Here is a 121,930-nt window from a genome sequence, read left to right as displayed (position 1 = left end):
ATGTCATTAAAGGCAATATGTTAAGCCAAGAAATCATCAACAGCAGACCTTTAGAAACGGTGTAAGAGCTCCTCTAATCAAGCCCTCACAGACAAGCCGAACAAAACCAACAATTTCTCTCCAGGCGATATCGTCACATGTGCCAGAGGAAGAGGAAAGGATGGAGTTGGTATAGTGCCCTCCATCCGCTTTTGTCTTTGTGAAAGGAGGCAACTCATGTGTTATTAACATAAGGTCTGTTACCTGAGATTGCTTTCTGCCTGGCGTGACTGAGCGGAATATGAAATGAGCTTCTGACGGACGCAAGGCCATTTTATCCCCTTGGCGGCCATTCATTGCTTTCGAGGCCGTGCTTTTATTCTTCCCCTTCTTTTTGTAGACAAAGGCGCCTTTGATGCATTTCATCCCAGGTGCTTTAACCCTTGATGGAGCTTCTCTGGAGGAGAACAGAGCAGCAGGAGAGGGAGAGGCAAAGATCATGAACAAACCACCAGCGGAAACTTAAAATAGCAAATTCACTCCTTGTTTTGTCTTAAGATGTAAATTTGATTAAGTTGGGCGTTATGAGGACCATTTGGAATTTCCCCGTAATGAAGTGCATAAGCATGTTGGTAAACCGTGTTGATATTGTACGAGTTACAAATTCTCTTTTTGCATAATTGTTTATGTGGAAATTTACATTTGCCATTTCCAAAGAAAAGTGTCTAAAAACAAGCAAAATGGTGCAATAACATCTATCGCTTCACTCATCATCATTAAAATGTTCATTATTTCATTCACTAAAATGCAGAAAACTGTTTCACTGTCAGAGCCACATATACAAAGTCCACACTGTGTGGTTCTCAGAAGCCAAACTTGAGGTGTGTGCGTTACAGATTCTGCCTACTACCAAGAAACTCGAGGGGCTGTGAATGTTCAATGTTTCTTTGCAACATCCTGCTGCCTGTGCGCCTCCTGAATGCCTACCAGATGTTGAGGGGCTATAATTTGCTGTGTAAAAACGTTTTGCTTTTCACAATACAACAGTTCTGAAAAGGATTTTAGGGTAAGGGATTAGAGATCGCACTGTTAAAATTGGCTTCAACCTAAAATTGGCTTCAAAATTGGCTTCAAAATTGGCTTCATCCTCTTCTCCATCTACACATCGGACTTCAAATAAAACTCTGCTACCTGCCACCAGCAAAAGTCCTCTGACGACTCTGCAATCGTCGGCCTCATCTCCGCCGGTGATGAGAGGGAATACAGAGAACTGAACCAGGACTTCATAGGATGGTGCCGGCGGAACCGCCTCCAGATCAACTCTGGTAAAACCAAAGAGCTGGTGGTGGACTTCCGCCGGGGTAAACACTGTCCTCCGGAACCAGTGAACATCCAGGGACAGGACATTGAGATTGTGAAATCTTATAAGTACCTGGGTGTTCACTTGAACAATAAACTGGACTGGACTAATCATTCAAATGCACTTTACAAAAAGGGTCAGAGCAGACTGTATCTGCTGAGGAGACTGAGGTCCTCAGGAGTGCAGGGAGCACTCCTGAGGACCTTTTTCGACTCTGTGGTGGCATCAGCCATTTTTTATGCAGTGGTCTGCTGGAGCAGCAGCATCTTGACAGCTGACAAGAAGAGACTCAACAAGCTTGTCAGGAAAGCCAGCAGTGTGCTGGGGTGTCCACTGGATACGGTGGAGGTGGTGGGAGACAGGAGGATGATGGCCAAGCTATCATCCCTGATGAACAACACCTCCCACCCCATGCAGGACACCCTGGCAGCTCTGTGCAGCTCCTTCAGCCACCGGCTGCTTCACCCCCGGTGTGTGAAGGAGAGGTACCGCAGGTCCTTCCTTCCTGCTGCTGTCAGGCTGCACAACCAGCTCTGCTCCCAGTAGACCACATGACACTAAAAACCTGTGCAATTCAATACACTGTGCAATTATAGCTTTAATAGTTTTTTCTGTCTGTAAATATAATATTTCAGTTATTGTTGATTTTCTACTGCTTATTTATAATACTAACGTTTTTTTATTTCATTTTTATTTTTATCTTGTCTTTCTTTTACTATGTCTCTTGTGTGCACTTTACCCTATGCTGCTGTAATCCTGTAAATTTCCCCGCTGCGGGACTAATAAAGGATTATCTTATCTTATCTTATCTTATCTTATCTAACCGAACTAAACGCTGGACTCAGTTTAATTTCTAAGTAGCAGTAACACCCCAGAGGGTGTGATCGCTTGTAAGTATCACAGTGATGTGTCTGTCTGAAAAGTATCCACAATCACAGAAAAGAATGCAGTGCAACAAGTACAGCTTGTGCATGGGAAAATTCAATAGAGGCAAATTAAAAAACAATTAAGACAATCAACTAGATTGTTGTTGTAGTAGCAAAAGGTCTATAAAACATGGATTTGTTATGTGAACTGGTATTTACCTATGTCTATGGAGCTATGGAAATCAGCTTTAATATATACATTGGGCAGTTGGTACACCTCCAGTTAATTAATTAAAAATAACTGCAAGCATAAACCAGATGGTCTTTTTGTCAGTGCTTAGCAGGTCATCTGAATATGCAAATAAAGCATAAAATGTGTCTACAGGCAAGCATGCAAGACAAGGAATATGGAAAATTACGTTTCTAACATTAAATTCATGTGAAATGAATATTACTTTGGTTTAAAAGCAACTTAAAAAAAAAGGAAATTTACATATTTTACTGTAATGAATACCTAATAACAGGGTCCTTCTGGCAAACTTCTTAGATAACTAGTAGGAATTAATTTTACAGACCCATAAAATAATGTGTTACTATTGGAAATCAACACTACTTTTCTGTCTCCTATTGGTTGAAATTTCCTCTAAATCTTTTACTTGAGGCAAAAAAAAAAATGTATTTATTGAAAAAAAGATGCCAGAGGTGTGATTACCGGAAGCAGAGAACCTAATTGTACTAAAGGAAGTATGGACTAGCAAGCTTCGCACAGACGCACATCAAGCTCAACGCTTTTGGGATGAACAAAACAATATTACAGGACGGTGCTACGATGTGGATCAATAGAGCTCAACAAGTGCTGGAGCAGTGGTTTGATAACAGCTCCAGCTTTCTGTCCTTGACTCAAACAATGGTCGCTCTCCACTACTTGACAAAAGGCTTCACCATGGAAACTGGTGATGGTGAAGACACAGGAAGCGGCTTGTCCTAATCCTAATTATGTGGTTGAAAAAACAAACAAAAACAAAAAACACTGAAACATTATATCACACATTAACTCATAAACCCAATTTTATTTATTTTGAACCTTGATGTCTCTATGTCCCCATACAATACATTCAGTATATACATTTGGCCATGAGGGACTGTACAGAGATATGTTATAGTAGTGCATACATACGCGGCACGGAAATGTACACAAAGGAAACTCATACATGCCAATTTACCACAGTAAATTGATTCTCAAGAAACACACGGGGAAAGTCAGTGGCTGATGTTGGTTGCTTCCAGCATTACACACACACACACACACACACACATACAAACACACACACACACACACTGCTTCATGCATGCACAATTGTGTGAACACGTGCACACACACACACTTTAAGACACTTCTGAGGGAGGAGAAGGGCTCTTTCAGGCTCTCATGATAGAAATATACGAATGTAAAGAGTGTGTCTGCTGATTGCAGCATATCCCTCCCCCGCCAGGTCGCCCTCCCCTCCGTCTCCCCTCCGTCTCCCCCCTTATTTTCATTTTCCCTTTCTCCAAAGCTAAGGCGTCTCTCTAGGCAGTGCGGCTGTCATACGCAGGCCCTTTCCTAAAGTAGAGTCATACTCATCAGCAGCAGTAACTAAGTAAGGAGCCTCTACTGTTAAACAGGGAACATTCGGAACATAAAGGATACATCACACTTATAGTTTATTTCATTTGCACTTCTTCTTAGGATATCTTCTCTCGAGGAAATACATAGGTCCACTTCAATAACATACTGCTCCTTAATAAAGCTGCAGAGGTTGCCTTATCACACGAACAGACACCCTCATATGACATACTTATCTAATGACAGCAACATTTGACTGATCACGTACTGCACCGACAAAATAAACATCTGTATACATCCAACTTTCTGCAAACTATTCTCATTAAGTAATCAGGTCACTCTGATGATAACGTCTCTTCCCGGTGGACATTTTTGTACCATCACATTTGTCATAAACATTTGGTGGAGGCACACGCGCCAATCATTTTCCCTTCAATGACTGCAGTTCATAGTTGCATAGCACACAGCGGAGATATAGTCATAGCCAAAATGACTTTGTATATACAGTGGTCATGCTCGCTTAATCAGTTCACTAATTCTTAGCGTCAGTCATTTTCCAGTTGGACCAAAGCCCCCAAAATCTATTTTTTTTTTTTTTTTATAGGATTTTCTTATTAAACCACAGAATTTGCAACTCATAGGACTGACAACGGCGTCCTCTGAAGAGGCGGTGTGTTACAGGCATTAGGCACTCTCATTAGACTCAGCTTCTTCTCGCTGTAATTTGTCAGCGGTACTATATGCTGTGGGCTGAAATATTATTGGTTATGTTACAATAAACTGCAGAGAGCAGGCCACAAGACAGCCGGGTCAGTCCTAGGAGTTGCTGAAATAAAATGTGGCTAATGAGAAAAAAACAAGAAGAAATTAATATTCATGAATCGTGGCGCTGAATTCTAGTTTCTTGTTCTTCAGGGGAGAAAAAATAAAAAAAAAAGGTTCTGACAGCTAAAGAGGTTCAAGCAGGGGCTGTCACCAGTTTGTACCAGCAGAGTAAAAATACACACTGGAACTCAGAAAAACTGTGCACACATTCTCATATGCATCCAAATCCCACGTGCACACATGTTGGATGTGTTGGACTTTACATACTCACTCGCAGTCACACATGTATGCACATCTGGTAGTAAAGGGTAGATGATAGAGAGGCGTCAATGCAAAGTAGAAGCATGACAGGTAGGTGTATTTCCGGTTTAAACAGGCTGCGCTGTGATTGGTCCAGTGGGGGGGGGATATGTAATCGTCTCTCGTGTGAGACTTGGCAATTGCGATAGTCAGGTGACGCCGTGACTCGTGTCCCCGAGTCAGACCGCCTAGGCAAACGTGCATTTCGCACAACTTGAAACAACCCAAAAAATGCAAAGCACCACAGTAAAAGAGGCTGGAGTAGTCCCAAAAAACACGATCACATGGGCACAGAACAGTGAGGGCGAGGGGGGAGGGGGCCGACGGGGCCATCACAAAAGGAGTAACACATCAGTGATATTTACCCCAGAATAAATTACAGTCACAGAACAATCGTCAAAAAGCAGAACTGGAAATCAGCTGATCTAGCGGACTGATTTGACCCATGCATTATAAGGCATTAACCAAACATTTGTTACTGACATCACACAGTATCATATTAGCGACTATACATACAATTGCTGATCTGGAAAATCTGCTTGTTTTATATAAAAAAAAAAAAAAAAACGTGGTTAATCTGTACTCAAAAAACGTATGATGCAATTTTTAAGGGGATCGGGAATGTCGAAGGGAGAGCAGATCGATGTCTGCAATCCCATTGTACCTATTGATCTGCAGATGGGCGAATGAAATTGATTTTCTGAGGTAGACAATGCAGGCATATTTCATTCTCCCGATGCAAAGCCATTCTAAGGAGGGGGAGCGGGGCCAATTTGGTCCATTTGGACAGGCTCTGGTCTCCGGCCTCAGCCAATTGTACTGCGTTAGATGGGTTGACCCATCCATCATGATCATCTGCCTGTCTCACCTCTATGCTACTTACACTGGTGTCATTGGTGTGATACACCCACGCAGTGATGGATAGCAGACAGCATGCACTATGACTAGATAGAGAGATCAGTCTGCAGTGCTCACAGACCTGCTATTTCCACGCAGCTGGGGACTCACCATTCATAGAAGGCCATTTTATTCAATTTCCTGACCACGGTATGGGGCCCATGTGGACAATATCCCTCAACATGCCTCATAAATGTCGCTTCCCTAACATGCCGCTTACAATCTTTAAATCCCCCTTTCAAACAATTACAGTATCAACAGAGCCTAACCACATGGGCAGAGTCAAACTAACTTGTTCATACAATTCTCCCGATGTGCACTCTTAGGAAAAAGGTCCAACTTTTTAAGATAAAAGGTACACTACAGTGACAAATGTTACAATGTTGTACCTGTTTACTTCTTTGAGTGTTAAGTGCTAAGGGAAGTCAGCTCAGGAATCAATGAAATGATGTTCTTCAGATAGTCAGTCTGTGATGCAATGAAGTGGGTGTCTGTCATAAATAAAATAGAATAAAATAATAAAATAATTCTGCAAAATGAAGTCTGTATGTGTAAGATAGTTTGCAGTAGGCCTTCAGAACAGGTCGGGAATCCGTCGGCCAGTGAGGTGAGTCAGGATCAGCAGTTTTGGGGAATGCCGCTGTTCATCTTTCCCATGAGCCTACTGGGTTCTGTCCAGAGGGACAGGAAGCGTGGAGCCACAGGGTGGCCCAGTGGGTACCGCAGGGAACAACGCCTGCAGGTGAACCCAGAGCACTATAGTGTCCTGATGGCCACAGGGTAAAGCAGGGACATGTGTTCGGCACCCTTGATGGGCAATTTCCGGCTGGAGTAGAAATGGATGATCTCAGGCACGCTGTCGAAAGGGCAGCTGTTCTGGCCCAGGATGTACTTGTTCTCCTTCGTCCGCGACAGCTTCATGTGCATGAAGCCCTGGCTGCTCCTGAAAACAGAAGAAGACAAAAGAGAGGGACAGAAAATATGTTATTAGTTTGATAAAAACATTGCCAATAGTCTGCATTATACAGTATATTTTCTGTAGTGACAATTTCCATCTTCAAAAGCATGAAAATGAGTTTTGAAAATAGTTTGTGTACAAAACACTATGACAACATTAACAAGCTAAATGCTAATGTCCTACAAGCTAAATGCTAATGTCAGCGTCATGGTCCATGGATGTATGTTTTTACTCATGGTACTGCAACTGAAATATCCCCTTTGACCCCAAAAAGTTTTTTCCCCATAAAACATTACAAAAATGACTTCTTTAAAACTTTTGTCAGGACACTTTGAACGGCAAAGAGGATCAAATAATTCTAATCGTATTTTTAGTTAAGTGAAAACAAGTGAGGGCATCTCGAAAGTCCTCAGGATTCATCGTGTGGGAACCATTGGTATCTGTACCACATTTCACAGCAATCCATCTAGTAATTGTTGGAATATTTTAGTCCAGACCAAAGTATTGGACCAACCCACCATCACTGCCGCGCCTAGAACCGTGACGCTAGCAAGGCTAAAAACCAATTTAAAGAGAAAAGTATGTCATAAGCCTGCTATATGGGGAACTCACAGATCAGCCCTCCTTGACAGCTACTTTCTCATTTACTCCCTACAGTAGATGCTCCCTACAGTACGTGACAATGTCCTGAAAGCTGGATTACCTCTGATAACTTTGGAGCTGTCTGGGGAGGAGACTAAAAGGCAGGTTGCTTAAGGAGCTGAGTTCCACATGCAGCGCATAAGGATGAGGCCAATGAACCCCCGGGATGAATCACTCAAGCTACAGCAATAAATGCACAGCAAATTAAAAGCTCCCTGTGCGTTTCTAGGGGCCTTCGATCGATACATTTTTAAAGCTTGCCAGTAATCTTCTGCTTTAAAAAAAAGAAAATTACTTTTTTTTTGGAGTTAAGCTATGCAACGGTAAGCTTTAAGTAGGAGCTGATACAAAACTAATGGTTCCTTTATCGTCCTATAAATATACCGTTTTGATCATCTGTCTTTACAAAAACACATTAGCATAATAGCTTTTTCAAACAACAGCTAGTGCTTCCAGCAAGTTTTGATTGCCTAATCTCAACTACTATGCACTTACTTGCTACAAGTGGGAATTATGCCCTATTATCAACATTATGTGCACCAGTTCTTTCCAGCTCACTAAACTCCCACCTGTTCTACTTCATATCTGTTCCGTCCCTAATCGGAAATGTAACCTCTGTTGCTGAAATGCAAAACAATGCAAGGAGGAGGATAAGAACAGACTCTTGTGAGGACTGTGCACGTAAAGGATAAGTGTGTACAACGTGTTAAGTAGAGATATTTTTTATTTTATCAACACAAATAGGAAGTGGGAATATAATTCTGACAGACAGGCATAATAACTCATCTATGGTTTGATAAGACACAGTAAAAAAACAAAACAGGGTGGTCAAGTGAGTTGATGAAGTTTACAACCTTTATCACCTGCCACGCTTCTCTTATCCACGTATATTTTTTTCCTGTTCTTATAACTTATGGGTTCATGAACAGTGAACAACTGAAATATAAAAAAAAAGCCACATCTTTGAGGTCATTGAATATATTCCCACGGTAAATATGTACACAAATTGGTCGATGTGCCCATTATCTGTGATGAACAGGAGCAGGAACAAGGCTTTAGGCACCTTTCTACGCGAGGCGAGTCTATTCTGTACTTATCTTGTAATTGCATGTGTAAAGCCCGCGGATGTGTTCTCTCCCCCTGATGCAGAGAGAGAGAGAACTCGACACGGAGATAACGCTGAAGTGGAAAACAGCTTAGAACGTGCAGGGTTCAATACAGGGAAATCCATCAAGAATAAGAATACATGAAAACCCATAAATGGGGAGTCCTTCCTGTGAGGTTATGCTTTATGTCAACAAATGGGACCAATCCTTTATCTAGAATTAGTGTCGTTAACATTATTATTGCAGAAAACAAAGATCTTTCAGGTTTTGGAATCCTATATATCGTACATGGCAGATGATGGAGAATATTTGAGATTATAAGTGAGCTGATTATGAGCCGAGGTAGAAAGCTGCAGCTATCAGACTTCTGTGTAACCTCCGTTGCTTCCTCAATAATTATTCATGTCATTAACAAGTTCATCATGATTTGAAGAGAGCAGTAAAAGCATACAAATTTCCCCCCGCCACAGGTCTCTAAAGCTCGGCCATTCTGCAAGTGGTGCCAGGAGAGCTTATTTAGAAAATTACAAAAAAAAAAAGCAAATCTTCCCTGAAAAGTGCATTAGATGAGTCTTGATGTGGAGTGCTGGGAGACAGGCGTTAGGTTACATAGAGCCACACTTAAAAGGGCAAACACATCAATAGCATCATTTTTAGATTCCCAACTGATTTTAACAGTCAGGGCTGCTCATCACGTTACAGTCCTAAAGAGACAGAAAGCAGGACAACATAGCAATATGGCTGAGCTGTTGATAAAATGGGGCTTTTTTTTTTTTTTTTTTTTTTAAGAAGACAGGCTTCTGTGGTGTTATCACATCTCTGTGTTTGCAGGCTTCTGTTGTCTAATCAGGATTAATCTCACTGGGAGGTCTACCGTCCTGTTTATGGAGGTTTATGACTTTGATTTGAACTTTGCAGGAACGGCCTGGCAGCAATCACAGCTTATCTTTTCAGCATATTGGATTGCTCCATGGATGATGCTCGCAGTGTTATGAATCTGTGGCACCATAAAAAAGAGGCAAAGTCATCCGCCAAAAGATAATCATTGTTGGCAGAAGAGATGACCTTTTTAAGCATTAGTGGGCATTTAGATATCCTGTTCCCCTATTATTTCATATGAGCCCAAATTGAATGAGTCTAACTGGGAGTAACCCAACCATTCTGTTATACACAATAGATGAAAAAAGGAAATGGTTAGTGGTGTGAAGCAGGCGAAGAAGTTAAAGAAACAGAATCTCAATCAGGCAGATGAAAAGCTTTGATTATATAAACGGCAAAAAGTCAGATTAAATATTTATTTTATGCTTTTTGTCTTGTCTGTGACACATAGAGGAAATCAAAAAATCAAAAAGACACCATAAAAGAAAGACGTGTCTTTAGAAAATTATTTAAATGCAGATTCAAAAACTCTTTGGTTGTTCTTTCAATTGGAAATGTAGTTTCCCTCTCGCTGTGCTGTGGCATCCGACAGATTCTGTTGAAATGATTTTCTTCTGTCGCTATCTTTCACTTTCTCTTGGACACACGCTGAGCAGAGTTCTCTCGTGAGGTGAGAAACGGGGTGACACTGTGCTCTGACAGACTTGTGAAGGGTTTAATACGTTTCAAACACCTAAAAGGGTTTCTCTTCACGGAGAGAGAGGAAAAAAGGAAAGAAAAGGAGCGGTGAGAGGAGAGGGGCAGGTGAACAGAAGAAAAGGGGTCAGGAGGGCAAAACAGACAGAAAATGCTTTCCGTCAGGCCAGGGTACCCTTGAGGTTCGAGGTCTCAGCGACGCCTGTCTTTATCAATAATGCAATACACATATGTGCCACCTCACGGCCTGACACATTTTTCAGCAACCTCAGACATGGAGGATCCTCACCTTGGGGTTTTGACTCATTTTCAGCGGCAGCAGGGGAGACGGGCTCGTGTGAGGAGGCTGAACTCAGAGTCACCTTTGCCTGCAGAATGGTGGCACCTGTCATTCCCTAACAATCAACCTGCTGTTTTCTAGGCTCGATCTGATTGATGCCAAAGGCAGATGATATGACATTGTGTGACAGCCAGGAGCTGACTTACATAAACATATACACATGAAAGTCGACACACACGGAAGCACAAAGCGTCAAGAAACCATCTGTGTCAATGTTTATGCCAACTTTCTCCTTCTGCACGTGTTCTCCTGCCAGCTATTCAGCGAGCAAATGCAGCAAATTGTGAACAGTTTCCACTACGAGGCACTTGACCTGACAGCAAATCTTCAGTCCAAAGACAAGCATCACTGTTCCTATTGATAATTATATTTACTGGTGAGTGAAATGTAATAGTGATTAAAACATCTTGCTGCAGTTTCAAGAGTAAAACACAAAGTGCTTAAAACTCACTCATAAGGATGTCGCCAATCAGAAGCCTCATGTCCAAGAACTATATACATTTTTCCCATGATGCCCCTGGCATTAAAGGGTTGACCACCCCTGCTTAGTGGCTCCTTTCTCTATCACTTTGACTTTTGCCCTAATCAGTGCCAACCCTATCAACTGTGCCTAAGGCATAAGCAAGCTAAGTGTCTGCTTAGGTCAACCAGCACACCGCTGAATACCATTCTGATTAGGGCTCCAAAAAGCTTTAGGGTGGCCCTGAGGTCATCCACTTGTGGAGAAGTGGTGAAGAGTATAGTTCAGACCAAACTACACTGCAGTTCCCCAATGAGTCACAACTGCATCATTTCTCTCCTTCTGCTTCTGCTTCTTAGCGTGACAAACATAGAATGTCATCCAACCACTTGCTTTTGGTGTTTAAACAGAAGCCTTTAAGTCAGAGAAGCATGGAAGTGGTAAATAAACCAACAAGTAAAGCTTCCTTCTATCTCACCAACCGAGTAGCCCATTAGTAAAACACTTTACTAACTGTACTCCCCTTATCATCTGTTTGTCAGACGGATTAAGAAAAATGTACTGGCCCGATTTTCATGAAACTTGGTGGACAGGTGGAACATTGTCCAAGGAGAAACTAAAGTGAAATTATTTTTTCAATTATTGAAGGGGCCTTCTGGTTGTAGCTAAATTACTTTTTTCTTATAATTGCCTGGTTGAAAGAAAATATTCAGTCATATAGGTTAAAGCACCTTTCCAGTGCTTTCTGGTCTTCCTCCCTTAAAAACTTTCACTCAATACTTTTAAAGAATCTAGCAATCAGACATTTAATTTGTTGAGGTAAAGCCTCCAGCATTAGGTAGTCTTTTCCAGCATATTAGAGAGATGGGGGGGGATTCATTCTCTCTAGTTAAAAATAAGTATATCACTATAGGTGTATGCTCCAAAAGTTAACTGGTACAACTAGAAGCGCATTAGCAAATTCTCTCCCCCTCATTAGCAACAACTTTTTGTTCCATCTACATTGGAGGTGAGGGTCTAGTCCACTGCTTCCCTCTTATTTTTGTGAGTATGCCTGCCCTAAAACTACTAATTATTGTATGTTCTCAAATTAAACCCTCTTACTGTCTGTCGCTAAGACTCCCACTGAAATGTGCAAAAAAAAGGCTTTTATGTTCTCTGCCCCTGTAGCCTGAAACACATGCAGACAGATTTGCAACCAGATAGGCAGATCCCAATTATAATATTCAAAAACTGAGTGGAGGGTTTGGAGGCCTGTAGCCTGAAACACATGCAGACAGATTTGCAACCAGATAGGCAGATCCCAATTATAATATTCAGAAAAAAAGAGTGGAGGGTTTGGAGGCTAATTCAATTGGAGTTTGTAATGCTTCCTTAACTAGGTCTGTTTCCTCCTGTCTGTCTTCCTTGGCATTCTGGATACTGTGTATTTTGTATTGTGTGTTTTAACGTTTGCTTGTATGTTGTTTGTAACACTGTATTGTTGCAAGTCGGTAGCTCGGCATTCAGTAGATTTGGATTCTTTCAATCATACAATCATAAACAGATGATTAGTCTCTGAGAGAGGAAGTTAGACAGCCAGCTACAGTAGCATGAAAAGAATGGAGCAGTGTTAAGCATTACGTTTCCCTGCCAAGAAATATAAGCCTCCAGCAAGATGAGCCCATCCGTAATCATGAAGGTTAATAAACGAGGGTCTTATTATCATCATCTCATCTGAAGGTCGTCATGAAGCTGTGCAGATTTCTCTAAATGTCAGATGGTTCAGCCTGCCTGGAAATGTAAGATGGACTATCTGTCAGATATTAAGATTTTAAAAGCTGATGGCTAAAGCGAATGTATCAAGGTTGACTTTGGCAAGTTTTCAGACGGCTACAAATTAGTGTTGATTCTGACACCTGGTACTTGCGGCGCACGATGAAAATAATGAAACCAAACCCGGCAAAGCCACACATTCCCGTGAAAAGAATGGGATGTGACTCCACCGCGGGGCCTTCAAGCTCAAGCAACCTCTAACAAATGTCAGACTAGACTAAACCAATCACAGCGGCTCCTTCGAACCCTCTGCTGGATGCGGCAGGGGTCAGGGGTCGCTGATGAAGGGCAACATTAACTTTGTTGTGGGCATGACATCAGCGAATCAACGAGCCGACGGGGAAAGGTCAGAGGGGGGAGGCGGAGGACAAGGGACGGGGGAGGATGTAGGTGGGAGATAGAGGTCTGAAAGGTGAACATGATTACCATATTGAAAAGGCAGAGTCAGCAGACTATTTCAGCACAGGTATACAAGGACCTTTGGGAGCCAGATGTTGGATTTGACAACAATGTTTAAAGGTAAGCATTGGTAGCTGCAACTCTTTTCTGGCTCTATGTGTCTCTTAAAAAAACGTAACCTTTATTACAATCTAATCTTATCTCAGTTCTGTTTTTGGGGAATGTTATTCAGAGAAAGAGAGTGTTGTCCTTACTTCAGTGAGAGGGAGTAGTCGTTCTTGCTGGTCTCGCTGTTTCTCACCAGGTAGCTGGCCTCCTTACACAGCCGGAGCAGAGACTCTGCATCTGTTCGGCTGATCGCTCCATGGTACCAGCTACAGAGAACAGTAAGGAAACAGTGATGAGAGAGAAAATGGAACAAAGAAATGAAACAAAAAGGGGTCAAATCTGCTCACGAAGGGGCCAAAGTGGTGTATTTGAAATAAAATGCAGTCATAACAAAGCGACACCGTGGCCTGACTCACAACTGGCTCTCCAGGGGCATGGTGGGGTCAATACGCTCCCCGAGGGAGGAGCTGCAGTGGTCCAGTGAAGACATTTTGGTGTTGACCAGACAGCTGCTGGAGTGTCGCTGCAGCGGGCGTGTTTTCCCCTCCTTGGTGGGCGACATTCGAGACTTCTCCACAACATCAAACTGGACTGTGATGGACAAAAAAATGCAACAGTTGTAACATTTCATTTCGTAAGAATATGTATGTACTGTATATGTATGTATGTATGCGTCAGCTAACTTTGAGGTTAAGGTCACTTGGAAAGCTGGTGTGCTTAAAAACAAAAAGGGAGTAGACATTTGAAAAAAGTTATGATGTAAATGGCTGTTAAATATATGTACTAAACTAGAACATTGCAATTGGGTGTGTGTGAACAGAAATCCAGGTTGTGTTTTTACACCCACAAACACGCACACGCACACACACACACACACACACACACACACACAATGTCCCTTTGTGTTACACATCCAACTGAAGGACATGTACACACAGTGGTGGAGGCATAAATCAATCCTGCCACACTGTGCACACATCCCATTGAGTCAAAATACACACACAGGCAAACTTCCCTCCAAACCACTCAAACAACCACATGCATCTGTAAATACACCTCGCATATACTACAGTGTGTGTGGAACGCGTACACGCTTTAACGACACACACACACACACACACAAATGTGCACAGCCGTGCAAACAAGCCCGCTTGGAAAAGTCATGCAAAAATATGCACACACTTGCACAAATCCCACGCACAGGTAGCGCAGGTTAAACATTAAACTGGCTTTTCAAAACTCTCACGGTCAACTGTGGGCACGATAAGCGGCCTTGGCAACCTCACAGGGAAGTGTTTGATGGCATGTTGGGGGCTGGAGGTGACCTGTGCTCATGACATGACTGCTGGAGGTCACTGAGCAACTTCACAGCCAATCAGGACACGGAAAAAAAAAAAACCTTTTACTGCTGTTTACAAAAGCTAACAAGAGAACAAAAGAGAAGATAGTGTCCACAAGGCCGAATGAAAGTGAATTCTCACTCGTGTCAGAGGGGTTATGGAGGTTGGAGTCGCAGTGCGGTCATCTGTGTGCATTTTCCCCTCCGTCATCCATCACTATGATTGATGTCGTAGCACCCTCGGCTTTGGAAAGACCCATTTAGAGCCACTGACACGCTTCTCAAGCAATAACAGCAACAGCTATATGACAAGCTTCAGCCGGAGATTGTTGGCAGCTGAAATGTTTAACATCAACACATAGCTGAGCCTTTGATGGAAGGAGTTAATGTAGTATGAAACTCACAGCCATTGTTTCTGTCTCCTGCAGCTCCCGCTAATGGCCAGTCATGCGTCTAGTCTAGTGTTTAATTACCTGGACTGAACATGGCGGGTACTGTACAGACAGCCAGGCACTGTGATCTCCACAGCAGAGATGGAGATGGGTCAGTCTAGACTCGGTATTCCAGTCAGAGGATTCCATTACACTTTACAGTTTGTGAGTTTGCCAAGTGTTCCTGTACGAGACTGAGCGAGACGGCTGACAGTATCCATCAATCAATTTAGGCTACACGAGACAACACCGTGTCTACAAATGTCATTGAGCTCGTGGACATGCCTGAGAAGGGCTGAGCCGGGAAACGTAGGACCGTCTGGAGATACTGTAAATGTAACAATTCATTCATTTTTATTATTGTTGACATGCCGTCTCCAAAGACAACAACACACTGTTTGTTTTGTATTTATTTAACCATTTACAGTGTGTTGGAGTAACATTTACTCTCTAGTGGCACCATTCATTTAGAGAGATGAATAGAATTAAATGAGTTACATGTTGTTTTTACCAATAAAATCACAGACTTTCTATTGAGACAGTAAACTGTACTCATGCTGTATCCAGATATTTTGTGATCACTGGTGTTACTCAAGTCTCTAAGTACTTCACACCTGAACGCCATTACATTTCAATTAAAGAAATGTTGTACTTTATATGCCACAAAAAATAACATCTATGGATGCCCGTTACTTCTCAGAGATTTCACATGAAAACACCTGATCAGTTGACAAAATGCAATAAATTGCTATAGATCAAACCAGCGATTACCATCGTTTTTGGCTTGTGCTCTCGGACAAAGAAGTAGTGCCTGGTCCGGGGGCCTTGTCACAGCCCCTGTCGAACTTTCCTAACCCGTCATCTCACGACCCCTCAGATTTTTCTTTTGGTACTTTAAGTACATTTTGCTAATAATATTGTCCTTTTACTTACTTAATTTTTGGATGCAAGAAGAGATAAATTGAGCACCTTCAAATTAATTAGTAGTGCTTCTTCTTGAGTAAAGGATCTAAGTACTTCTTCCAGCACTGCCTGTGATGGAATATGAGCCCAGAGAGCTGCAGTTTCAGCGCCGACCACCAGGTGCCCCCATTCATCTCCCACTCAACTCCAGGTTGAACTCGCTGGCCCTCAGCTCACTGATGCATTTCCCTAAACATAAACTCATGGAACTGATTATTCCAAATGACTCCGCCTCCCCTTGTAATCTCGACCTCTGCACTTTTGTTCATTATAGGGCTTTGGCCGAGTCTTTAAATGACAGCCAAATTGTACTGTTGCATGATGGCTGGGTAAATTTCTGGCTCTAACCTCAGACCCGTGGAAGACTTAGAGTTGCAGCTTCTCTTCCTCAGGGTCTGATGTTTGGACTACAGGCGGTCAAATGATGTTTCTGTGTTGCCCAAAAGTCCACATGGAAGACATCATTAGTTCTCTACTTTTTTTCCCCATACAGTCCATTTGAACCCCATGCTTACTGCTGGGAATACAGTGCAGGTAGGACGAACATACAGTATTACGTGTAAGGGTGAGAAATAGCGTTTCCATGGAAACTGACCAAGGGGACAAGGGAGATGTGCGTTTGCTCCGCTCGTCCCCGTCAACGCTGACAGATCACAACATGAAGACGCAGCCAATTGCTCTCTCACTCCCTCCTTTGCTTTCAACTTCTCTCTTCCTGTTTGCCTATGTCCGGCCGGCCCTTCCTCTTTTATTTTTTTTTTACTCTCCCCTCACCTTTTCTTTTGATCATTTCCCATCTCACACACTCCAGTCCTGTCTCTCTTGGTCTCGGTGTTTTTGTTTTGTCAAGGAAAGAAATAGATAATGGGGAATTGGCTGTGGAGGAATGTCTGTTCTTCCCATGGAATAAAAAGGAGAGACAAAGCAGTAACAGCTTTGATCTGTTATCTCCACTGGTTCTGATGGCCCTAATGCAGCACTATCAGTCACCAGGTATGCCTGATACTGCAACAAAAGGCTATATATGTCCATATACAAATCGGGTAAAATAAGCACTTGGACATTATATGTTTTTTTAGGGATCTTAATATTCGATGCTACAAAAGGTGGTGTGAAATAAGGATGAATGTTGCTATCTCGGTTTTCCCCCACACTCCATCTTTCAGAGTATCTGCAGCCCACTCAGCCATCCGCCTGACCTCAGCTCTTCACATTTTCTACATCCTCCCAGCGCCCTCACTAATGCCTACTCTTTTCCCAGATTCAACACAATCAGGGCCTTATATGACCTTGATTAAACAATGTTTTCCTCCACCTCCTAGAAAGGCCTGAGTGGCTATTGTCAGAGGAGCTCACCCCATCAACCTTCCCTGTCAGAGCCGAGTCCTTCCCACAGGCGGAGTGCATTGTTACGAGAAGAGTGTTTCCCTGAAGGGAGAGCCTCCAAACTAAACAAAAGCTTTCATTTGATTTGCTCCACAGTGAATGAACCCGTGTCTTCTTTGATTGCCAGCCATCTCACAAACACAACATTTTCAAGTTGTTGAATTCTGTTTAAAAGCTGAATTTCAATGGGAGTTAGCTAAACTCATTTCCCTTTCATTCTCCGGAGCACACAGTTTGAGACACGGCGGACGGGAGATTGACGAGAGGATTGGCCCTGAGGAGAACAAAACCCGACGAGAAGGTGAACACACACACACGCACACGCACGCACGCGCACGCACACCGTCACATGCACGCCAGAAAACCCATACGTAAATGTGCAGGGGCATCTGTGTGTGTTATCAGTATTATTGCTTGTAAAGCACCGCAAATGGAATCCGTGTATCAGATTGAACTGTCAGTCAGATGGTGACTGATGGCTTAAAAGACCTGCCCCCTTCAAACAGTGCTTCCTTTAGAGAGCTCCATAAAACACAGAGGGGTTGAGGAGGGAGAGTGTGTGAGAGAGGCAGCTGATTGGCTAGGACACAGATAAACACAGAGGTCAAAAAGACATTTGATTACACTGTGAGCAATCCACAACATAAAGTGCTGCAATGTAATTCAGCACAGCACAATACAAGACAAAATAATGCCATAAGAAGGTGGAGAGATATTTATAGTGACTATAAAACATTACAGAAAAGCATCTTAAATAAGGAAACAATATAAAACGGAATGGTAAACTTTTCAAGGGTTTTACGGCCACAATATTCAAAACACAAAGTAGGAGAGACACCAGAAACATAGTTACATAATGTACATGAAGCTTATGAACGACCCGACTATTCCCCTTTCCTCTGCACACATTCCTGAGCAAATTTATCTCATTAGGCTGGCTGATTAATTCTCATTTACTAACGGTACTCCTATCAAAAAGGATGACTAGTCCGAGGGGTAAAGTGTGCCATGGGCCGTATCGTGATGTGAAAATGAACTTTTCCAGCCAGGACGTGTGAAATGATTAACAGGTCTGCATCTCATTAGAATGCACTGACAACTGAAAATAGTGCTCAGCGTGGTGATACCCCAGGAACTGTCTGCTTTAAAAAAAATAAAAAAATTGCTCACTTTTATGTTGATATTAAAAATGTGCATCAGGAGCTCAAATAATGATTTGTTGGAAGCTTTTAATAATATATCATTTTTAGAGCTGCTCGCTTTTGAATACAGACGTAAATCTCTGATGATTTCACCATCTAGGAATATGCTTTCTTCTTTCACATAAATCCAAAAAATTAAGCTCTCATTAGATTTTCCAAGACAAAGGAATGACTCTCCAAAGTATCAGATAGTGGATCTATGTGAAATTAAATCTGGATATATTTTAATTACTCAGTTTTTTTTTTAAGTCTTGTTAGATCAGAGGAAGGAGAAGGTAATTCAAATGCTTCAAAGGGTGGGATAATTAATTCAAGTAAAAAAAGAAAAAGGGAAAATGTCTTTATTATACTCAGAGAAAAGTGCCTTCCATTTATAGGTAGATGTAATATCTGTCCTGTCAAGCCGCATTTCAATTTTGTAATTGAGTTTGGACGGAGAAGTCAGATTTCCCTTAACTGTATTGGATATTGTTTATTCGGTCTACATTAGAGGAAGCCACAAAAGCCTTTACAGACACATACAGTCTCTTAGCTCTTTACTCTGGCTGAGCCAATCTGAAGCATGTAAACATTCCAGTGTATAACGGATGACTAATTTCTTGGTTTGCCGAGGTCAAGAGAGTGCATTGTAACTGTATTCACAGGGGTCGCAGAGGCCATCGCCCCCACACACCCCCCCATGTCTGCCACAGCGGCCTTTGACCCCAAAGACGTAGAGTGGGGCCATACTGGCTCAGACAGAGAGAGGATCACTTTACAGCTGGACGCCAATCTTAAACCCACTGACATCACAGAGGGAACCAGAACCTTTCCCATGGATTTATGGATATAAATCAACTCCTTGCCCTGTCCTCGCCTATAGCACACAGCGGTGTCCTCTTACATGGTCTCACTCTAAGTCTTCCCACTCTGCCAGGGGAAATCCCACTCCTGGCATTAGTTCTGCTACACGTCCCTCTTTTCCCCTGATAATTACAGCAGTCAAGAGTGTGAGTCTGTGGAAGGGCTTCACAAATCAACTAATGGCTTTATCGGTTGAAAAATAGATGATGACTTGTCCATTGTGATCGATAAGATGGTAAATATGGCTAAACCTGAGGTGGAGAGACTCTGGTCAAGTAGTGAAATTGACTAAAATGAGTTGTAGAGAACAGCAGGCCGGAGGGACATCTGGGACAGTTATGAGTATGTTGACAAGAGGAAATGGGGGTCACAGCGAATGGCAATTACGCATGCAGAAGGCAGTTTAGCACAATTAAAACTAATGAGCCTTCAGCTCTAAAACCTGCACAAGAATTAGTGATTTTCTGCCACATGTAATCCAGATGGAAAAGTGCAGTAATTACTGAGCTGCTACCTAAAGCCATATCACACTGTGCTTCTAAAAAGATTGTCAGTAAGTCATCACTGACCGGTTAAGTGTAAGCAGACACGTTCACATAATCCAAAGCCCTTCTGAACTGCTGGTATATTTAGTAAGGACGATCCTTAAAACCCGTTCTGCTTCCAGTTCATATAAGAAACCGTTTTAAGCAGGACAATTATTGGTATATGTGTCTTTGGTAGCCAGCTATGTGCTTGGGTAATTCTTTTTCTAAATTCCCTCCTTAAATTTCAGGGCATCCACAAAAATGGGTATGTAAAAGTGCAGATATGCAACAAATCAGACTTAAATGCTTCTGATTTAGCGAACGCATGCACACTCTTCACCACTCAAACTGTTCCCGAACAAAATCAGATAAATTGACAGATTAACAAATAGTTATATAACCACATTGAAGGGATTAGGCGGATGGATGATGGATTGATGGATTGACGGATGGAAATGGGGGGTAATTGATGGGAAAGACGCCGGACAACACCCACCATGGTGGAGCTGGTCACAGCTTGTCTGTCCTGGCGAGGGCTGAGCTGTCTGGGAGGGAGACTCCAGCTCCTCCACCAGGGGAGGGCTGGTGTTGAGCTGCCCCACAGGAGGGGGCCACGGTAGGTCCTTGATCACTTTAATCTCTACTGCAAGTGTCGACCAAGTCACCGGAGGAGAGTTGGAGGGAAGGAGAGGAACAGCGACGAGAGGCATAAATGGACAACGACAAAGGGAGTGAGGAAAGGTAAGTAATGACAGGAAACAGGGAGGAAAAAGGAGAAAAGGAAGAAGTGGTAAGTGAAAAATAGATTAAGGGAGAAGATGCCACCATTGTGGTGGAGAGTCGCTTTATAGCGTGATGCAAGAATCAGCAGTAGCTGAAAGAAATACAACAGGACTGAAAAAGAAGGGAAGTTAGTTTACCAGTAAATAGGGTTGGGTTCTGATAGCGGCTGCCATATTGGATTTGGTTCCAGGTAATTTAAAATGCCTGGATTTCTAAAGAACTACTTTCTAATGGTCAAAGGTTGCTTACAAACGCTCAACTGCTAAAAGGGATTTGGAAGGACAGATTCAGATTCTATAAAACGCTATTAAACCCCAACCCTACCTGAAAAGTTGGGCTCTTTGGCCTCTTTTCCACTCTCCATTGGCTCCCACTCAAAAATCCTCACAATCCAGACTGGAACCCAGAATGACTAACTTCAATTTCACCAGAGATACAGTAGAAACATGGCAATGCAAAGTTCTCAATCACTACTTTTACAAGAGTGATTGCATGGCGTTCTGTAGGACAGACTTTAGTAATAATACAACGCTGCACCTTAAATGTGCAGGCTATGATATATAAAACTGCCTTGAGCTCAGCTGCATACAGTCATTGATACAGTACATCAGCATACACTCCGCTGTTACACACTGTGCTGAGTTTGACAAAAAGAACTAAGGCCCCTATATCAAGACAAACAACACTGCAGACAATATCCTTCAGTGGAATGTACATAAGAGAAATCCATCCAGGCAGTGGACACTCCCTGGGATTTGCTCCTTAAATAATGTATTCCTTATGTCCAGCCGGGGTAGTAAAGTGTAAATTGAAAACCCTTGCAAAAGCATATCTGTCACTGAGCAAGAGCCACTTGTCAAATAGCTGAAGATAAGGTTTTTACGTCATCCAAGAAAAAGATAGTGTTAGAAACCAAAAGCTTATAAAGAAACATGTTATGTATAATTCTGTGAATCCTTTTACATAAATTGTCAAAAAAAGATCTTCAAGTGATGCAACTCATGGTGCTAAGAACTTCTTAATAACGCTGTCCATGGTGCTGGAGATGTAACTGCAGTCGATGGACGCAACTACAAGTGACAACAATTAGTGTGACCTCATTAATCCAGTTCCTACTAATGGTGGACTATGCCCTTTAACATGAAGTGGTAAGGTTCAAAAACAATGAAAGATCGTATAAGCTCGCTAAAGGTGCAGGAAGAACAAATACTGCAGGTGTAGCCCAAAAATAGAGACCCATTAAGAAGCACAAACCAACAGGAACAAAAGGACATACAGTCACAAGATACAAATAGGGAAAATATAACAAAACTAACAATAGAATACCAAGACAACTGGCGAGATGACCTTCAGCTTCAATTTAACTTTAGAAGAAGTAAGTGGAAGTATCAGATACAATTGGCAAGAAAACCTTCAGTGATAGCCTACACTTCTGTCTATCAAAGCGCTCTGAAATCATCAATGTGACAGCTAGCAGATATTGAATACAGGACCAGTTTGAGACACCTCAATAAGCTGTTGTTTATGTCTCCACACCTGGGTCATATTTTTGTAGTTTTGGTCAACATTGGTTATAGTAACATTTACTGTTCCTATATTTACCCACAACATGTTATTCACTTCTAATTAAAGCCTATAGATTCCTTTTAAGTCGGTATTCACCACAGACCATTTCAATAACAGCAATTGTTTTTGTCAGAATTAGAGGCACATTTTGATTCAGAGTAACACTCCTCATCTGAAGAGAGTATACTAAGTGCTACTTTATCTAAGAGGAAAATAATGCAGCTGTTTTCATAACCATTAGTATGGCACTCTGTTGCATTGGCTGGTATACAAGCTGTTTTTTCAGTGGGAGGAAGAGTAGATTGTTATGAACTTGTCAGTCTTCCATCCTGCAAGGAATTGCAGCAGCGGTGGTACGGGACATGCTAATGAGAAGCAATATCTGCGGGCTGGATGTATTGGTAGAAACTGGAGAACATTCAATCCGACAAGCAATTAAATAGCTCTCCCCCTCCCCCCCCCTGCTGTCAGGGGGCTAATTGAGAGAAAGGTGGCTGGAAGGAGGAGCTGCTTGCTGTCTGCCCTGATGGGAGTGATTTTGGTTGGTTGACCAGTGGGGCCTGAGGGGGAGGAATGGAAGAAGGTCAGAAACTCTGGGAGATAATGTAACTTCCACTACTTTGGGGTGAAGGAGGGGACTCTCTTCCTATGGGATTAAAAGCCTAATACTCATTTCACATTGCAGATTAGCGTGTAATTGTTTGGGGAGCAGAAGGCTGCCTCCACTCTGCAGCCTCACTGTGAGACGATTTTGGCGAGTGTGGCTCAGATGCGCTCGGTTGCACAGCTGAATAATAGCGTTTAGCACCGTGAAATGAATAGCCCGGTGTTGTTGTTGTTGTTGTTTTTTTAACCCTCTGGGTGGCTGAAATCTCCTTCACCTCGTGACGCATTTAAAAAAATACTGCTAGCCCTAAAGCCTTGAATAATCATTGACTCTAGACGCCATCCCATTGTCAAATTGATGACGGCATCTTCACACCTTGCAGCATTCTTCAGTGACAATTTCAAATTCTTGACAGCAGCACACAAGAGCTGATTTACACATCAGGCCTGAAGGCCCAACATATGAACCTGTTTACAGCTGTACTGGCTGATGCAGATTTCGGTGGATGGTACAGATTAAGTATTTAAGAGACCGAAGGTGAATATCAGGTAGAAAAATACAATAACAATATGATGTCTAAGTAATGTGACTCTCCTTTTGTTCATTTGTCATTATCTAAAGTGCTAAGCCTGCTCACTGTAAATCACTTCATGCAAAGCATAACACAGAAAATCGCTTTCCAAATTTACTATTATTGAATACTATTCGGCTCGGGTTATTGTAACTATTGGTAGCAGTGTCTGTGTTTTCTTTTTCTTGAATGAAAAGACACAGAAGACACATTGAATGAGGATTATTTCAGATGGAATATGTAAACACAGCCAAAGATTACTACATCTTTGTCATCTCATCCAACTGCACCTCTGTTCTGTATTATCCCTATAAGCACACAAGGTCTAGGGCTGCCATAGGAATAGAGGTCATTAACGATTCAAAATCAAAAAGGTTTACAAAGTTTTAAAAAACGGCCATGTTGGGACTTTAACTAGAAACATTTCAAAACAGTGTGTATCCGTCTCATGTCCTGTTGCTTTGGAAACGTGCGATGTTGCCTGGATGTCACTCAGGCTGGAATAAGCCAGGTTGACCACCACTCTGTTGGTGGCCATTCGGTAAGCTCGTGTGCCGTAAACGCTGCAGCTGTTTAATTGTGTCAAAGCCAGTATGTTCACTACAGTTCATCAAAAGAACCAGAGAATACTTGAACAATAGACAAAGGGTCCCTCTGTAGCCGTGTTTACCTTCCCTTTGTTCTTTCAGGAGCCGATCTATCTTTAAGGCCAGGTATTTGTTTACCCAGGCTTTTCATTAGCCCATGGCACTCTATCACTGTAAACAGTGCAGCACCATAAATCAGCAGCTATGCTTGTTTCCACCAACGGCATTTAATTTAGTTCTGCTTAATTTGGTTGGCTAATTGCATGCATATTCAAAACAAGCTGGAAGATTGCAATGTTTATGCCGCACATTATACGCAGAGGAGCTCGGAAACAAAACCAGCCTCTTCTGAAGACGTGTTTGTTCCATCGCCACCCAAATCATTATAGATAACAACTGTGTCATGCTCTGGGGAACTGAAATGCCACATCACGAGTCTCTGCGTACTGTAACCGTCACTTTATACGGCCCGTCTCTTTTTCAAAGCGCAGATCTGCTTTGGCATTAAAAATAAAAAGTGGCAAGGCCTTTTTCTCTGTTCTTCTATCATGGAAGAGATGCGTGAGAAGGAAGAGATGCGTTAGTGATGGCCGGCCAGCAGGAGCTTCTACGTGGGCTTGCTGGAGGAACGCTGCTTCTATACTTTGTGAGGGAGGGAGGTTTACAGTGCTGTTTTGTGTGGCCAATGTGTGTGAGTGAAGATAAGACCTGTGGCAGCGCTCAGTGAAAAGAGGGCAAGACACATTTGAGGCCCATGAAAGAGCGCTGTCAGGAAGGTTATCAGCGGGGTGTTGCTGCAGAATCCGGGAGGACGAGGAGTGACAGACAGCGAGTGGGGGGGAAACCAGACCTGCCAAGCGTGGAGAGAAAACGGAGCCATGGCACCCACAAAACAGCTGGCTGTAACCCAGGTGCACATAGCCCGCGCAGGACTGTAACTGAATCAATTATTTATTTTAGGACATTCCACTTGAGCCTCAGGTTTCTGGGTCGTTAAGCCCATGAAGATTCATTAAAAAACCATAAAGCTCCCCAAGACCTGAGGGAGCGAGCGGCAGCGCCTTCTCTTATCTTCCGTGTTAAATGCATGGTACCCCCGCTGGCCCCGAGCCAAGTGAAAGGAGCTAGTAGCAGGTAACAGAGGCCAAGGAGATTAAGTGACAATGGCCCCTCAATCCCGCTCCTGCTGTGACTCAGGCTCAGATTTCCGACGGCGGCGTGTCCGTGTCTGGGTGTGAGAGTGAGCGTATCAAATGCAGAGTCAAACGTTCAGGCTTTACACTGGCGGATGGCGAGCACACTTTCTCCCTCGCCCTCGCATGCAGGCTTCTTGGTATGGTCAAATTCTAATGAGTCTTCCTCACTCTTCACCTCCAGTCCTCATCCATCACATCCAAGTCAGCAGCCACGAGAGAGGTAGGAAAGAGGCTGTGGTGAGTGTGGGTTCAGCCTAGTATCCTAGTAGTCTAGGACAGCAAGGATGAGTGATTAACCAAACCGCAAGTACACAGCCCCCCCACCACCACCACCACTCTAACAAGACAGGGAACTTACATTCCATTGCATACCTGTCAGGGTCCCCAACAGTGAATAATAACACCAGACCAAGTGTTGTGAAGAGGCGAGCGAGCATGCAGGCAGCGGTACGGACAGCGGAGGAAAAAAAAAAGAAGGTCTGCAGCCGGGAGCATTAGTCGGCTCTACTTCCCCCATCGTTAATGAAGACAAATAGTCTTTTATGCAGATAGCGTACCATGTTTCACCGCGGTGGGAGGGCGGAGGCAGCATTTGGTACTTATTTAATCCAACCTCCTTTTTTCTTTTTTTTTTACACCCACTCCATGGTTTAGTACGGCGGTGTATCTTTTTTCATTATCTGTTAATTCTTTGTTTGCAGACACTTTTATTTCCCGTATAATTGCTGGAAAATAAACTGTGAAGGTTTTGATGACTGCGGAAAATGCCTCCATATCCAAACTGTGAGCAGGATCATTAGTCATTGATATAACACAGCCGTGAAGTGTTTCAGCAACTATAGCAACACGACTGAGGAAAATTGCTCTCTAGAAACTTCACAGCACATGGAGCTATAGTTAGGCTGAGCTGAACTGGGCTGTCTGCCGACACAGAAGTGGCCAAATCAGTCCTGAAATAGCAACATTTTTACATACTACCATAATTGCTGACCTCTGCAGACTCAGCCACATCACCACCATGGAGCTTGTTAACAATTCTCCTTTTCACCCGTGCTATCTACAACATTTAACAAGCATTGGACTGAAATAAAGGCAACACAAAGTGTCGTAAAACAACGTTGTATTGTGTTATCATGCTCTGTATAAAACATCTGCAGCAGATCAAGAAGTAGCTTTGCAAAATTGAATGTATATTTACAACGTACAGTTTAGTAACGTTTGCCTTTAGCTTCACAAATAGTTTATTTATGTAATGTGTTTACATTTACTTTGATAATTCATATGATATGATAAATCAATAAATGCACATATGCATACACTGTTTTGATTTGTTTTTAACCCTTTGGTATGTAGCCTCAAAACTGCACTTTTGCACAAAAGCAAATTCAAACCAAGCTTTTTCCCCACATACTCTCTTCCTATCCTAGAGCAGGCCCTAACAACTACAAAAGGTTCAGGAAATGTCCCTCTGATAATGTTTATACCACCAAACCCACATGGCCCTGGTTTGAGAGACCGGATATATCTAGTTACAGGTTCAACTAATAAAAGGAAAATATAGTACTCCTAATCAGCCATGAAATAAAATCCCAACATGGATTCCTCCACTACTTGAGCAAACATGTCATGACTGCTCAAGCTCTAGTCCACGACCTCCCGATTCCAATCTAACATTTCAAAACCCCAAAGTAAGACAATTTGAATACTGCCGCTATGAGAAATGTGATACCAACAATTTTTGATGGCATTGCAAAATTGGTTGGATCAAAATCAATCGCCATAAGATGTGGAACTCCAAAACAACAGCAGGATAACCTGGCAAAATCTTAAAGCAAGCTCTAAGCTGTTTGTAGACAGTCCTAAAGAACTGGCTCACAAGTAGACTTAAATATTGAAGCAGTGTATAATTTCTTGACATTTGAGGTAAGCTGGTTGCGAAGATCAGAGCCTTGGGTTCAGGCACACATGCTCAAGCCTTGAAAGGTGGGAAACTTTCTCTAAGCCCCTTGATGTCTGGATCCAAGGACGGTCTACGACGAAACCTGCAGGAGAAACAAGCCCGTGTTGACAAGGCTTGTCCCAAAGACGTCTTTCTCATCGTTCCTCTTTCTTTCTGTCTTCCAAATAGTGGGGAATTATTTCTGCCTGAATAAAACAGAATGAAGGCGAGCAATAAATCAAAGGACTTTTTGGACTGCAGCTTTTGTCTTTGAAAGACAACTTAAAGACTTATCTGTCCAATTGCCAGCCAACACTTTGACATCCAATGGAAATTAAATTAATCATCATCAAAAGAGGGACGCTGTCTGTAGAAGGGGGAGTTGAAAGAGGGATGTGTTAGTAAATAGCGCCCTACACAAACTTCTGAGTGCTGCTTGACAGAAAAATAATGAGGGAGAGGAAGAAAGTAATTAAGAATGCAGCATCCTTTATTTAGCTAATCATGGAAGAGGCAGAACAGCGTGACTCCTATGAAGACCTCAGGGCCTAGAATACACAGAAGTAAACAGGAAACAGAAATTAGGTGACAAAAAAAATGTGGATAAAAATTGATGGTAAAAGAATAGACAAACATATGATATGTATGTTCATTTAGAGCCTGCTCTGCCTGTCTGAACTGCGTCCAGCTGGACATAAAACTTATTATCTTACCGAGTTTGAAAGTCTTTAAAAAAAAGGCAAAAATCTCTCACCTTTTTTCATTTGTCATCAATTAGTGAAACTATCTATCAAGAAAGAACTCAAGGCACGAGGGGGAACCAGAACCAGGTCTGAGGGGGGTGACTGTCATATACCGCTGCAGTAAAATGAGAGGTTTTCTAAAAGGGATTCTGGTTTTCAAAACGCTACTGCTTACGTGAACAGGGACCGCCAAAATCAACACAAAATAAAAGTTCCATGTAATAACTTTAAGGAGGTACAGTAGGTTGGTCAGAGTGGTACACTAACCACCTGCAGGTATGCACTAAATACTCCCTCAAGCCTTTTCTTCTTCCACAAATGAGATTGATGAGCTTGCTTCCATGTAATGAAACATAAGGGAGTTCACACCCACTTAAACATTTTACATGCTACAGTGAAGTCCAGCTCAACTCTTTCTCCACACTCTTCCTGCTGCTGCTGCTGCTGTCACTAGGGCTCACCTCGTCTGCTAGCAACGAAGCAATCAATGTAACGGTAACATCTACAAACATAGGCCAGCCGGAAATTTGTCAAAATGTTACTAGATTTAAATGATGCTATCGTAAGAGACCAATATTGAAATGAATGTAATTTTGATGTAATGATTCAAACAAAAAGTCTAAGCCTTGAGAATCAGGAAGATGTCCTTATATACAAATACATTAACTGTGGGTGCTCTCATAGTATATTTTATTTAAGACGTGTTGTGATTTTGGACATCAAAAACTATTATTTCCCACCATTCTGTCACAGAGAAAGAGCAGTTTCCGAAATCATTAATACCCCCAAACTGCCTTGACGTGACCCTTACAGGTGTATGTAAACTATTGACTGTAACTATGTAAATTGTGCTTTAGAGTGTGCTTTCATTTTATCATACAAAATGTTATGATCAGCCTCCAGACGTCTCACAAAGTGCATCTTTAACTACCCATCAACAAAAACACCATTGGGGATTAATCTCTCTCGCATCCTCTCGACTTCTAATCAATTTTGCTTTATTGAAATGCCGTAAATGCAATGCAGTGTTCCCAAAGCAAACAGAGGGGGGATGAGAAGAGAACTACAAGAGAGGAAAACATGGAAATTGAAAAAAAAGTATGAAAAATAAAATAAAATATGATCAAATCATTATGCAGAAAATGTCCGTCATTTTTATATTGCTCTGTGAGATTACATTTACACTTCCATAAAGTTCAATTACTCTTCCAACTGTAAAAAAAAACTAATCACAAACGTGGCAACTTATTTTCCCAACTGTATTCCACTATAAGCCCTCAGGCCATGAATATTTATAATGGCTTCTTTTATTCAGCTGTAATTAAAAAAGAAAGGGTTCATCCATTGATGAGTTAGTCATCCTGATGAGTTGACTTAGGCAAGATATTTATTTTTGTGTAGTAGTGAAAACAGCATTTCAGTGTTTTTAAATTGCAGTGTTAATGAAAGCTGCACAGTTAATCGAAATGTTATCGCAATATAGCGTATTGCAATGTAATATTTTAGGAGGCAGAATATTTGTTAAATGCGAAATGTGTTAAAATAGCGTTTTATATAAAATACTGTAATGCTGCAAAAATGTCCTAGCCTACATTTCATAATCTACAGATAACATTGATTGGTACAGGTCCACACAAAAAATCATACCAGAAGAATTTGACATGTTTTCCAATGAAAATAAGAATAATTATGAAAAAATGATTCCCTCTAATATCGCAGTATATTCTTGTTCCACAGCACCCTTAGAAGTGGAGGAGACAACTTATATACCCCCACTTCATAAGTCAGCCCTACTTCTGAGCACCAACAAGTGTTACTGCACTTATTACACTCATGTGTACTCTGAAATGCTGATTTGAAGACTATTGGCTGTGCTTTTTTTAGTCCACTTCAAGCATTAGGCAATCACACTAGTGGCTTCCTGATAATGTCATTCTAATCAAGGTGATTTGCATTTTGAAGTGGATGACATTTCCTCAACAATCTAGAAGATTCAATTTAAAGGGCTCACATGACCATTTTTGCAGAGTGAAGCCAAATCTTACATTTGCTAGTAATCTGCAAAACATGCTTACAACATTAATTCTAAAGGATATTTTTTTTTTAACCTCGGTGCAGAGGATTTAAGCAAGATAATCAATCATATTGCAAGATTCAGGGCAACCAATGTGGTTGAGGCATCAAAGTCTAAGTCAAAGATGAATATAAAAGACAGACAAGAGACAATCCCCAGCCCCGTCTCCAACGGTACCTGTGAGGGATTTAGAGGTGCAGTCCTTTCCTCCGGGGGGACCTGATCCAGTGCCACTTACAGAACCCTCGTAGCTAATGCAGTCATAACAAAGCAGAGCTGTTCAAGGATAAAAAAGAAAAAATATAAAGAGAAAAGGGGCGATGAAAAATAGAGTCATGGGTTGCTGATTTTCTATTATTATATCAGATAACAGGCTTGGCTTTTTTTCCCTTTTTTTTCAAATTTGGGGTGCATTATTCATATTCCAAAGCCGTGTTCTTTCCAGGAACAGCCCTGTTTGATGTTATGGCTGTGTTAGCCATGCTGAAGCTCACAAACCACAGCGACTACCTGCACCTACATGCACCTGCACAACCAATCATGCCCCCCCTCAGCAGCATAGGTATCATCTTAGCTTAAACAGGCTGCACTTGGATCAAAACAGCAAACAGTAGGCTGGACACCTGCAAGTGAACTTAGCGGGTGCTTAAACAGAGAAGGGGAAAAAAGAAGCCTTAACAGAGAGTTTAAAGCAGCAGCAACCCCCACAACCTGACAGAAGCCAAATCAAATGTGTTAGAGGAAAAAAAGCAGACACCTGGGTTAGTAAAGCAGAAGAGAAAGAGTTTCAGAGTTAAAAGTTTGAAATTTAAAAGCAGTCACTGTTCCTGTCTGAGCTTATGACATTAGGACTAACAGTATGTAACAGAATTTCTTTTTTTTTAGTTAAAGAGGCAATCCCTAAGATTTCAGTCCTGGTTGATTTAATTGTTTCTATTTGAGTCAAAACAATAGAATTGTGCGTAGAGTTTAGCAGTCTGGAGTCTTTCTGTATATAGATGAGCCTCAAGTTTTCAGAACTGTGTGCATTTAGATTTTTTTTTTAGGTGTATACACTGAAGAAAAACTGTAATATTGCTTTTTGTCCGGGAATGTCACCACAGACACCCAGTTCGTAATACTGCAAATATACAAGTATTGCAATACTTTCATCAGAGGGTCATAGGCTTAATCACCATTGTGTTATCCACTAACGCAGTAGTTCAAATGAAAATCTTTCAGATTGCCACTTTAAACTGTTGGATTTGGATACAGAAAGCATATTTTCTGTCTATTTCCAGAAAACTTTTATATTGATTCAACAAGAAAGAGCAAAGTGTGAAGGTTGTGTATCTTTTCCACAAAAGTCCTTTTATGCCATGCAGTATGTTACTGATTTTTTTAGCTACTTCTCCTTGTGTCATGTTGTGTTTGGTGGTTATCGTCGTACCTGCAAATGCTTTGGAAATCCTCTCTTTCTTCCACTCCCAGGGCTGGTCGTACTCCTCGGGGGGTCGCTCGTCATCCTGTGGCAGCCGGCTTTCTCTGGGGCAGCGCGAGTGCTCGGGGTCAGAGTCTCCGCCGTTCTCGGCCGGCTCATACGGCGTGTCGTACAGGGGCGGCTGTCTCGCCGGCCCGTCCTTAGGTCCTCGCCCGCCGGATCGTATTTCTACAAACAAGGAGAAAGACTGGTCGTTAATGCTGGGTTGCTGTGATAAAACTTTATAGATGAAAACGGCTCCGTGGGGCATAACGCCATCCGCATAGGAGGAATGAGGATTTATGACAGTAGATGCAATTACAAAGTACTAAAGTGGTACATTTTGTAAGGCCTGACTTGCACATTTCTTGTACAGCATGTGATGGATGTGTAGTGACATTTCAACTGATTTGACTGAGAGACAAAATAGCCTCACGGTCACAGTTTCAGCTACTTGCATCCTTGTTATATGGCTGAATTCACAGCCAATGAGTTTGCAGTCTAAAGGGCACTAATAATATTGCCTTTCAGACTAAATGGTTTATCTTTTTTGATCTATCTTTAAATGACAGAAGAGCTTTAAACCCAGCAACCCTGTCATTTATTATGGCTGATAATGAACAATTTCTGATCACTGTAGAAGAAACGGACAAGGGGGGAAAGAGGTACACAAGGTTTAAAAAAAAAAACGATTGCTCAATAATGTTGGTAAGTTCTTGTGCTGAGGATATCGATTGTGCACTGAAGTTGTTCAAAAGTTGCCAAGTGTTGCACTGCCTCAACCAAAAACTAAACAAGACTTTTTTTGTTTAAAAGATAACTGGAAGCATTGCAGTAAAACTGTAGCCTGTATGTAAACTAACATCAGTTAGCAAGGCACTGATAAGATATGGCTACAAGTGCTTCAGGTACTGAGTTCACAGGCCTATCAGTAACATAAAAGTATGCCGGGCGTGCCCAGTCCTCATTTTATACCTCAATTGTAAATTTCCCCCCAAGCGATAGTCAGGAAGAAAATGTCGATGGGATGTGCGAGTGGTATAGAAGGGGCCTCTTACATGTAGGGAATGAAGGTGACAGTTAGCGATTTCTGAACTGATGACAGAAGTGGGAAGCAGTAGAAAGTGTTGAATTTAAGGGGAGGGTAGGGGGGCCTGGGGGGCTGAGCACCTGCAAAAAGCACACAGTGTAACCTCCCCGATGTTCAGCAAAATCACACAACAGTTCTGAACAGCCTCGCCTCGGGCTGCACATACCTGCTCTGTCAGAACAGAGATAGCACCAGTTTCCTTTCTCACCTTGTTCCCTTTATGTCCCCTGAAAAAGCTAGACTCAATATATAATGTCTCTTTAATAAAAAGCTGGTGAATATATATATATTAACACCTGTCATTTTCTTCAAAATCGAGATATACTCTCCAAATAGTGCCCCAAATCCCAAGATGGGTTCTTAACTTCTTAACTGAACAGCGAGTGTCATTAGGCTTAATGACATTTATTAAAATCAATGATATTTTCTCCCAAATAATGTGTGCAAAGTAACTAAATTCAATATTTAAAAACACACTAGCAGGGCGTATAGGCCAAAATGTTCATTACAACCAAACATATTATTAAAGTGTAAAGGAACAAACAATATACTGATGACTTTGCCATTTCTTAGAGCCTTAAACATATATTGACCTGAGGGTGCTGTTAGAAAAAGGACTGTGCAACTGTTGTCAACATGCCATGCTGATGGACCAACCGACTGACGACCAACAACCATTTTAATTTCTCAAGATGGACAATTTTCATACAATTTTACAAACCTGAGATGGAGGATGGAGATTTCCTCTAAAGTAAAAAAGCAGCTACTTAGCAGCGTGTGCCACTCAGCCAAAGATGGATTCGGCAGTGCCTCAAAAAAAAAGCTACTCGTCTCTCAATGTGGTGCGGATATAATCTATCATAGTGGTTGGGCAAAAACAAATGAGGGTATAATGTAATTTCACCTTGTGCAATCTTCACACGATGCAGAGAGGCTCCTCGGTACATGCACCAGCAAACACTTCCCTGGAAAATTTCAACATCTGTGGTTTGTCTGTAGTTGGCTATTTTATGTGTCCATACTTTCTGCATGAATATAAAATCCCAGAATAAGACAGACACTGCCTTGAAGGATGCCTGGCTGCTGTTTGAGATATGTAATCTCATACAGCAGTCAGGTTTATCTCAAACATTTCAAAGAGGCTGTGAAAATCACATTTCTGAGAAATATAAAGTAAAGCAACCATTTTAACATTTCAAACCGTTTTCCTGAAAATGACTAACTCTATATACATTTTGCAGGTATGTTAAGAATCATGAATCCAGTGCATGTTTTAGTTTTTCTACAGTCATGTTATAAACATACTAAACATCACCTGAACTAAACTAGGATGCAACCTTTCTCTCTCCATGTATGTAGGTGAAGCAGACCTGACTCCTAATGAAGCATCGTGCCCTTGAGAACTCTCCTCATCTCCTTTTTCCTCCGCCTCCTCCTCCACCACCTCCGCCTCCCCTCACCGATCTCCCTCTACTCATATGAAGTTGTTAGCAGCCTGCACCCTTCCTCCTGAGCCACATGAAGCTGTTAGTAGCCAACCCCACCATGGAGTAATGCAATGTGAGGAGAATGAAATATTATGCCACACTACTGCATAATTGCCTCTTAGCCCAAGGGAGCTCTTGCGGAAAAATGAGCAATGCGTTGAGCCTAATGGAGCTACCCGCTGGTGGTGGTGGAGGTGGAGGCGGGGGCGGAGGGGTGGAGTGAGGTGAAGCTGCCTGGTCCCGTATCTCAGCGTAATCCCGCATTAGGCAAACGCACACTCTTTGATCTAGCAGTTAAAAGACTTGGTACTACGAGATCCTGGCATGATTGGGTCCTACCTCCCCTGCAGGAGAACAAATAGCTGTAGAAAGGGGGTGGAAGCTGCCCTGGTGGAGGAGGCAAAATGAGAGTGGGATGGGAGGAGGGCATTACTGGTGGTGAGTAAATCTTGTGGGAAGAAACCCTTTAATTGGAGGCACGTTGCCTTCGATAAACTGCTGCAGTGGATTGAGACTCCCTACTAGCTCCCAGGAATTAGGTATTGTGTGTGTGTGCAGATAGAAGCCCTGTTGACCTTCTTCCTTCCTTCCTTCCTTCCCTTCCTTCCTTCCTCGTTTCCTTCCATCCAACCACTCTTTTCTTTTTTGGGCTGTCAGCTCCTGTTATGGCATGCTTGGTAAACAGGGTGGGGTCACATTAGTCTAGGTAAATTACAGTGATTGGCATGGCAGTGGGGTTGCATGTTTCAACACAACTGCAGTCTATCTTTTTTGTCTTTGACCTCTACCCTCTGTTAAGGGTCAGAGGTCAGTCGCCACGCCCTCCCTTGATGTACTTCATACCTCCCCCCTCCACAGAGGACTGAGTTCCGGTCCAGATGCTGCACTTCCTCTCGTATGCTTTTTGCCCTCTCGACTACTTGGTCTTTACAACTCTTAGATTCATACCCCTGAAATTCTTGGAATATTTAAGGGGATATTTCAAGGCCATTTATGCAGCCAAAAATACCTTTTTTTTGCTCAGAAATTTGTTGGTTTATGTATTTTAAGAAACGATTAAACATCGAGAAAGTGTGCCACACTCCACAGGGTTTCGGAAGTCATGTAGCGGCAGCAGCAGCACTGACCAAAACCATCTGTTAAGTGCCACTGAAAATGATGTGTTTGGGTGGGGTGGGTGGAAAGGGGAGGGCAGAGCGTCCTGCTGAGAACCAAACAGCTGCATTCGAGCTACAACCCATTTTTGCCTAATGAGAAAAGACACAAATATGTCATAAAAAACTGTAAAGCACCAGTCAGTTAAATGCGGATTTCCACATGCAAGCAAGCAAAAAAAAAAAAAAAAAATTCAATAAAAAGGGAATGAGAAAAAGAGCTCAGCTTTGAAACAAGTGACAAATCCTGTCTTTGTTATCATTTGTATCTCTGGTTCATGAACTAGAGAGATGAATCCTATAGGAACGAGAGGAAGATGTTCCTTGCAATAAATCCAGAGGGGGGGCTCCTGTTCCACTTACTACAATTGAAGCCCTCTGGGCATATAATCATGGCAGTGCATGGGCAGGCAGAGAGCTCCGGATTGAATCAAAAAAACATTAACAGCGACCAACCTGGCAACCGCATCCTGCTGCACATAAAGGACTGACCGAGCCATCTAGCCCTCATCGTCCAGACCACTCCTGTCTTACTCGTCGTTCTTCTCCATTATTGCCGACCAGTAAAAGTGAATGCATTTGCAAGAGAGTAACAAACAATTGCATAACTGGGCTTTTTATTGCAGGGCTAAAGCTTCAAATATGTAAAGGGAGAACAAATTGATCTGGCTCTCTGGTTGAATGCCACCCACCCACTCCTACTGAGCCAGAGAGAGAGATTTGCTGCTGCGAAGCGCTTGCAGAGGCGAAGGGAATATCTGGATTTGATTGAGGGGATCCCTTGTGCACTAGTGAAGGATTAAGTGAGATTGACTTTACACCCCAGGAAAACAATGGTCAGAAAACAGCCAGGCTTCGAGGATTTGCTCTGCCTGCTCCCTGAGCTCAGTCGCTCTTAAAGGAAGCCTGAACCTGTGAAGCTATTGTAACTTCAGAGATCTCTGCGCAGTGCCTCCAGCTGAAGAGTATGACAACATGTCCGTGAGGGAAATGGGTAACTAAGTATGCATTACAGTAAAACACTCAGATGTTCAATGTTTTAAAACAGATAAATGACACAGCAGATGCTTTCTGATTCACACACATGCATTACTAAACTCATGTCTTGGCTCTGAGCTGCTCATGAATGCCAATGCCAAAAGGTATTTTAGTAAATTTAGCAATCTGTGACTCTGGCCCAGCAAAGCTTTTTCCATGACAAAGACACGCGTTTAGGGGTTGATTAAAACAAAGCCGCTGCAGCAGGGCTCGTATGTAGCAGTGGGACGCTTTTTTTGAAGCTTTCATTTCATTCTGTTTGATTGCCCAGGCCTGTGAAGAGCAAACAGGGTCGATCTTGCGGCGGAAAGTCAGAGATTTAAGCTGCATCGGGGGGGCCACCCACAGGTATCGTGTGTCAGTCAGAGAGCCGGCTGACAAGAGACGGTGTTCGCTCCTTTGACCCGTGGCGGCCTGCTGTTGAGTGTCATTCCGCTTATTAAGTGGAGCCGAGAGGAGGCTACTGCCGGTGGCTCTTACCCCAAAGACCTCTGGGAGAATAGTTACGATAAGCAAAAACAAAACAACGCCGTCAGCTTTGTGCTCGCATCTCCCCCCAATTTTGATTGAATTTTATTGTCTATAGTGTTTTAAAGGGAACAAAAGCAGCAAAGACAAAAGGAATGAATTAACGTCTCTTTTCACAGCCTGAAAACATTTCAACACTCCTGACTTGATTTGATATTTAGGGACAATTTCTAATGCTTTGATTTTTACAGTCATGCTCCTGTCTTTCCGCGAACATGACAGGTTTGTCAATCTGCAGGGGGTGTGTGTGTGCGTGTGTGTGTGTGCGTGTGTGCGTGTGTGTCTGTGTGCTGCTGTGTCTACATCAGCCTCCTGCAGACAGAACAAAAGCAGCCATGTCTTTGTTCTCGCCGTCTCCGTGTTCCTCCTGGCTCACACTGTGCCACGCTTGCGGTGGGTACACTCCAAGGCCTCTGCCTGCCTGTCACACATCTACATATACTTTTGGGGAAGGCTGGAAGCCAAAGCTCAGACAGTCTATTCATGCTTGGCCCAGAGAGGAGAGTATTTTGGGTTTTGCCGCAAGTATTTTTGGTTTGTGCTCACTTATAAAAGCCCACTGTTTTCAGCTGGAAGCCATACTTTTTTGACAATCACATGAAAGTCCCATGACCCATGGAGCACGGTCACCTTTGTGAATTAATATTAGGAAATCTATCCAAACGTTATATCAAACAAGCCACCTAAGTGTATCCATTTCAATCCAGTTAAAGTAGTATCCGGGTGAAGGCACGCCTGTGTGAGCGTGTGCACCTGCGTATGTGTTAATTTGCTGTTCCCCCAGATGGCCTGAGGGAATAGAAGCTGAAGAGTGGCTTTCACAACAAGCTGACATGTATATGGATTCATTCCCCTTACTGGAGCAAGGGAGTACTTCTAAAGAGACACCGTAAACAAAGCAGGAAACAAGAGGGAGGCGGGCGACGACGGAAGTCAGCCAGACAAAGTAACAGAGACACAGAGAGTGAGAGACTATGGGGAGGTATGGAAGAAAAAAAAAAGACTGAGACAAAGAGCGACAGCGAGTGAAAAGAAAAAGGGAAGGGAAAAAATGGAAAATTAGAGACAGGCATGTGATGCAAGATTGTCACAGAGGGAGAAATAAACAAAGAGGCTGCGACAGGAAGTCGTGGAGAGTGATGGGAAGAGAGAGTGGGACACACAGGCACAAGGAGAGAGTGGCAAGAATAATAAATATGCACAGCAGTGAGGAGCGCTTCATATCTAGCAGTTAATGAACATACATCACTTGAAAGCTCACTGCTGATGAAAATAACTGTAAGTGACTTATGAGGTGCAGTACTTACAGACCACTGCTTCTATGTGCAATAACTTTTATTACACTAGTGAGAGCTTTCCAAATCATTTTCATGCGGCAACGCTTCAATGTAGCGTTCCTGGTTCTCCGCGGCTTGTATCTTTGGCTTTCAGTGAGAGGAACGTCAAATTAAACGCATGTACAAATCAGTGTCGCTTTAAGGAAAAATGCTCAAATCAGCACGCTAACATGTTCACAATGACAATTAAATCTTCTAATCTTAGTTTAGCCAGGTGTCAATAGCAAATGGGAATGTCATTAGTCATGCAGGTATTTGGGTGTTACCCAAAGTATTGGAAAAACAAAAATGTTGATCTGATGATTTTACAATTTGGATCTTTGGGGACATTGAATGTCTGTACTGAATGTCCTGACAATCCAACCAACAGTTATATTTCAATAAAAAACAAAAATATCCACCTGCTGATGACATCGTGCGGGAAAAATATATTTCTTTAGAAAATTTGGTGCCAATCCACTGAGTAGATGTTGAGATATTTCAGGATAAGTAACACCATTTGACCTGCTGTCAGGAAAATCACATAATTTCAATTCATCCTTTAGGGAATTAGAATATCCCTTAGCACATTTCATGGTAATCCATCTCATAGTTGTCAAGATATTTCACACGTCGGCCAGGGGATGACCCACAAAGACAGAACGACACTGCCATCCCTAGAGCCATGCCACTAGCACGGCTGAAAATAGAAATTTAAAATCAACCTTTCAGAAACAGCATCAGTCCCAAAGACAGACGTTCTGGAGATGGGATGAGTTTCCTGTTTGCATTGAAAGGTTTTGCTAATTAACAAAGTAAGGTCCCAGTAATGTGTAATCTACTGGATTTGCTGGTTAATATGGGATGATGTAACACTGTTAAGGGACTCCCTGTGATCTGACGCTGCCTCACTGTGTAACAAAGGCAATGCCTCACCTATGTAAATGCATTTCCAACGCAGGGGCCACTGCATGGACGATGGGATTGATCCTACGCGGGGTGCAATCGCAATAACAGCTCGTTAGGACTGAGGTGAAAGCTCATTACTAGGAGATGAATGGGGGACAGCGGCTTGGAAAGGTGCCCGTCTGCCTACATGAATCACAGAATCACCAAACACCGCAGTGAACAAACAAAAAGACAAGCAGTAGATCTGTGTAATGACAAGGCGACACAAGTACAGATGTGATTAGTCATTCGCTGTTGCCGTCGGTTGTACTGCGGTAATAGAAATTCTACTTGGACGACAATCAAACACACAGAAGCTGGAGTATTTTCTCGACGCACATTGAGGAGGACTTAATGTGGAGCAGTGACAGGCTGCTTGGCTGATGCTGTCGGACGCAGAGGGTCCCAGAGCTTTGTTGGGAGTGGAGCTATTTTCTGCGGGCTACAGTTCTGAGCTGTGCATGCTCTGTGGCTATTGTTCCTGAGCTGAAGATAAGACTGGCATTGGATTAGAGGAGAGTGCAACCAGAGTTCAGGTTGTGTATGGGCTGCTGGGAGGAGAAGACAGCATGGGAATGGGATTGGTTCTGGGAAGGGGAACTGGGAAGAGGAGAGGAGATAAACAGAGGAGAGAAGAAAGGGAAGGAGAGACGAGTAAGCCGGGCCTGGGAGTGCCTCTTGTCATAATGCCTAATCTGCCTGTGTGGTCGCAGAGGAGTGGGGGGGCAGGGAAGTCAGATGACACGAGGACGTGGCTTTGATGAATAGTCACTTCATGGCCCAACCCCCGTAGGGGGGCAATAGCCCATTAATGGCGATAGGCCTTCGGGAAAAAAGACCCACTTGCACCCCCTACCACTTGGCTGCTCCAACCTTCAACTGGCTCACATTCCCTCAGGGGGACGTCGAGACTGCTCATCTACTCTTCTCTGCGGGAAGGAGAGTAGAATTGAGAAAGAGGTAGGTGATATTGTGCCAATTTGTGGCACAAGGGGAGCACTGAAGCTAAAGCTTTAGTGTTATACAGACCTGGGGTCAGACAGAGGTCATGTATGTATGAACTCATGGCCACCAACCACGGACTTTTGGGCTTTAGCTTTCAGAACGCCTGAGCAAGAAGTGTCTTGGTTAATATAAAAGATTCAACACTCTCATTATCTCCTGCTGGGAATCAAATTTGAGATCTTTCCATACCAGCAAAACATCATCATCCCGGTGCTTGGATCTCCAACGGCTTTCCTGAACAGCCATCTGCAAAGCTCAGATTCAAACAAAGGCAACACACAGCTGTGCACTTAAAAGAGGAGCCTTGCAGGGACTAGGAAGAATTTCATTTCATTTTTTTTTTATCCTCTTTTTTTGCTGTTTTGTCGTTATTGTGCGCGATAATCCGATAATCTCTCCCTGCAGCACAACAACGCAGACAGAAGCCACAGCCGAGGAAATCTGTGGGAAATTAAGTTCTATCACCTCCACGCTGAGAGAAGCTGACAGTCACTGTGCTCTCCTTGGGCTGTCTCTCATTAGCGGAGATGGATGCGTGCTGAAACGCTGACATATTTTACTCACAAACTGGGTTACAAACAGAGGACAGCAGCAAATCTTTTTCTTGTAGCAACATTACACAGCCTGAACTGTGTACGACCTCAGTTTTACCATTTGTAATACGCCAGCAAGTCTAAACTCTAGAGGCTCTTACAAATACACCCCAAGAGTACTAGAAAAAAAAGAAAAAAAAGCACATTGCCAGTCGTACTATTCCTGAACTTCAAAGTCAAGGTTCGTTATCTGGTACAAAATGAGGATGAAGCTGCAGCAAATTAGGAAAAGAAATTGTGTAACGAGGTTCAACAGAGAAGCATAAATATTAGAAATAGAAAAGAAAAAGCAGTGGCATCTTCGGGCTAAAAGGAAAGCAGATAGGGAGATGCTGGGCCGCTTGGTATTGATTTGTTCCCTTTATCCTATTTATGCTGGAGTAGCATTGTGACCCGTTTACCCAGTCCTCCCAGTCCACAGTACGTGCATGTCCTCGGGGGAAACGTGCATTAGTAGGGCCTTGGGCAATGCAAATAGTTACACAGCAGTGACATCAATCCATTTCTACACGTGTGCTGTTTTGACCTTCAGATGAGTGCAGCCTCTTGGTAGGCGCTCCTAGAGGCAAGAGGGTAAATACAGTAATGGTGGATTACGACGGTAAGCTGCTAACAGTGTTTACACGACCGTGTGTGACCTGATCCCCGTCACCCGGCGTCAGAGCGGATAAAACGCAACATGACTGCAAACAGATTAAAAAAATATGGGAAACACTGACCACAGGAGAGGTTGAGACTCAACTGGATGTTTAAAAAAAAAAAAAAAAAAAAAAAAAAAAGTGTTGTTGAGTCAGTGAACACTGACAGATTGATATGAGCAGCTGCCAAACATCTGAGTCAAAATGCAACATCAGCCTACCGTCATTTAATTAAAGTTATGTCCATTTTTTCAAAATAAGATAGAAGGCAACATGTGTTCTTTGCATACAAACTTCTATAGACCTGACCCTTGTTATGGGAATATAAATAAAATTAATGAAGGGCGTATAGCGGTTTGAAATCCAGGCATTTCTCTGGTGATTAATGACTGTTTTCGTTGGCCATGACACAGAGACGCTGCGTATCTTAATGCATAACTAAGTTTGTGCCTCTATAAAGTTATAGAATATGCAGCCAGACATCCTCCACATTGTGAGAATGGATTGATGTTCATATGTTTGTCATGTTTTATGTTCCTCATAGGAGGCACACATGCAGACTACAGCTTGAGGCGGTATTGTTGTTAACTCCAGCTTAGCTTCATGTGCACAACATGAAAGCCTTACGATGTTGCCTAATGAGGAATATGATGCACTTCACCCCTGTTCTGCTCTGTCAATGTCTGCCCACTCTGGTCCCTGTCTCTGTGTATCTGTATTGTACCCAGTTAGCTGCACTAGACTATATGTCTAAAGTGCTGGTGTGTGTATGTGTGTGTGTGTGTGTGTGTGTGTGTGTGTGTGTGTGTGTGTGTGTGTGTGTGTGTGTGTGTGTGTGTGTGTGTGTGTTTGTTTTAGTATGCCTGCTGTCTGTCCTCTTCAGCCTCCATTACATCAGACACCCGACAGCCAAGAGAAAAGCTTCTGGAGTCCAGTCAGACCTCTCAGCTCTGTCCAACCTGATTCGCTCTGACACAGCAGACGGTGCGATGCAGGGGAGGCACAGGAAATATGACCTTGCTGTAGCGTTACAATTTCACAAACGAAGCTAAGTTAAGAGGACATATACCCACGAAGGCCATTTAATACTGCGATTGGTGCCAGTAAACATGTGATATGTGGAAGGATTTTTATCTTTGCACCTAAAGCACATTAATCTAAATAAAAACAGGACGTCAGACAGAGATGTTACATAACTGTCAGCGAAACACAATGAGTCCTCATACAGCCTCCCTCCATTGTCATGTGTCTCACCCACATGCCAACCAGTAGGCACAAATATGCTAACCAAGCTCCACGCAGGTGCCCTTGAGCGCAGACCTGTCAATATAGAGTACTGTCTGGGAGAACAAACGCAGAGGAACAGATGGTCATTTTGCATTATTTTCTTCTGCGCCATTGTTGCTCTGAGGACAGGGGAGATAAGCAGAGTATTGAGTTCTGGCTTATCTTCCAAGTTGTAAACAGTCTGAAGAGGTCGTCCTGATGACCATGATGGAAGGACACGCTTTATACTGCAAGTGCTGCTGGAGTTTTCAGACATTGCAGCTGTTGAAAACCTTCATGTTCTAGATGAGCCGGATTTGAGCATTTTTAGAAGCTTTGAACATATAATGAATTATTTTTGCAAATGGGTAACAAAAACAGGTTTCAACATATTATTTTTCTAGGAAACCTGCACATGCTGATTATTATCTCCCATTTGTCATGAATATTTTAGCAGGCTTTTGACAGACATGTATTGAATTTAGCTTTTTATTAAAACCGTCCTGTTGTCATTCATTTTATTTTATTACATTGTCTTACTCCTGACATTTCAGCATAAGCTGTTTGATTGATTTGTCATACAGTATCAAAATCTGAATTTGAGATCCCTTGTTGGCATTTAAGTCAATATTTGACAACACTGCATAAGATGATGCATACCTTTTTCCAAGGGATGCATTTATGAAATTTCATTAGCTATTCACACAAATCACTGTTAACCAAGGGGATTTACAATTCATGGGGAGAGCATACATATCATTACTGCTGCGCACCTGTCCCTGAGGAGGAAGACACGACACACCAGCAAGCAAAAAGAATGGACGTAATTTCAATTGAAAAGGAAGGCATATGTTTATACACTGTTGTGCATTTATGTTGTTTGGACAACTGAGGCTGATTTACTATTAAAGTACTTACAGTGACATAAAACAAAGAAACAAACAAAAACAAAAAACACAAATCCTGCTAGCAATGCGAGTGTATCATGACAGCTTGAACCAAAACTCAAACATTAGTTGAGTCTCACTCGACATAAACTTCATTGCCCAAAACTTCTACACATCTGGTTTATTCACACTCTACTAAAAGAACTGTCCCATAAAGGCAGAGTCTCATTTTCCTTAATGAGTCAACCACACAACAAAAACTCCAGAAGACTGAACAATGAATGTAAATTGACCCCAAGGGTGCACTGTAGAAAATGAGCTCTTGTAAACAAAACTGATTACACAGGGGAAAAAAACAAGCTGCAATGTTTTGTAAACCTTGACTAAGCTAGTTCTGTTACTGGCTAATGAGCAAATCCTTTAACACCTCCTGCTGTGCTGCCATTCGAACGAGGCGATATTACATACAGTGGTTTATACACTGCCAGAGTGGGACTGGTTTAGAGGCTGCTGATTGATGGGGCATGGGAATTAGTGTTAAAGATTTTTGGCTTATTCCGCAGTGACCTCGGTGTTAAAGTACTGCTAGGCCAATATCAGCTCGTAATGGAAAAAGTCATTGGCATCAGCATATTTAATTTTAAGGCCGGATCTCTGAGATTGCTTCTGGTACATGATATATCATCAGCAGAAGTCTGATTTCTGTCCTCTTTTACCATCAATACGGCTTATAAGATAAGATAAGATAAGATAATCCTTTATTAGTCCTGCAGCGGGGAAATTTACACTACTGTTTCGTTTGGAATGCATTACTCATCACGGTCTCATATCCAGAACTGAATATTCATATGATTGTGTTGGGCAAAGTGGTCTGGCACTAATAATAATATGCCACTGGAATCATAAATATAACCTCATATTATATAACAATTTGCTAAATCATAACCTAAAAAAAGGTTGAAAACACTGTTAGAAAAAGTTTTTTTTTAATGAAAGTAAAAAAAGAGCTATAAGATAACAACAAGGGAAGACAAACTCAGCTTCCTTCATTAGCTGAACACGTCATAAAACTGTGACGGTGTCTGCTGAGTAAGGCCGCATACCTGAGTTTTTATGACGCCTCTCTGTTGGCCGGGCCCCAGACATGTGGCTGCAGCGTGCCACGTGGGCTCCTCCACCAACCTCGCCAGCAGCAACAGCAGCACCAGTGGTCGCTCTGGAACCTCTGCCAAACATCGGTCAGCATGCCACCGAGTTTTATAGCCCCGCGAAAAGAAAACCACCACTAACGAATCTATGGCTCGGAGAGGGACCTCTGCCAGCACACTGTTTTTAGGAAAGGCAGTGTCACTGTTGCAGAATAGTCATAAACAACTGGCTGGATTTGGACTTGGGAGTCGCATGGCAATGTCCCATAGAGTATCTTTGTACCCTTCACTTAAAAGTCAATGGCAATCCCGTAAAAACACTCATGCCAATAAAAATGGATGATGCTGAGTGAGTAATCTTTCCCTCATCTCCTTCCCGGATCCAATAGCGTGCTACTGGCATTGTGGGGGAAAAAATAACAGCAGAAGGTTGATAAGAGTGCCAAGCTATGGAGCACACCACTGATGGAGTAGCAGAAGTTGACAAGTCAAGAGAATAGCTTGATTATGTATGTGTAAGGAAATCTTGTTCTTTGATGGCTTCAAGATCGACCCCAGAAAAAACAAGAGAAGTTATGTGATGGAATAGAAAAACAGGCAATTCATTCTGACCCACGATTAAACGTTTTTATTATGGTTGAAAGTAGGTGAGGGAGCGAGCGCAGGCAGTGAACATGCAGTACTGATGTGGCCAACTAGGTTTCATTCTCCCACTGCATCCGCCGTTTCCCTCAGGAGTGTAATCATCCTCCGTGCGGTCTGGCTGCCTCCTTCAACCCCAGCAGGAATGCCTTCTTCGTTGCCAGAATCCCCTTTCACAAAACGTGGTTGCAAGCGAAAAAAGACAAAAGAGAGCCTGACCATTGAGCAGGATGAAGCTCAATCTGCCACCAAGTCAGGAAAAGCACGTTATCACACGGCTACGAACAGCTGCCGAGCGTGTTTCGTAAAAAGGAATGCCACTGTTGATTTAAGCCGTCTCCCTCTATACGTCATGCTTTACGAAAAAAAAGGAATACCACACCGCCCATTTTCCTACCATAATTATTCACACACCCCCGGACACACGAAGAGAAACACACACATACTAAAAACTCCACTTTGTAGAGTAAAACCAGTCATTACGGAGGTCTAAAATACCACGTCAGGGCCTCACAAGGCTGCATTTCTGCTGTTCAGCCTGGTATTCAGCCGGTTGCGAGGAACCAGAAAATGAGAAGGTTTCTGGATTCCTCCTCCAGCTGTGTGGGCGACTACACTCGTACAAAACTATGTTAAAGAAAGATCAGCTGGCTTACACACACGAATGTGAGGCTTGAAGTTACGCACACATTGTAAGGCACTCATGACTGGTACAAATACCCGTACAAAGTTGCATACCAGGGACGGACAACCCTGCACACACCCATAGATGTACGTCACACCACTGCAGTAATACTACACACACACACACACACACACACACACACACCCCCCACCACCCTGCAGTTTGCCAAGGGTGGGCTGACAAGACCCATCCCGCTCAGAGCTGCTAACACATTCTTGCACCTGCTGCCTCCCTCCTGACTGCTGCTGCTCATCCGCTCTCTTCAGGGAGCACACACGCACACGCACACACACACACACACACACACACACACAGCACACACACACGCACACACACACACACACACACACACACACACACACACACACACACACACACACACACACACACACACAGGATTCCACACTGGTGAGGTGGCTGAATGTCGAACAGTCGTAATCTCTGTGATACGCGCAGTCGTGCCGTTAACCTCTGACAAGTGTAATTCTAACTTGGCTTCTCGGTTTTCAACAATGAATAAAACATATTTGTGCTGAGAAGGAGTCCCTAAGGAACAGACGGGAAATTAGGCCGATGGAGAAATGTTAGCGGGGGGGGTCTCTGATCTCTACTCCAGTGGAGTGCAAGAGACTTTTGATTCATACTGAATGGAAGTTTGGAGTGTACACTGTGTGTCGGAATGTGTTTGTGTGTGTGAACAGTGAGATAGACGCAGGCATAAAGAAAAACAAACAGGGTTTAAGACGGCCTGCTAAGCAACATGTGCTGTGGGCGTGGAGATGAAAGACTGAGAAGTCTGACTCCTTGCACTTCCTGCTGAGACATAGGAAGCTACCAGAATCCTGTCAGGAACAGGAGGGGCCAATTTCTCTTGGCTCAGATTCTCCAGAACCTGTGAGTCTTTCCTTCACACACACACACACACAAACAAGAAAAGGGGTTTGTGGAGGGAGATTCATCACTTGCTACGCTTGTTTGCTGCTAATTCCTCTAAATCACAGCGTTGTAGACCAGAATAGTGTTGTAAGTGTCTTATCGCCATGCTCTCTGTGTACTGTACTGACATTTTCCTCTGCTGTTGTGTAAATTCTTGTGGACACGCTGTGGAGGATGTGGCACCAGTAAACTCATTCTCCGCTGGCTAAATGACGGCTGACCTTTCCGCTGGCAGTCTGCGAAAAAAACACGGCCGGCTCACGAGCGAGTCCTGATAGGACACAAGGAGCGGAGTGGCAGATGCGTTCCGAGCATATTGACGACTCCCAAGAACTCATGAATAAAAAAAAAAACTTGGATGGATGAGAGAGGAAGATGCGGTTGTTTTGGGATGATGGGGATTATTCCGCCACGACGGTTTTTGTTCCCTCGAAAAACGGTTACATTTGAATGGCTGTCTGCTTGCATTAGCAGGCTTCATTAATAACATTCATTAGCCATTCAGGGTCTATTTGAACAGAGCGGCGAGAATCTTCAGCCTCCCCCTGGCTCCAGTGCTGATACATTTACATGGACCGTGTAATGCCTGCAGGGCTATTCAATTAGGGAAGAGGCACTTGATCACTATTACGACTTAAGACTCACATCCTAAAAGCATAATTTATCACCATCGAGGTTTATTGTATCACAATAGTAGATGAGGTGTCCTGAAACATTTTCTGGAAGGCGACACATGGCTTCCCAGGACTGTTACGGGTAAACAAGATTAGTCTTGTACGTGTGGCTCTACTAAAAAATGGAGGCCAGCAGAATTAATGGCACAGACTAGCTTGTTTTTATTGTGTTTCCTACAATAGATTCTGGTTGAACATGGGCCATTTGTTGGCGCTCTCGTCGTTATTGCACTGCGTCCTGATGGGAGCGACAGAGGGAGATGCAATCCATCAAAATGAGCAGACTACGGTTTTAAACCATCCTCAAATCAAATCCATGAACAATCTTCACCTCAAAAAAAAGAAAAGAAAAGGAGAATTGTGTTGAAACAGAAAAGATTTGTTTGCGCTGACTGAGACTTTGCCAAATGGGAGAGGAGTCGACAGTGAAAAATGGGAAAATAAAGGAAACAGAATGAAGATGAAGATGCCAGGGAGTGAGACAGAGCAGTGTGTGAGCGCCCCCACCCCCCACCCAGTGCCAGCTGACCCACTGTTGGCAGGTCTGGTCGGCCCACTGCTGCTCTCAACAGTGTCCAGGCTCAGAGGGGAATCCAAGGTAATTTGTCCACTTGTTTGGATAATCCACCATCTGCCACACTGTGAAAGGCCTCATGTCCACCCAAAAGCCTTCGTATTGGACCAAAATGTAAAACATATGGGGGCAAACAACACTGAAGTCCAAGTTCCTCTGAGGGCACAAAAATGTAAAAAAAAAAAAAGACTCAATCTCGAAGCTATGGTTAGAGGGAATATGAATCTCATAAAGTGTCTTAACTCTACAAACAGATGATGCTTTAGGGTGTGCACTTTTGGTTATTGATGCAACATTTTAGATTGTGAGTTTAGGATTAGAATTGACGTTTGCACAATATTGTATTGCAGCAGTATCAGTATATTTTGTAATGACTGAAAGCAGCAGATTCAATTATTTCTATATTTACAAAAAAGAAAATGTTTGTCTTGAGGCAACAGTGTCATAGTCAGCATTTTACAAGGACGCGTCTAATGATCCACCAGCTGTCAAAAAGTGGTGTTTGGAAATACTAAGCCTTGACAAATGTTTATTGGAATGCAATAATCCAAGCAATAAGCAGAGTTTGTTAGATGTCTCAATCTGCACCAAACAGCACAGTTAAAGTGTAACTGGTAAACTCCACAGGCGGAAACAGACAATATCTGCGAATGTGAAAATAAATATGTTGTCTGACAAAATATCAATACTATGTATCCTATAAGAAAAACACAAATTGCAGATTCTCCAACAATGGACAAGCAGTGGACAGGCTGCCTATTCACTGCGCTCCCTTGGATCAAAGACTGTTCCGACCCTCTGATGTTGTAAAGCAGCCCCATGCTTTGCTGTCTCTGATGAGAAATAGAGCGCCCTCTTTAATGAATTAATGAAACATATTCAAATACAGAGTGTAAAACCAGTCTGCACCACCTACACAAGGACAACAGAAACGATATTTGCAGAAGTAACAGGGGGCGTAGACGGATAGCAAAGGATACTCAAATGTCACGGAAAACCCATCTCAGACAGGTTTGCCCATCCTGTCAAACCAATTTCCTGGTTGTTTACAGGGGCCGGAAAGGGAGATACATGAAGTAGAATCTTTTAAATGAAAGGATTCTCAAATAACCTTTAAGAAATAGATCCTTTCGGGGTGAGAGCAGGCTCAGGGCAAATCCATGCATGGTTGGGATGATGATATTGCAAGCAATCGTTGGAAAAAAATGAAATAAATAGGCCAATCTCCTTTTTCTGGTTGAGTCTGTAGGTGCTATCATTACCGAGGGAGCAACTTGAGAATCTCAGCATGAAAAAAGAAAGAAACTGAACCCTGTCCTGTTGAAAATGAGCCTTAAAGCACCTTAAAGCTAATGCAGCTCAGTTATAGCCCCTCAGAACAGCAAAGAATATACAGGTGAACTGGTAGAAGAGGATTGGATCACTGAGTGAGACTTGGCAGGGAGAAATTCAGTGAATGACTCACTTTGTCATACGCCTAAGATTGCGCTTCAAACTATTCTTCTATTGTATTCCCTTTGACAACAGTGTATTGCGGCACAAGCTCACTGGGCTTTGAAGTGTCGTGAAATGACACAGACTGTCCTTTCATGAGAGGATGTACTGAGTCACCGGCCAGCGGTGTGACACGGTCTGGAGATGATTACTGAGGCTGTGAGGTGAAGGGGTTCCACTGTTTGGTGCTTACAAAGGCGTGTCACTATTTTCATCTAACAGATTGATTTATGGTCACTTGAAACAAATGACAATCATGTTAATCAAAGATGGGGGTTTCCCCTTGAGCCATCAACACCTGCTGGTCTTAGACTAACAATATGCCCCCGGTGTTTCTGTCTAATCCTTTGGTTATTTACGATGGCTTTGTGGGCTAGCGGGGAGACGATCAGACAAGTATTGCACAGTGGGCTCAGACATTCAGCATCAAGTAGAATTTCTTTGTCAGAGGAACAGGAGAAGAAATGTTCTTCTCCACAGTATTTGGGGAAAGAAGGTCAAGTGTAGTATGGGGCTACTTTAAATTGGAAAGAAAAAGGAAATGAAGTGATTAAGTGACAAATCAATGACGCTGAAAATATTCACAAGGTACACATTTCACCACAACCAGAGAGGACCTTTCTCTTTGTCTCTAAACGATGTCCTTGCATTATTCTTGAAACTTCTGGGGTTGTACCAATGCAGTTTAATTTACTCATTGTAAGTAGTTTTAGTTTAGGGCAGGGGAATTGTACTTTTCATCTTAAGTATGTTAGGGTAAAGTTCAGGGGTCGGCATTTTGTTTTGACAGGTAAGGGGAAAGGGACCGGTATCTTGCCTGAATGCAGACTACCCTACCCATTAAGTGTGCTCATACAGAGATGAGAAACACTTTAGTAACCCGTGTATTTCAAAGGAAGGATGGTACTCTGAGCAATGAGGCAAAGGCTGAAAACAGTTCAACTTTTGAGGAGATATCGTGCAAATGGCGTGTCACACTGCAACCGATAAGTGACACGGGTCAGGGAAAACCAATCTGCGGCAATTTTTTCCCTCCGGCCTTTTGGACATCATCTTTCTTTGCCCCTATGGTGACATGCTCACACCTCCAGTGCTTGTTCCAGGGCTTTTGACTGAGCTGGGCTTTAAGAACACAACAGTGTGTATATCGGAGTTTGTGTCAGAGAGGATGATCCTCACTAGTGGTCTAAATATTTAATTTGACAAACACATTACGTTGAAGTGTCATCTGAATGTTTGATTTTTGAGAAGCGGGACCGGTTCATTTTCTCAACACTTAGCGGTGCAACTTGAGCATCTGCACGCTCTCCCAGAACGCTGAATGAGTGCAAATGGGTGTAATGAAGCCATTTCATTTCGGGGATGGGCAATGCTGAATAAACAGGAACAACAAGGCAGGCTGCTTCATTGAGCCATCTGTGGAAGTGCTTTGGCAAGGAGTGGTGCTGTGTTTACTACACTGATGGCTGGCAGGAGGACGGAGATGACGTCTAGCTGAGTGGATCAACAGTCATCTGTAACTTCCAGTGATCTACAAACACAACTAATGAACAGCAGGGGAGTCCGGATAAAGGTGAAGGAGGGACTAATCCTAGGTGTTGTTGCTGATTCTGTAAAGCATCAACATCACTATGTTCTTACTCTATTTAATAACACCAGGAAATCAAACTTCTTCCACCAACTCTGTATTTCAAATCATGGAATTATGAATAATTAAAGACACATATCTGGATAACACAGATGAAGAACAGAGGAATAAGTTACTTTCCAGCTGATGTCCTTTGATAGTACAAGATTAAAGAAATATATTTTCTATACTGCAAAAAAAGTGGGATGACAAGATACAAGGTAAAGCTAAAGAACAGAGTGAAAAAAAAGCCCACTTCTGCTGACTTTAGGGAGTATACAGGAAGCAGAAAATAGGCCAGGGGCAATTTCAGCATGTTCAACAGGCAGCCAGGAGAAAGAGACTGAATATGAGAATGAGAGAGAGAGAGAGAGAGAGAGAGAGAGGGAGTGGGTAAAAGGCAAGGAAAGAAGGTATTTGTATAAATCATTGGCTGTGAATGCAGTTATGCTCCCAATGATGTCTCAAGTTTTCTTTTTAACAATGTGAAAGATAGTTCTTTGAATTTCAAGAGACGTTATATGCTCTTTGACATTAAAATGATCAGGTATTTTTCTTTTCAGAGCACTTGAAGGAGAAAGAGTACAAAGCAACTATGGAGAAATAAAAAAAATAGCCCAATGAAGGCCAAGTCTTTATACAAGACTTCAGACTAGACATTCACAATGTAGGTATTGGTAAAAAAAAGAAAAGAAAAAAGGGTATGGAGAACGACTGAAAAAGAGAACACTCCAAAAGCAGACTCAATATATATATATATATATATATATTATATTTTTTTTTTTTTTTTTTTTTTTTTTTTTTTTTTTTTTAAATCTGTAGAATCCACTTCATACTGAAGACCCTGCATGCAACATGTGAACATTGATTTTTAAACGCTTAAAAGAGTCGTTAAAACTTTGTCATGTGATCAGACAACATTTTTCCATGTATATAAAAACATGTAACATTTATAAGAAGACACTCTTACTGTTTTACTGTCCAGTTTAAGCATCCTGCAAAAAGAGTTGATTTCTGCAGCGGTCACCGGTGACCATCTTCTTAAAAAGGTGGCCTCTCTAATTACCATCCTACTCTGCTGTAACAAAGACTGTGTAAATCACCTAATCTTCATTCACACGTCAGGCTCCACGGATGGGTACATGCTAAAGACGAATATATCCCCATCACATAAATCGCAATCTTCACTAACGGATCGGTCTTGATTGGCTCATTTTCATGCCGGAGTCACACTCTCCAGACATGTCATAATTACTTGTCTCCTGACATTCATTAAGTTACATGCTGATTTCCCTCCTTCGTTCAATAGAGCTTAATTGACCGCTATAAAAAGCCGAGCCAGTTTTTTTCCATTATAACAAAGGCCAGACAGCTATATAAAGAATGAAAAGTGTGTGTGTGTGTGTGTGTGTGTGTGTGTGTATATGTGTGAACACACCCCTGCACATTCCCAGCACGGTTAGCACTGCGGCTAGTCTCAGTTTGGCTGTCATCCTTGTCCCAGTGACGGCGGCTTGATATTTAGCCAAACAGCGGGTGTGTTGCTCGCCACTCAGCCCTGCAGCTTCTCCTCCCAATGCACTGCTAATGAACATCATCGCTGAGTGCGCTGTACTTCATGGGGGTTCACCAATAATCCAGACTTACCCCGAGGGTAGGAAAGATTAAAATCTTTTTGAAAACATTAGATGAAGCAGCATGTAAAACTCAAGCAATTAGTTACACATGCATCTAATTTCAGACCCCTCGATGTGTGAATTACTCTCATGACATTAACGCAGTCACGTTATGTTTTTCAAAAAGAAATGTGCAGAATGCTTCAGAGCTAATGGTTACAAATATCCAAGGAGCTCAGAGGAAAGCAAAACACCTGCAGGGTATGCTGTTCGTACGAGAGTTTTTTATTCTACGTTGCACCTGTGATTCATGCCGTGCCATGCGAAATAAAGCAAACATTAAATATTCCTCTTAATGGAGGGAACCAGATGGGTTTAATCCACAACACATCCATCTCAGGTCTGAACATTTATCAGATTAACACCATCAGCAGTCACACAGAGTTTGCCCGACCTCTCGTTTTCCTGCCGTTTTAAACACATCGTACCCTCAGATTGCTGACCGCGTGCCGTGTCTCAATTACACCTGCTCTCACCCAGATGATGTTATTACCCTTGATTCTTTATAATGCCATTAGATGCCACAGACCAATCATCCTAACACACATGAATTCAGGTTAAAGAAGGCAGAACAATCTCATTACAGCATCTTACATTTGTTTAGCATTCAGTAGCACTGCCACCACATTCTAATATCTTTGCACAGCTGTGAAATTGAGGACATTTTAATTAAATGTGTCTTGACTGAATAGGTGCGTGCTGTAAAAATCTAGAGTGACATTCAGGGCTTCAGGGTCTGTCAGTTAGCATAATTGCAGTATCACTGTACTGGAGATGGAGCCGGCAGGAGGTGGACAAAGGAGGTGGAGAGAATGGCTGGTAATTGAAAGGTGGCCGGTTGGATTCTTAGCAGCAACAGGAGGTTGGGTTCCTGCTGTGAGCTGGTAAGTGAAGGGTGCCACTAAACCTAACACTGCCCCTGTGATGGAGCACTGTCAGTGGGTCTGAAGAAAGGCATGTGGGGAAAAGTAATGAGTGCAAAAAGGAAAGGTACTGTACTGTATCTGTCGCTTCAAGCTTTGGGTTTCTCCACAGGCTGAAGTGGTGTGCATTGGCTAGCTTACTACCTACTGCAAGAAGCACATCTTTGGTTAACATATATATTTTTTTTTTGGTGTTACAGGTTATGTTTGAAAAAAGCTATATTCAAGACTTGAACAGTCACTGTGTGGTGTTTATCGACCACGTTGGGACTGTGTATGTGATTTTAGCTGCTATGTACTGCTCTTGATTGGATTTGTGGAAGCTGACACAAAATATCACAGGATTTAGTGGCCGGTTAATTGGAATTTTGTTCTGCAGATTGTCAATATAGTAATGTACGTGTTCAGAAAAGTCAGCAAGTCTGTGAGTGTATCCTTATCGTATAACCAAGTCAGGCAGAACCGATACTGTGCTGTGGTCTATCAGTTTATTTTACAAGCACTTGAGCAATTCTGAACTGGTATGGAAAAACATTGCAAGATATGCCAACACCGCTCCTATTTCCCACTGAGTATGAAATTCTATGTTTGGAAGGGAGTTGTTCCTGTATTTCCAAAAAAGACTGATACAGATTTTTCCAGTAGTTTCCAGTAGAGACAGTGTTTCAACCTGCTGTGCTGTCAGATGTCAAATACCAAACATTTCGCATGGCTCCTGATGAAATGACAGGTTTCACTTCATCATTAGTGAAATGAAAGCTGCCATGCTACAGCAGGATTGGAACCCTGATCTGGGAGGTCACTGTCTTCCTCCTACAACGGATGTGTTTCCACTAATATGACTTGTCTGCCATTGTTTTGTTGAAATGAGAACAAAAATGTCATTCTGACCAGTTAAGTTTCAACTGAGCAGAAGCTCAGATAACTTTTGAGGCCTATTGTTTCCCGGCTGCTGCTGCTGCTGCTGTGTTTCTATGAAATGATTTTACTTGAGTAATAGGACTAAATTAGTGCTGCCCCTGTTAAGATGCATATAAACATAACGCAGTGCAGAGTTATGGGAATAATTAGCATGGGAAAACACACACCACCGCTGTGCTTTATTTAGAACATCTGCAGTGCTTATTCTTTATTAATATGATTGCTATTGTGCATCGATGTCCATGTGGGAACACTGTTCAAACCTGCCGTTCATCAAGCAGCTCAGAGATCAGCAGGTTGCTTCCCTACAGCAGGGACGCTGCCAATGTTTCAAACATGAACATGTAAGGTCAGGTCAGGGCCGTGCAGGGTAAACTCTATGAATATAAATCAGCTGTGAAGGAGAGCTGCCAATCCAGAGGCAAAGATTTGGCTGCTACGCAATAAGCCAGATGGGAGAAGGAAACACCAACTCCATGTGTCAGAGGCATCTAATAATAGCATGACAGCACTTCTCCTTGCAATACTGACCGCTGGATTAATGTCATCGTATGAGGGCAGAAATCACCACAAGAGAAGCATTTTCATAATAATTCAAATGTTTCCCAATTTTCGAAATAAGATACGGTGACATTTTACTAGAAAACAACTCATCTTGGGACCGGATCTTCTACAGTATTGCATTCGGGCCAATGTTATCAACAATACGTGTTCACCATTTGCCTGTCCATGTCCCTGTTGTTGACAATATTGCTCATTAAAATTACTCATTAAAATTGCCCCTTTCATCAACTCGGGTTACGTTCACCAAATTGGATAGCAGGAGCAGAACACAAGGGTGGCAATAATATTTTAAGCAATGCAAGGCAGTAAATAACAGGAATTCTCTTTTTTTTGTTAGCTTTGGGGTTAATGCTACATGCCCTCAGCCTGGTATCAGTGCATCCATTACCTCAGGTGTAAATTAAGCTCCAAGCCATTGTTTCAGCTCTGTCCATAATAATATATCTTTACATGTCTCTGATGTCTGCCGTGACGTGACATAATGAGTACGATGCTTCAAGAGGACACTGAGTCATGTGTTGGTATGTGTAAGCATTTATGTCATTCATTTTGGTTGATTATGAAATGTTTTAACGACCTTAATCTAAGAATACACAGGGAAAGACAACCAAGGACGTAGTACTTAAAGGTGTTCTACAAGGTTATGACTTCTTGCTATAACATGTTCTTTTTGTGTTTTGCGTAAATGAAAAACAAACCAATTGGCCCCCAAAAAACATGACTGCTGCTGCAGCATAATTGTGGCTGTCTCTGCGGAATGAGCAAACATCAAACTGTTGACTATTTAAAATAATACAAAGCTTGTGTACCTACATCACACAGCAAATGTTGGCTTTCTTTAGTAAACCTCGAGCTGTTGTCCTTTTCTGTCTTATGTCAAGTGTATTGTTTGCCCAATAAACCATTTTTAATTGCTATTCAGTTGGAGTTACAGTTTGCAATTCTGGTAGTAGTCTTACAATAAGAGCAGTAACTATAGCTCTCTAATGGCTGGATATATGCTTTATGAATAGGATAACAGCTTCTTATGAGAACACATCTCATTTCAGCAATCCAGCAATCTTCAATGTGTACGATGCTGACTCTGTTGCAGGTGAATCCACTCGAGTTAACAAGCTTCTACACACAAACAATCAACATTAAGACAATGTTTCTACCGCAAACAATCCATGCTACGTGCAAGAAAATCAGGTAAATTGCTAAATATGCTCCCTTCACAAGGACATGATTTATATCATATCATTACAAATATCCATCCATCCATCCATCTATCTATTTACTTCCGCTTATCCAGTACAGGGTCGCATTTATTACAAATAGTACTTGATTAAGGACTTTTCACACAAATAGTACTTGATTAAGGACTTTTCTCTACTTGTATTCACACAATACAAGTAGAGAAACTGAACTACCAAAATGATGCCAACATTTTCCTCATTTAATCCTTTGAAATGTATGATCTTAAAACTGCAGTCAAAAATCTAGAAATATTCTATTGTCTCACACAGAACGTCTCTAACATCACCACCTCTGTGAATTGTAGTCCATTTGGAGTCAAAAAAAGAGATGTCAAGGGCCAATGGCAGCAGAGGTGGGCGGCGTATTTACACATTTGTTCATAGAGTGACTTTGCTAAATGGACTCTCTGCCAAACATCCGAAGGGCCAGTGTGAACTTCAGCACACGCCTGAAGCTTGTTCTGAAGCCCATATGTATATTCAGGGAGGTGGATACACATTGTAACACAAGCAGCACTAGAGTTTGAATGAGTGTATGTGAGATTGATGCTTTAAGACCTCAGGATATCTAGGCTACTGTCAGTCAAATAGGAAGCACTATTCTTTAAAAAAAGATCTTTAGAAATAAGGACTAAAAGCTACTAGATACTTTCCCCTTCCATGTCTCAACTAAATAAGTACACTGAATTTCAGCAAGGAAAGCAGTCACATCCTGCTCTCTACAACGCCATCTCTCTGATTCCACACTTTCCAGGGCCCACCTTAGCTCGCTGAGGCCATTTCAATTATGCATCAACGACTGATCAGAGGCAATTAATAGGTAGATAAGCCTTTTGACTCTCTACCTCTTAACCTTGTAAGGCCTTCAGTTCTGTTGAATAAATGATCAGCCGGAGGGATATTGTGTTTGCACAGTGCTGTTTGTAGATTGAGAGGGCTGCTGTGTGGATAGCAGCACACATTTATTGGTTAAGACTCAGGTCTCTGGGGTACATGTGCAAGATTTAGTGCACCTGCAGCATTGGCAATGCCTTCGCTTCGTTCGAAAGCGCTGATAAGCATCAGCTGACCAAGTCTCACCTCCACCGGGGGACAGCCAAACCCACCAGCAAACATCATCAGTATGCTGACAAAGGTAGAAGGATCAGGGCATTGGGGCCTCAACAATAGGGAGCGTGATTTAGGCACGAGAAGCCCAGACAAACAGGTTAGTGCTCTCAGAGGAAAGGAAGCTGGAGAAACAGATGTTTTGTTTATTTGTGCAAGAAAGCACACATGCCCTTTGTCAGTGTGAACTTGTTTCAAGTACACAACTGCTGGATAAAGAGCAGCTCCAGTGAGGCAAGTGGAGGTTCAGCATCTCAGACTGTGGGCCAATCACGATCTTGTTATGGGATTAAAATCAACACAAAACAATAAAAAAGGAGTTTAGAACTTTAGAGTTTCTCTAAAGTTAATAAGGGAACAAGGTTTAGGGAAGTTTAAAACACTATACAACAGCTACATATTTCTAATTCTACTTTGTGCAGTGACACACAGACACGTATTTTAAACATATAAAACCAGCAGATAACTGTACATAAACTCGACACAAAAACACATCATTCACAGACTACATCCCCTAAGGTTCCCTGCAATATCATTTTATTACAAAAAAAAATGATGGTTCAGTACCTCTTTTATATTATTCTGTACACAAAAGACCAACTGTTTTGTTACACTCTATTGCTGAAACCGCCTACGTTTTCTACGGACAGAAAAGTATGCTGCACGTGACCAGTTTGTTAGACTCAACTGGGAGGGGGAAAAAAAGAATCCAAGATCATTAAAGGTAGTATGGAGACAAGCGGGATGTCAGACTCCTTCGCTTTCATTTTGTTTTAAGAACATGACCTATTTCATTCACTGACTCCTCTGTACATTTCGTCTTCTTTCCCCTTGGTACATTTCCGCGCTTTCACAGAACAGAGGCCTGAAAAGGAATGGGAGTTTTCATTCCGGATCTCCTTTTCAATTAAAATGCCTCGCTTGCCAGGAGGAGAAGCAGTCCAGCTCTTATGCAATCCTCCTCCAAACACTGGGGCTAAGTGGCAGTGGGAAATGGAGAGACACAGAGTGAAAAGAGGGGACAGAGAGAGACAGGGAGGAATAAAAAAAAGAAGAAGAAGGAGTGCAGTGCAGGAGGGCCGATCCTCACAAGTGTCTGGCACCGTCTGACCCAGTGAGTGGCTTTCCTTTGTCAGGATATGGAGAGTGTGGGTGGGAGGGAAGCAGGGTGCTTCCGTCTCCATTCACACGCTTTCTTCACAGACATGGCCACTCTGTCGCCACACGCCTCCACACTGCTCCCGTTATTGTGCGAGGCAGCAGGTAAACACACAGTCAGTCCACCTGACGTCACCGGCTCCAACACCGGCCTCTCACCAAGCCCCCGAAAGATACATAGGAGAAGTTGGAGTTTGCACCAAGGGGCTGCGGAGCTGGGGGCGTAGATGGAAATAAAAGGGGGGGCCCTGGATGGTACTGCGGAGAAACTTTGATAAATTTAAGTGGTGATAATAAAAAAAAAACTCCCCAGGGAGCAGGAGAGAGGCTAGAATGAGAAATGGAGAACAAAGGCAAACCGCAAAGGTTTCCGAAAAAAGTGAAACTGCTGCGTTGGCTGAGCATAAACCCCCCCCTCTTCCTTACAAACCCCCCAGCAGCCCCCGTCTCCAACCCTCAGCGTGCACAGCCGCTGCTGGATATACTAGGTCAGACCCGTCCCCTGCTCATGCTGGGATTTTCTGCTTGCTCCAAGAAAGCCCGTCCAATTACTCAAGATGAAACTGCAATTTCACTGCAGTACGGTGATCAGCATAATAGGTTAAGATGTCTATGCTATAGTGACACATACAACTTTTAGATGTATGTGTAAAAAGCATTCCTGTGATGGCTTATCTATGAACAGGCAAACATCACAGAAATTGTGTCTAGTGTTTGAAGTCACGAGCAAACTTTTTTTGAATCGGGCTTTTACAGACGTAAATGTGCCAATTTCATAAGGCACTCTGGCAGTCCATTCACTCTGTTCACACACCTACAGAGGAGCATACACAGATTTGCTTTACCGTGTGCCTGCAGTGGCCTGCATAATCACTACCTGCATGCATAAATGCATTACTCACAGCAAACAATCCCCATGGACTTCCAGTTAAAGACGAAGAGAGGCTCCAAGGAGGCCTCTGAAAAGAGAAAGCTTCTAAAAATGCAATGCATCTTTCAAGTATTGAGGAAAAAGCGTGTTTTATTTTGCCAAGGGATGCATGCGAATGGGGCGGAGCTGCAAATGAGAAACCAAAGGCATAACGTATGCCTTCCATGTTCTAGCTACACAACTTAGACACCCTAGAATACTGGAGTAACTTAAATAAAAAAGAGAAAATAGCAGATTGAAAATATATGGCATGAATCCATTTATCAATCCAGGTTTAGAAGGTAGCAGGCTAAGCAAAGAAACCACTTCTCCTCTCCCTAGCAACTTCCTCCAAATCCACGTTGGGTATGCCAAGGTATTCAATGGCCAAATAGGATCTCTTCAGTGCATTCTGGGTTAGCCATTGGGTCTCCTACCAGTTGCACCAGCCTGCGGTGCCTTGAAGGGGATGCACCTTTCCCAACCAGATGCCCCAACCAACTCTACTGGATCCTTTCAATTTTCCTGGCTCCTCTAATAGGTCAGAGTTTCTATCTCCGTAAAAAAAAAGGGTGGCTTTTACATCACTGCTACATCATATTGTAATCGCTATACAAAGCTCATGACTTAAGGGAAGGTATAGATCCAATGACAAATCAAGAGCTTCATCTTCAGACTCAGCTCCTTCTTCACCACGACAGTCTGGCACAAAGCTTGTACGATTGGTGAACCGATTTACTTGACAATCTCATGGTCCAATTGACTCCCACCTGTGAGCAAGACTCAGAAATGCTGGCTGCAGAAATCGCCCCACAGGATGCCATAGGCGACAGGTCGATGGAGCCATTTTTGAAGTACTGAATAAAAAAATTCTAATCTTTGTGTTTAGAATAACTGAGGCTCCTTCCATCCATGTTTGACTCAAACCCTCTCCTCTTAGCCTCTACGTTACCTTCTCACCATTTTCGTAAAAGCAGTCTGAATCTCTGAAATCAAATCTCTCTTGGTATTTACTCCCCTCAACACCGCTGACCAGCACGATCATGTTTATTTGATGCCCTCCGAGATGGCTTTGGTATTGTAATCATTTGCAGTATGGCCTGGGTGAAAGACTAATACAGCATGGGAAGAGCCCATTGTTATTCTGATGGCCTTGTAGACTCCACACTCTCGCCTTTCTATGGACAGAATAGGAAATGACCCACCTGGTGCAATCCAAGTATAGAAGCTTTACTGCTCAAGTGTTTTGTTGTGCTGAATACTGCCTATAACACAGAGGGAGCACTGGCTTCTAAGCAGAGGCTGAACAGGGTAAGGGTCTCTTCAGATAACCTCTGAGGAGTCTTGGTATGTTTCCTTTCTGAGAAATCCATCCCAGCATTATACATCAATGCACTGGCACAGCTTTGAGAGGCTATGAGGGTACTCTGGTACGGTTTAAACCTGTCCGAGGGTTAAAAAAGAAAGAAAAAGAAACCAGAGAGCAGTGTATAGTGGTGAATACACCCCAAGCATTATATGCATTTGTGTCCTGAACACGTAACCTGAGGTAAAAGCGGTATTGGCTGGAAGTCCGACTGCCTTGTCCAAATGTCTTAATTGTGTTTCCAAGAACCACAGGAGAAGGAGTTCGCTGTCAGTCTCTCTTCTCGTTTGATCAGTGTAATCACATTAGCCTGCTTCGTTCCTTCACACTCTGAGAGGAGAATCTGAGCTAACACACTGCCTGACTAATTAACAACAACACATACAAGAAGCATTTTCTCCACAACTTCAACCTCTCAATTCAGCGATTTTTCAGAAGCTGCCTGGATAGTGCCGAGACCATACCCGTAGGCAATAATCACACCCATAAAATGTGAGTTGATACTTGCATTTGATTGACAATTACTATGCATGGCATAGTTTTGTTGGTGTTGGTCAGCGGAAAAATCGTTTTAACTGAAATTGTTTACTTCAGTCTGCTTTATACGGTCCTGTTTATTCTGTTTACCGAATCCAAACCGAGAAGGCAGCCAGGGGACACAAAGACGGCGAAAAATAGAGTGAGAGAGAAGAGGGAAACACTAAGCCAAGTCTCCACTGTGTGTTTTTGGGTGCTGATGAACCAGGCTGAGAGGATATGGAGAGGGTTTCCTGCGGGGCAGCAGTCTGCTCTGAATGGACCAGCTGTTCTCCGCTCATTCTGGTGTCCCAGTGCCCGGCGAGCAGCCATGCTCTGCCAGAAAGAAGGACAGACAGAGCCTCGCTACATTGCACACAGTCACAATGCCTGCTTTTACGAGGGGGTTCCATTAAGAGGTGACCAACAGGCTCCAGGATAACTGTGAGGAGCATATGCTCAAATCAGGGCAGAGCTTCTGCTCCTACGTCAGTCCTTCTCCTCGGGACATAATCCATACTCCATACAACCCCCACAACTGGCCCGGCCTGACCCAGCACGGCTAGCCTGCGGGTGACCTCGGGGCCCCCAGGGAGGTGTTGATGGGCTCGGTGTCCCGGCCTGGATCTCTGTGAGCGGCCCGCTGACAGTGACATGTGGGCCTGCTGACGGAGCACCGAGGGGGGAGCAGAGAGGAGCGCGGTGAAGAAATGTGGCCGGACATCTGTGGACTTGTGTGGGGCAGCAGAGGGTCAACCCCAAGGCAGAAGGGTTGGCGGGTAATGGACGCCTCTACTTTGTTTGTCAGCGAGTGCAAAGATAGGTGCATGTGGACAGAACATGAGGACATAATAGAGCAAATGTGTGCAGTCGGTTCGTCATTCAAACAAACATTGAATGTTTTCACTCTGCTGGGAAGGAATACAATCTGGAGGAATACAAAAAAGTCAGGAGGTTCAATTTGAGGCTCTGAAGGAAAGCTTAATGGTTTTTGAAATTAACCGTGGTTGCTTATCTCATTGAAATGACGAGTGTGATAAAATGCACATATGCTCTGATGACTGAGATACTCCGCTATCATCATGAATAATAACACGGTCCCAATCGCCCCACACAATCAGTGCACGGAGCAAATAAAGCACTGGAATTGTCCTGAGTAAACAAAGTGATTGATTGTATTCACAAGGCAATAATCAGTGGATGTCATGATGTAATTACTCTTTAATCTAACTTCCATTGCACTCCATTGCAGAATCCATTTTTCATCAGGAAGAAATTACACGCTGCTCAGGCCATTTCAAAAGACGTACTTGAGCAGCTTTACCGATCATTCTATATGCACAGAAATATTCCAGCGATGTCAAGACTGCCTATGCGACAGTTTACATAACATAGTCTTTTCATCTTGGCAATGATGGCTTGCCGATACCAGATAACTTTCAAGCACCTTTATTCTGATAATTGCGTATATTTTGTTAATGTTCCCATTTGTACTTAAGAGAGCCGAGTCCGAAAAAAGGAATATCGTGTCCGAATAAGACTGACGCTATATATATTGGGTTGTATGTAATGATTTGTTGTCTGCTCAGATGAAGGTTCCCCTGTTTAATTAGCACCAGAAATTCCAGCATGTAAATAAAAAAGGGGAAAGAAAAGGGAATACCTGATGAATGTCTATGTAACGAAACATTGTCACTAAATATCTCTGAATGCAGGTGAAGAAGACAGTGTGGAGGAGTTTAATGTTATGCATCGTCTACACACCTGTTAACCTGCTTGTGTGCAAAAGTTTGCTCTTTTTTAGATTTAAATCCCGAAACTGGTGTAATGAATCTCTGAAAGACTTGAAGCGTTGAATTTCACCAGCTGTTATTGTAAAAAAAAAAAATACTACGAAGCAGATAAAATGGACATTTAAACATTTTTTAAAAGCTATTTTCTTATTATAGTTATACGTTGGGATGGGAAACAAGGACTGGCATCACCCACAGTTATGCACACAGACAAAGATGCTACGTACAGACCAGTACTGTCATCACCACAACAACAACACAGAGCACTCGCCTCTGTTATTCACCTGCTGTCTCGTGAAAGCGACACATCTCTTCATCTGCCACATCTGCTGGGGCTTAATGAGCTCTGAGGCCTGATAATCATATTACTGCCTGCAGAGAACCGCACACAGAAGAGGTTTCCTTCCTCTGTGCATAGGGGACAAGCCAGAAACAGACGGTCACATGCTGTCAGTAGTCATTACGGAGACCCCAACATATGTGAAAAAAAGACAATATGCATCGACATGCAGACATGTCGTCAGCCGTCTTGTCTGCAGTCATTACCGAAAATACACTGATGTGTGTACATGCAAATTGATGCTTGTGCACTGGATGTCATTTTTTTTACCACACATGATGCACTCGATGTGTCTCTTTGGTTCTAGCTGACCGGTGAGGTGACTGGCTCCGGCGTTAAGCCGCTCCTAACAGGATGGAAGGTTTCCTGTGGCTGTCAGAGAGGCCTATAAAGCGGAAATGTCACCAGTTGAGATTTTACGATAGTTGTTGCCAATCTCCTCACTTGTACTCCTCCACCCCCAACGCTTTAGATGCTTGTCAGAGCGACCTGTGACTGAGTCAAGCACAAGTCCAAATGTAAAACAGGCTGACAGTGCTCAATACAAATATGCTTTGCCTTTAATGCAGGAATGTAGCATTCCACATTTGATAGTTTGTGCATGTCTGTGGGTGTTGTTGGAGAGAAGCAAGCTCTCTCAAAGTAATGTTATATTAAAAAAAAATAAAAAAAAAATCTCTTTTGGGAAAACTAGATTGTATCTTCATTTTGAATTCAAATATTTTAGACAAATATTTAGTATTCAGTGGTGCATAACTACATCTACATAACCATGTGTGTCTGTGTCTTTGCTACATCCATCTAATATTGGATTTGCCCCAGTTGTCCTTGTCAGCACATTTTATGTAGCAGCAGATTGGAGGGTGTTCAGATGCTGAACTTAGTTTAGAAACTTTCCAGTTATTTTCTGGGTTTTTCTAGTGTTAGGTTCTGATTCAAAAGCTGAAAGCCCCTAAACATATCTGTATAGGTGAACAGCAGGTTAATGTTCAAATCATCACTATATGACCTCATCAAGTTATTTTCAGATAAAAACATGATACATGGTCAGATAAGGCTTAAATACTGAACTCATTCTCCATCAGGTTGATATGCATGAGTCAAATCTTGCTCGCTGACGGTCAACCTTCACGTCTTCTAAAAATAGTCCACGGTGACAGATTAGTGTATTAGGTATTAGTGTTTCTGAGAACACAAACAAATGCAATTATTTATGTGACTCAGATCTTCTGTGGCTGTATTTATGGACCTGATTACTCAGCCACAAGTGTCAATAACTCACAGCAAGTGAAGCCAAGCGATGAAAAGAAATGCTGGAAATCAAGTGTGTGCGCGTGTGTGCGTGTGTGTGCGTGTGTGTGTGTGTATTGAGCCGTGCTTGCTCAGCGGCTAGCCTACAGTAAAGTGACAGGGTGCCATGCTTCTTCAGATGATGAGTCAGACCACAGATGACATGTCTGGCTGGTTGAACAAGGACGCATGCTTGTCGAATGTCAGACTGATGTAATTTTGCATCCAAACTACAAATTACACAAAGTCACAGTGGAATGCAGCTTGGCTTTTTGAAATGTATGTTTGTGTGAGACACATAAATAATTGAAAAATGAAATAATAAAAAGACAAGACCTTCAAGACCGATCTCAAGTAAAGTACTTGTTTTGTTAAAAAAACAAACTACTACTTTTGAGTTCAAAAATGAACTTTGGCGCCTAACTATAAACACTTGATGCTGACAAAACATTATTTTAAACCGGCATTACCATACTGCAAATAAAAAAGAAAATCTGTAAGTACTGTGTTTCTTAAGATCTATAGTGCTGCGATATTGTCACAAATTGATACAAAATATGATTCACGAATGTAGGCAACATTACTTAACACTAACTCTGTTTTCTATTTCTTATTTTTTTACAAAACAGTAAAAGTGACCAGCCTGTTGTGACATATCAGGTGACTAAAAAAACAAAACCTGTATATTGTGAAAGCGATGGGCCACTGTCCTTCTAGGTTGTCTATTCCCTGTTAAAATCAATACTGGTTCTGTATTCAGACGGCATGAACCAGTGCAATCAAAAAGCCTAACCGTCCACCACAGAGGCTCCAGGGTCTGGACGGGCAGCCGGTGCTTCATCCCCTGTGGTAACCCCCTGAAGTCCCATAACAACAGAGGTCACCTTGCTGCTGGGTTTCTCTTAGGTACCTTCACACTCCATACCCCATATTTTGTTTATCTGTCTTTCTGTCTCTCACCATCTCCCTCTGTGCTTTAAGTTCAGACCATCCACCATGTCATTCCAGGCGTGACTCACCCCTGATGCACTGAGACTGACAGTTGGGAGAGGATGGAGAAAGAAAGAGGCAGAGGCAGAGACAGAGACAGAGGTAGTGAAAGAATAAGAAATGTTATGTCTTCATCAAAGTCTGCAATACGTTTTACACAAATTCCCTAAAAAGGTCGACAAAACAACACATGAATCAGTGAATTTCTTTCAACAAGTGCTATGTTAATTACACATTAACAGTGTGGGAGGAGATTGCATCATTCAAACAGGTGTAATAACTCTTCAGTGTCTCTGGTAGATCATACTATTTCATTGCTTTTTTAATTTAAATTTTTACAGGTAAGCTGGTATCCATTTTCTCATCATTGCTCTTTAAAAAAAAAGCGGTTTCTCTCGGCCTTAATCACATCTTCTCTTCATTAGTACGCCGCCAACACTTACAGGTGAGCCATGTGTGCACCTTCCAGATTTCAAATTGTGCATGAAGGCAGAACATGTACGGAAAGCGAAGCCAAGCATAAAATAACTCAACCTGCTGGCTGTTCGTCCACTGGGAAACAAATTGGTTTTCAGAATAAAAAACATCCCTCCACAGCTGAATGGGAATAACAGTATGACTTATGACTCTTAAGACTTGTCAGAGGGAAATCAATCAAGCAACAAAAAATGATTTGGGGCAGAAATATATCAAACTACCCAAACCTAAGAGATGTGTCTTCTTTTTCCAAATCAGCCAATTATTTTTGAAGCCTGGATTCCATACAGACAGCAAGTGGAAGAGAAAGACAGAGCAAGACAGCAAAAGAAGCAACAGAACAGCAGAAGAAGAAAAAAAAGCAGCAGTCCAGCCAGCCCTCGAGTAGCTCTCAGCACTCACGGTTCCACATCAATACAGCGATCAGTATTTCCAGATCACTGAGCTGGAGGTTAACCACCGCTCCATGCTCTGGTCAAAAGGTCACCCAGGATAGGCTCGCTGTGAGGTCCAGTGACCACTCCGAGGGGGCCGGACTCAGGGCTCCAGTCTGGACCGGACTCCCCTTAATCACCATGGCCAGAAAGTCAATACTGTGCACGAGTCAATTACCCAGGGAGGAGAACTCACGGGCGCCACATCATCTATATTATACCACGTTTCCCTTATCCAGCCCCAACAATCTTTTCTGACAGCCAAATCATAGGCAACTTATTGGATTCAGTGGAGGAGATTTTTTTTTTTTTACATTAATAATTCGCTCCGTCCGTGGCTGCATCTCATCTCCCCCTCAGTGCTACCGTGAGTGGGACCACACCGATCCACGCAGCAGGGCGAGAAAAATGTAAAGCCGGAATGGAAATGAACCACTCTCTCACTCTCTCTCTCTCGCTGAACTATCTCATTCTCTGCTTCTTTGCTCCCTCTGTCCTTTTATTTGTTTCTCCGCTCCTTCTCCCCCCCCCCCCCTCTCTCCACCCCTGTCTTCTTTTTCATTCTGGTCGACCGGTAATAGCGTTCCTGTGCTGTTTTTCGTCCCCCTGTCACAAATTTTCTCAATCTCCCTGCTCGCTCTCTGTACCGGCGATGCATTCGAAAAAAGAAAATTAAAAATAGTGGATTAATGACAGCCTTGACTATACTTTCTGACTTTCATATCAAAAGATTTATGCCAATCTAAAATGGTAGGAGAACTATTCGGGGGGGGGAAAAAACGATAAACTACACTATGAAAGGATATATGCCGACTCATGGTCTACTGTTGATAGTTTCCTGGTGCTCTCTTCCTCTCGGTCCCCATTCCCTTCTCCACTGACCCATGCTTCTCCGGCGCTGACAGAGCCGTAGTGTTTTCACCTTCATTTTCACTCTCTCTCTCTCCAAACGATCTCCCTTTCCCCTCCATTTCCTTCCTTTCCCCCTTGCCTCCATCCCATTTCGCTCCTGCCAGAGGTCTCCTGGTGGTGATGGAGGGCCTGGTGTCCCTTTGTGAGCTGCTGTCCCTAATGAGGCTCCTCAGCCACACACCGGATCAAATTAACAGGCTGCACCAACCCATTACAACCCGAACCCACCAGCCGGGCCCCAAGGCAAGGCCCGGCGCCTCGCCTCATCGCACCGCCGATCACACTTTGTGATTGATAAGATGTGGTGCAAACAAAGACAGAAGGGCTGGAGAACGAGGGGGAGATAGAGAGATGGAGACGCAGGTAGCCAAATATAAGATCTACGCACATCTGTATTTTTCCTGCCAGCGAAAATATCAGCCTGTCCGTTGAGTAATTATCCTCTTGATGGAATAAGTAATGAGGGGGAAAAGGTCACAGATTGCCTGAGTGAAGAATATCTGTTTTATATTCGTCGAAGCAACGGTGATTAATGCCGACGTTCTCAAGGCCGCTCTTACGTGCTCAAGTGTTAGACTAATAATACACAGATCATTTGCAAACTTCTTTCTATTCTCCTACCCTGCTTCCTGGAAAGTTATTAATTTGAATGTTTAAAGTATTACTATTTTGGCAGAGGCAAAAACATCATGATTGGCTCAGTGTCAGGCTCAGAGTACGCCACTTGGAATGGAACACACAGGAGAGTGTTTTATGCTGTAACCATCCATCTGGCTAATTGGATCTCGAATCTTGGAAAGCACACTCGACATGCTCTGATAAGGTTATAATCTCCCTTGTGCCTTTATGGTGCTGGTTCACTATTTTAATTAATTAGCCCCCTCAAGTTTAAGCACGGCATTCCTTTATAACTGTGAAGAAGGAGGGAGCGCAGAGAGCGTGTGCTTGTGAGCAAGCAGAGGCACTGGAGTGAAAATTACAGTTTGGGTGTGAATGCATTAATTGATATAGAACATGTGTGCTCATTGTAGCTCAGAGATGTCGACAGACATGAAAGAAAAAAAAAAGGAAAAGGGTAAATGTTTAAATCAAGCTACAATAACGGTGGGATTACCCTGCGAGGAGAGATAATGCTGGTGTGTTTTCTGGAAGACAAACCCAGAGAAGGTCAATCCTGAATAAATGTCACCAATAAATTGGTTCCCGGAGAGAGAAAAAAAAAAAAGACCCCCGGGGTTTTTAAGACAACAAGGCTCCTATAAAAAGAGCTTAGTCCATAGTCTATCACAGCGAAAACAGGAATGTCCCATACTATTGCTTCCTGGCTAGACTGATAGAGGGGACCAGAAAACCCAGTGGAGAGAGACAGATGCAGGCAGAGAGGGAAAAGGAGATTCAATATATATGAAATGGATGAAGACAAGAGGAAGTGGGCAGATAAGAGTACAAAAGAAATGTCAAATAAATATATGAAAAGACAAAAAAAAAAAAAAAAAAAAAAAAAGGAGTGGGATAAACAGAACAAAACGTACAGAGATAGACAGAGCGTGAGAAAAGAGAAAATGTCAAGAGGGTACATTCAAGAGATGGAGAGAGAAAAACAAATACAGACAAGTTCTGTGGTGAGAATGCTGGTTAAAGATGACGGCTTCCTCCCTGTGTGCTGGCTCTGCAAACCCTCCTCATCCAACACTGTTGTCAACAGGCTTCCACCTCTGATATTACTCACACTGCAGCAGCAGTTACAGGCTGCTCTCCGCGGATCACAAGACACAGACACAGACGTTACCTGTTTCCATTCTACCAAAAGCTGAAGTTTGAGCTACAAATAGACTGTTAATCCTGGCAAACAGATATTGAGGCATCTTTTGTCTGCAAACGTCACTATTTCGGTTTTCAATTTGTTAGGACTTAACATCTTTAACAAAATAGGTCTGCTCTATTGAGGATCACATTTGTTGAAATTTGCTGCATCGTTTCACATTTCTTAATTTGAGATACCAACCTCACACACACACACACGCACACACACACACGCACACACACACACACAGTTTCACTGTCGGCGTGTTTACATAGAGTAATGGTTTTACAGTTGGCTTCCTTTCGGATTTCTTGGTCATGTATAACCAAGTTTCTAATTAGCTTTTTACGTGTAAAAGTAGCAGAGCGGCAAAGGAGAGATTGGGACAAGGCAGGGCATCCTCGGGTTTAAAAGCATTCCATCCAAAGTCGGACTGAAACTAGCTTCCGCCTCTACAAATCAATATGTTTGTTTCAACCACTGACCGAGACAGAAAGCATCGTCTTCTCTCAATCACTGCTTTGTAACCTGGTTTCAATGAGTAACCGGATTTTCTTGTGTGAATGTTTATGTACCGAATGTCTTCCCACTCTTCCTTTCTGCCCTTTAACCTTTCTTTCTCACACACACACACACAAAACAAGCATGAGAGAGGATGTCAGTCCTGGGTTATGTTTTAAAAGCCTCGTCAAACAATAAAAGGACAAGGTGAATCGGGAGATGCTGATCCTGATGCACTTAGACTGCAAATGAGCACAGCCCGAAACATAAGGTTACAGAAGAGGTCTACTCCAACACATGCTCCAAGACTGGACTTATCTCCCCTCTAAGATAACGTACAGAATTTAATCACAATGGTGCAATGGACAAGATTTCTTTTGCTTTATTTTTGAGAAAAGTACAGTTTACTGATGTAGAGACGCAAAATCCTGCCGTTGGATCTGCACGTACGATTGCCGAGACAACTTAAAACAAATTGAATGTAGCATGTTTGTGACTTGTTCTCACACACTACTAAACGTACCAGCACACTACTTGTACTGGTTTCAGTGGATTGTAGCATTTGTGTCCCCGTTATATTTTTTGGTGCCCATCTGTTCCTGTCTTGTCCTTCAACAGCTGCAGAGTGCTGGCCGCCCACTTTCACACACTCACACCTAAAAAAGCTCTCTGTCTGTCGCAGCAGAGTGTCAACAGGCCAGATTTCCTCTCCAGCTTGACTGTAGCCACCGCAGAAAAAAAAAAAAAACACAGCCCTGCAATCAGATTGGTGCCAGCCATGTCCCTGTTTATTACTAATTCACCAAGTCTGTCATTCTATCGCCATTGCTCAGCCTCTCTCTCTCTGTCTCTCTCTGTCTCTCTGTCTCTCTCTCTCTCTCAGCAGCCAGTAAAATCGGACCAATAACCCCCATCAAGTAACTGCCTGCAACAAAGATACAAGCTGCAGCTTTAAGTTCCATCCCCACTTTACGCCAAATGGATACTCGACTTATCAAATGACCCCAAAGTGTGTCTGTGTGCAACAGCAGCTGTATACGGCTCAATCTGTGAATGTGTGTGTGTGTGCGCGTATTAACAGACCTCATGCGTGTGTGTGTGTGTGTGTGTGTGTGTGTGTGTGTGTGTGTGTGTGTGTGTGTGTGTGTGTGTGTGTGTGTGTGCGCTGCGGGCTCTGAGTAGCCAGCAGTGGGTATGAATTCTGCCCTGTCCTCCTCTGCAGTGGCCCAGACATGGATTAATGGTGTCATTAATCTTACCTTAAAAAATGAATGACTTCAGCACCTTCAACCTGCGCCAGAGCGGCTGCCCAGTCCCCCCCTCCCCCTACCCCACCCCACCCCATCCCCCCACTGTGCTCCAACCCCCTCCCTTCCTACTCAGCTGTGACGGATGGATAGCGGGTCTGCCATCCTATCCATCCTTGGCTTGGCACAGCCTGGCACAGCTGGATATCGGAGGCCAGCAGGAATGCTCCTTCCAGGACGCACCACTTCCTCATCCAGTTCTGCTTCTTTGGTTTGTGTCTGTGTGTTCCATGTGTGCACTCAGCTACTTTATTGGAAAAAAAAAAATCAAAACCCAAAGTATCCTGATCATAGAGAGAATGGTGACGATGTTGTTAAACTGCTTGCAAAGGTTGCTTAACTGCGGACAAATATGTGAGAAGCAAGTATGCTCACGTCTTCTCCTGGTTTTTAAAGAATAAAGAAGAAATATATACAGATTTTACATTGTGGAAATCACACAGCCTCCTTAATTTCTATCAAACCAACCTGCTTGGCTCCGGGATCCAGCGGTTATAAACTTGTGATGTTGGTCGAATTAGAACTTCATCATGTTTTGATTAAAATTGGAAACCACCTGACCAAATTAGTTTTAGTAACTTTTAGGCTGTATTATGTGCCAAATGAGTGAAACCCTGTGGTGATGCAGTTGTGGCTATGATGTCCTTTGCGAACCCTTAAAAAGTTTTGGTTTTTTTTAAGATGTATAACATTTTACTAAAAATACCGGCACATGTAATGATGTACTCCAATCAGAACTGCATGTGACAATATCTAGTGGAAATGTCATACCGGAGTCATATGTGAGAAGTGTTAGCTACAGTGCTAGGAAGCATTCATCACTAAGTGAGGGGGAGGAAGGTTATCAGGCTGGAGCTGGAGATTTCTCATTTCATCAATAGGTCATCAGTCTTTCTGCTCTTTCCCTCTCCTCCCACCTCCTGAACCATCCGCTCTTCAGCTTCTCCAAATGACCTTTCGTTGCCGCTATACAGTTGGCCAGACACACAAACACACACAGCCATAACCCCGTACACTGTATGTCTGTGTCAAAGTCCTTAAAACACATGGAACGATTTTTAAACCATCAGTTTAGCCAGGAAATGGTTTGCAGCCAGTCCAGTTACACAGCTCAGTACAACCTCATTTTTCTTGTTCTGGCCACTGAGCCTCACAGAAAAATTACACCTCTTTTTCTCTGAAGAGGATATTGGTGCTTCTACATACGGCAGTAGAGCAATTACACCAAGTCTACACATGGTTCTTTGAAAGGTCATGACTGTTTTTCAGTTCCTCCCACAAAAAACATATAATGAGGTGAGATGTGCTGCTGAGTCACTAGTTTAAACCAAGGAAAACAGGAAAAATGTGCCCATTTAGGTTAAGTGTTATGCCGCATTTCCACTGCGTGGTATGGCACAGCTCTACTCAACTCGACCTGCTATTTTTTTTTGTTCTCCATTAGCAAAAGCTGTGGATAGAACCCTGTGCTTTTTTGGTACCACCTGCATAAACCTCGCTATTTATATATAGACAACCTACTAGCAATAGCGACCGCAATTTTTTATTCATCCACACAGATTTTTTGAAATGGCAGTCCGCAAAACTATGCTGTACACTCTGCTGTACAAAGTATAGACTTTCCTCTGTTTGGCCTGCCTGCCACAACGAACGGCTAAATACATCATAAATCATGGCACCTCGAGTCTTGATATAAATCATAATTTGCTAACACAATGAAGCTTTCTTACAAACAAGCTAAACCAAACTGCAGCCCCACTCTAAAAGTTGTGGATAACTCCAGAGGGATCTCGTTATTGTTCTGTTCTCCGGCTCTGCTTCATTACACTGTTCATTTTGTTGACAACAGCATTTTTTCTAAACCTTAAAATAATATCCAGTCCAACAATAGCACCAAGCCAAAAAAGAAAAAGGACCACCTGACACCAGCTCTGACACTGGGGAGCGTTGGTTTTGTAATACTCAGTACCACCCTGTCAGATCAGTGTGTAATAACTGTCAGTCATTTCTCATGGGATCATGTAGATGTGACAAGTGGGTAGCAGGCCTCTGACAAAAATCTGGCAACCACCGAATGGGGCATAGACATGACTAGTCAGGGAGCGGGCTGGAACAGTGGACGGTTTTCTGTTAATAAGTGAACATCCTGGAATTAATAGAACATCTTAAAAATAACATTATTGACGCTATGGAACTATTTGTAAATTTGGGGCCGTGGTTTTTTTACCTAAAAAGGAGGCTAAAGGTACAAATCAGATAACAAATCTTGCGATCGCCATCATTGATAACCTGCTGTGTCTCAGGGTGTCTTAGGTCATCGATTAGAGAACTTATTGTAGCAACTTTATGGCCATAACTTATAATTTATTTCTTCTGGGGCCCTGACATGGCTCATCACCCAACTGAGTAAACAAAAGTGATCATCACACACATTGCATCTATCGACAAATCTTGAATACAACCCAAACCCATGAGGTAAATATACTGTAAATCCTACTGTGAGGCTATTACTTGCGTAGCTGCCTTGCTAATCTTGCATTTTTTCTTACAGCTAATAAATTACATTTTCAGTTTCATTTCTTTAAGCTATTTAGCAATTTCAAGTCCGTCAGTTTGGAGAATGCTGTGAATTCAAATGCTTTGTGTGTCAGTGCCCTTGATGACCTTGAAACACAATTCCTGAATGGAAACTACTCCCACATCTTGTGCAAACTCATTATAAATACTTTACGGTTTTATTATTTAAATCAAGTTTTTTCCTGAATTCTCAGCATTGTACGTGCCACTGCATGTCCTATATTACATTCACATTATGAAAGAAACTACATAAATGTCATGTCTCTAGCATTGTCTGTGGCCAGTTACAGACAAGATGGAACACGGGTGTCATTTTTAGCAAAGCATCATTTGAGCTGGAAAAAGAGCAGCTGCGAACTGATCGCAAGACGCAAATACACTTAAAAAGGTGGATGTTGTGAGGCGCGAGAGGAAAGAGTGGGTTATTCACTTCACTGTCCAGGTTTCAGCTACTGGCCTCGCAGGCCGTGTTTATTTAAAGCTGCCTATAATAAACTAGAGTAATGCATGAATGTGTTGCCGAGGTAATTAAGGTACTCTTAAAATGCACCAAGGCAGATGTGATGGAAAAGTAAACAAAACCAGAGATGAGAGGATAACTGCACAATTATTGTTTGCTGTACTAACAAGTCATTAAACCAAATTTAGAGGTACTAATGGCACAGACTTCAAGAATAGCAAAAAGAAAACAAAAAAAACTGTGAGTGCATGCTCCGGATACGCCTTGAGTCACAGCTCTGGGCAATAAAAGCAGGGTTACAGGCCAAGAAATGTAGCACCACATGTACCTGCAGTCGCCTGGGGTGAGTTGTCACTCTTCTGTGTGAGTAAGCGAGTGAGGAGGAGATGGAAACCATTCAGCACACCATGCCTCCATCCTTTACTCTCGACTTGTCCCCATAAACTAACCCACGGGTGCTGTAACATGAATTTGTTCCCGCTGTCTCTGCCTCTGGCTCTCTTTACTTTTCTGTTTTTTGTCTCAGGTCAGTCTTTCTGATGGTTCTCTTTTCCTCTCTCTTTTGGTTTTACGGTAATACTTTCCCTTTCTCTTCCCCCTTGGTCCTCCCTCTTTGGGTGTCCCCACCTCTGTACGTGTTCTCTCACCCACTCGGGCCGTGCCAAACTAGTAATGTTCCTGGCATTTGTGCTTTGGAGCCAACAGGAGGCTTAGCACCACACTATCATGAGTAATTGAAATAATCAACTCGGTTGCTAATGACTCATCTCTTGGCACTGAACGCTACTCTCCACATCATTGGGAGTGCGGTGCAGGAGGTGCCAGTGCCTCGAGACATTTCCCAGCACATTTCTCAGACGGAGAGAAAGAGAGAAATGGCGAACACGCATCTACCGTGAGTCAACTATTATGGAAAACATCAAGGCTCCCGCCCACCGGGAACATTTTGGGCCCTGTTGCACAACCTTACTGCTGCTAAAGGACTGAGCGAGACCTTAAAAGATGGGATGAGGACAAATTGAGGTTACAACTTTTGACAGTGCGTGTAATAAATTCACCACTGGCGTAAAGTATTTCACACCGGAGGGGTTATTTCTGTCCGATACCAAACAGGCATGTTCACACATCTCAACACACACTTTAGATGCTGTGGCGAGGCTGTGGTTTGAGGACTTGAAGGTGGACTGGACTGCAGTGCGTTTGTTTGGGAGAGCTCGGTCATGCGTGCTGTTTGCACAACAGGCCTCCTCCGCACTGTGGGAAATCTCTCACATGGTCGTGTGCCTTCCTGTCTGGCTCGCTGACTGAATGGGGAGTATGACGACGAGAGGAGCGGGTTTATTGAGAAATGCCTTGACGCATGCTGCCGCGCATTAACTAGGCCAGCCCATTATGCTTGTCAGTGTAACAAGTCCGAACAGCTTCAACAATGTGTGTGGGAGTCAAGTCGAGCGGATTAAGTAACGTCGCAAAAGTTGATTCAAGCTTTTTCTTCCGATGCTTCCTTTTGTGAGTAGGTGCTGCTACTTGTGTGGAGGTATGCGGGGAATTGCCATGCTGACAGCTGAGGTGTGTGGGTGTGTGTGTGTGTGTGTGTGTGTGTGTAGGTGTATGTATGTGTGTGTGTAAGGGTTGTGTGAATATATCTGGGCCTATTTCTATGTGTGAAAGAGACAAAAGGTACAGACAAAAAAGATTATGTGCGAATGTGAAATCTGCTAGGACATTGCACACATTCACAATACAAAAAAAAACACATACAAGATATACACTTTCAATACACTAACTCAACATGCCAAAATACCAGCTGATAATAAAAGGGGGAAATGTCCTCTCCCAGGCTGACACACACACACACACACACTCTACAGATTTACATGGATAGCACATGTAGTCACCGACGCGTGTAGACATGAATGACATTCTCGGGCGCTCTGGGAGCACATGCAGGAAATGTTGTAAAGACAGAGTGGCTGTGCACATGTCTTCACATAACTGCAGGTGGAGCCTCGACCGGCAGTTATGGTGTGTGGAGCAGATTACGCGGGGGTGGGTCCGGCTTTTCAGGTTAAGGAAGTCGTGACATGCCCCTCCAGCAGGCCCATAAATCAGTCGGTTCAACCTCACTAAGGATGGCTCTTGGGAGAGAGAGAAATGTGCACACACACACACAAACGCAGGGGCATGAGCACCAGCCACTTCAGTTCACACACACACACACACACACACACACACACACACACACACACACACACACACACACACACACACACACACACACACACACACACACACACACACACACACACACACACACACACACACACACACACACACAGTCAAGTACACATGGACGACAGTGTGAGTGCAAACAAACACACACCTACATACACACAAAAAACGGCGGGAGCACACACTCTGTTATGTAAACGGCTGTGTCACTTTTCGCCTCAGGCCTTACATGCCACACCTCCCACTATGTGGCTGGATGTGTGTGTGTGTGTTTGTGTGTCTAAGGTGTGAATATGGTGTAATCAAGGAATTATAATTGTATCTTCAAAATAGCACATCTGGTTTCAACATGATTTAACTGTACACTTCTTGAGAAAACATGTGACCTTTTGGATTTTTATTAATAAATCAAGGCGCTTAATTGGTCACTTTGAATTTTACCCGCTGTGAGTGGAGCCATAGTGAATAATGAACCAAAAATATTTTCCACTTCTCAACAGGTGGGCTGGCTGATCCTGTCCGGAAAAGTGAAAGCTGCTGGAGACTCTGGCCGTGTCAGCTTTACAGCACCAACGTGACCTTTGTGGTCAAAGCACCCTCTCTTCCATAGAGGGGTGATGGGGCCCCTACATCCCAGTGCGACTGTTAAACGGGTCAACTGTCCTCAGTGCCTGGTCTGTGGGGAAGTTGTCAACCCACCCAACCTGTCTTGAAACATGTGTTATTTACCAATGCTTTGTGAGTGTGACTTTTTTGCTGTGTCGTCACCATTTATATATATATATTCATATATATATATATATATATATATATATATATATATATATATATATATATATATATATATATATATACAACCAATGTGTTCGAGATTAAATTATTCACTGGAGCTCATTCAAAATGTAACTTGAGTGAAAGTATAAAAGTATTAGTTCCAAAATATACTGAAAGTACCAAAAGTATAAAAGCATAGCCTCCTCAGTATGTAGAATGGCCCATTTCAATGCCCCCAGACCCCCCTAGAGGGTCTGAGGTCCACCCATAATAGTCTCCTTTGAGAAACACCGTTGCTGCATCTTTGCAGCGCTATCATTTGGGTCTGTAATCTTTCAACTACACAGTGTGCCTTGAAATTCATTGACCCTGTTGTAGACGATAAACTAAAAGAGGATAAGTAGCCTTGAAAGACTATAAAGAGCTTCTTACATACTTCAGTGAATGGAATGACATCAGCAGCAGAAGTAGGACACGCAGACATGTGATTGGCGGTTTAAGGCCACTGGATTTCCTTGTGCAACAAGCCTTTTATTATCTATAGAGAAATGAATGGCCTTCCTGTGGCGTACAGATCGTATTATTTGCAGTGAATAGATGCTAAAGCCTAATAATCAATCAGGTTGTTTAACTCATGAGACTCAGTGAACGAATGGCTCATAAAATGCAAAATGGAAGGGAGAGAGTGCAGGAATGTGACAAGCCTTTTCTAATCAGTATACGAGTACAGACTGACCTCATACTTGCTATTCAGAGGTTTGTACAGGAAGAACCTGTGCCTCCTGCTGCATCATTGTACCAACTGAGCTAATCAACATTTAGGTTTTGGAAGAAAATATTTGCATTCAAAAGATTTCTAGTAACCTACAGCAGCAATCAAATGTAAATATAGAGACTATATGCCATATCGCTCCATCACTGCAATTCCTAAATCAAACTCTGGATAAGTATCTGTAAATTTATGGATTATTAGGGTTATGGAAAATGTTAAATCCATGGAATCAGGTTATCACACTATTGCTGTCTGTACCTACTGTCTGGTCATCCCCTCATCTCTGCAGTGCAAAACCTAAAGTGATTACTCAGCTAAAAGATACTAATCTGAGATGTCCACGTCCATGAGGTTATGACACACAAATGGATCTGACAACATGGAATATTAGCTTCAATCTGAGATTTCACAAGTTAATATGCAAGATTGATATCAAGCCCGCTCATGTAGGAAATTATAAATATCCCGAGTAGTTGTATTAAATTACTGAGATTGATCTGGAGATAAAAAAAATTAAAAAAAACTAATTGGCACAGCAATGTCTGTAAGTGTGTCTGTTAAGTGAGCTCCAAGCCGACAGGCAGATTAAAGTCAATCTTGTGTTGTAACTTGAAACGTAAAGGTCGTCCGCAAAGACAAACTAAAAACGTCAGGCAGTCGGATTTATTTTCAGTCTACTTCTTAGAATTAATTGGAAACACTTCGAAACTATCAGTTACACACCTTTGGATTTTGCAAGTTTAGACAGCTATAGGCCATTTTATGGGGGAGGTAGACTAACCGTTTTATAGACGGAGGTGAATTTGGGCTGGTGGTAAATTAAAAACTTGGCTCCGACAACCAGAAATAGAAAAAGTTTCTGTTGTTTTGGATTGTTTGGAGTTATGTGTCCATCTGTACCCATCTGTGAAAGCAAGTGTCGGGGGAGGGTCTGTTTGAGTCTACGGCTATCTACGGCAGTCTGTAGCAGTCTGAGAGCTGAAGGAAACTCAAGTACGGTGGGAGAAAGAGACAGCAATACTGACAGAATGAGAAAGAGAGAGAGAGAGAGAGAGATGCACACCCTTTGCATCACATGATCGGTTTGGTCCTTACTTTGCTTCAGTGCAGCAAGCCATGCTATGGTTCCTCTCTCTCCATTCTTGGCCAACTAAGTTCCGAGTGTGCATTTTTGCCTGACCAATACTCTGTCAGAATGAGGGATGCTGCAATTACTCTATATCCACATCAGCATACTGTATTTACGCCTTGCACAGGGAGAGAATGTGAAAGATCACCTCCTGACCCTCATTACACCATTGAGGTACCCTTGGGCAAGGCATTTAACCCCCAACTGCACCGGTGGGGCTGAACTGGGCAGCATCCAGGTGTGAATGTGTGTATTTGAAGGAAGTATTGATGAAAATGAGCATTAATGCTCTGGATTTCTGGCCTGGATACATAAATGTTGAAAGGAAATCAGCACTACAAATAAATGAACCAGTGAAACATAATATTTGGGTTATCAGTGCAGTTACTCATAATTATACTTTTAGATTTTCCAATCTCTATTATGTATTATGGGTGCTATGAGCATGACTCATATTACATTCTAACTCGCATTCATAAATATGGCCCATCTGAGGTACTTGCACACATTTGATAGAATTATTCTGAAGACATTTCACATAATTGCTCTGTTTGCAGGTGAACATATCAAATATTGTGAAATGTACCCTCCTCAAATAATGCCAGTCCTTCTAGCTATGTGCCAGCATGTTTGAATTAAATGCAATATTTTGTGCTTGTGAAACCACTCATCCGTGGAGTAAGTCCAAGGATGAGTATGAATATTAAAAGGATGACAGCAGAGCCAAAGATATCCGCCAACAGCTCTATTTAAAACGACGCCCCGCCGTCTCAGTCAAAACAGCAGACAAAAAAGTTGCAATCAATAGATATGATGGATAAAAGCGGGGGAGCCTGAAAACAACACCACTCCAGGGTTCAAAGACATGAGCATCATAAACAACCAAAAATAAAAAATAAAAACTCAAGACAGACAATTGCTGCCAGCGCAGTTTAGTTTGTCAATAAGAGTCAGATGAAGAACTGTGTCGAGTAAAAGCAAAAGAAAAACCTGGAATCGGTTCAAGATTCAATTGGTGCCACAAAAGCCTTGCTCGGATTTCTGGGTTTTTTTTTTCTTTCTTTACCGCTTCCTCCACCTGAGGGAGGCGATAAATCTTGAGTTTTTTGTACTCAGCTGAGGCATTGACTGGGCCAGAGGTCAAAACAGTAAGACCGATGAAAACAAGAGATTGTCTGGAGGCCCATTAAAAGGAAAATTGCAACGGAGGGACAGAGACATTCATGTCCTGCCTTTGTGGGAGCAATAAAAGTGTGTGTGTGTGTGTGTGTGTGTGTGTGTGTGTGTGTGTGTGTGTGTGTGTGTGTGTGTGTGTGTGTGTGTGTGTGTGTGTGTGTGTGTGTGTGTGTGTGTGTGTGTGTGTCTTTAAGAGTGCACTATCATATGCGGGAGGGTTAAGAGGTACCCGCATATTGCAGATGATATGACCGTGTCATTTTATCAAAGTTCAAAGTATTGATATCTAGTATTCATCCAATTTCCAGAAACATCCATCTGAGGTCTGACAGTCATACTAACATTTGTTTTTGTAACATTCCTTTCCTTGGTACTAATGTTTGTTTAGGAGAGGAAAACAGCCGCCACATGTTTATGTTTTCTCCACTTGATTCATCATCTCTCCTCTCTTTCTGCATTCATTCTTTGTCACTGCTGTGAATGTGCCCTGTGACAAAGCTGTGTGGAGAATGTGGTTCAGCTGAATTCTTATGTTAGCACATAGCTATTGTTGTCCCTTCCTGGAAATCCCAGCGAGTGGCCGTCTCCACATGGACACAGTTCAGCAAGAGAAAAACATTTTCAAAGCACTACTCTCTTTTCATTTGACCTCTGAGGTGGGGTTTTTTTCAAATCACTTATGGTCTTGTATGATTTCTGGGGGCAAGGTTTCTGCTTTTGAAGATGTTTTGACATATTTCATGTCACACAGGTAATTTTTGCTCCGCTGCACCTGTCATGTAAATTGGCATTTGGCCATCCAAGCCGGTTCATTAATAAACATATGGCGAAAATCACACTGCATACTAATTAGTGCTCCACTAGGATAAACAATATGAAATCACAGCAAAGGAAAACAATCATTTTCTCGTCCCTTAACCTGCAATTACTGAAGGTGTGAAGGCGGACAGAGGCCGCTGGGTGACACAAAATCGAGATATTAGAAACATTTGAATTGATCTACCTGCCATCATCTTCTGGGCCTCATAAGGCTCCATGTAGCCATCGTTCTCCGTCGTCACCTTTTCCGTACTGGTCTGAGTTCCACCGGCCTGCTCAGCGTCGAAAGGGTCCGCGTAGTCTTCAAGGAAAATGGGCTGCACAATAAAAGAAAAACAAGAAAGAAGGTGAGATGGAGGGGAGGAGAAAAAAAAAAAAAAAAAGCCAAATATCAAGAGGGGAATTCATTGTGCTACTCTGTTGAACAATACAACAGGTGTCAGGAGAGTTGCAAGACAGAAAACTGCTGAGGCCCAGGACAGGACAGGACTAAGTGCTATCCAGGGAGGTAGACCGGAAGATAAAGGGGAAGAACGCATACATAAATACCCCCCTTCTCCGTATGCCTCAGCACATCACCACAATGCCTCAGCTTTTAGCTCTTACAGCACGCTCTCTGCTACTGCTGGTCTGCCTAATTATACGACAGGCCTGCGTTTCAAAAAGACGAGGAAAGAAAGAAGAGGAAAGGAGACCACAACTGCTCAACTTTCTTAGGAGAAACAATCTGGCAGATTTATGCCGAGGCTGGCAGCGAGCCACGGCTAATTGCAGTCCTGCTCTTTTTGCTGAGCATTTTGTGCAGTAAGATGGCAATTAGGTGGACGTCCTGGGACCCAGAAATACAGCTCGAAAACCTTCAGGGAGCCGAGCAGCGGTCCGCATCTATAGCGCCTTAGGGGGATATTTGTTTTCTTGAAAATGTTGAATGCTTCATCTACCAGGGCACCGCTTTTAAAGAAAGTAGAGATCTACTTTCTTGAAAGGAAGGAGAAGACCATCTGAGCCATCCGTCCCTACGGCCATTGGATAATGAGGGAGAGGGTGTGACCGGGGGGGGGGATTTTTTTTTTTCTCTGTAGTGGCTCCTGACAGTCTAGTCCTGCCAATCAGTGGTCAGAGGAGAAGGGCACCGACGGCTTGTTCTGTTACTTGGAGACATTTCTGCGTACACCTAAGCCAGCATGTAAACACGCTCGCGACTGGCACTACACCCTATGAGTCATGTGTAAGAGGAAGGGATTTGGTCTCATTATAAACGAGCTCATCACTCATCTGGTGGACGGGGTCGGGCGGGGCAGACGGGAGGCGGACCGAGGCTCGTGCCTGCCTCCACCTAGCCCCGCTTTCCCTGAGAACAACCACTGTCCATCTTCGCCACAGAGGGAGCTTCACAAATGGATTTACTTCCCAGAAGCAAACCCCATATGCAGGCCACCCGTGAGAGCCAGCGCACACACACACACACACACACACACACACACACACACACACACACACACACACACACACACACACACACACACACACACACACACACACACACACACACACACACACACACACACACACACACACACACACACACACACACACAACAGGGAAAGCCAAAAGTCAAATGTACAGACATACCTTTACAACTGTGGGATTTCTCTTCGGCTGGGAAAGCACCGCCATTTTTACAGTACTGATCGGGGTCAAGTATCAAAAAAAAAAATAAAAAAAAGACGTCTTGAAAAGTTTCCAGGTGTTATATGCTAGAAAGTTCACTGGGGATAAATTGTAAGCCGCTTAGCGACAGAGCAACGCTGGCTGGTATATTCCGGCACAAATCGTCTCCACTGTACACGGATTAGATATAATAGCAAGGGAAGTAAATACTACGGATGTGTTTTGTATCAGCTGCTGTGTGTCAAATCCACCTTCTTCAATATTCCCTCTCCATCTGTTTTGGGGAAAATAACAAGGACTTTTTTTTTTTTTTTTTTTTTTTTTTTTTTTTCTGCCACAGCATAATTATGGGTTCCTCAAATGTTTTGCTTCTGCGATTTCAAGCAGGGCGGAAAATCCAATGCAAACATTTTTTTTCCTGGTTCGTTTTAGTGCCACAGAATTACACAAAATTCACTCAGAAGTTAAATTAATATTCAACCGATCAGATTAGCAACATCTTTGCTGTCCCTGATAACCCAGCATAGTATGCGCCACAGCTACAGTGTCATCATTACCATCTCACACACACCTTGTTACATAGAAACTCAGCCCACAGTCATCATAGCGTGTTCCAAAACCCACTTCAGATATACTCACTGCAAACACAACCCAAACCTAAGAATAAGTAACCCTCGCTAAAACAACATATGAATCACCCAAATGGAGGGATGAAGGCCAGTGCCCATTTGACTGTGGTCCACGAACTGTAGCGGAGTGGTACAAGGTCTGAGAGCGTAGCCCGCAAATGTGATGAAGCACTCCAAATGCTGCATCTTACATTCTCTCCAGCAGCTTAAGATGACTGCAGCAGCTTAGATTTTTTTTTTGCCCACAGTGAGGTTAAGCAGGTTCGGTTTCAGCAGAGCTCACACCATCAGACTTCTACCGCCTCCATGCACCTTCGGGAGCCAAAAGGATGTTTGGGCATGTTTCAGGGAAATAATGGCAGACATTGAGTTATGTGTGGAGCCACTCCAAAAATATGACATCACCTTTTTCCCTTTCCTGTTGACATAATGTATGACAAATAAAGGGCAGGGCGCGTGATGAAAGCTTCTGATTGCAAGGATGCAATCATGGATAAAAACTAAAGCTTGGGTTTTAAGACTCAAACATGATATGCGACAGCTTCGCTATCTATAATTGGTTTATAGTCATGGCTTGGAAAGTTTAGTTTGGTACTGGAGGGCAGATAAGGTAAAACACTTCACTCGAACTTTAATGTATGTGCATTTTTTGGATAAATCAAAGACTAATAGGCCTGCTGTTGCTCTCAAAAGCAAAACAGGAATCTGCAATCAGTCACAAGAGGCTCTTGGCTGCTCTTTTAAAAATTACATCCGCAGAGGCTGAGTCAGTATTTGGAAGGAGATTTTTCATCGTTTTAAAATCTTAAAACATACCGTTTGAGACGTGTCAAGACAATATGCAATTATAAAGTATCTGCAATCAAGATTTCTCACTTCAAATTCAGTCGGCCTGATTTAAAGAATACATCTGCAGCTGCTTGCAATGTGAATTACTTAATTATGGTCCCCGTGTCCACATTAAGGTTGCAAAGCCTTGTCATCAAACAGCTTCACTGAGGGAAAAAAAAAAAAAAAAAAAAAAGGATTTACATTTTACAGGCGTGTGTTTATTTAGCTCTAGAGTTGGGCAGTAAAAGCTCTTTTCAGCACCTTGCTCATGTTCCTGTTCCAGTCAGCAGGAACAGTCACGTTTTCTTTTCCCATAAAATGCAAGTTTAAGCTGATGACAAACCATTTACCCGGCCTGACAACTGTTGAATAAAAAATAAAACAAAAGATAAGTTGTTCATGTTGTCTTTTTCACTTTCGTTTAGAATTATTTGGGAACTTGTGTTTCAAAATAGCTCAACATTGCAGTAATGTAGGTGACTAACAGGAGTTGTTTTGTGTGTGGGAGGTGTATTTTTATCAAGGGGGAATTTCTCAGCTTCATGGTCATTATCAGCTCCACCCTGTGTGTCACATTCATACTTTTACAAAGCTGCAATGAGTACAACTATTAAGTATTCTATTGTCACTCATTAGCAGGCAGCAATGTTATTAATTTTAGCCGACACAGATCCTCCCTGAGCATCTGGGGATTTTGAATTTGGACAGCAACTATCCAGATCAACAGACAGACAGTCTCTGTAAGGCACCATCACCCAGGCCCTGCAGCCGAGTTCACGTTTGGGTGGAGGAGGTGGTTAATATTTCCAAATTGCTCCAATGTGTCCTTCCTGTCCCGTTGTACTAATGACTACTCAACAAGCAGGAGGGGTGCTGGAGAGCGGCAGCGTCGCCTGGGGACACGCCATCTGCCTTGTGGCATACCGGGGTGTGTCAGGACTGCAGCCAAGCCACACTTGTCATGAAAGCAAAAACTCCCCCCTCAGCACAAGACTGCAGCGCCTCCATATACATCAGGTCTCTGCTAAGCCGCGCTGTAAGCCTGTATGAATCTCTCGAAGCCACCTCAGAGGCTCAGGCCATGTCTCCGTGGTAGCTGGTGTGCAGCAGAGAGAGAGAGAGAGAGAGAGAGAGAGAGAGAGAGAGAGAGAGAGAGAGAGAGAGAGAGAGAGAGAGAGAGAGCATTCTCAATTACTTTCATTCCACCGCTCAGATCCCAGGTCGGCCATGTCTTACACCTGCCAGAGCTCTGGCAGCTCGCAACAGACTTTTTCTTGAAATGCACCGCAGCTCTCGGGCAATGAGGCGGACTTCAAATCAGTGGGAACGGAGTGGGCACATTAGCGGAGAGGCGGAGACTGTAGCAGGCACCTGCCATTTTGGCTCCGATGCCAGAGCTCGACGATGCTGCGACTTGAAGGATTGCAATTCGATTGGGCCTCAGACTTCCATTAGAGGCGAGAATATATCGCCTACACTCTTAATGGAGAGGAAATGTGTCTGGGCTGCCTCGTCAGATAATCAGGAGCAAAATAATGAAAGATTCAGAAACTCCATTAGTGGAAATTTAGTAGACATTTGGTAGCAATAATAATAATAATAATAATAATAATTGTGAAATAGGCTGCAACATTTCTCTTTGTCCGCATTCTCGAGCGAGCCAAATATCCAGTGTTGGCACTTATACAACCAGAAGCAAATGCGATGTAACAGCCAGGGAATTTCAGCCGGCGATGACCAGATAAACACCTTTAGACATACATAGATGGAAATAAAGACTAATCTCACTCTGGCTGAATGAGTGCAGACATGGATATGATACAGTGTCATAGCTTGTCCAGGAAGGATAGAATGCGTCACGGGCTAGTCAAGGTTGAAGCCCCCCCCCCCCCCCCCCCCCCGAGTCTGCCAGAAAAGTCAGCAGGCTGTAGAATGAGAGCGCAGGGAGAAGAAAAAAAAAAAAAAAGAAAGAAAGAAAGAAAGAAGGAAAGAGGGCTGACGTGTGTGATTTATGTCTAACGCCACGAGGGATTTCAGCCACTGATAACCTAATACAACTCAGTGCTTAGCAGCTCAATTGCATTAAGGCATTTCAAAAGGCTTTTTTTTTTTTTTTTTTTTTTTTTTTTTTTTTTTGCTGCTATTGCTGTGTTAGAAAAAAGAAAGCAAGCCACTATTGGGAGGACAGAAAGCCACTTTGAACAAGAGGGGTGAGAGAAGACCAAAGATAAGGGGACACTTTGTTTTATCTTCGAGCTGCCGCGCATTAAGTATGTTGACTCCTGCTGATAGCTCTTCCACATTATCTGTGTCAGTAAACATAGGATGAACGCTGTGTGTGCAGTGTGCAGTCATCCTAAGATAACTTGGCAACGCTTTTCTAGAAAGAACATACTGGCTGGAAACTCTCCCTCAAGGCCATTTATTTAAGCAAGCATGATCACAGCTTCTCCGTCGACACGATGCAGTTACTATCAATAACGTACTTTCATGTTTCCAAGAAAGAGAGCGCAAATCGGATCACAATTCATTGAAGCCCCCCTTGTGAAGCCTGAGCCCTGCTGGGCTCGAACAAACAGATTAGGCAGACGGAAAATTGGCTTCGCCTCTAAAAAGGAGAGCCCACAATATAGAGCTGACATTAATGAAACTTTATTGAAATGTTTCCAAAGGAACACGGCTGCTGTGTGAGCTCTCGCCTCTATGGGCCTGGAAGAGTGATGTGCCTCCTCTAAAGGCCTACTTAGGAGCCTGCAGAGGCCGCTAATCAAATTACTACATTTGCTATAAAGACGCCTTTTTCACAATCAGTCACAAGCGACTGCGGTCCCCACACCAACGGAGAGCACTTCACTTCAGATAAAGACAAATTCAGTTTATTTCCAGGTGTATTCATTCGCTTTGCTTTTAAGCCAATTGGAGAATCATTCAAGGGCAGCGATTCCGCCTTAGTGAGCCCGCTCGTCCTTGGGAATCAATACAAACAAAAACGGACTTCATTGACAACGAGACAAAAGCATGCCCAAACCTCTTCAGAACGTGTATGACCTGATGATTAGTTGGAAAACAGACAAAGACCATGCCTTCTCTCACTCAAAAGTGCATTTTCTTGACCATAACACCAAGCTCTGGGTTTAGAGAGTCTATCTGCGACATATAGTCTCCGCTCTATGCGTATTAGATTCAGCGTTCCCCTTTGCACAACAATGTGCTCAGCCACCAGTTTCACATGTGTCTCCCTCAGCGACATCTGTGCTGTTCAAAGAACGGCTCGCTTCTGGCTGCATACTTATGTATTACACACCATCCCCTTTGAGTTTCAGACCACATTAAATGCTGGTTCTTCAGATCTCGGCACTTTTACCCATGTGGGGCGGCTTTCGAGGGTGAAGCCGGTTCTTTCGGCACAACCGATTTATCCTGTTGTTGATCACGGGCTTGCATGGGAACGCTTCCAGATGCAGCAACAGCCACAGTGATAACCTGCACCACACTTGTGGGTTAAACATCAGCAATACATGAGAAATAGTGGAGTCCATAATAGTATTGAATGGAAAGGGGTGTAAAACACATTGTGGGAATAACCGTGCATTATGAGGCTTTTACTGCACCTATAGTCCAGTATACTGTGGGTCATAATACAAATCAGGTATGTGTGTGCATGGGTTGCACAAATACACACACACGTGATAAAAATGAGTGGACTTGGTCTCAATCAGTAAGGAAGTGTGATATCTAGTCTTCATTAGTCAATGCTCATTCAAATCAGACTTTCCAAAGACATTCGGTCCGTACTAATGATTACTAAAGAGGTTCCAGGCAATCAGGATGAACTCCTAGAAAATTTCACTTCTTAAAAGTTTCAAAAAAATGTTTTAGACCTGCAAGATGTTACCAATATGAGCATGTTCTGTCATTATAACTTGATGACATGATAGCCGTATTTCTAGTAATATAGAACATCAAATATCTAGTCTCCCAAAAACTAGGACGCGTCTTCATACCAGTGCACATAAACAACTACAATTCATTAAATCATCAGTCATACAGTCACGAGTCAGCGGCACGTTAACAGAGAAGACCATATGCTGCTAATTGTATCGTCATATCTCATTTGCTGCTAAAGCTACTACCACTGGATCCTCAACATCCCTGAGATGAATTCTGGATTAACTCATATTTGACCTCTCTCGTCTCTTTGGTATCCTTTGGTAATATCAGAATGAACAGAATCCCATCATGTCATTCATGGAGTGATCCGTGGTTGTAGTGCAGAGGTCTTATGTGGATTTTATTATCTGCTTAAAATCATCTTTAAAATCCAATAACAGCACATTGTAGCACCCTGGAACACCCTCATACCCATTTTCAGCCCTCAAGACACAGACTGCAAACACTCTGATACAATCTAATAATCATATTAATCTGTCTTAAAATGGTTGATAGGCGTTGAGGCGTCTGTTCTCTACTGTTCGGTGTCCACAAATTAAACTTGTTGCATTGCTGTTCCAAAAGCTTGTTTTGAATAATCGCTTAACTCTTTTTCAGTCAGTATTTGTTACGCTGACGTTTGAAACCTTGAAAAACTAAAGTTTTGTGTATTTTAAAAAAGGTCAAGGGACACAACTACTGTTTTGAATAACTACTTATAAAACATCCACATGAGCTGCTGACTGGTCTGCTGTACATGCCCTCTCTGTACCATCAATATGTTGTCAGGCTATAAAGTAAGTACATGTGTAAAATGAGTGTCTTCAGTATCAAAACAACAGTAAACTAAACTGCATTTGGAGAAAACTCTGCTGTCCCGCATCCCCCATCCATTCCTTTCTATATTTGCACAAATGGCCAAGCTGCCTTCCACAATTTAAAGCAGCTAAATAACATTTTCAATAAATTTGCACTCTCGCTGCCCTCCTCTCCTGATGAATGGCTGCATCTTCCTTTAGCACCCAAGGCAGTGAAGCATAACAAGCAGCCCAACTTGTCCCTGAGGACCTCCTTCATTGAAACACACTCCACACAGCCACTTAAGACCCCCAGTGGAGAGTGGGGAGGAGGCCACGGGCTGCACCCTACGAAGGTGCTCTTAATATGCGACAGATATTCAAGATTAAGTACTTGACGACACGCTTGACAAAATCCAATTTCCTTTCCTCTGCCCCCGTCTCTCCGTGATAGATTTATTGGCAGTGTTTCTGCTACATATAGTTAGTGTGCGGCACAAGAGTCCATAATAATTCAGGCGCTACAATGGAATGTTGGCATTTTTTCAAATATGATAATCCCATGCCCCTGTGAAAGAGCGTTTTTGTCCTCAGCGTGGGCTACACTAGTTCCCTCATCATTACAGTTACAATTATTGTGCAAACATCAATTTGTTTTTTTTTTTCGATTTGAGAACGAGGTAGTAGGCTGAAATAGAGCGACAATTAAGTTGTTAGCCCATCAAATACACCATGCGCATGCTGATACATACTGGGGATGTGCAATTCACTCCCTTGTGCTTCTGCTACCGCAAACGCAGAAAGCAAAATACACAATTGTTTATCGCAGCTCCTATAAGATGTAAGCTGACACAACTAGGAAAGTAGGGCTTCATGAAACAACAAGAGCAGATCCACTGGGATGGAGGCTTGGATTGTGGGAGAGTGATTTATCAAGCAGGGAGGAAAAACAAGCCTCAGTCGTGCTGTAAACAAAGCAACAGATTTTGATGTGAGGCAGTCTTGATTGGGGCTGGAACGCTCTGCGGCCTTAGATAGCCTCTTGTGTGTGTGTGTGTGGGGGGGGGGGGTGTGTGTGTGTGTGTGTGGGGGGGGGGGGGGCACTGAGGTCCACGCACGTCGCCTACACTGACAATAGAGCGAGCGCCAAAAGGGTGGAGTCCCACACCAATGCCATTGCTACGTGGCTTCCCACCTCTCAAAAGCAGGATAGCAAAATGCTAGAGAGGCAATATCGGGGAGGGGGGCTGGGTGGGGGGGTGAGGGACAATAATCAGTCTGTTGCCACAAAGAGCCCTCCGCGGAGCATGCAACAGCTATGTGCAGTCACCATTTGTCACCATTTCCGACATCTAGATTGCTCATGTCGAAACAGCCGGGAACATTAACCCTGGTTACATTTTAGCAAGCAAAGCAGCAGCCAGAACAGCCAGTCGACACACACAGGGGCGAGCACAGACTTGTCAAGCTAAAAAAAGGGAATGTCACCAAGTTGTAAACACTTCCTGACAGGATGGGAGCACTTCCTTAATCCTGGAGCAACCAAGCCATTCCTTATTTTCCACCAAACAACCGCAGATGATGTTTCTTTTCTCTATCCGCGTTCAGAAATAATAACAGCGTCATATATTTAACCGTGACGAATTAAAAAAACGATAAAAATGGGACCAGAGCGTCATTACAACAGACTTGTTTAGAGGACTTGTTTCTCATTCACAAAATTAAATGAAAGTCTGGAATCCCACTAAGAAGAAATGGAAGTGCTCAGCTTCCTGGTGGGCACTCAGATCACAGGGCGGCTCTGTTTGCAAGACGGAAGTCTGGCTGCCTCCTGCAGTGTTACACAAAAACAACAGCCTGCACTCACACGCAGAGAGATAAAAAGGCAAATCAGCTCTCCATGACCTCTACAGTACACTGCATTTTGATGTAAAATTAAATATTTGGTTACAGATGAAATTTGCATAGTTTAGAGGGCAGAGCTACTGATTTTAGAATAAAACATTTAAAAAAAAAAAAAAAATCAATGCTTCATGCTGATTCTCCCTTTGTGCCTCAGATGGAATCCAAGCTCCAGTCTTAATTTGTTTCTTTTTAATCGGCGTGTGACGATCTGCCTGACCGAACCAGGACTCCCTCCTTCCAGACTCAGCTACACACACACACACACACACACACACACACACACTGTCATTAAACAAAACAGAGCCATGTGTCTACAACTCCCCGGGGACCATGCGGCACTAGTCTGCAGGCTAATTGTGACCTGGTGGAGTCATGTGACTGATCTTCCGGTTGCAAAGCTAGAAAAAGCGAATCGAGCAACAAACACAACAGACTCCATCGGGACCCTTTAAAGTGGAGAGAAGGCTCCCAGATGGAGGGGAAGAAGAAAATAAGCAAACAATGGCTAAAGGCCATAATTTCCAAGACATATAACTTTGAAGCGCATGTGGCGAGATGGTCGTGTATAAAACCTAACCACGAGTAGCTATTACACTCAGTGATGCTGGATTACTGTGCCATCATGGAAATTAAGTAGGATTTGTGGATTCACCAAAATTATATCTTGATGAAAAGCCAAACCTTTTGGTGCTCAATTGAATAACCATTACATTAAGGTTTCCAGCATATCCTCCGCTACAAGATGACTTCATTCTGCCCCACGGGGGCGGGGCTTAAACATGTGCTCCTTCCTTCCTTTCAAAGCGCCCTTCCAGGATTCTTGTTCAGGGCGCAGGAATCCATTGTGGTGCTCTTTAGTCATGGACAGTAAAGCATAAAAAAACAACAGTGAGCATAAAAAAAACAACAACAGTGAGTATAAAATACGTTTGTCATGAAATGAACTATTTGTTGTATTCTGAGCAGTTGGTAATTCAACCTGACTATCTTGTAGTCTTGAACTAGCAGGGGTGACTGTGAGAAAAGGCCTTAGATGCTTAAAATAGCAGAGGAAATGCATGACATTCTTTGACAGCTCAGTGAACAGTGGGTCAAACTGGAAACCAAAAAAATCCCACAATCATACCTACCACTTCATGCCAACAATATCAAAGTCTAGTCTTTACTGTAACAGAATGAGTCAGGGTAGCCATAGCAACACATTGTCTTAGTTATTTGACGCAATTTGTCATAATTGTCAAAATAATGATCTGCTCTGCCCACGGCTGACGGTAACACATTTGTCACTACTGAGCGCAATTAAAAAAAAAACAACAGCTGCAAAATCCAAGACATTTAGAACACAGCGATCTGTTGATTATTTCAACCTGGGTATCACATTGTCACAGCAGTGAGGAAATTACTTCCATGATGCATTCTGCTTGGAGCTCCACAGGTGCAAGACAGTCTACATTTTGAGTAAGAAAATATCCCATTATGTCCCACACTATGACTTTTTACTCAGGCTAAGAGCACAATCACAGGTTTGTGTAATTGTAGGGCAACAAGGGCACATCCTGCAGCGCTCTGACATCCAGTCGGGGCCTTCTATCAAACCCGACCAGCCTCAGTCTGATACAGAAAGGTAGAGAACTGCACTTAAAAGGGTGGTGCTATAACAAAACATGATGGGCTCTGATGTTTTCATCCATTTTCTGGCTCCCTGAAGAAAACCACTCTCGCAGACCCAGGCGATATTGACGTGTGTGCTTGACATTTCTCCCATCACTGGCAGAGAGGAGAGCGTAAAAGGCCGGTGGGATGCTTTTATAAAACTCCACTGATGTCTGCAGTGCCTGGGTGAAAGGCCGAGCGAAGATATTCAGGTTGTGGGGGGGGGACGAAGCTGAGCAGAGTTCGGCACTGTAATCTGCGGGCCGGTGAAAAAAAAAAAAAAAAAAAGCATTAGCTAACCACGCTTGAAGACTGAAGCTTGGAAGGAATGTTTGGTGAGGACGTAATTCAGCTCTTTAGAACGCTGCAGTGCATCTCAAGCCAACAACTTTTACACAACAAGTTAAGCCAGACGTAGCCTGCGGTGGAGTAATATTGTGTTTGTATAGACTGCTATTCATGGGATGTGACGTATTATCTACTATTAAATACAATGTCTGACCTTCACCCAAAGACCAGCAACTACGTGACTTCTTCTGGCTACTATTTTGTGTTGTTAAAGCTGGAATCAGTCATGTTTTTCTCAATATGATTATTATTTTGGCTCTACACGTAGAGGGTTGCATACAGATAACACATAGTTATAGTGTTGACTGTGAGCTACGATAAAGCTTAGCTATGCAAGAAGACGTCTGCTTGTCATAGAGAGATATTACAGTGGTGTCGATCTTCTCATCTAAGTCTTAGCAAGAAAGAAAATTAACATATTTTACAAACTGTCAAACTATTCCTTTAAATCGAAAATGGGATTGTGGTAAAAAAAAAAAAAAAAAAAAGGGTCAAACAGCTGATGCCTACTGGAAGCATTCAAGAGGGCTAATAAATAATTCAAACAAAAACAGACTAAATTTTGCTTCGAGGGCTAAAATAAAAAGTGCTTTATAAATAATAATAATAACTTTATTTATATAGCACCTTTTAAAAACAAGGTTTACAAAGTGCTTTGACAGACCAGCCAGCAAGACAGTGCATAAGAAACAAAATGAAATAACAAGTGACAATCAAATAAACAAATAAACAAACAAAATCAAAAAAATGACCCCATGAGACCTACTGTAAAGCCCGTTGACTCGTTTTTTAAAAATACCTTGCTTGCAAACAAACACACATCCAACAATCCAAAAACATAACCTTGGAGGTGATACCAATAGTTTTCCCACCTCCAGCATGCTCTTTTGAAATGCTGAGCCAGGTTTTGTCAAAAAGGCGCATTGGAAGGGATGCAGCTAAATAAGTACAGAGGAAATCTGTCGAGCCCGAAGCCTCTGTTGGCTGCACAACAACTGACTGGGCTTCTCATCCAAAATTCTATAGATAGATATGCAAGCTGGCTTGTAGGATCATTGAGTTAAAAGGGACCCCGGGCCATAAAGGGAGCCAATGTGAGATTGGAACAGCAGTTTCCCAGGTGCACCGACAGATACTGATGATGGGCTGCACATCACAAGGATGGCGCAGTCTGTCAGCTCCGCGCTACTGATTTTGTTTACACATTTCCAAAGCGGAGGCCGTCATCACTTTCGGTGTCCTTGAGAGAAGTTGAGCTAGTGCTGAGTAGAGCGATGAGCTGGGAGATGAGGCCTTTAATTAGCTCCAAAGGCGGGGTGATAATTGATCATCTCCCTCAACTCATTCTACCATGAAGGGCTTGCCACCATTAAAAACAAAAACACACCACAACGCCTTGAAAGAAAACTCAAAAACCCCAAAGTAACAATCTGCATCAAAGTGAAGCTCCATATGAGGTGCAACTGCAAACGTAGACAGGAATCCACTGAATAAATTGACACTTCTTAGACAATGACTGGCAGTAAAAAAAAACAAAAAAAAAAAAACACAGAGTTGGAACACTGAGATGAAATGAGACACCTGTGAAAAATGCAGCAGATACTCTATATTTTGCATTGTATTATTGCATATTGAAAAACGTATTTATCTTGCTTTTTTTCCCCTCCCGTGGAAGACTGGGGAATAGAAATGGACTCTTGTTGCTACTATTGGCATTTCAGGAATTAAGTAAACAGCGATATAATTAGCATTCATGAGTCAAGTAATTAAAACATCAATGTAACCAAGCGGTGCTGTTAAGACACTCGTGTGCTCTCTGCTCGGTCTCCAGCAGTCAGCGTTTAGTCTGTGCAGTTAGGAAGGTGAGTTTCTGTCTCTGTCTCCATTTACTATCACGCTGATGTGCACGTATCTGTGGGTGAAGGTCTATGTGTGTGCTACAAGCAAGAAATTCGTTTTGTTCTTTATTTATTAATGGTCCAGATGTCTTTCTTAGTTTGTGAGGAAAAAAATGACCCAAACAAGAACACTTTGAACTTTTCAGCTCTAGTCTGAGGGGAGTGTTACAAACAATTATCATGGCCAGCCACACATAGCTTACAGACAAACTGTAATCCTCACAAAAGTCTGAAGCCTCACAATTCCCTATGAAACAACTGGTTTACGAGCACGGTGACTTATCTCAAGGGTTGTTTTTCCTGCAAATTATTCATTCACTATTCCAAAAATTAAATACATTGGGGGGGGGTATTTCTGCTGCAAACTTCCATTTTCTCTTGAGAATATCAGCTGATTGACAGTCATACGCCATGCTGTGAAAGTACTTAACTGAGCGGCACAATGCAGCCTAATAAAAAAACTGTTGCAAAACCAAATTGACTTTTACTTATTAGTATTATAAATTATGCAGGACAGACGATGTCCAAGTTCGTGGAAGATTTTTCAAATATTCTACAAATTGGATGGAAAATAACTCTTAAGGTAGCAAAACACTCCCAGATACCTCCAGTTTGCTGACATGGGTACAAACACCACCTTCAACAGTGTGAAGTGACGGGACAACCTGGACCGCAGGTAGAAAAAAATATATATATATATATGTTATCCGTTTTCAATCATACTTCCCTCTCCACTTCTACATCATTTTGTTAAACCTGACAAGAAACCCTTCTCTCGACATATCGCTTAAGTCCACCAGCTGTCAGCTCTGATTCAGCTCGTCCTCAACATCATTCATACCGCAAGGTGTGAGGTATTTAAACCATACTACACAATCATCTGCATGTCTGTTAAAGCCATATGTGCACATGGAGAGGGGAAAGAGGCAACTGTGTTCCTGACTGGTTGAAATCCACACAAGCTTCAATTAACGTGAGACAACAGTAATGTGTTTAATCAGTTTGAACAGCTGCAGTGGCCGGGTTTGGAAATGACAAAATTCTGGTTTCAGCCTACTGATAACACATAGATGTATGATTGTTAAAAACTGCATACTAAGTTAACGAGGGCCGCTGAAAACAGTGGCTGACTGTTTGGGAAAAACAAAACATTGGCACAGGAGATAGTGTGGAACCAAAAGCAACTGTCAGCTCGCCACACGTCACGAGACAGGTGCGAAAGCAAAGACGGGAGCAGGAGGAAGTAACGTGGATGTGAAATCTGGAGAACCGCAAAGAGTGTTTGGTGACTGAGACGTGATCTGAGGAGGAAAACAAACAGCGGAGCACAGTGTGTATTTTCACAGGGCCGTGCTTTCCCCTCTGTACATGAGCTATGCAGACACTGAAACATTCCTCAGCCGGATCCCACTCGTCATACGGTATGTCCTCAAACCTCACTCACACTGAACATCTCAGGTTTCTCCAAAAATGAACCCTGTGTGTGTGTGTGTGTGTGTGTGTGTGTGTGTGTGTGTGTGTGTGTGTGTGTGTGTGTGTGTGTGTGTGAATTCCTGAGAGGCCTGACATGACTGTGTGCGCTCAAAAGGCACAGCCCACATGCATTCTGCCTGCCTGCCAGCCTGCCAGCCTGCCTGCCTGTCTCCGTATTCATTTTGTGCCGATGCGTGTGTGCCTCCACCTCCCTGCATTAGCCACAACGTGCAAAAAGGTGGAACACCAAAAGGCTGAGTCTTGGGGCTGCTATATTCAGATAAACTGTGCCAACAGAGGCTCAAATTAGAGCCATCTACCCATAAAACCCATCATTAGTAATCCCCCCCAACAAAGGCAAACGGGGCATCACTGCAAAAAAGAACATTCGCAAAATTGATCTGTCTAGTTAAATAAGATTACATATAAGATAAAATAGAGGGAGTGTGTGAATACGCCTAGATGACGTGTGTGTGTGAATAAGCTGCAGAAAGACACACAGCACACACATTTGGAGGAGAGTTTGCCTGCACTTTTCCAAAAGTTGGGGAGAAAAAAAAAAAAACAACAACACAATTTTCATTCTAAAAAAGGCATGTCTGCTATGATATTGAGCTGTGTGTCAACACATAGACTGCTCCCTCAACAGCACTCCCTGTACGGCAGGTTAGTTATTAGACAGGGGGAGGATGTCGCAACTCATGTGGGGTAGCAGTTGCGCGGTTGTGATAACAAGTTCTGCCGGTTGTAACGATCCATTCCACACAGGAGTAGGTCAAGTGCTTCACAAACACACCATGTTCTACTTGAGGGAAGAAAAAAAAAAAAAAAAAAAAAAAAAAAAAAAAAGTATTATACAAGAAAGAAATAAGGCTTCTTCATGGTTGTAATTAGAATAATAAATAATAAAGTATATAGCAAAAGTTAAGATGCGAGTTGTAGCCCTGTGCAAACAAATTGACACACTTTGGACTAAAGTTCACCCACCTTCTCCTTGCTGTCGTGGTCCGACGGAGGTGAAGTTGGAGATTTAACACTCCCGACAGCAACAGCCTGGGTGACCGTGACTCCGCCGCCCGGAGCCGGGCTGCTCTTCTCCACCGTTTCCACCTTGATAAGTCGGTGTTTGGGCGACACGTACTTGATATCCGGAGACCCCCCGCTGTTCAAGCCCGAGCCGAATGAAATGTTTCCACCTGGAGTGTACGGGTCCTCGAAGTCCAGCTCCTTCTGCAGTTTGTAAGCAGCGAGGATGTCCGGCTGAGCGGGGCTGGGGAAGGCGGCTCCGGAGCCGGCGTGCTGGTATCCAGGCGCACCGGGCGCACCGGTGTGACAGTGTCTGTAGTCCGGCTTCGGAGGCGCCGGAGGGGGTGCTTTGGTAGTTTTGAATCCTAGGTGCTCCTTGAACCACTTGGCCATGCTGCCAGTGCATCGCTCTCAAGTCAATGAATGTAAGTTTTAGTTCCACCTTTTCCTGCCGGCGGAGCCCGAGTCTGTCTCGTCGAAGTGGGATCCTCGGGTCACCCGCGGCCAGCCGACCGGTGTCGGAGCGAGTCGCCAGTCTCGTACGCCAGTCACTCTCTCTCTCTCTCTCTCTCTCTCTCTCTGTCGGTCCGGAGAGGAGTGAGCGAGCAAAAGGGGGGTGTGTATGTGTGTGTGTGTGTGTGTGTGTGTGTGTGTGTGTGTGTGTGTGTGTGTGTGTGTGGGGGGGAGGGGGGAGGAGCGCGGTCACAAACGCACTTTCTGATCTGCCCTGCCCGCAACTCTTGTCACTCACCGCTCCGCTGCCCCTCCAAGTCAGGTCTCCAGACTACGCAGCATGGGAGCGCTTGTGCAAGAGGAGCGCACGCCCCCCCTTCCTCCTCCTCCTCCTCCTCCTCCTCCTCCACCTCCCCCCCCCCACAGCCCCACAACCTGCCCTCCCCCACCTGAGCACGTTCACTGCCACCTACCGGACTTCTGAAACCCCGCTGACTACCAGCCACCGCAGAATTAAAAAAAAAAAAAAAAAAAAAAAACGCACACAAGCACCTAGCCCACCTCTGATCAGCGTCTTATCCTGGATGAGCAATGTTGGTGTTGACTGCAAAAAATATGAAAAATATCTAGGCTCAAAGAGGTAATGTGGTGCCAGTGGTGGAAAAATGTTATTGACTGTAATTTTGCAGTTTCTTTTACCCATTGTTGGCCCCCTAACTCCACTTTTTGAACCAGTAGGCCACCACTAGGTCATTTAAATGTTATAGTATATTCAAATTATATTGGGATTAGTATGGCCCAAAAAAAATGTGTAAAAATATTTCCCATTTCTCCTCAATATGTCAACAAGAAATCTATAATTTAACAAAGTAATAAAACTGTTTCCTTAAAAGCCCCTTCGGGTCAACATTTTTTCCAACAAAAGACTTCAAGGGTAGAGTGTCCTGTGCTCATTCTCAGTGCTCTCATGTCCAGATGGCCACTGCAGACTGTTTTAATTGCAAATTGCATTGCAAATGACCGGTGGAGAGGGATGCTGGAGCCTATATTAACTCTGGACACTGTTCTAGCTGAGTTCATTAGCTACACCAGTCATGAGTAGTGGGGGTGAATTGTTCAAAGCAACATTACAAGTAAACAGTTCTCTCCAAGGTGTCTTTCAATGTCTTTGCAAAGAGTGTCATAGGTTCACATGCTTAACGCTAATTGCCTAAACAATCAAAGGACGGATGACAAAACTCCCAATTTCCCCTCCCAGAGACACACTCCAGCAACAGCCTACATTAAAATGAGTCATGGCTGCAGTGCAGCGGGTTTTTATGAAGCAATATTTTCTTTTTAATAACACCACACACACACACACACAGCCTTGAGCAAGTCACGGTGTACAGATCAGAGTTTAACCCTGGCAGGCCCCTGGGAGGAACAACTCCATGCTCGGGAGATCAAACCTAAATCTATTATTTCTGTCCTAAAATCCTGCCAACGCTGCACTTTGGGCATGCGGAGAGAAATTTGACCATGCAATTTCCCTGCACTTTATAGGAATAATTTCACTCCACAGCCAGGACATTAATCCGTTTAACTAGCGCATTATACATAAAAGCTTTAAACAAATAAAACAGAGTAAATTGGTTCAGATGGCCCTTAGTTTATTGCAGCACCGGTCGTTTTTGTTCTGAGCTGTGGGAAAAACAATTTCTCAGAACAAAGGGAAAAAAGGCTTGTTCCAGCACACACATTACATATATATTTAAGGGCTGTAATATATATATATACATACTGTAACCTCAGTGTTGCGTTTACATGTACACAGTATGGGATATAATTATAGCCCATGCATGAGAGTAATTGCCTGTCTCACGTTGTAGTAGAGGGTCTGTGGTGAGCAAGAGCAGGTGCATCATTTAGGTTACTGAGCTTGACTCACATCACAGACCATTCATTGCATTGCTACAGTTACATTCACCAATTTCCCTCCAGCTGCCATCGCTGACACTCTTTAAAATGCAAATCCTGTAATCCAGCACCTCACAGGACTCAAATAGTCTCTTAAGTAGGCAGATGGCTTTGCCAGGAGGAATGTATGTAGACATGCAAGGGGTTCTGCTTAGGTTATACTTAAAATGATGTGAGAGGTGATGGTAGTGTATCAGCACATAATTGTCAATACCTTTAAAAGACACTGAAAAAGCATTTAGCCATTAATTGATACTTGATACGTGATTGTCAGGTACACTAGCAGTGTTTTACTACCCACAATTGTAGATATCCACTTTTAAAGGCTGGTATTTAAGGTAGAAAATTGTCAATTTCAATAGTCCTCTGACACTATGACCTTGACTGACTAGTCTGTAAGTATTTTTCACACGCAACCTGTTACCTGCTCTCGCTCCAGGCTGCATGGCTTAGTAAACTATCAATATCCAGCAGGTTGCAGATTCAACACAAGCTTAATTTCTATATGTTTTCCAATGATAGAGATGTTGGCATGTAAGTAATAGGAAATTTCATTTAAAAAAGCATGACATTTTCAGGAAAGATCACAGTTTAGGTTTGCTATCGGCTAATGTTAATGTCTTCAAAAGTTGCTGCACAGCTCAATCGTTTGACGTGCTATGCATGACATGTGATGTGTTTATTTTCTTTACTAGAAACTTACAGTCTGTAAGCCTCTGGGCACTGCTGGAAATGCTTTCACAGCTTACCAGGTAGAGCTGTGAGAGCTCAGACCTCAGAGACACAGCTTATCAGAAGAGATCAACCCAATATTAGGACAAGTTTATATATTATACAAATGTCTCCTCAGCGGAATATGAACTACGAATTCATTTCTTCAGTCCTCCTCTAAAGATCTATTTCTATTTACCCCTTTATTTTGTGCTACATGTTATATTACTACTGTATTGGTTGGTTTGCAACACCACAATGACAGTTATTGCATGCTCTAAGCTCACACAGTCTTCATTATTGTAATCCTTGTATTCTTGCATTGGCAAATTCAACAATATATGCATCCCACTTTGTGCAGAATGCTCTCTGAATGTCAAAATACTTCAGTTAAACAGTATGTGTGTGTGATGTATTACTGCATTACTGTGCCAGGATAGGGTGGAAGTGCCAACAGGAAATGTCTCTGCTCACATTGAAACATTAAAGCTGTTGTTCTTGTGCTGTAAGACAGACTGATGGACCCTCACACTTCTGATTGCTTGGGCTATAACTGTGTCAAAGGAAGCGACTGAAAATATATTTTGGTATGTGAAAAAAGGATGAGCAAAAAACTAAAGCACTTTGTAGAAATTTCTATGTTCATGTTCATTTCCTAGAGGTATCATACAAAGCCCTAGCTTATAACGCAATAACTTACTGCCAAGCAAATGGTTTGAATTACGTTTTTATGTAAGCCGACTAAAACAAGAGCATCTTTAAATGGATCTCTCAAACTATATGACATTTTTGTCATGCTCAATTAAGCTCCAGCATGTGAGGCAGACATTGGCCTATGCTAAAAAAAATTGAGCAAATAACGCAAAAGAGAAAGAAAGAAGATATTTGACAGTTTGTGGTAGCAGTAAATAATCTCTAAATCTCTGCTATACTTATACTGAATTGTTCTCCCTCTCTCTCTCCTTCCCTCGATGCCCATGGGTACACAGACATACAATATATCCTCACTACCATAGCTTGGTTTGATGTGTCATGGTTTTTTAGTCTGTGTGTTATTCTTGTAAGTAACTCTTGTCTTTCTTACACATACATTTTGTATCCAACATGTATTTACCTTTTCTGGTAAACATGAAGTATATCCAAACTCCAGTGGTCTCCATGGAAACATGCATAAGTAATTCAATCAGCTGCTAGACAAATTTTAATGAAAAAATGCAAAAGATGTGTGCTTTGCATCAGATGCACCCCCACCCCAGATCTGTGGAGGTGTAACCGTCTGCTGTCTATCAACATCCAAGGCCCTTAAGCAAGGAAATCAATATCTAAAGCTCAAGTTGACAGCAGTAGACTCTGGATGCACTGTGAAGCTCCCACTGTAGATGCACTGTGGGGAATAAGGCATAATCAGTGGTGATGAACAGGAAACACACCTAAAAATACGTCCTCAATCAATGAAGGCTGAATGGGGAAATATGAATATGAGTTTTTATCATCAAGCATAGACATGTCCAGTCTAATGTGGGATGGCTTAAAAAAAAAAACCTCAATAACCTGTCTTCTACGTGTTATCTACATCTCCACCTTGTGACTTAGGTGGATATTTAAAAAATAATGGATTTTTTAACATAAACTTTGATCAAACTGTCAATATTTTATTAAAGGTGTGTGGATGTGAATCAAACAAGCATACAGAAACGAACATACACAGTATCATCACAACACATACACGGCAGAGGTTAGAGCACTTTGGAATTGTTTTCACCCTAACAAAGTCCTGTTACCCTGTGGGGCTCCATCCCTTGTGTTTGAGGTCGTGTGTGTATCAATCTTCCCCATTTCTTCAGTCTGACTGCACAGCTTTGTTTGCTTTCCAATACCTGTCAATCAAAGTGCAGGCTGGGATCGTAAAAGCAAAACTCCTTTAGCTTCTCGCCCAGCAACTGTGTGGCTGTCACCTTTGGTTGTTCCAGAAAGTCTCGCCACTGCCGAGATGAAATGAAGTATTAATGGGCACCTCTACTGTGAAGGGAGGACAAGGACAGATTACTGATCTGATTTATGTGTGTGGTCTCCCCATGTGCCCAGACGCAGGTGTGCATTGATATGAGCTAAACGTACAGTAGCTGTTTTATTACAGACTTTTGATGGTGACAGTGCAAACCGGTGCAGTATATTGCAGCGTAGTGAAGCTTGACCTCTGTCTGTGTGTGTCTTCTCCCTGAAGTCGTAGTTCCATTTGTCAAGGAATTCATTAAAACAGCAATACTTGTACCTCACAGACGGCCAGTAGCGGAAAAGTATAATAGCTTTATAATAGTATAATGAAATATAAAGTAAAATGAGTAATAGCTGTAAGATGTACAAAGTATAAAGTAAGTATCAAAAGTATGTAAGCTTTCAGAGTGTTACTATAAATTACATTACTGGAAGAAGAGTCTACATGTGCCCAGAATGTTAACGACCATTTGAGAGGTCCTTTTTGTTTTTGGGAATCAATCCTATAAACACTAGTATTCATACTCAGAACAAGGACCAGCATCAAGAGTTGTGATACTTAGAGTATTGATCCACCCATCCCTATAGAAGAGCTGTGGTTGACCCTAGCAGAGGAGGAAACATTTTGTCCTTCTATAGATTGGATGGCTTTCACACTTAAGAGAGGAAGTATTCCAAGGATGACACCATTTTCGTTCCAGTGTTCCGACATACTCTTCCCTTCTTGTCCTATCAAGAAGTGTATGTAGCTCAGTCGTTGAAGTTTATATGCAAACTCTGCAGAGGTTGTGGTGATTAATAATATTCCAGTGCTTGTCTGAGCTCTCAAGTGTGGAGCCTGATAATGTCCTCTATGTATGAAATCGTGTGAGATATGTCTGCTGCTGGTTTGCATACTCAGTGTGACTGGAGTCGCTGCAACCTGAAATCACTTGGATAGTTACTTTTTGATTTATACGTCAGACCTATAGCATAGATCCGGGCTGAGATGGCCTACTTTTTCATGGAATTATTCAAGGCACTTCTCTCGTACTCCTAAAAGATCATTCCTCACACTGTTGCACAAATCATGAAATGCTGTTATTGCAAGGTAAACAGCGTATCTGCAGACCGGCTCAGTGAGGGGAATAGATGGAATCTCAGGTGTTTGATGTTGGCCGAGTGTGGCCGTTCCTCAGCGGCAGCTTCTCTCCCTTTTTTTCCAGCTCCAGGCTGTCCTGTTATCCCATCGTGTCTCACTGGACTCTCCCTCTTGTATGTATTTTGGCAGATCTAACAGCATGTAACAGTGAAACCATGTCAATTATTTAGGGGATGCATCTTTGAATTTGCCTAAATATTTTTTGCTGGCCTCAGTTCAATGATTCTTCTGTCACTCTCCAGTGAGAGACTGAAATTTGTTGGCAAGAGAAGCACTCCAGTCGACATCTTACCTTTTGAACCCGGCTAAGTATGTCACCCAGTTTGATAGAATCCACAATGTCGAACCGTGCAAAATAAGGATTTACTGCCTATTAACTGGGATCCGAGTGTGTAGTTGGAATGCTTAAGATGCTGCAAACCCTTGCTGAAATTGAAGCAGACTATTTGGCACACGAGTGATTTATGGCCTTGATGAAGAACATGAAAGGAAAGGGCACATATGAAATGCTGATGTTCAATTTCTAAAGATGACAAACATAAAGCAGTAACAATTTGCACAAAATAACAATCCTGCAGCTGAACCGAAGGGCTTTTGCTTTCTGTGTCAGAGAAGTTTTGTTCTTGAAGACGACTCTTTGTGGGTTACAAGGACCACAGTTGTTTAATAGCCTACCATAGTTATTAGGGATGTGAGTGTATTATTTGTGACCGTAATGTATCAGAGCAGCTTGGCTCACAAGCCTGCCTCTTCACTCTGTGTGATACAGTCAATGGTCAAAACGGAAATGTACTGATGGCACTCATCTCCCCTCACTGACACTGACCCTTTATAATCCATTCCTGGTATGCAAAACCAAATGTATACACCATATGGGTGGGTCACTATCAGCGGTTTTGGATAATGCTTTGTAAGTTGAAAACCCTGTCCAATTTTGGCAATATTTAAAATGTAAATCGTCATTATAGAGTCATAAAGTCCTTTCAAAATGTAATCATTAAGTCATTTTAAAATATAGGCCTACTGTGGTTTCGAAACTCCATTCTTTACACTGAGGTTGATTGTATGATTTTTAAAAACTTTAATATTTCTAAAAATGCAAAAATTCTCAGCCAGTGATAATAATCTCCATATCTTGTTTATTTCCTCTCGCTCTCCCTGCGGTTCTCACGTCAACAAAATGATTATTATGCCGGTCATGCTTCACCTTGAATGCGATTTCATTATTCCAAAGCACAATCACCAAAGTGAGACTTGCCAACAGTTAAACTCGTATTGATTGCCTTGCTGGAGGGTACAGTGATTGGATACCCCCCTACCCCCACCACCCTCCTTCCCCCTCTCCCCCCATCGCGCCCATCCTCATTTTCTTTTTCATTTTAATTTTAATTTCTAATGTATTTTTCAGATGAAGAAAGTCTCCAACTGTGCAGGTAAACTGTGGCTGGTGTGCGATAAGGTGAGTTCGGCAATCTTAACAGCTGGTCTCATAGCAACCTATTAGTGCGAGTCTTGTGGCTGATGGTGAAACAGGCTCCCAGGAGCTGCCATATACTGTAGAGGGGGGAATTAGCTTGATGGCGGAGCCGCAGAGAACTGTAAAGAGCCGTACAAAGTCTCTGGGGTGTTTCCCCCTGAAATACTCTGTGCTGCAATTTTGGGGGGCTGTAAAAGATGAGAAATGTTACCCAGCGGCTTTATGCATTACTGCTATTATTATGCTAATGTCTCATCAATGACTGTCTGTGAATGTGTCATATTCAACCAACTGGCTGATTGGAGTTTCCATTGTCAATTTTGTCTTGACTGTCATCTTTTCGCCCTAATGGCTGCCTATTTAGTTTTTGTTTTCCCCTATGGGGTAAATGCACCGAGTATTCAACAATGAAGGCGATATGGGACCCTACCCTGCTCTCCTAACACATGTATGTAGGCTGCCAGGGGGCAACTGAAGACAAAGACCATTAAAGGGTTCTGCTTGATAGTTAATTGATATGTGATACTCAGAATACTGTGATGTTTTATAGGGTGTGCGGTTAAAAACTATACCAGGGGATATGTTCAAAACGAAAACAAGCTGGCAACGCCACCAAGGTTGCAGTTGGTCTTAGTTCTCTATAGGTAGATCTCTTTAATATATCAGTTTCCAAATAGATTTGAATCGATTTGACACCTAAAACACATCTTGAATGATCAAGTTTGGAAAATTAGAATATTATGACAAGTATTATTTTCTTCTTTGATATAAGTTATCATCATACTTCATGTCCGAGCTATAAAAAGTTGTGATGCCACTGGTATTGTATTAATTCTATATTCTTCTCTCCCGAGTGTTTAATGTTGTTGTTGGCTTTGCACCCCTGAATCTTTAGTATATCAATAACTTGTTTGTCTTGTAATTGCATATTGATTCTGCAAATTCAATGTGGCTGTAAGTATAACTTTTTTTTTTGGTCAATTCCCTTTAAGACATAACAAATCCCCGCAGCCTGATACAATCTTTATTTTCCCTTTAGAGGTGTGTGAAAACATTTATTCGCCAACCAGGTGCATAATAACTATTAGCATACCTTTGGAATTTGTCGAGCACCGGGAGACACGGACAGTTTACCGTTTACTGTACTCGCGAAAAACAAAGCCTGAGTTGTGGAGATATGCAGCTGCTGACGGAGTCTGCTGTGAGATTTCACATGCCACTAAACATGAGCATCCAGCATTCTTGAGTACCTCTCTAACACCTTCCCAGATAAATTAGACACAGCTCAGTAGCACTCAATGGGCTCCACCCCAGGGAAATTATCACAAGACAATGGCCTTCCCATCTTCCTTTTATGTTCTGAGGGGGGAAAATGGATAAAGTGAGAAGGAAAAAAAAGTTTTGAGACTTCTCTTTAAAAAGAAACAGGAGAGACTGGCAGTATTCGACAATCACAGAGCTGTGAATGATAAGTACCGGTAGTTTCCTTGTGGGTTTGTCAATGCACAGTTGGATCGCTGAGACTCCATAGAAGTGCTGTTTTTAGTGGGATGATTACATCCTGAAGATGATGGATGCTTGCAGGGTAATGTGGGTGACGGCAGGATGTCCAGGCTGCTCAATGGCTGATGACTTGCCACTGGCAGCCATAACCACAGCCTCATTACACACAAAACACGAGCTAAATTCTTTATCCTGTGGCATGAACAGTAGACAGGTGATCTCAATAGTCTTGCTCAATTAAGCAGGAGGATTCACACCCCTGTCCTCTTAGGTGGGAGTCTGTTCAAGATTCCAGGCTATAAATGAGGATATCATAAAAATAAGTGACTAGAATCTATCTCGAAGGCAGCCGGTAACCCAACACTCTGAGGTGCACGAACTAAGAAGCTGAATATCCCCCACGAGAAATGTCAAAAATATACATAAAAATATCATGTAATTATATTCAACTCATCCATAAGTGAGACTCCTCTTACTTTGGGGGATATTTTCGTGCAGCTCATCCTTGGTGTGAGCTTACAAAAGGTCTTATTTGCATACGATTTTGGAACGGTGCAGGCGGCCCCTGTTATCCAGACGCACTGACCTGTTTCAAGCTGTTGACCCACACAATCCAGAGCACATTTCCTCAGCTACTAAGGTTACGTGAGAGGATGAAGACGACAGTTTGAGTGCTGAGTCAGAGAAAGCCTGCAACAAAAAAAAATGTAGGATGTTACTGTTAAACAGTGTGTACTGTGGCGGCTGTGGCGTAGTGGAGAGCAAGGTAGTTCTCCAATCAGAGGGTCGGTGGTTCGATACCCGGCTTCGGCAGTCGATGTGTCCTTGGGCAAGACACTTAACCCCAAGTTGCTCCCGAAGGCTTGCCATCGGTGTGGACTGGATGTTGCATGAATGTTAGTTAGAGTCTGATGGTGGCACCTTGCATGGTAGCCTGTCATCAGTGTGTGAATGGGTGAATGATATGTAATATACTACTGATTGTAAGTCGCTTTGGATAAAAGCGTCTGCTAAATGACTGTAATGTAATGTAAACACAGAGGAAAGGAATATATATAAAGTTTACTGGATGAAGTGTGGGGGAGTAGTGCTTATTAGTGGTTAAATAAATTAGCCAATCAGAAAACTAATTTTTTCTATTACCAGCACAACAATAATAGATTCTAAATTGGGATTTGCTGCCTTTCCCTGTTTTAAATAACATTAGATATTTAACTGTATTGGTATGGATAGAACAAGCAATTTGAGAAAAATGACAGAGGGCTTTTGGAAACTGTGATTTCCAATTATATTCTTACATTTTAAACAAGAGTCTACAGTCTTGCTAGCGTCTCTGTGAGGCTGTAGTGAGGCACAGTAGCACTTTAAGTGAAATGCTGATGTTTAGCTGACATAGTGCAAATTAGCAAAATGCACATAGTGCAGCTGAGACTGATGGGAATGTTATTGGTTCTGCAGGTATTTTGAGTTAAACAATTAACCAAAAGCATCTGATAAAATAAAAATGTTGACCTGATGGTGACAAAACATAAAAAGTTGTGGATTTACCAAGGTTACATTTCAACCTAGGGGGGCATAAAAGTCATGTAATGGCAAGTACAGCCAGTCTGGACTAAAAATGTTAGACCACATTGTCATCCAAGGAGCCATGAAAAAAAAAAAGAAATCTGCACAATTTACATTTATGCAGGGCATCCAGACCTCTCCTTCATTCTTATTGAAAGGGTTCTGGGTTTGTTTTTCTCAAGGGGGTGTTATTTTAAAATGTAGACTCTGAGTTGACTGTGTATATGAAAAATGTATATGACATCCAGTATGTACACTGACTTCCCCAGTGACCGCCTCTCTACTGATTAAATCAGTGAGTCTGTTAACCTGATGGCAAAGCACACACCAGACAAATATATAATATATACTTCCCATTGAAAGACCCAGATGTGTTTTCTCTTGGAAACAGCCACCTTGGCAGTAGTAGTTTATTAGATGTATCTTTATGTGCTTTGAAAGCTGGGAGAGCTCCAGGTAGTTGTCTTACCCATCCTTTTCTCTCCGACTGTAGCCTCGGAGCAGCTGTAATTCTAGACCTGTTAGGCTGATAGCAGCTGTCTGAAGACCTCACATTTTCTACATTACTCTGAGCAATGTGGAAAGATAGTACAATTGTGTAGTGATCATGAACAGAACGTTACCAGTTCCCAATTATGCTCTTGTACATTACATCCTCGCAGTAAAATGTTTTTTTTAATCCCTTGACCTCTGATGTCGATGACCCCAGATGCCTGTTGCCAATAAATTCCCCACATTGTTTGTTTCAAACACTTTACAACATTAACACATGCTTCATTGAAGATACAGTACATATTGTGCGAAGAATTCATGACCAAGATGCCATTTTTAGGCCCATAACATGGAATTCTTTCAGACACATTTCTGTGGAATCAAGCATGACCATGGTGTATGTGCTATCTATGGAAAAATTGGACTAGAATTTAAAATGACTGTCTGTGGATTTGAACAAAGCTGGGCAATGCAACATGACCTTGAGTGATGGAATGGTAAGATAAAGCAATACACAGTGAAAATGTTCATAGTGATATTGATGCAAACAACCTTCTTGTGGTCTGGCAAGAGTTTGGTACTTTTATAGTAAAAAAAATAGTTTGAAAGGCTAAAACACTATAACTCAGTTTGAATTTTATGATTTGCACCCCACCCCTAAGTGCAAAAAATACAGTATAGTGTCAGGATAATGAAATTTGAAAAGCTGTTTTCTGTGCAGGATGAACTTAAATCCCATGTTGCACGACTGGGCCGAGCTGTCCACGTACAGCTTGTGTACATTGATACAGTTTGGTGGGAATAGGCTGATGTAAGAGAATTGAGTTTGTGACCAGAAGTTCACCAGACTAGTACTGACTCGTAAATTGAATGAGTAATATTTGTGGGTAAAATAAATCAATAAATCAAGGTCAGACCAAGAGTCTCCCAGTTATTTTAGTGTGATTATTTTTGGGATGAAAATAACATCTATGTTTCTTGAATATATTGAATATACAAATAACTTTTGGAACACTGAAGAACCCTGGAGGATGAAATTAGGAAATAATTTTGCCCAGCAGTTAGGGATGCGCTGATACAAGTATCGTGTCAGATCTGTGGTCATGTACTCGTAAAACTAGAGAGAGAGAGCGTGTGTGTGTGATGATGAGTATGAAGTTATCGGCACTGTTTTAGTTTTGCACATAGCCTTGCAGTGTGGGTACAGTTTTTTCTTATGAATAAATGCTTCAAGTGCTCAGGACACGTGAGGAGACCCAAACTAAGACCCTGTGTCTTCTTCATCAGCCGACTGGTGATCAAAGTTAAAGGGGTTAGCCTCAAAGTCAGCCGCAGCTCAGGCGCACTTAAGGTGTGCTTACCTTTAAGGGGTACCAGCTGTTCTCCCTTTAGTGACAAGCTGCTTCTCTCAGGTTACCTTAGCTTTTTTCCATTTTTGAAATTTCTTTATAGCACAATTAAAGGGTTAATTATTAACACTTACTGCAAACTTTGCTCGGTTTGTATCAGGAAAACACAAAGTTGAATGCTATAATTACAGGAACAGCATGCTGTAAATTTAAATTGTTAGTCAGAAAGTGAGGAACATCGGATGGAAATAAAGCATGATTTCAAAGTCATTGTTAGAACTGTAATGGTATTATTAAGTACTCATATCCGTACTGGCAAGTACTCAAATTTAAGTACTTGTACTAGGTCTGGCATTGGTGCATCCCTACCAGCAGTGCTACAGTAAGTGTGCAAAAAAGGGGACTTATTTTGCATGTGTGCAGACCAGATTTAGCATGACAGATATTGAGTTCTAAATGGAGCGGTGCACACCTTTTCTGTTTCCCTCAGGCTCAGCATGCAATTCCTGTGACAGCTCCTCCCCTGAGAGAACAGTCTGTATCTTCACCGTGAGAAAGTTCTGGGAACAACAGAAAGAGAGACAGTAAGATAGAAAACTAGGTTTCTTGTACTAAAGATATCCATATGCACCAATCTAATCCACTATTCTACTAGGACATGACCTTTGCACTTTCTTTCATGGCTTAAATTAAAACTGTGGCAAAAAAAATAATTATTGTTAAGAAAAACTGAATGTACAGTATATAATAGCCGCTTAAGATGGAAGCATTTTACAGTAGTAGAGGGAAATCTTTCATAGTCTAATTGTAAATCAATTGCCAATTTTTTTCCCAAAAGAGATGAAGTGAGACTACTGCAATTAGTGCTGCAGGCAGACATGTGACCAGACAATAATCTATATTACAGGACTGGATAAATCCGACGACCGATCCATATATGAGGCGTTGAAGGCGATTCTTACCATGCAGACCTCAGATGGATGCAAGCCATGTCCCATCTGAGTGAGCATAATTAACACCCAGTGATAAAAACCACGTCCCGGGGGAGCAGTCCACTCACAATATATTTAATTGAAGCAAATCATATAAAAGGATAAATTGTGAGTTATACTGAGCTGCCTTGACCAAAGGGTTCAACCATAAAGTATTATACAAGGCACAGTCATTTTCTTTGGAGCATTCATTAAATAAAATGGTTCCAGGCACTGAAAGCCAGGCAAGGATTCAAACGACGGTGCTCTCTCTCCTCCCATACTACTCCGGCTACATTCCCAACAATAATGTGTGTGCATATGGACTTAAATGAGTGTGAGTGTGTGAGTTTTTTTGTGTCTGTGTACAGTATTTCTTCATGCTAATGAACCGCTTCTGAAACGCTCTTCTCACCTTTCTGCCCTGGTCTGTTAAGAACTCTGACCAAGCATTCAGAGGTCAGCGCCACTCGAGACAGGCTGCTGGGATTCTGATCCACTGACTTCATCAGCATGCACATACAGTATGCACACAAATTCAAGTGAACAATTCCCCCCCACACACACACACAGACACATACAAACACAACAGGAAGAAACTGAAGTTGACTGACGTATAAAAAAAACCCACATTCACCAAACAAAGGCATGCACGCCTGCACACACTCAATCACGTCATGTCGCTTGAGTGCTTCCTTAACAGTTAAGACCATATTCAAACTAAAACGATCCAATCACAATGCAAAGAAGAGGTTTAAAGATCACATTTACAGCTTTCTTTTCTTGGCAATATATCCAGACAGACATGGCCTTTTAATACCAGGTACATTTGTTCTTTTTTTTGGCAGCAAGCACGGACAGAAAACAAAGCAGTGTTGGAACATGTTCCAGTTGCTTTCCCTGGCCTCAAATCACTGTGAGTGTTTGTTTCTGTTATACAACTTGTTTCAACCCATCGACACAATCTGTTTAACATCAGTTACACTACGAGATACCATCTTGAAATCAATAAGAGTATTAAATAGGAGTTGATGCAGAAACATTTGGGATGTTGGGCTACATTGCTGAATTAATGTCTTCATCTTGATGCCCCATGATAAACTGTAGGAGTGAGTCGCCCGTAAAGGCTAGAGTAGAAAGTGGATGGTATAACTTCCTCAGTTAAATTAAATTTAAGATCATCTGAAGCTCATAATGGAGACAGGGAAGGTGCTGTGCAGCACATTACTGCACATTACTGCAGCATGAAACCGTTTAAGATATTTAAAGCTAGGCACTCAACACATGACTCATTCACAGAACACGAACATACATTTTATTTATTAATATAGTAATTTGTAAAGGAGAGGAGCAGATTGACCAGGACCTAAAAATGTATGAATGAAGACAGACAGCAGGTCGAGATTCAGTAGTAAGAGCAAAAGAAGAAAAAAAACCCCCCACAAAAGCTTCATTAGAAGAATATTATCTGACTCATTTAAATTTACAGGGGGATTAAGTTATAACGTGGGATTCAGCTGGCACTGCTATCAAGAATGACATACAGAGATTGAGCAGGTAAAGGGCCAGTGGCGTGTTAAAGGCCACTTTGACACGTGACTCCAATCTTTCACCGGTGACCTTTTGCAGACAGTAAACAATGTCTACATTTGGAGCTTCCCTCCTGCCTAGAAAAGAGCTACAGTACTGTAGTCTTCAACATGATCTACTCCTGCATTTTAATGATATCCTCGCTTACAGCTAGGTCTGCAACCAATAATAATTCCCATTGATAACTTTTGTAACTAGAATTGCCCCCTGAGACATTTTTGGTTGTTGGTAAAATATCATTCAACTTCTGGATAAATTACTATGACATTTTGAACATTCATATTCCCTTTACTATGCATTGTAATGACTTTGGTGATCCCCTTTCTTCTCATCTATTTTTTGATATACCTGCAGAACTGATGACAATCCCATCATGCTATACTGTGCTAATGTTAATATGCTAATATAACAAACTAAAATGGTGAACAAGGTAAACATAGCACCCCTAAACATCAGCATGTTAGCATTTAGTTGAAAGCATCACTGTGCTACAGTCTTGCACAGCAGCTGGCATAACTTCTGTGTTATCTTCAAAGAGCCAAGGATTTCCACCTGTAGACACCCAGCAGAGATTCCAACATGCTTTCCACACCAAACGGTAAAAGTAACATTGTTGTGTTATTTACCCTGTTTAAAGCTGCTTGTGGAAGGATGTATCCAACAGTTTAGTCCAATGACATTAGTGATGATAATCCAATGATATTTACAATTATCACGAGAAACTTGAAAGTAATAAAGGGGTTAAGAAACTGTGTGCTGGCGTCTTCTTGTGTTAACTAACCATGTTACTAACTAATGAGACACCTGGCCATCATATTTATCTCCTGGTCAGAAGGTCAGTTGATGCTTCAAAATAAGACCACAAGGTTTCAAAATAAGAGCACTTATTGAAGTAAAAAGGAAAATCCATTTCTCATCTAATCCTGTCGCCTACATAAAACACACAACGAAATATTATGGGCTCAGTTTTCAAATATTTTTTAACATGGAAATGGCTCCTACAACTTCTGACAGAATAAATTATTCAAACAATGAATCAACTTTAAAATATTTCTCATCTGACTTGTTGATTTAGTAATAGATTAATATCATTACATCCATAAATACTATACACTTACAAAGATCATCTTTCATCACTTTACCAGTTCCTCTTTAACTACTGTAATAACTCCTACAGTGACACATGTTCATGAGAGTTGGCTCTGTCTATAGATATGTGTGCATATTTGCGTCAGTGTCAGTGCATGAGATCATGAATTTGTATGATGAAAAGTGCACACACAGGAAAAGCTATTCTGTTTACTAATGGTGAAATGATGTCACAGGGGCTTTTTGAGCCACTTAGCTCTTCAACCAGATCAATAGTTTAGCTTTGGGATTATTTACACCGTCCACATCTCAATTTAGGGCAAAGTCCTGTCCATCACTCACAGATAAATGTATGTTTCTGTAGCAGGCAACTGAATAGAGCAGTTGTTTGGGTCAAAATGCCAATTTGATGAACCTGATTAGGTAAAGTGGGTGTCTATTAGAGTATTGATTTTTCAGTCACTCTGGTTGAGATCATCAGCTAAGTGGGGTGACACATAGAACCGAACATAGACGTGAATCTGCAGGGACTTTATTGACAATTGAAGTGAATGAGAAGTGCATGTTCACATTTAGAGCACAGGACTGTTGGATCTAGCTGAGGTCAGTACGGATTATTTACAATGATCACATTTCTTTGAAAGAACCCAAAGGAAACGGCAAACTCAAACTTGCATGCTGACACTGTTAAAGACATCGGAATTTAGGTTGAGAGAGAGAAAACTTGCGCTGTAGCTGAATGCAGGTCATATGAGCGTATGACGGTGAAGTAATGTGATGCTTTGTTGTGAGCTATTGATTCCACTGGGTTTACATCTTCAACAGGCAGGGTTACAAATACGACAGCAGAGAGATGTGATTAACATTGTGCCAAAACAACAGAGGTATAAAAATTCAATGTGTTGCAGATATTCGGTTCACCAGCAATCTAAAAATATCCACTTTTCTAGGCAATCTGAAAAAGGATCAAGCTCTCTGGTGTGTGTTTACTGCTCCCCTTCTTTTCAATACTCCTTCAGTTAGATTCTGACATCCCATTGTTTATTTCAGTATCTCTATCCCTGCCCTCAGAGGCCAAGAGACGAGGAGCGATGGTAAGATCTTGTAACATTGCATCTTTGATTGCTGGACCTCTGCCACAGTCCTGCCAAAGCCCCCGCTACGCTTAGCTCCTGTGTCTCGCCACCTTTTTCCAGCCCGTCACAGATGAGAGAGGAATACAAATGCCTACGGTCCCCTGAAGCCCAGCCCCAACCTCCTTCCTCCCTCCTCCTCCTTCCACTGCTGTATCCCTTCTCCCACATCTACGCCACCCTCTGCCTGACTCCCTCTATCCCTGACTGCTCCCCTCCAAGGACAGCCAAAGACATTCTCCTAAGTGAGATAAGAGTGATTTTAGCCGACACAACATGGCAGCCCTCGCATGGCCGTCTGTGGCGGGCGCCTGTGGGTGTTACTGGTCGAGCCAAACCGAGATTGAGACTTTGAATGCATATGTTTGGCTTGCTGTCGCAACACCAGTGATGCGTTGCGCTGGAGAACCATCTGTATTTGTCTTTTTTCATCTATGACAGCAACGTCTGAGGAACACAGCCTTTCAAAGCATGAGGGGCTTGTCATGTTAGAGATACATTTCTTGCATGTGACCCGGGTTGAGAGGCCATGGCTTGCAGCATGTATGATGAATGAATGGGACCTATTCTCGACTGTCAGCAAATATACTGTATGATGCATGTTGTGTTTGAGTGTCTTCTTTTTTCTTTTCTTTTCAACCTATAACATATGTTTAGTCTTCCACATGGTTGAGCACGAGTGTGAATCTTGTGTCTCGATTCCGTTTTCATTTTATCCACATGAAAATCCAATAAATTATGTTTGTGATGCAAATGCTGTTGAGGATAAGTAAATACTTTATGCCTTCCTGCCAAAATAATTCAAGGATACAACAGTAGCAATAAATCACAGCTTATCGCCATTCAACTCCTTAAATTGTATTACTTCTTCATACTAATCAATTAATCAGCATTTTGTGTGATAAAAAAAACCTGTGCTGCTAAGAAGTAGAAATATGGTTGAAGATGCAGCAGGTGACTTGTGAACTCCAAGACCATGAATTTGTATTTGAGCCTGCACGCAGTTCTTGACAGGGAATGTATGGGTTTTATGACCATCATCTATGGAGTTATTTGGATCCAGAAGGACAAAGCAGAAAGGAGGTGATTAAAAAGCAGAATGGAATGTCACACCTAATAGAAACAGAGTCGCTCACAGGAAATAGAAAAGGAGAGCGGGAAGGGGACAGCAAAGGGGAGAGGAAGCGAAAAGGAAAGAAAAAAAAGGTCTATTTAAGTGTATGTGTGTGTGTGTTTGTGCGTGCACGTGTGTCTGGCAGAGTGTATCTAGGCATGTGCATGTTTATACTGCAAATGTGTGTCCATATGAAGGGGCCTGAAGTGAAATTGGAGAGTGTGTGAATGACGGTGTTCTTGGCTCCCCCAATTTCAGGTGTAATTACCGAGACAGAAAATGAGACCTAAGTGGACTAGACAGAGCCTCCCTGAGTCCCGCTTTTTTTAGTACAGCCTCCTCCCTCCTCCTCCATGCAATGCACGAAGGACAACATTTATAGCAATACAAGGTACAGTACACTGTATACCATCTTGGTTTGTAGGATTAGTTTCTAGCATCACCAGCATGTCCTTTAAAATGTGTGAAATATGCAATGTTGTAATCCTGACCTACTGCTTGTGTAAAGAGGCAGTAAATATATTAGATGGCCACTAGTATTTAAATGATAATAACAAAAACACGTTTGAGGAAAACAACAAAGTCTGATAACAGCAAAGTCATTAACTGTATTAATAGTAAAGTTTCACAGTATCTCCAGTATCCTTTTCATTAAGTTTGTGTACTTCTTTTAAAAAGTTGTGCAATGATGTTGGTTCAATTGCTTTTCTCTTCATCTAAGTTGCCTGCTTTCCCTTTGCCAAGGAAGCGCAGAAACTGGAAGCTGCCCAGTACTCCCACTCTTTTCCACATTTGGCCGCTGAGCTTTTCACTGAAGCGGTTCCAGCTTAAGGACGCATGTGGTCCTTGAAACCCGAACATTGGCTCTACAGTTTGTACCTTCACATTCTTTACAGGGTACATTTTTGGCAGTTGTGGAAGGTTCCTGGTGCGGCATGTTTGTGCCATGGGAGGTACAGTGATAGTGGAAAACTCATGTTCAAACTCTCCAACATTAACAAGATTTAAGATCACTTATCCTGGGAAAGAAAAGACAGCACAATTGGCTTCCTGTCTTTTCACTGGGAAAAGTAAAGCAACGTCTGTGGTACACAATTTTATCTGTGGATTGATCTGTTGTTTATCAAAGCCCTTTTGTGGACTTTTTCGTGGACAGTGTCATTTTTACTGTAACGAAAAGTTGACATTTAACATATAACAGTAAGCTATTGTTTCACATCCATGTGTGCCGAATGTGTTAATTTATTGACTTAAGCCAATGGAAAGTGCATGTAGAGTTGACAGAAAGATGTAGTGCCTTACTTACATTTCCAGTAGGCTACTTAGATTATGGTTTTAAATATATGGCTGGCTGGATGGAGTTGCTACAGCTAACCGCTAACACAATATAGGCTTTTTTCTTACATAACTGATGGAATTTAGATTGTATGGACCCAGTAGCAGAGGTGAAATGCTGACCCATATAACCTTGGGCCATGTGCCAGATCTTAAACATTGCACCTTTCACAACAGTGTAAGACTATTAAAGTGGCTGGTGCTTGTCTTTGATACTTCTGTAGCCTGTATGTAACTGCTAACAGCTAGCTTGGTTCCAGACATCTGATTCACAAGCCCTTCACAGCTGTCTTTGCTGGTTCGAGAAACAGTGGATTAATCGTTGATTAAGAATGTCAGCATCATACAAAAATAACACCTCTTAAACTCTTACATTTCGTCCATTGTTCTGAAAAAAACCCATTAGAAATAGTCAACCAATACTGCAACTTCTGTTTTGACTTTTGGCTTGACTGAAGTTACATTTCATCTGGGAAAACCTTTGACAGTAGGATTTGAATCGCTTCGAATTGTTCTGTAGAGTACACACATTTAAGTTCCTGGTAAAAAAAATAATGTCATAAAGAATTATTGTAAAGATTTCTATCAGTTTTGCTTCCATGTTTTTGTGTAAGGCAACACTTGTGCTACTAATTCCTACAGTAAAAATCATCAAAGGACACAAAGAAAAAATGCTGCCATGTCCTTTTTTTTTGCCCCTTGCAAACCACCTGTGTAGGCTATATATTAGAGCATCTATTGAAAATGACTAATGTCCATTCCACTTCCTTTGTCTCTCTGCACCATGGTGCTTCAAATGAATGTATTTTGTTGGCTGCTCAAACACTGGACTCTCTGAAAACATTGAGCTACTTTAGTTTTAGGGCCTATTTGTTTAAGAAATCATCTCTGAGAGGTGAAGACCAGCTCTTTCTCTCTTTGTGCTCACCCAAGGCTGTGTGGAAGGATGGCTCCCTGTCAGATTGCTAAATTGTTAAGCTATGATATTCAGGTCTGCGGCATTTGTGCGGAACAAGGCCTAAATGCAAGGAGACATCTATTACAGTGTGACCTTCTCAACAGACACCCCTCCTCTCTCCTCCTCCTCTCTCTCTCCCTCCTTCTGCATTCCCAGTCCGTCCTTGTTTGTAACATTTCCCCACCTGGCTCTACGGGGGGTTTTGTTTATATGAGATTTATTTCAGCGTCCCTGCATTTACCAACCGAAGAAGACGCTCCATATCACAGAAACACAAACCAGACAAGACAAACAGATAATGGATCTCATATATGAAAAGACACATTTTCAGAAAGAAAAACAATTTAAAATTTGGTGAAAGAAAACAAAAACGGCTTTCCTCTGTCATCACTGTGTATTTTTTTTTGTGAATATCAACCACAGGATGCAGATTGTGAATGTCATTTTCTTTCTTTTTTTTTGTCATTTGAAAATTCGAATTATAGCACGGTGGAAGCTCAAACAAAATCATTACGAGGGGAGTCACAGACCAAGATTCACCCTTGGGCAAGGTGATGGAGTTGGCAGGTGGTGGATACAACAAGGCCGGGTAAAAAAGGAAACAGAATAATTGACTCTGAAATGCGCCCTTTGGAAAACATGCTTTAGAGGAACGATACTGAATACTCAACTCAGTGGGTGTAAAGTTTACACATATCCACTTAAACACCCAATGTGCTTACCTGTTGTGTTTGCATGTGTCTCTGTTAAACATTTTATTTCATTATTCCGGCCTGTTTATGACTGTGTATTGTACTGTATAGGTATGTAACATTTATCCAGGAGTAAATATTTTGCATGTTTGCAAACTTTCAATTTTGATTCTGATTCTGAACTATGGGCTAGTATCAGCAGCAATAAAAACAGTCAAAATCCATATTCTCCATTTTTGGTGCTATACTTACAAACTGGGAAAGCAATCGACATGCATTTGTTTAGCACCTTTCTAGTCTCCCGAACACTCAAAGTGCTTTACACTACATGTCAGCGTTCACCCATTCACACACACATTCATACACTGATGGCAGAGGTGCCCCCTGCTCATTGGGACTCTAAACTAATTTATATTCACTCACATTCACACACCCTTCGGGAGCAATTTGGGTTTAGTGTCTTGCCCAAGGACACTTTGACAGGATTGAAGTACTGATCTTCCGATTGGAAGACGACCCGCTCTAGCTCTGAGCCACAGACTCAGAAAGTCTAGGGACTGAATGAGAAACATGTTATCTTCCTGCAGAAAGTGACTGTTGGATTAGCAAAGCCGAACCTCAAGCTGAGGAAGAGATCGATGGTGCATGTTAGTCGTGTTGCTGAGATGCAATCGATTTACCGGTGAATGTTAACAAGGAAATTCCCCAAAGCTTTGAGCTGATATAACATTGTAAAAGTTAGGAGAAAGAAATGTGATATTCATGTGAGTTAACAAAAAAGTTTTTTTTCTTTAGGTGCTTATTGTGCTTTTTTACAGTGTTTTCTCGGAGTCATCTCACCTTGAGGAGAAATGTTTTTGTGTATTTTGAGTACATTTTCCTCACAAAACATATTGTGCTACTTTTTTTTCCTAATGATGATGACATTCACTTTGTTTAATGATGGGCATTACATGAGCACTAAGTCCATGTGGATAGGATGATTTAATACCCTCCATTGACTATATGATTATTGGCAAAGGGACATGACAGTTTAGTCTCACTGTAAACACATACACCAGTTGTTCTTCTGTTGTGTTTCTGAAAAAAACATCTGTTCAGTATCAAACAATACTTCACACTATATTATTGGACACAGAAAAGCATTCACATCCAGAAAATAAAACTGAATCCCAGTTAAGAACGGCTTCATGCCAGTCTGGTGTTAATGAAATTTCAGTTTCATGCTTCCATCAGCTTCCAACTCGCTCGCACTCCATCTTGCTCACTCCCTCTCTTACACACTCACATATTCAAACTCACAGATGGTTCAGTGTCAGCAGAATGCAGTTTTATAATCAATTTGGACTCGGGGGTGGAGTGGGTTGATGTTCCTTACTGCAAAGTAAATCCCGAAGTGACTGTTGCTCCTATAGTGCAAGCAGGGCAATCAATTTCACCCGTCTGACCACTGGAAAGCTGGGTGCTGTGAAAGATATGAGCTCAGCCAGAGTTCAGGCAGAGAACAGTTTCCTCGTGTTCCCTCAGAGTGGGGTACATTTAGTTCTCCCTGCCTCCATACAGATCTCCATTTTTCCTTCAATCTGTTTTTCCGCTTCAATGAGGACACATTGTTGATGTAGCTATCAAATCATATCATAGTCTGCAATTGCATTTACGCAGGTGAAATACTCTCCTGTCAAAAAAATGCATTTCTATTTGTGGTACAAAATATGAATAGCAGTTCTCCTCCACTATCTTAAGCTATCTTCCAAAATAAAATGCCAAAATAATAATGCTTTGGATTTGAAAGAGGAATGCATATAGGATTACAGCGTTTTTGAAAAGTATATTATGCCTATTCAACAATCAGCTTTCAAACAAAGTGACAAGCATTACATTACATTACATTACATTACAGTCATTTAGAAGACGCTTTCAAGCAAATTATTTAAGATGCTTTAAAGATGAGGCTTGCAAAGTTAGGAAATAACAAATACATCTAAGAAAAGCGCTTAATAAGATGAACAAGAAAACATGATTTATTTCAAATAGAGTGCTGCATTTTAGATACATATCACGCTTTCAAATAAAAGTATAGAGAAGGATATGCCAATTTGATGTAGATTCATCAAAGTCATTTGTATTCCTTAGAGGTTCCCTGGTTTTATTGGCAATCTTATAAATGTGATTCTCTGAAAGTGCAGGCTGCTTTAACAGTGCGGCCACCAGGTTTTTAATCTGGCTTAAAAGCCCATTAAAAGCCATGAATCAGTTGGCGAGATAAGAAACTGTGGAGGACACTGTCGCCTTTCCCCCTTTAAGAAATGTGTAATTACTTCTCTCATGTTCTATATAGGTTAATGAGAACACAATTTTCTAGGAATCGTTGGCGAGCTATATCTCATCCACAGAGATCGGGAAATCCTTGTCTCTCTTGGATCTTGTGATTAAAGAAAAATGTTTTCAGATTGTGTACCGTGTCTTGGTGAATTTATTGCAGTAGAGGTTTTACCGGGTTTCATGGACCTCACAAAACTTTCTGTGGGCTGCACCTGGGCTACGGGTCCCAATGGAAAACCAAATATGGTACATCAGCCCAGTGGTCTTATGGCTCCAGGTCTGTCTTCCGAAGTGGTCCAAACGTGATTTCACGGACTCAAGAAGTTGAATACACTAAGAATATCTATTTGGGGCCTGAAGGTGATTGCTCATGTGCCCAACTTGTGTACCTCATTGGTCCAATTATTACCTGTATTTTCACAGAAAGGAACCCATGTTGGGCCAGAGGATGATTCCTCACAGGGGCCCCACTTTAAGCTCACCGCTGCAATCAACATGGACACACATGGGGGCTATTTGGCCTGAATAGGACCCAACTGCCATGTGAGACACACATGGACATGTTTGCTGG

The 121,930-nt window shown here is 42.4% G+C and overlaps 1 protein-coding gene across 2 annotated transcripts; it reads right to left on the bottom strand.

Moving 5' to 3' along the window:
- Positions 1-5,260: 5,260 nt before the first annotated feature.
- On the bottom strand, positions 5,261-98,268 carry zgc:158464 (uncharacterized protein LOC791139 homolog). 2 transcript variants are annotated; one of them, XM_054612732.1, is made up of 7 exons: positions 97,471-98,268; positions 81,533-81,665; positions 31,423-31,641; positions 30,171-30,269; positions 13,653-13,827; positions 13,383-13,502; positions 5,261-6,776 (listed from the first exon to the last, which is right to left on the bottom strand). In XM_054612732.1, the coding sequence occupies exons 1-7, from the start codon at positions 97,900-97,902 to the stop codon at positions 6,590-6,592; spliced, it is 1,365 nt and encodes a 454-aa protein (XP_054468707.1). In that variant the 5' UTR covers positions 97,903-98,268; the 3' UTR covers positions 5,261-6,589. The 2 variants fall into 2 exon arrangements, with proteins under 2 accessions (XP_054468707.1, XP_054468717.1); XM_054612742.1 differs by lacking the exon at positions 30,171-30,269.
- Positions 98,269-121,930: the final 23,662 nt, after the last annotated feature.

Source organism: Anoplopoma fimbria, chromosome 2, assembly GCF_027596085.1.
Source record: "Anoplopoma fimbria isolate UVic2021 breed Golden Eagle Sablefish chromosome 2, Afim_UVic_2022, whole genome shotgun sequence".
NCBI lineage: Eukaryota > Metazoa > Chordata > Actinopteri > Perciformes > Anoplopomatidae > Anoplopoma > Anoplopoma fimbria.
The sequence above is the reverse complement of the archived record's forward strand: the minus strand, read 5'-3'. Positions and strand labels throughout refer to the sequence as shown.

Bases quoted from the DNA above. Each gene is read 5' to 3' on its own strand.
- zgc:158464 (XM_054612732.1), bottom strand. From the start codon at position 97,902: ATGGCCAAGTGGTTCAAGGAGCACCTAGGATTCAAAACTACCAAAGCA. The intron at 31,642-81,532 runs GTAGATCAATTC...CCTTGTTTGTAG, and splicing joins GGCCCAGAAGATGATGGCAG to AAATACGATCCGGCGGGCGA. The intron at 30,270-31,422 runs GTACGACGATAA...ATCCTTGAACAG, and splicing joins GATTTCCAAAGCATTTGCAG to CTCTGCTTTGTTATGACTGC.